Raw genomic sequence first — 143,747 nt, forward strand, 5'->3', positions numbered from 1 at the left:
CAGTGCAAACTGAACTCACCTTTTCGATTTTCCAAATCAGGAAACAGCAATCCTCTGCAGGTATTTCTTGGAGGGAGCACGACAACCTCTGTGTGTTTTTCTACCAAATGGAACAAGGATATTGGGTTGTAAGATCTGTATGCAAATCAAGTCAATATTAATTTTGGCTCGTAATTTAGTTTCCACAAAACGACTCCCTTGGCATATCTAAAGTGAACATTTGTTACAGAGTATACATGCTTTGTTAGTGTAAGTTGCAGGATCCATCTGGCTGCGCTGAAAGAATTAGTCACAGACATAAGAATTAGGGAACAGTGAGAGGATGCAGGCAACCTGAAAAGCTCATTAAAGGAATCGTATGACATTATTGGAAATACTCTTATTTACTTGCCAAAAGTTATATGAGGAGATATATAACAGGGGTGCACAAACTTTTTCCCTCAGAGGGCCAAACCTGAGATTTAATGGTGGGCCACAGGCCAAAAGCAAACAGCTATCGTATCATATTGTTATTATGCAAATGTTCCCATTTTCCCTTATTGACCAACTTACTGTGTAAGTGTCGCTCTGTCCTGCTGCGCTTAGAATAGGAAAAATAATCAATAATTACGGGTTCTACATATTTAAAGCTTTTTTACCTCACAAAAAAATAAAGCTGCAAACTCTTTTCACTACAAACATCTGGCAGGCCAAATCAAACCTTATGGTGGGCAAACTTTGGCCAGCCTTGATCTCAACATATTAATGAAATTTGTTTAGTAAATATGATGCTAGAGGCAGCAGCCAGTTTGCTTGAATTTGCTTAAATTCTGGAAATAGCCGAGTCGGTTTGAAGGTAACAGAATCCAGAGAAAAAGTTTCAAAGTTCTGGTTTTATGAGGAGTAAAGTGCCAGACTCTTTGGTGGATTAAACAAACAGGATACAACACACTATATTATGTTTGTTAACTTGAGATGCTGGTGGGCAGATTTAGTTTCTTTTGGACAGAGCCAGACGAACCATGTCCCCTTGCTTAAAATTTTAATGCTAAGCTAAGCTAACCTTTGGCTGGTCCCAGCATCATATTTACCAAACAGACATTGGAGGGCTATTGATTTTCTCATATTTGTAAAGAGGGTACAGTAAATAAGTGTATTTCCCTCAAACTTTTCCTTTAACTGACCTCAGAGACTTATCAAATGCAGTCATGCCTGCTGTAGCCACAAGTTTTTACATTATATAAGCAACATGCACGCACTGAACTCGACCGGCTGCCAATAAATCTTTTCAGTGTGTTAGACATTAGTATGCACAACTTTTTGCCTTGAGGTATTTATATCAGTCTTCATATCCAGTGGTGGTGACTTTTACTCATGAATGAAACCTATATCCTGTGGAAAAGGGAAGTGATTTTCCAGATGATTTATGACAGAATAGGAGAAACATTTCAGACTTTTTATTATGTCAGAATGTTGTAAATGAAATTCAATAAAAAAGCTAATGTAAAAATCTGTGGGTGCATGTGATGAACCGTAATGAGAGTCACATCCTATAAACCTTTTTGTCCTCAAGTGTCTCCTTGTTCGCAACTGCACACTCAAATCCCAACAACTCACTGCTTTTCCATGCAGTTGGGTTTTAAATTTAAAACTAAATGGGGGAAGGAGCCAGTGGGCAGATGAGATGACAGAAACTGGAGACACTTAACTCCTTGGCAAAGACATCACTTACAATCTGCCAGATATCAGTAATTAATTACCATGAGCAAGTGGCATGATTTTATCTGCCATGAAAAAAAGCGGAATTAGGAGGGGTTTATCAGCTTCTATTAATGCATTGTCAGGAGCCTCTAATGGGCTGAGGAATATATTACTCATTCTCATTTGGATGAATGGTTGTTGCGTTCACTGGCTACTGGGCAGCACAGCTGAACACCAAAAAAAAAAAAAAAAAGTGTTAAATCAAAACATTCAAGCAGGACAAAATCATTCAGAGGCTGGCAAACAAAAGCAAATCTGCTGTCTTTTACCAAAGCAAGCAATGTTGGATTGGATTCTTTGAAAAATGCAAATAAGTGCTCAACAAAAAGCATGAATGTTATTATCTTTATAATTATTTCTTACTCTTGAATCATTAGAGATGACCTTACCACTGCTCCTCGTTTTTTCTGAAATCCATTAGGTAATTAACATCAATTTTGAGGCATAGTTTGGGAAAAGGTGCTAATTTATATCCAAATGTGTCTCTAATGTTCTTTTTATTTCTTGTGTTTGGTATCCTGAGAGTCTGTAAACAAATATATTCTTAGAATAAATCACAGAGAGGGAGTATAATAAACCACCAGGAGATTCAGGCTGAATATTTAATATTGACTGATAATTATTACTGTAAAAAACAAAACAAAAAAACAGCAAATTAGAAAAATGCAAAATTAGGCCTCTGGCTCAGTGACTTTTAAATCCACTCCCCAGATGAAATGCATGAAGTTCAATGTGTATTTCACAAAAAGCTACATGTGTAGGTCGTTGCTGCTCTGGAATGCATCCCCTGCACAGTGCAGTGGACGCTGTGACATATTTTCACTTTATGAGTTTACAAGGACCACCTGAAAGTGCCACACTCAAGCAAAGTAAAGACACACGCAGCATGTAGGAGGCGAGGGACACTGGATGTTTTCTTTTGTTGATATCAGAAATAGAAATTGCTTTAGGGCAGAACTTGATTTGTTTATCGGTTTCAGTTTATTCTTCTGAGTGCAAAGAGCCTTCAACATCCTATCTGTTGTCAAAGAGTGATATGTTTACAACGCACATATTGCTCCTCTGGATGGCCTGTATCTCCAGTGAGTGCGTGAAAACTGGAAATACAAATAGGCCTCTCAGTGTATCTTCGAACTGAATCCTTCAGCTCAAATCAGGATGGGATGCATATGGTATGTTTACATAGTGACTACCTTTGAGGTTTCGCTTGGTAATAGTCATCCATTTTCGTCTATAGCAGACCACTGGAGTGGAGAAGCTCCCTCATACTGACACATCTGCCGCATTGAGGCAGATGCATGAAAAACAGAATGATTTAGAGGGAAATGAGAAATGTTCTGACGGATTCATTTTATTGTGTTTGCCGTCGACGGTCAGCGATCTGTGACAAAAGCCTGTAAATATATGATCCATTCTGGTTTTATGAGTCCGATTTATTCTCTGACAGAGCAACTTTCATCAAAATGTCAGTGTCGAGACACTCTGATAATGCCAAGTACTCAGGCAGATTTATCATTCTGAGAAAGTTTTCCAGCGCTTTGTCTCGTAACTTGAGATCATTTCAACCTCAGATGTGTCATTGCTGTATGACGGGATGAGAGCGGAGTTTCACAACAATGGTGTCATGTTGCTGGATGTACAGTAAGAGGATTCACCAGCACAACTACAATGTTTCTATATTCACATAAGTGTCTTTGCGGCACTTCCTGTGACTGCAGAACATGGTCTCACCCTCCCTATAGTGAGTGTACAGTAAGTGCATGTCGTCTTGTGGTGGCATTGGGTCACCTTGCAGGTGCAGCTGAGGTATTAAGAGATTAGGGGCAGGGACTCACCCCGCGGAAGGCTCTGGTCTGTGGTGTGCAGCCGCATGCCCGGACCTTAATTGGCTCTGGTGGCAGTGAGTGGCCTGCCGCTACTGAGCCGAGTGCTGGTCAGGGGTCAGCCCCGAACAGCCCCGTCCTGTCATCCTTCCTGTCAGCCTGAAGGTCAGCGCTGTAGACCAGCGTGGCAGGAAGAACGGTTCCCAGCCACTTACCACAGCGCGTGGACAGGTGTACCACAGCGACCTGTGGATGAGACAGAAGGTTTTGAGGTGGAAGAGAGGAAGTGGAAAAGTTTGGAAAGAGGGTTTATTGCGGCTTGCTGGTTCAAATCCACCCTCCTCCACCCGTGGTGTTAGAGTCCAAGAAGTCTCTCGACTCGTGTCGGAGGTGACGGATGTGTTTTTAGGCTAGACTTGTGGAGTTGTCACTGCCAGCTATATGGATCACAGAGTTGAGAAAGAGAGTTGGCTATGAAATGAGCTGCAGCGCACTGATGGATGTGGACAGCATTGAAAACCAGGAGACTTCACAATTAAAACACCAGAAGAAAGATGTGACTTTAAATCCATGACAGGGCTTGTGCCTGGGGCTAGGACAGAAGAAGGAGAAGGAGGAAAAAGAGGAAAACACTGGCAGATTTCAGATGATTCACAGTCCTATGCAAGAGACCTCTGTGTGAAAAGAGAGAAACAGAAAGAGAAAACAAGACAGAGAGAAGAGAGAGAGAGAGAGAGAGAGCACGCTTTGGGGAGAAAGAAGCTTTCCCAAAAGCCGCTCTTTACAAAATGTTGCTGAATAAAATTGCACATCTAATAAGGAAAAGTAATTAAATTTTCCTCCCAGACATCTTGTGTCACACACAGAACTTATCCGGCTGTTCTCTGCTGCAGACAAAGATAGGCGGTGCAGCTAAAGGGGTTTTGCCTGAATAAGATATAGGTTTTATTCTGTTAAGATGAGGCCTTTTCAAGCCGTGTTGATTAAAATGTTGTCAAACGCTGCGCTGGCATTCCCTGCATCTTTTACAGGGCCTCTTATTTGGAAGCAAGGACAAACATGGCGATTACAAATGAGTTTGTTTTTTTTTTTTTTTCCCCCTATTTCATACCTTTGCTGAATTGCTCTTTCCATTTCGCTTTTGATTTGTTCCACAATTACAAGTATAAGTATTGGTAAATGTGCATATTTAATCCCTACAAAATGATATGTTTTCTTTTCTGCAGGTCTCAGTTACTGAAACCAGCATGAAACATTGCATCAGCTATTTTACTGTTTGAAACTATATATCATATAGTATATAATTGTATATTTGTGATGACGCTTCAGTGACTTTTGGGATGATGGACAAACATGGAAAAATGCTGCTTAATTCATGGTGAGGAGTTTTATCTGGGCTGATCTAAGTGTTGATGTACAGTGAAGGCTTTACATGGTAAGAAATTCATCTTAAAATTTGCAAGAATTCGTCCTGAACTGATTGGTCAGAACTGATGTTGTAGTTTTTGTTAATGTAATACACATAGTTGGAGATTAGCCTAGTTTAGCATTAAGTCTTGGAGAGGGGGAGACAGTTAGTTTGGCCAGATAAAAAAAACAAATCTGTCTACATAAAAAATGTGTCTGTCTGTCCAGAACTTCATCCTGAGCTGAACTGTGACGACAAGAGTTCACAACTGCACAACTTCACATCCACAACAGCTGTGGATAAGTCACAGTAATTCCATTATTAACTCGATGGAAGGCCAAAATAAACCTGTCCAGTTTGTGTGCTCTCTACAATTACAATTACAATTAGTCATTTGGCAGACGCTTTTATCCAAAGCGACGTAAATATGAAAGCTGATCGCTGCATCCTGCCAAAGATTGTGTGTAAAGATTCAGTTAAAAGAAGTATCACTCTGTAAGAACTGTGAGAGTTTTTGTAGTTCTAACTCCAACAAGTGCTCGGTCTTCTCTGCAGTTGATCGTACTGCATCAGTCTGAGGAGTCACATTCTTCAAGTTCAACTTTCATCTATATTATTCTAATAATTTAAGTTTTGAGCTCGTTCAATATAGTGTGCCAAATTTAGCAGGCTACAGATGCTACTTCAGATACATATTTAACAAGCATTTAAGTAAATATCTATCGGATCAGACTCGGTACCAGCAGATATCAAATATTAAAAGCCTCAGATCAGGTTGCCAAAAAAAAAAGAACAGCCTACATTACAACAGTGAAAAACAGAAGTGACAAAAGCATTTCATCTCTCGTCTCACACTATAGAGAGCAGTCATCATTCATAAGTGGCTCATCATGTACAGTAAATGTTAATATATGCCACTTAGCACAGAGATAAGTCAATTCTTACACCCACACCAGGCAACACATTAGTTATTTTTTCTGCCTTGCACACCCATGCACACACACGCACAGACACTGTTCACACACACTGGTAATTTATGCTGAGACCCCACATTGTTCTGTTGCTGCATCCGACATTCACACTGAGTGATAACGATTTGGAAACTTTGATACCTCTTTGCTTCTGAAGATTTTGCAGGCTGGCAGAGATATAAACGGTCCCACTCCTAAAAAGTTAGAGAATCTTTACAAAACTTGCCTTTCTCCTTTTATCATAAAATCTCAGCCAACAGAGCTCCACTCCACCATGCGCATCTCCTCAGCCTCCTCAACCAGCGGAGTAGCTCCACTCTCTCTCTCCCTTATTGGAAGCATCGCGCATAAGAGAAGCTGTGAAGTTTCGAAAACACTGTCAAGAACATACACGTCTATCATGTCACTCATCAACAGTTTAGGTGATGAATTAAACATTACGATGATTGAAACTTGCTGCTTTCCCCAGACAGATAATTTAATCCAATTGCAGTTGACATTCTGTGTACCTTTAACCCCAAACACACATAAACAGATGCACAGACAGACACCTGTGTTACTTTAAGGAAGAACTGCTGTCATAAATACTTCATCCTGCTCTCATTTTATTTACATGCGCACCTGTATAGGACCGGATAAGATGGTATAAACTATCTGTGTTTACTAGTTTGTCATGAATGTGGAAATGTGAGATTTATTTATGTGTCCCATCCCAAAATATCTTAGGCTGAGCAAGTGTTAGGAATGAAAATGAAGATAAGTAAGGAAAATGTGCAAAATCCATGTGACCTGGTTTAAACCTTTGGCCCATAAGTATCCAAATGAAATACAAAAATACTCAAATGCGTCTGCTTCATGCTATTTTCTAGTGGATGTCCATGTATGTTTAACAGCTAAAACACTGGGCACAATACAAATAATGCATATTGTGCCAAGTTACCACCTGAATTATGAAAGAACCAGAAAAAAATATTTGTTGTGTTGTTTATGAAACATGAGATTCCTGGCAGAAGGTCGGACTAAGACCCCGGGAAATGAAGTCTGCTCATTTCAGCAGCGAGAAGCTTTCTCTTACACTTTTTCCACCATCACTAATCAGTTATGCTTCACTTTTTAAGTACCTCATCTTGCCCTTCACTAACAGATTGTGTGGTATTATGCTCATTTATTCTCATGTGGAGCGAAGTTTAATTAATGTTTTGAAACAACTACAAAATTGAGAACTGACCCTCCAACCCTCTAATCCACTCGCTAAGTGGTTTCACTTTTTTCAGACCCGAAATCACTTCCTCTAGGAGTTGTGATTACACCTGATCTGCTCCTACATAGTGCCCTGCAATGATGTGAAGCAAATAATCAAAGGCCTTTACATCCTCTTATCATCTCTTTGTAGCATCACTGTGTTTTTAACCTGCTATAGCAGCACGGCTGTAAAGACGGAAATGTCGGTGTTTCGGTCTATTGGGCGGTCCAGCTTTGAAAATCTCGACAACTATTTGATGGATTGTCATGAAATCAATTCTTTGTCCCCAGAGGATGAATCCTAACGGCTGTAGCATCACTGTGACTTGACGTTTGTACTTCAGAGTTCAGAGAGAATATCTGATATCTATCCATGAAATTGGATATTGATATTCAAGACCCCTAAAGGATAAATTCGAAAGACTTTATTGATCCTCTGACTTTTCCTCTAGCGCCACCAGCTGGTCAGTTATTCACTGAAATATCTCAACATCTACTTGATGACTCAGCATTTTTGTTTTTTAATGAAATATGTCAAAATTATAGGATGAATTCGAGCGAAATTTGATACACACATTCATGGTCCTCAGAGGATTTTTTTCCAATTTGTCCAAGACGTTGGTTTATGAGAAAATACCAGCAAAGCTAAAAACATTTCCATCAGCCTCAGCCTTATTTTGTGTTTAGTGCTAATCTTCCTAATGTTTGCTGGCTAACACACAACATACAAAACTAAGATGGTGAACATGGTAAGACTCTTTACTGTTGGATCAACACATAATAGGAGCCATCATCAAACACTGATGTCCTTCATTATCTCAGAGAAGACTTATTAATAACTGTTATTTCCATAAATGCTGCACACACATCCTCACTCCAGGTATAACTGACAGCACGGTCTCCTCTCTACTGTTAACAACACCTCTTCACAGGAAGAAGTGAGAAATGTAATTTGGAATTTCAAGTGCTTGAAAGAGACTGAGATATCACCTGGCTCGGTACCTCACACTGAAGTGGAATATATTAGCAAACAGATCAATGTATCACTCGACAGAATATAAAGTCAAAGCCTGTAACTTTTTCTTTTAACAATGTATAAATAAGACTGTCTAATTATGTCGACTTTTTATGTACTTAGGCCCACCACTTGCATGTGAATTACTTTAAATCACTTGTGGAATAAATAGTGAGGGATGGTGCAGCAACTGCGAGTCTATTTTTTGCAACATTACTAAGTGGAACTATCCTCCCTCTGGCAAAGATGAATAAAAACATTTTAAGGAGAGACCCAGCCTGTACAGGATGGATTGGTTTTACCAATCTTACAGGAATTACCAATGAGCTTTCATCCAAGTTTCTCTGTCTGAATCGCATTACTGAAGTTTTTCAGATTCAAAATGGCAGAAAAGTTCAAAACGGTTTAAAGTTCTAAGCTCAATTTGCACCGCTCAATTTATTTTGTTTTGCTTTAAAGCTCCTGAAAACATATTTCCACAATCAGCTTCTTCCTATGAGTGATGGGGCCCGAAATGAAGATGAAATTTAGCTGCCAAAGTTGGAAGAGTGTCGGTTATTTTATGTGAAAGGTTTCTGTATTTGTGCCCGTCTCACTGGTTTGAGGCGGGCCGGGCTCGCAACGGAAAAGGTGATGTCACGTATTTCTGTGTACCAATTAGAATTTAGACACATTTGAATGAAAATGTGATGACAGTTTTCGGAGCTGTTTGTTTATGTTGTCAGGCCACTGTCAATCAAAGCTGATCAAACCTCACACACACACACACACACACACACACACACACACACACACACACACACACACACACACACACACACACAGAGTCATGTTTCCACCACTTTTGGGGACATTACATAGACTTTAATTCCTGCAGAGTTACTCTAAGTCTACACCCTAAAACTTAATGATTAACATCATAAGAACTTGCATTTTGTCTTCATAAGGAAGGTGAGTCCCCTCAATGTGACTATGTAAACGAATTTATGTCTCCACAAGTCAAGCAAAACACACACACACACACACACACACACACACACACACACACACACACACACAGTCCTGAAGCAGATGAGAGCTGAATTTTAATTTTAAACTTGATAAGTTAAACAAGTTTGTTATTTTTTTCACTTTAACTTTCATTGATGCTCATTTAGCCATCAATATTTAATGTTATCAAAGATTGCACAAGTGTTTTATTTATGTTTTATATATTATTATATTAAAGTCACTGAAAACTTTTCTCCTTACCTTAAACCTACAATGACAGATTGGCCACACAGAGGCAGCAAAAACAAGCTGTGAACACAACACTGACATATTATCACAATTTCACTGGTTTGAGAGCAGCTGTGTATTTCCGGTAAGGAGCAACATTATCACTCATTCGGAGTCACATTTATGGCCACCTGGCAAATGCAAGCCCAGGTGAAGCGTTCAGTTGCAAAAACAACCTTAAAAATTAATAAGCCAACACCAGTGTGATTGATATTCCCTTGAGTGTGAAAAAAATAGGACTTGAACCCATAAAATATTCACTCTCCTTTTAGCTCTGTTTTGGGTCACTACCAGCTCCTGGGGGAATATGTCTGCCTCTTTAGCTGCTAAATTCTCCATTATGTTGAAAGTTAGTCACTGTCTCCTGTTTGGTACTGGGCAGGTGGGTTTATCACAGCTTTTTCACTGAGCACAGCTGCTGTGACTGGAAGAGATGCTTCGAGAGCAGTGAAATTTAACGAGGTGCAAAAGCTCCGGAGCTGCAGCGTCCGGTGATAAAACCCTTACACATTCTACGTAGTCGCTGGATTCATTTGTTATCATAAAAACACTGACAATACGTCTCTCACGTGAAATGATAAAAACTTAGAGGACAGTGTGTTCATGTATGGATCCATCGCTCATAGTAAGATGCTAAAAGATAAAGATTTGTCCTCAATGCTGCTAGAAATCAGGTAGTTGATGTTCGGCTGTTGTGTCACAGCTGTGCTTTACAGCAGAATGAATCTTATTCACTGCAGCCATTTGCAAAACTAATTTAAGTTTACTGACAGTTCCACAAAGCTCGCTGCTTCGTTTCAGAGTGGAGGAGAATAGACGATCCGAACGGCGTAAAGGTTGTTTGTTAAATGAGTAGTTCTGGTTAAATCGGAGCTATCTAATCTGCACGTTGATAAAACAACATGACATTCGTTCGTCACGCACTTGGGTGTTACACTGTTCTGTGAGCAGCCTAAATAATTGAGAAAAGAAGAAGTCAGGGAGGAGCACGAGGAAGCTTTAGTCTCTGTGGTGTCGGTGTTTTCAGTCGGCGTCTACCTTCCACATGAATCTGCTGTTTCTGTGGGTTTAACTGCAGTCGAGCACAGACACAGGTGCCGGTTTCACTTTGCAACCTCTAATGTAATTTTCTTAATTAGCTAATTCATGGTTTATGCATAACAAGCCAATCTATTCATATATATTAATGAGAGATCCAAGTTTGATTTTGTTATCGTCCCTCACTGTGTCATAATATGATATTAATGAATGAAAGCTATTAGTCGTGCGTTTTAAATCACTGCTAGACAGAGTGAAATGAATGTTTTCCCAAAGAAAATACATTTTCATAACATCATGATCTGGAATTTCACATTCAGCCTTGCAGCAGCTGCCGAGGAAGACTAAACCCCCCCTTCCCCATTTTTGTATTTCATTTCAAGATTATGTTTGGGGTGCATAATTATGACACTCATTAAAAGCTCCTATGCTGAAACGGCGTCAAATGGGGGAAAATATCCTTGGCTGCGATCCAACTCATTAGAATCCCTGATGACGCTTTATGGGATCAGCTTTTTTTTTATTAGCAGCCACTATTTACCATACAGCAGAATGGAAATATTACTGTAATAACTTATAATTATGTGTGAGTCCAACTGTTAATTTGAGTCGGTGAAGGAGAGGCAGATTGAGAAGTGTGGTCCGCCGTGCCAGCAGTCACAGAGGTGAACGGGAATGGTGACAGCTCCAGCCTCGTCAACATGGTCATCTGTTATTTTGGCCCAAACATCAGAGTGCTGACTACGACTGTAACAATGCACTTGGCTCACAGTCCGGCTGAAAACGCAGCAGAGCAGAGTTTCTCAACTTTGGAGTCAGGGCCCCTCGTGGGGTTACAGATGGGGTCACGAAAGATTTTTTTTTAAACTCGCGTGTTTCATGTATTTTTAAACGAACGAGCTCCACACATGCTGCCTGAAAATTTGAATACAAATATATGCTGCATTTAAATAGACATGAAATGTCTTTATCCGCTGCAGTCAATAGAATTTTGGAACCTGAAAATGGGGTCATGAGCTCGTGAAGTTAGAAACTCCATCGCAGGTCCAAAACTGACTCGTTTATCCACAGAAAAGAAAACATAATCAGCAGCTTGCATGTGAAAAAGCTGCTGTCTGTCTGCTTAATGTGTAAATGTATTTTTCTATACACTGAATATGCAAAAACAAATTAATTTTGTAAGCCTCATAATGCTGTCCACTGACTGCTTGTATTGAAAGTATTTGCAAACTGTTCACTGTCAACATGTTTAATTTGTTTTCTCTACAATATCCGCTCCTGGCAACTAAAGAATGATTAATGTTGTTATGGCTATGTTCAGGCAATTCAACCCACTTGTTTGTAGGTTTTTTTTTTTTTCTGAATTTTTGGAAAATAAGCACATTTGCTTTATTGCAGACTTAGACAAGAAAATCAGTACCACTGTCACATCTGTATGCTAAATATGTAGCTACAGCCAGCAGGTGGTTAGCTTAGCTGAGCGTAGAAACTGGAAGCAGCAGATGGCTAGTGTGGCTCTGAACAAAGAATCTGACTACCAGCACCTCTCAGGCTCAGTGATCAACATGTTCACATGTCGACAACATATCTCTTTTTATTTAATCCACACTAACTAACTAACTAACTAACTAAATAAATAAATAAAATCTAAAAAAGGCCAAGCTTTTCTTGGGCAGGTGCAGTGACTCGAGTGAAGTCAGTTTTATTTATGTAGCTCAATATAGCAAATTGACCTCAAGGGTCTTTACCAATTATAGACCATAGAACATCCTCTATCCTTAGACCCTCATTTCAGACAAACATAAGCTCTCTTTAACTGGGGGAAAAAATGGGAGAAACCTTGGGAAGAGCAGCAGAGGAGGGACAGACAGATGTGCAGAAAAAGTGCAGAAAATACACCAACATCAGCTTACAAAATAACATAGATTGTACACATATATATATAACGAATGAGGATCAAGAAAAGAAAGTCAAGAAAGAAACAGCTGCTGCCAAATAGATAAATAATTAGTTTTTACTAATTTCTCAAGCCAAGCTAACTCCAGGTGGCAATTAGGTTTCAAACAATTGTCACATTTTGTCACCTTTTGCAGAATAAATTGATTTCTTTTTGCATGTGAAGAGTCTTGTTTTTTGTCAGCTTGTGGTAAATTTTTCTGCGAGATGAGGACGACCAATTATGTTTCAGACACAGAGGGTTTCCACATTATTGCAACAAAGAATTCTAAATGGTTCCCAGTGACAATTTGACATCTGGTTTTGGAGTCCTGCAAAGTGTGCGCCATTGTGCAGCTTCTGACATTCTCCAATTTGAAAATCACTTAATGGACATAATGATGCCTTTAATCGCTTTATTGTGAATAATCAAACGAGAACTTTGCTTTGACACGGGTGTTTAGAGATGTCAGGCACTTTAAATACGAGGTCCTTGACAAACTATCAAGCCAAGTCTCTTCAAACCTCTCTTCTCCAAAGGGATTACCAGCCTCTCCACTCCTGAGTGATGTGCATTACCAATTTTGATCATGTCTCTTTAAAGTAAGAGAAATTGAAGGTCGCTATCCACATAAGTACTATTTAATCTCACCAGACAAAAGAGGACGACTGTGTCTAGATTATGTGCAGGTGGCTGCAAGACTGAAGTATTGTACCATCTTGATTATCCCCACCCAAAGCTTAGATGTTCTCTCCCCTCGTGCCGCTGAATTAAATCCACAGCAGGTGAACTCTGTCTCACTCCTAATTAAGAGTGTGTGTCCATGTGTGATATTGTTTCTCATTTCATAACCGCAACCCGCTCAGCAAAAACAGCAAGCCAACGAAGACTGAGGGTGGAAATGTTGCTTTGCCTGTGTGTTTTTCACTTAGTCTGAGCGGTTTGTGCATTTTTGGGGGGTTAGATGTATTTTTCTGTGTGGGAGACTTCACGCATAGCACGCTTTAACCGTCCATTTGGCACTGCAGGTATTTTCTGTGCAGTTTTAAACAGTAGCGTGCAGACTCTGACACTCGCAGAGCTTTCAATGGTTGCTGTGACCAAACTTACAGCTTTAATTGTCTGCTCAGCTTCTTCTGTGTTTCTTTACTTACTCGCAGAGCTGCCTGGAGGTCAAAGACCCGTGACCTGGGGTCTCCCCGCAGCGTCCGGCTCCTGAACCACAGGGGCCATGTGTCAGCAACAGCAAAATGCATTCATATGCTGCATTGATGAGTGCAGCAGGGGGGAGATTCTGGCTGCGCTGCTTATGTCTGCATGTTGAAATGTAGTTGGTTCACTGGATATACTTTAAAAAAAAAAAAAAAACCTAACAAAGACAGAAAAGCATTTGTTATCATCAATCTGTGTGTTTATCTGTGATTAACGAAAACACATGTACTGTAAGGTAATGGCTAAGTAATGCCAACTTGATTTTGCTTTGGCTGCAGATGAAAATTGTTTCACCATCAATTGTTTCTGGAACACGCACACAGAAATCATATCAGTGCATGCAGAGAAATGCACAAATAAAATCTATTGTCTCCCTGGTGATGTGATTTTGAGCGTTGGGTGATAGACTGTGCTGGGATGGGGATTGGCAGCATCTCAAGATGGCTCTGAGGCTTCTCTCACTGCCGTGCTTTATGGTTAAGAAGCCAGCAAATTGGGAAAGTGGCTTTATCTAATTAGAAAATACACTCCTTTAGCAAGCAGTCCCCCAGGCAGAATCATCATTATTTAAGCTGGCTGGCCTTGAGAGAAGCAGCAAGCGGCATTCAGATACATATCTAATGCTCACCATGGAAATGACGATGTGCAGCGGATATGCTCATCGTACAATTATTGGATTTTTTATTCTTCTTTTGCCTTCTTTCCCTCTAAACATAATGCTCTCTTTCTCTATCACCCCTCTTAGTCTCCTTAGTCGCCCAAATCTCTGTTGTATATTAAAAGGCTAAGTAATAATTATCTTAGTGCCTTTTCATTAGACAATTTTCATGCTGTGGTGAAAATGGTCTTGCAGATTGTCTCAGTGTGTTGTTACTCCACATTAATGCATTTGGATTGGTGCAGTGGGTGCAGCAATCACCAGAGGAAATTGGTCTAAACCCCTTTAAGCTGTGTCGCTGTACATATACCAGCGTAATAGACATGATATCTTGAACTGTAATTATATGATATTTTCCACAACATATTAGCATCAAATCGTGAGTCACAGCAACACAACTGAAGCAAAATGTAATGAAGGCCATGGATGCCAAAGGCACAGAAGGATTAAGAAGAATGATGGAAAAATGGACAGATGCTGACTCAGACTGAGGGCTATGCAGCATTGTCTCAACTTACCAACATGATACACGCCATAATGAGCTTTGACGTAAAACAGACAGGATCTATGCACAATGCACATGGCTGTATTTAGCACAACATTTCTTTACTTTGGTGTGTGTGTGTGTGTGTGTGTGTGTGTGTGTGTGTGTGTGTGTGTGTATGTGCGCACTCTGTGTGCATGTGTGTCTTTGTAATGCCCACTTTGAAGTTTTTGTTTGTACAGTGAACAGTCTTTCAGTATCTTAGCCCACTGTGAGCCCTCCTATCGCCTAGCACTGTTAATGAGGCCTCTGGGAATGGACACGGAGGTGTGTGTCAACACATAAATCCTTTAAAGTTTCACAAGTCTGTGTGTGTGAGTGTGTGTGAGAGAGAAAGAGAGAGATCATCAGCTCATTTTAGCTACTTTTGGATTAGTGTCCCTCCAAAACGGGGAAAAAAAATATCATCATCTACATCTGCAGTGTTGGACTCTTTCAAGTTGTGCAAATATATGTGCCTGCGTGTATTCTCTCTTCTCTTAACTGTGACCCTTCTGCAAAATTCTACTGTATAGCTGTTTCTCACAGGACCAAACGCCTGTAGCCATGCTTACAGCCCAGTGAGGCTGTAGTCCCCTGCTAGCACAGGTAAAAAGCACTGTAAGAGTAATCAGGTTACTTTCACCATAATTGATTACTCTAATCATTGTTTTATAGTTGTAGACAGACGAATCTAATCACATTACATCTAATCCATTCAGTAATTGTGTTGGTTGATTATGAGGGGGAATTGCATTCGTAGTGATATTCACTGTTGTCAGGTATTACTCTCAGAGAAGGATTTGGGCCAACGTGGAGATGCTTTTAGCACTGTCCAGACCTCTTTGTGTGTTTATTTGTGCGTGAGTGTTTCTGTATGTGCGTGACACCGTCTCAAGAGAGCAATTTGAAACAGAGCCTAAGACACACAAATCAAACCAAAAGGTCACCATGCTGTAGATCGGTAAAACATCTCCTGTGCATCAACTTGTCCTTACATTTTTCTATCGATCCTTTCATCCCCTTTGTACTACTCTAAGCCTGGTTGTCAGTCTTTCATTTAAATCCCTGCAGGCGGCCTTTCATAGCTGCGCCCCTTCAGACTTAACCGATGTCTCTCTCTGATTCGAGCACAGTAGGTCACTGACGTGAGCCACTGCTGAGAAGGAAAGAGGTGGACAGTGTCTGCATATGCTGTATATCTGTATACAGGAAAGTGAAAATTTGCTCATGAATATAAGAGGAAAAAAATGTGCAAGAAATAAGTGGGCAGCACATGAGCTGATGGCCTTCAATGGGAAAGAAATAAATCTTCAACTTTTCAACCTGCTGTGCTTATGCTGTATTTCAGATTCTTTCATCAGCAAAAACAAAGGTCGTGAACAACTTAAACTTATTCTTCACAAATGTGAAAGCTGATGTATACCAGAGGTTTGTAAACTGCAGAGTTGAAGGGAGGAACATGAAGGAAAGGTACTGCATGATCTGAAAGGGACAAATGCAGTATCTCGATGTTGCACTGGGGGGGGAAGATACAAAACTCCTGGTGCATATGTTTTTGACGTTTTTGTCAGCTACCTCTGCGTCTCATACAGACATGTGGTATGCATCTGCATGAGAGGTCTATGAGATACTTTCTAACGTGGCTAATGTTGTGAAATGGTCACAGTTAGGTTGAGAAAAAGATCATCATTTGGGTAAAAATAAGTAAACCTCTGTTTACTTATGTTACATTAGGTACATGACAAAAGTGTGACCTATGGTGCATCTCGTACAGAAGTTTAAGAGTACCTTGTGCATCTGTACAGATGTGACAAAATGTCGATATTTGATATCCTGGGAATGAGAACTGTGTGGAGTGTATGTAGACGTGCTTCATGCTTGAAAACTGAGATTCATTTTATTTGGTGAAATCATGTCGTGGTTGAAAAAAAAAATCGCAGTTTTCTTTAGTTTTCGAAAGTGGCTGCTGATCAAAGCAATGGAAATGCTTATAGCCAAAGAGCTCTTAATGTTCTCTGTAACTATACACCTCTTCTTACTGTGGGTGGAAAGGTCTCAGCCAGGATTTCCAAGAAGACAGGGCTCACATAGCTTGTGTACAATGAACTATATAATTCAGTGAAAATGAACTTTTTCAAAGCTTACTGCCAGAGAAGGTCCAGAGTCACTCGTCTTAAATCCAGATTTTCAGAAAAGAATTGATTAAAATCATTCTTGTCTGTTCATAATAGAATTAACATGCAAGCAAAATTAATTATGCATTGCCATGATTGAGTTTTTGCTTTTAATCACGACAATTTCAGGCTTGACGAAGCTTAGATTGGCCAATTTAAGAAGAGGTTAATGGGTTCGTATTATGGCTAGATTTCTCATTGCACAGTGAGTGTGCCTGAACAACAAGGAGAGCCGGATGACCATCAATCTGATACAAAGGCTACTGTAAAGCTCATTTTCTTTGTGGAGAACACCACATTATCTTCCTCTGAATATAGAAATAAGAAATGATTTGGGACTGTTAAAAATCTATAGCACTGGCATAAAAACATTGAAAACAATGTCATTTCTCAAAGAGCATGAATTATCTTAAGAGTTCATTTTATCAATACATGCACAAACATAATTGTTTGAAATCAGTTCTGGAGCTACAGAAGATGTAGTAGTCATACATGGCAATGTGCCTCCTGCAAATGATGTTATATTCCAGTTTTCATCAACATAAATTGCAAACATTTGTTGGACATATCTGCATAGTAACGTGCTTGCGAAACATTTACTGAAAATGTATTTCCATTTTTAAAAAGTGAAAAGGTCCGCCTTGACCTGGAGCACAGGGGAGGACATGTTCACTTCAGCATTTAACCACAACCACAGCTTTTCCCAACCAGCAGTGCTGGCAGAGCCCGACCACTCGCGGGTCTCTGGAGGCCAAATCTGGTCTCTGGTGTCAAAGTCTTGCTCATACGCCCACCATTTACCCGGACCATCTCCTTATGACTTATGTGCAGTATCGAAATGTAGCATTCCCTTCACTGGGAAAAGCGTTGCCAGAGAACAACCGTGCATTCAATTTCATTCAAAAAATATTTGGCAATGCAAAAGAGGCATATCAATATAAATTCCAGGAAACGTGTCGTTGTAAGATATAAATAGTCTCGCAAGATGAACTGAACCATCTGCTTCACAAATACAGCGTAAACAGTGCTTACAATTAATGCTTGGTCTGCTGGGTTTTCGTTGATTTGTTTGTTTGTTTGTTTGTCATTTCTACATGAAGCCAAAAGCTTCACAACGAGTAGCAAACAGCAATGATAAACATGGACGGATATTACAGGGAGGGGGTGGGGTTGAGGGTTCAGGGATGTCCGGGCGCCTCCTTCCTAGGAAAGACATTAGCTGCCCTCTTCAGTATGTCATTATAAACATAAATGATTTAAAATAAAATCATACGTTATAATATAAAACACCTTTCTTGATTATAGACAAAGGATGCATTGTTATGTTTTGAAAAATTGCCCCCTCACATTAGCAGATAATCAGTACTGATCGAGGTCCCGGACCAGATTTCTCCTCTGATTGTTTGGAGGAGTGAATCAGGGGTAAATTGGTCCAAAACTCCTGTGGTCTGAGCCAGACTTCAGTGACTTTTCAGACCCTCTTAGTGACTTTATTTCTGAAAAGCAACTACCAACAAATCTAGCGAGTTATTTAGACAATCAGGCGGAAAGTGAGAAATATACACAAAACCATTGTATCGTAATTTATTCCTCTGCATGCTGGTCAGAGTAATCTCAATCAGTGGCTCCTCTGGCATCAGCACAGCATCCCTCCCTCTCCTCAGGAGAACAGGGAGGTAAACAATGCAGAAAGAGAACGGGGAGGTAGAGAAGACAAGAGGAGAACAGGGAGGAAGACAATGAAGGAGCAGAAGAGAGAAGGAGAACCAGGTAGGGTGTTAGAGAACATACTTGCAGCAGACTTGAGGACCAGGAAGGTGGTCCTCACTGACCACTGGTGAATTCTGCTTTCTGCCACCTCACAGAATAAAACACGTCTACAGTTGCACGCAGACTGCATTCGCTCCATTACCTCCCAATTGAATCGTGTTTATGTTGTTAGCGAGCTAGTTAGTGCTTAGCTAACTGCAGTAATACTAACCATTGTGCAGCTGTTTGACTTCAAGCCATTGAGAGACGGTAGCAGTTGTGAATAACACAGCCCACCTTTGGTGTGCATATCCTCCCTCCATGATAAAGTAACACTAGCAGTCAGTGTAAGGATAACGAGCAAAGATGCTTAAGGTTTTTGGGGTTCTGAATCTTGCAACTGCGCCATAACTATTTTGCCATCTGGACACACTAAAATATGTTTGACTCTCTGGGCACTTCACTTTGTACTGATGGAGGGATCCTTCTGAGGCACCCTGGGAGTCCTACGGCTGCTATGACTACTAGCACCAGTGCTGTTCCGACCAGCCCCTCCAGACCAAAGTGTTTTGAACCGAGCAACCTCAGATTTACATCCAAGAGTTAGAACTCTGTGCTCTTGGGACTAATTATTCTATATGATTTATCGCTTTGGGGAATGATAAAATATATACACCCCCCCCTCCATAAACACTCCAGGTGCTTGCAGTTAAAAGGTGTTGAAAGTTACATTTCTTTGTCAGCAAGTTTAACATTTTACAACTCTAAAGAGCATCAAACGATGCATTTAATGATCCATATTTTTTGTGCAGCAAACATTTTTATTAAAGTTTATCTTGCTCCTGATGTTGCTTATTTCTACTGGCTGCTGTTTCTGCTTGCGCTGATGTCTGCCCACACCACCCTATTCTCTCCTTGTTGTTTCCTTTTTTCTACGCTTTCAATGGCATCTGTAGTCTCATCTCAGTAATATGCTGCTACTGCGCTCAGTTCTGAAAGCATCATACAGTATGTGCTCCCCTCATGCAATCATATAGCTATATGTCCCAAAAAACTGTCTATAATCTTTGTCTGAAGTGTGTACGAGTAAAGCAAAAAGTCACTTTTCCCAACATCTATTAACACACACACACACACACACACACACACACACACACACACACACACACACACACAATCATTTCTTTCATTATCACCATCATGAAGGTCAAATTATAGCCTTGTCAAAACTTTTTGCTGTGTGCTCAAACAGCCCACACAACAAAACATCCACCCACGTGAGGTGATGTGGTCACTTGTGATAAGTAGAGATGACTCCACTCAAGTCATCAGTCTATCAAAATAGTTTATTAAAGTAATAAATTCCCACCCACAACCAGCAAAACATACAAAGAGCTTGCATTAATGAAAAACCATCTCCCACAACTCCCTCACCTGCCTTGTTAGATCAGGAAGAGGAGGAGGAGGAGGAGGATGAGGAGGAAGAGAGGGAAGTGAATGAATTACCGCACAAACACGCACTTTTTGAAAATGCAAACAAAGCTTTTGCCAACTGTGATGAACACACACACCTCTGACCCGTAATATCCCGCTTTGTAGCTACGAGCTAATGGTCGAGTATGGTTTTATGTGACGATAAATATTTTAAAATATTTCTAAAAGTACTTAAACTGGTTGGGTTTTTAAGAGATAACTGAAGAATTTACACTGTGACACTGTGTCAGAACTTGGAATATTTTTCATTTTTTGTTATTATTATAATTAATGCCCATTATTCCGGTTTATAGAAACCTTGATTTTAAAGAAGAGATTTGTTTACATTTGTTTCTCATTTTGTTTTCCCATCAGAAGATTAATCTGTTTGCCGCTGCAGGAGGACACTGTTCACTGCTTTTTACAAACAGGATGCTCTTGATGCAAGGACAGCTCCGAGACGCTCCCGGTAAAAAGAGAGCTGAAGGGGAAAATCATATTTTGTGTTGCGTTTTCTACATACAACTGCCAAAGAAAGAAAAGGAGAAGTTTTGGTTTCAGTCACAAAGGTTGTCATTCTGACTACAAAGCGCTCCACGGAAACTCGAACTTGATAACAAGAGGTAGGACAGCAGCTGTGAGCTTCATTTCAGGGCTCCGTCCTGTTGTTCAGACAGAGCATTTTAAAAGCTTGTAGGTGCAGTCATGGTGTAATTGGCAGTGAAGTATTTTGTTCTTATTTATTTATCTATTTATTTGCTGGCTTAGACTTTTGGGGTCAGTGGAGCACAAAATTGCAGTGCAAATATATATTATTCAGTACACGGCAGATTTATCGTCTCCATAGAAACTGGTCTTCATTTTTGTGTCATTAAAGCAATTATAAGACAATAAGGTCAGGAGCAAACATAGGGTAAAAGTGCAAAAAGAGGAAAAGGAAAGAGAATGCAAGCAACGAATTTCTTTAAATAGAAAACACAGTTTGTCTCCAAATCACATCCAGAGATACAGAGACACTGTCGACACCGAACGCCATCATCAATCAATAAAGTAAAATACAGCTTGTGTGACTTCAGCTGAGGTGACGCATCAGCTCCAGCCGTTTTTCTATTAACGTAGTCCAGTGTGAGACAGGTGCTCTCATTTTATGCCATGATTGAGATTGTAAACACAATGACCTGAAATGCACAAACACATGCTAAATGCTTCCCAGAAGAGACGGCTGCAATTTACCCATGATGAATGTTGCTTTTTCATCTTCACCCGTGAACATTTCCTGTGCTACATTTCATTTTTAGCCACGGCAGCTGTGTGCCACCAGCATGGCTAACAATGATTGTCAGTCAGTCGAACATCTTGGTCCAGGCTGAAATATCCCCATAACTATTCTGCATCGCCATGAAAGCTTACAGACGTCCACACCCCCAGAATGCTAATTGTTAGCATGCTAGCATGCTAAACCAAGACACATAAACATGGCTTGCTAAACATCACCATGCTAATATTATTATGTGCGCACGTTAGCATGCAGCTGTTTGCATTTAGCTCAAAGTACGTCTGTACAGCGCGGCTCTTGACTCACTGTGTGTTCAGACTGTTGCATAGGCGTTAGCTGTAAGCTATGAAAAGTGCGCCTGTGTGTGTGTGTGTGTGTGTGTGTGTGTGTGTGTTTGTGTGGCAGCTGCTGTGAGGAAGCGCCTCCCAGAACTCACTAGTAAATCCATATGTGTTTTCTCCAGTCTCTGCTTTTACCTCTTGTCTCTCATCACCTCCCATGGATGTGAGTCTTTACCTCAGTTTGCAAAGCCGTGGGCGAATGTATGGAAGTTAGTGGAGATTTTGAATTGACGCTGTCACTGAATTACCCTTTTTTTTTTTTTTTTTTTAACATTTGTGGCATTTTCTCTGTATTTCATGGTGACATTAGAGACAGGCAGAGTATTACATATAAAACAAATTTCCAGCCAGAATCGACTGAGGAACATTACATTTATATGGGATGCACCTTAGACCAGTGCGACCGCACATGATCTATTTTTGCTATATACCGCTGTATCGTCTCATAAGCTTTTTTTTCCCCGTTGGAATCGCATTGACCTGTGTCACAGAACATTTTCTGTCAAACTTTCCCAAAAACTCAGCTGTACATTTCTCGATTTTACAGAAAAAAAAACTCACTAAAACTGTAAAACCATGTCAGCAGCTCATCTGTTTGTGTATTCATTGGTCAATGCTGGGTGTGTGAAAATGTGAAATCTAACATTTACTGCATTTTAAGGAAAAATGAGAAACTGTCAAATCCTACCTTTGATCTCTGAGAAGCAGCTTGCAAGTAGATTTGGTAATCCTATGACTTCTAGAAATGTAGCAGATATAAAAAAAAAAAACCTCCTGATATACTTTCAGTTACACTGACGCTTAAAATTTTAAAATACACATTGCAAAAACCATCCTTTGAAGTCAGTGAGGAAGTGTGGTCTCATGTATTTTCGGTTCTGTTTTGAAAGAGAAGGCTGTTATGAATTAGAGGAATCATTATTCAATATTCATTGAAGCCACATTTTGAGTGAAACAGAGTTTAGAGTTCTGCAGTGGTCAAACGGTAAAGCCTCTCCCAGACCAAATGTAAACAGTCACATACTGTGCACACATCTTTAGCTGTGTGTCTGTGTTAACACCAAAGCTACATTTTGTCCACACAATGGGTTTTCTGCTTATCGGAACCAACACGTTACACCTAGAAAAGGCAGCTTGTTAGACTAACAAGAAGAAATCAATGTAATGCAGTCCATGCTAATTTCCACATTTGGACAAACACAGAAAAGTGTTACTTGGAAACAAAACATTGAGTGTTAGAGGACAAGTGGAGCAGGGCTGGATATTTTTCTGCTTCAATAATGGAGAGGCCTGACTCATTTACTCACTGAAACTTTTAGCACACATGTATTTAATTGAAGTACTCCAGCACAGTGAAAGAAACTAGTTGTTTTCGGTTATTTTGGGGGTTGCTGTGTTGTTGAAATCTACACAGTTTGATGTTTGACAGCCGTTTACACTGCAGCTGAAACAGTACAAAGATCTTTTACGTGTCTGAGGAAGATTGCTGTATTTGTAGCTGTCTGAAATGATATTATTGGAATGGTAGAGTTATGCATAACAAGAAAACAACAAGAAACATATATTTAATTTTTAACAATGTGTGACTACAGTTTTTATGTTTGTACTATAGTTTTAATATACATAATGAATATTTATCATCTCCTTGTTATTATCAGAATAGTCAAATCCCGGGAAGTTATATAATCCTCTCCCTGTGGGTCTGTCCTTCTTTTCTCTCCAAACCTTGACTGAGAGCTGAACCAAAAGACAGCCACGGTGACTTTTGCATTTTTGCACCTAAATGCAAATTATGGATGCATTAATTTTAAACCTGGTGTTCGTGTTCATATTTATTTCTAATTTAGAGGATTTTGTTGTCCACTTACTGTAAGCAAAGTTTCTTACATCACATCTCTTAGATTACATTCATATACATGAAAAACAAAGTACATTCAAGTACTGGACACCCTTACAAATGCAGAGCTGCGGTGTGATTCATGTCACTGCTCGGCATTCAATTTTCTAACACAAACAGATGCCGATTTGGTAATCCTATGACTCTGGATCATATTTGTTATGAAGTGACATTAGAGTGTGTGTGTGTGTGTGTGTGTGTGTGTGTGTGTGTGTGTGTGTGTGTGTGTGTGTGTGCGTGCGTGAAGGTGATGAGAAACAGGTGGTGCCCTCTGATTGATCAGTTTGAAGCAATTGTTGCCGCTGGATTGGACCAATGGATGGCATCAGGCCCGTTAAGCCTCCAGCTGACAGCATCCTGCTCCTTCCTCAACCACTTCCTGGGGTAAAGCAGCATCTAGTTCTGTCTGTTGTTATGAGTAGAAATACTTTTCAGCTGTGAAATGTGTGTATTACATTTCTCAAGCTCTCTTCGCTTTTTTTTTTGTTTGTTTGTTTTAGCTGAATAAATAAACTCACAAAATGTCAAGAAAGGAAACATTATCTGAATAAAACAGAAGAAAGCAACCGGACACCCTCTGGATTCAAGTTTCTCTCTTAATGACAATCTTAAATGACACAGAAACTGTCTTGTCTTTCCACTGTGACAACAATCACCACTCTAGTTTGGTTCTCCAAGTTAGATTGGAAAATATTCCGAATCTGCTTTTCGAAGCTGCCCTCCTGTCCCAACCTGCTGTGTCTTTATTGTCCTTGCAGTCCTGGTTTGAGCTGCTGCAAATCCTCTCTGTACCATTTTCTTACCAGTTTCATTACCTGTGGTGTAGACACCAACAATCCCCCAGTGCTCTGAGCTCTTGGTTGGGGCAAACTCCTGTTTGGGTCTACTAGCTAAACAGATGACTGAGCTAACTAGCTAACAGCAGCTAAGAGCTACAGCCAAAGATAGCTCCAACAAAGAGTGTAGAGAGCAGCACTTAGCAGTTACTCTGGTGATATGGTGCCTCCTATTTGTTTGGAACAAACCTTCAGCAGTTGGCCATTTCTTACACATTGTACCTTTACAGGGTCATTACAGTACGCTGTATAATGAGCAAAGTTTGTCGCTCCAGAAGGAGCTGCAAGAAATCTGAAACTTGCCTCAAGTGATGCGCTGATTGGTGCTGATGACAACAAGTTTGAAAAAGAAATCTGGAGGGAAGATGTGAGCAAACCAGATGTCTGTAGCCCACATTTCATCCCTGTTTTGATGATGGAGAGCAGGACTGAACAGAGGTTTAAACAGCTGTTTAAATGGGCAGCTAACAAGCTGAGACTGCCTTGGCTGTCGTCAACAGGCTTTTGTTTGCTGAACAAAAGAGGGACAAGAGAAGATTTAGCCGGAGCGCCTTGGTAGCTGAATGGTTACAGCATATGTTGCATAACCACAACCATCGCCAGCTGGAACCTTTGTCTCTTGACATAAACCATCTCTTCCCCATGTTTCCTGCCTTCCTCTCCACTGTCATTGTCTAATAAAGGTAAAAAAAAATGCCCAAAAATTTTGAAAATTGAGAAGATGAGTAGGTGTTTCAGTCTGGTCAAAGATCTTTACCAAAACACTCTGAAAACATGTAGCGTTAAAAAGCATTTCAAGATTTAGCTGGCAAACAAAACTGACAGTTTACTGGAGTAATAGGTTGTTTGCGGTCATGCGATAAATCAGTTGGAGGGCAGGAAGCGAAAACTGCACTGATGAGATGGAGGAAAGTTCTTACTTTGCTAGTTTAGATGGAATTACGAGAGAAAAATATGATCAAAAAAATGTGTGAAGTACGGAGGTATACAACTGTTTTGTTAGCGGTTGGGTCCACGACCTCGGTACCAAAATGCTCCAGGATGACTGTCATTTCAGTTTTGCTGGGGTGCGTAGCTTTCATGTCCTGTGGATTAACCTAGCAACAAACTTTTAGTGCCACAGTACAAATGTTGACGTTTCCATACAGTTGTTTGCTGGGTTATCTGCTCACAAAGGTCCAGTGAAACGCCGCTTAAGACGTGAATCAGCAAAACACAGGCATTTTGAATATGCGTTATAGTGCTTCCTATGCAAATCACTTCCTGCCCTCCATCTGCAGTTCGTGCTGCAACAAAAGAGTGATGTGACATCATATGCAAACAACCTATAGAAGAGCAGAATTGCTGCACCACACACAGTTGCCACCCTCAGAACATTTGTCTATTTACCATAATGACCAAAATCGGCAATACAGTTATACTGAAGCCGTGATTTTATATGCAAATCACATTTCTTTGCATTTTCACACGGTAGTTCTTCATCATGTTTTTGGAATGATTGTAATTTTGGTTTGCAGTTTTTGCTGGATGGTTTGTGATCCCTGCCGTCTACTTCATGTTTTGTAAATCACCTTTAGCCCTGCGTCTGTTTGTCTTGGAAGAGGAGAGGAAACATAGATGAATGCTAGTAAATGAACATGAGAAGGAGAAACAGGCAGACAAAGAAAAAAACAGACGGGCCAAGAAATGAAAGAGTGAATGAGGACTGATGACAAAGACTGGTCAGGGAAATGTGTCTGCTCACAAGCCATTCATTTCCCAATCCCCCATCCTTCGCATCTGCTCAATCTTCCTCCATTACAGACCAGATGTAACCCAAGTGTGTGCAGCTCCCGTGTCATTTCCATCCGACACTTTGCTCTTACCTCTGGTGTCACTGGAAAATGACAAAACTGGAACCACAGCAGAACTTTCTGTTCCACACACCACAAGCAGAAAATTGCCCTCTTTTCACTCTATGGCTCTATTTCTTCCAGCCATAGCGAGGCTGTAGTATATGCATGTTCATTCACTGAGATTTAAGCCAGACCTTGTCAATTCTTTTCTGCGCCGTACATCCATTAGTGTAATTTATTCAGAATGTATAGGAGACATGGGAATTATGAGGTCTAATTGTTTGCATCAAGAATTTTACATAAATCAACTCGTCCTTGTCTGGATGACATCTAACGCAAGTTGTGTTTAAGTTGTGCTTTTTTTCTTTGAATCGAAATGATCTGTGGCAGAGAGGGATTAGAAATCACTCCCTGACTTTCCTTAAAACTGTCTCTAATCCCACTTAATTCTTTCTCTGGCTCCTGCGCTGAGGCTGCTATCCCTGTGTTGTTTACTTAGGTCTAGTTTATTCAGATATAGCACCTGCCATCCCATCATTCCCACACAAATAAACCCAGAAACCACCTTCAAAAATACTTTCTCCTGCTATCTCTTTCATGCAAGTGCTACTATTTATGGGCTTTGTCTTTCTGGCTGGATGTGTGTGTGTGTGTGTGTGTGTGTGTGTATACTTGTGTGTCTGTACATCACTTAATGCTTGTGTGTGCGGTGCGTCTATATATAAGCTATCATGTGAGGGAGAGCATTATAACTTGGAGGGTAAATTTAAAATATATTCCTGCAGTTGAAAAAATAAAAAGTGAGGCCATTATTGAAAACCAGTCAACTACAATTTAGTCTAAACCCTTTCTGAAAACAACATATAACATATATAAAAGTACAAATCATACAGCAAAAAGCTGAAGTTACTGATTTCTTTTTATTCAATTCTCCAATTCTCCTCAACTCGTATCCTGTAACGAGCAGGAATTGTTCAAACACCTACTGATTGCTATATGAAGAGCTCATTTGTACTGTTGACCAGAGGGTTACACTGTGATGTAGTGTTCGTAAAATAAGCAGATGCTGCTCAGTCAGTTTAATAAGACAAGTGAGCTACCAATGCCGGGGCTACACAATATGGCCAGATCTAATAGACTGAGACATTGGGAAAGAAAACAAGGGCCACGCATGACAATCTGTCATTTTATGCAGTATAGTGGGTTCTGGCATCCCATTACAGTTTAAATATACTAAGGAAATGTTCTTAATGACCCTGTTTTAACTCATAAAACAACACAATCAATGAAAAATCACAGAACTGGACTGTCTCTTTCACTCTTCTCACACATTACCTTTGGCCTGTAAACCTCTGCAGCCCTGTAACACATGACTGACGTCAGCAAAAGAAACAATCTTCAATTAAAAACATCCAAATGTGATCTGGATTCAACACCTTCCGACTTCCAATTGAACGTCTCCTCTCATTCTGCTGATTGCTCAAGTTATCAATCCTCCATCTCCATTTGAACTCTTTCTGCAGCCCTCGTCTGAAGACGCCGACCCTTGCCCTCCAAGTTTTGTCCAACAGGATCGAAAATAGTTTCTGCCAAGCTGTAAAACACTTGAAACCTTTTTGAGAGTTTCCAGCTGACATATCCCCCAAAAAATCTTTACGGCGTGTCATGAGCGACCTCCTAATGGAACATGATGGAACCATTACATTGTTTTCTTCATTGATCAATCCAGTTGTCAGACTTTTCTGTCACCTGACTTTTGACATAATGCAACTCTGTAAAGCCTCTTTCTACCATCAGAGCTGTGTCCCACTCTGAGTCAGAGAGGCAGGCCCAGGCCTTTTATCCCCTTCAGGCGTGAGGGTTGTTATGTCTGGCAGAAGTCTCCAGAAGCTCCACTACATCCAGATCAGTGCTGTCGAGGACATTTAAACAACACATTTCTCAGAGTCCAGCATCACTGCTCTGGCTGTCTGTCTACTCCGGGACAGCATTCAAACATGATGTCCTGACTTTCAGGGTACACACAGAAAAGCCTGCCTTCCCTCAAGACCCCCCACCCCACCCCCACACACACATATACACTGGTCGAACAGCGTCCTGCTGCTCTGAGACCCCAGGACTATAGATCCACATCACCAGGGACTACACCTCCTGCTTAGCTGCACTCCAACTGTGGAACAAACTACTTGACCACCTGAGGGTACCGCAGACGGTGGGCTCTATTAATTCTAAAAATCTATATTGACAGAATGCCAGTTGCTGTGAATAAGTACAAAGTCTGACAATTTATGTTTCTGTTGTTGTTTTTTCCTTTTTTTGCTCAGGTTTTAATCATTTTTCCTGAAGCTTAAAATGCAGAGTATTACAAGTTATTATTAGTAGTATTATTAGTTGTTTCACCGTTTAGAGGCTTAGAAGGCATCCTTGTCTCGAATTATGTTTGCAAGCAACATATTATTGCTGATAAATATGTCTGCCAAGGCACAAAATGTTGATAATGAACTTAACTGCAAAACATTCGCTGTCAATTCATTTCATTTGTTTTGTTGACAATATCTGCTCATAGTAACTAAAGCATGGTAAATAAAAAAACCTTTTAGTCATACATGCAGCATAGCTCTAAGGATGGCAATGTTAGCTGCTCAGAAAATTTTGTACAGACACTCGTGATGCCCAGAGAATATCGAAGCCTACTGCCACCGCAAAGCTTGTGGTTTTATGCAAAATGTCTCTATTGGACGGGTTGCCATCAAGTTTGACACAGATATTTATGTTTCCCTCTGGATTACTTAGAATAACATAAGTTATCCTTTAACTTTTCCTCACCAGGTCAAAAATGTATTATGTTATCGTCATTGTGAGCATGCTGACATTAGAATTTAGCTCAAAGCACTGCTGTGTCTAGCCTCACACAGCTACTAGTATGTAGCACATTCACTCTTTCTCATGTTTACGGTTGTGTTCAGGCATTCAAAGCACTTTGTGAAGGTCAAGGACAGACCTGTGTAAGGTTTCTATTGAAAAAGGTAAAAACTAAGTTAAAGCACAAGACAGGATGTGTTAACTTCATCAACATTTGACTGAAACAACCAGGTGCAGCATGGCCATTGGAGCCGAGGTTCACAGGCACCCCCATATCTTTGGTATCTGGATGTCACACATCCCATTTCCAGGTGGTACTAGTTTCTTGCAAAAGTTGCAGGATGAAACCAGTTCACGACAGCAGGTACGCACACACACACACACACACAGCACTCTGTTGCACATTCATGCTGGAGGAGATCTAGGCTGCGGCTTAACGGTGTTAGTTGAGCATCAATCCCTTTTTCAGACATGTGAAAATGAAATGCAGTTAGTTACACGCTCTTAATTGCATTTGAGAAATAGAGGGAAAGTTTGCTTTGCAAGATAGTTGACTTGCAGCGGAGGCAGAGATCCAGGAGGTGAATATGAGGAGAGTTAGAGTCCGATGTAAAGGTCGACATGAAAACCGTAGACTTGGTTATTATTATCCTTCACTCGCCAGTTATATCCGTGTGTGTAGCTACAGGTTATATGTACTTTGGCTTGTGGTGATGACATGATGGATCTTTCAAGGAGGCAGAGCAGTTTGGAAAATAGGTTACTACTGTTCAGTCTGAGCTTTAATTGGCATTGGAGCAGACGCTGCTATGTGATGTCAGCAGAGTCTCATCTGCACTCACGCTGCTTCCTCTGCATTGTGTTGGAAAATACAGCTATTACCATGTTGGCAGGTTCCTTTCGTCTGTGGCTATATTATCTGTGCTCTGTAAAATGATCTGCATTGTGCATAGTCTTTATGAATGTATGCCCCTTAAAACTTGCGGGTGAAGCAGACAAGAAAAACGGTGCAGAAGTTAATGTAGAACTGAGTGAATAAGTGTCATTTTCAATAACCACAGCAGCTCAAGCAACATGAAAATCTCTACATAAATAAACAGTATTATGTCTAATACAATGTGGAAGATTATTGAGCCACAAAAACTGATCAAGTAAAGTTTTAAAATAATCCCCCCAAAGCCTTCCCCCGTGACCCTGCTCTAATCGTTCCCCGCAAGAATTTCGGCTTGCTTGGCGCCGCTGGGAACAGCAGTCTGTCTCTAACTAAAGTACCACACATGGAAGTGTATGTGAACCCCGGTCGTCTCCCTGCTATGCTCATCATTAACCCAAACCTCCTCCCCTCCTCACAGCGCACATAATCCAAGCAGCAATTATGTTTCCCCTCAAAACATAAATGGCAAAACAAATTAGCAGCATATAAATGTAATTTCAAGGAGACGGGGTTGTGCAAAGAGATCGTAAAGCCAATCTGGAGCTTTGTATGTATGAAGTATGTCACATGTTTGTGCAATACACTTCTGCGCAGCTATTTTTAACTGAAGTATTGCCACCCTCTGATGATGCAGATCTTGCTGTTGGTGAGCCGCCCTGGAGCTACGGGGTCTTATCTGTCTCTGCTCCGATTTAAACCCACAAAAGTGAGAGTGCTGCTCAGAAGTGCCTCAGCAAAGCATGCAGTTTTGAGTTACGGCTGGGTCGGTAATGGAAACTCAGCCTTCGGGTTATACTGGACGCATGAGTTTTCTCATCAAACCAGAGAGCATGGTAATACAGTTGGTACAGGCAAACCTGGAAGGGTTGTGGTGATTGTTGAGAATCAGGGGGCTGGTCGCTGAGGTCAGCTAAGGTTTGAGATGATGATGTAAGAGGCGAGAGAAAAGATTATGTTGCAGGATGAAGGCTGGCGAGTCCTCGGCGCAGAGTGGAAACTGAGAGAGGCGGGAGGATTTCTCGCAGCGCCGTGTTGAATGTTGTGTTTTTGTGTGAATTAGACTTCCTGACTTTTGAGGATTTTCAAATTTCCTGTCGAAAGAATGATGTCTTGTTGAAATGTGCAGCGTGACACATTCTGTAAATGCGTGACATTCTCGCTAAATTAAATTCCCCCAAAGAAAAGACAAGCCAAACAATAGTGGAGCTCCTATCAAAGCGTGCAGATAAGCTGAAGTACATACTGTACGCGGCAACAAAAATGTGACAGTGCTCACCTTGGTATTTGTCACAGAAGCGTGACCAAACTTTCTGAGGTGGTCATTTCTCACGTAATGCAAAATTTTACTTTAAAAGTCTGTATCATCGCAGGCTGTAGACAACAGCATTCAGCTTAATGTGACAAAGGGACAGTCTGAGTGATCTGAAAAAGGATTCCAGAGAAAAATGGCTGCAGCCTCACCAAGTGTATCAGCCAGCCAAGCGTTGATAGCGTTATCAGAACACTCCACAGAGAGCTCACAGACCAACTTTTCACATCAGTGTTCTGCTTCTGTTGTTTTTGTGTTCGGCGGAGAGACAGAAAGGGCGTGTGTGTCTGAGGAAGACAGAGAGGGAGAGACAGACAGGCAGAGATAGATACTCCATAATGAGTTTCCATAAAGCACTCTCAGTGTGCTATCATTGTCGTGATTTTATGAATTCATCATAAAAGAGTGAGTAAATGTCACAGCTGAAGGTAATAGAACGGGATGCTGCGTTCAAAATGAAAGCCAGAAGAGTAAGAGAATGAGGAGTGGGGAAGAGGAAATTGTAGGGGCTCCTGCGATGATTCGGCTGATAACAAAAGCCGCGGCTGGTGTTGTTCATGTGTGCTGTCTTTACCCGGGGACTCAGAGAGATAGAGGGGGTTCACTGGGAGAGAGAGCTGGCCGTGTCTCTAAATAAAACACGACATTGATTTATGAGTGTGAGCCCGCTACGAGTGCAGCAGGTCTCTGCAATCACTCGCACAAACACACACACAATCACAGTGCAGTTAAACCACTGAGTACACTCTTGCACTGTACATCAGCAATTCCACTTTACTTCTTCTACAGACAGAGCACAGCTTTGGGCACTGCTCTTTTCTGGCTTCTTTTTTTTTTTTTGCTTAGGTATTATTCATTCCACAGCCTTCCTCTTAAACTCCAGAAAGCACTTCGGCCTGCGTCGTCACAATGAGACCGACTTCAAAGCGCGGGAATTATTTAATTAATGAAAACCAATCACTCTGCATTTCAGTTTGAACATGAAAGCGACTGGTCTGTTTGTGGAAAATGATTGATACTGCGGAGTTTCTGTCCCACCGCTGCCAGATTTAAACACAGAAGTGGTGAGTAACGTCTGTGCCAGGCCAGCAGCAAATAAACATGGGGAAGTAATAAATTCTCCCTGGAAGTGCCTGTTTATAAAGTCACAGTTATGAGTTGTTGATGCTGTATTAACACCACCATGTTATCTTGCTGTGTGGCTGGGTATTATGACTTCCTCTCATTTATGTGCTGTTTTAATGAAAGCCAAGGATGACATGGTTTTACAAGTTTTATGTTAATTTCACGTCTGAGACAAATGAGCAAGAGCTATCGTCCAGAGTCACTGCAATAATACTCTTCTAATTTAATTGATGTTTTTCAGGAGACTGTTGCTTGCAAATAGTATCAACCCCAAAAGGGGTGAAAAGCCTCTGATATAGAATACAAGGAAGGATTATCATCTTAAAATAGGAATTGAAAGTTTTCAGGAATACGCCTCGATGCAGAGACAAGATGGTATGTTTGAGATGGTTTTAATGGTTGTTCACTTAAAGGAGCTGAGGGGCTCAGAAACTGCAGACCAGCAGGGTCAGAAGAGGAGGGACTGAAAAGTTGCTGGCTGGCTGCAGGGAAAAAGTGAAGGAAACAAATACACTGGTGGTTGCACGGTACAGTAGGCTGCAGGTGAAAGACTGATGTGATACAGTGGGGAGGTGAGGAGAAGCAGGAACAGGCAACCCGTTCTCATTCCCAGGACTTCAAATAAGGACATTCTGTCACGCCCTTCAGCGTCTCATACAGATGCATAAGGTGCATTTTAGCATCTGTATGAGACGCCTGCCAGAAAGCCTTTCTAACGTGCAGGTAAAGTCATGAAACAGTCAGTTTGGTTAGGCTGCCTGGTTAGGTTTAGGAAAAGATCATTGTTATGGCTAAAATAAGTATGTTTGCATGCATGATGTCAGTTATGTATGAGTTGCAAGTTAAAATACAGGAAGTCAATGTTGACTTGACATAACTAAGTGTGTACTCTAGTTACATATGTAATTAAAATATGTTAAGAAAGTTCACTTACATATTGAGAAAATAGGTAAAAATAAGTCAGCGTTGACTGTTGGAAGGGGCTGTGCTGAGCTGTAGAGCCGCTGGGAGGTGGATTTTGTCACCTGTGGGCAGAGCCAGGTTAGCTGTGTCCCCTATTTAGAACAGGTGCTGCAGTATTGTCACCAAAACCTGGAACTGCATTTACCCAAATAAGATTCTGGGCACAGAGCAAAGGTGATTTATGTGTGTTTGATTGCACTTTGTCTTATTTTGCAGCCCTTTACACAGTTAAGCCCTCTGTTCATTTCTGTTCTAAAAAGCCTTTGCATGACTGAACTTCACAGGTTGAGGCTCCTGAATCCGACATACAAACACATTTTGAATACTTCATGGAAGTTGGCACCACTTTGCATGACAGAGCATGCTGGGATACCTTAGAATAACACGTGAACGCTCTCTCATCCTGCCGACCTTGGGTGAATGCAGCGTTAGGCCCAAATAAACTGGAGCAATTGGGAGCAGCTGAGGAGTAATCAGGACAATGAGAGGCAGCTGGGCAAAGTCACTCCAGGAGGATTGAGGACCTGTAATGTGATGCAGAGGATTCAGCCATGACAGAAATGACACATTTCTTACTTCGTTTGACCTTCAGTCTGCTTGTGTGCATCAGTCACCCTGAAGCAGAACCAACTTAAAGAAAAGCAATTCCTGTTCAGAAGTATTTTTAGATTAATGATGTATGATTACTGTCTGTAATTTTTTTATACCCAGCAGGACTTTTAAAAGCTCACTCTACGATCCATTAAATTAACCAAAGACCTTTTAAATGAGGCAAATCAAAGAGCGAGCTAACAATTAATACAGTTCTGAGAATAGCATCAGCTGAGCTGACACAAAATCCCGAGCACAGTAAAGAGCAGCGATCCACTTTAACACCAAAACTTTGTGGAAGCAGACAGAACAGCAACTTGAAACTGGAAATCGTTATATCTTCTCAGCTAATCAAAGCTGTGTAATGTATCCCATCCAATGAGTCCACATGTCAATACAATGTAGCGTGTTTATTGTTCAGGAAGCTGTTTTTATCTCATTTTGTCTTATGTGTTTGGATTCAACTATGGGGTTCGTTAATCATTGCTCAAGAATTTTCTGTTCACACACACACACACACACACACACACACACACACACACACACACACACACACACACACACACACTTACTTCAGATGTTTCACTCCCATTGCATGTATTGTCTGTGTTTTTTCTCCTGTTTCGTGTGTCTGATCAGGCACAAATAATTCCAAAATGAATGTGAGATGTTTGACTTAAAAGAAACTGCTACAACTGAAAACAACGTACCTGAGATAAGACGGAGGGTAAAAAAGAAAACAAAACAAAAAAACAAGCAGGCTAAGTTGTCAGCAATTCACAATCACAACAATTACAATCAGCGGAGGCATTATGGAAAATTATCCTGAGCAGTAAGAAGTGAGAAAGAAAGGTGGATCTATTCTTTTAATGTTGTGAGAGCTGAAAAAATGATTGTGCTTTCTTTCTTTCTTTTTTTTTGGTTAACTTTCAGCAACCTGATTTTTTTTTTCATTCTTGCAATTTTCATTTTTTTTGGTTGAAAGTTGAATGCATGTATTATCCCTTCAGCGCAGAGCGGGTGTGTTTTAATGAGTATTATCTCCACATGCAAGGTTTATCACATTTTATTCAAACGTAAAAGCAACTGCACTTCTAAAATGGCATCCAGTAATATGTGATATTTCAAAGCCACGTCCAACAAAGGCTGCTATTATCTCTCTCTCTCTCTCTCTCTCTCTCTCTCTCTCTCTCTCTCTCTCTCTCTCTCTCTCTCTTTTTAGATGGAAGAACTTTGTGGGATTCGCAGCAGAAAACAATGGTAGAGTCGACTGAAAGGTCTGCACAGCTGCAGACACACAAAGTGAATAGATTGGAAAAAGTCAGCATCGTCACCTCTGTACCCGCACTGACTACTCCACTATCCATTAAAAAAAAAAAAAAAAAAAAAAAATTAAAACTGGGAAATGCTGTCCGTTTCTGTTTCCTGGCAGGGTGAGGATCGTAGAGTACATATTACAGGAGTGATCGCAACCTACGTGAAACACCATACCTTCTCTTGACTGAACATCAGACATGAAATGCTGTTCTTTCTTTATTATTTTAGGCAAAATTCCTATTTGAGGACATTTTTTGGGTGTGAAAATGCATGCTTCAGATCAGATGTCAGTGCTGTAGATACACTTTATCATAATAAACTTTTCATTACACAGTAAATCTTCAAACTATAATCACAAACGTCAGGAGAAGATTTCTGAAATGAACTTGTACGGTCGAAAACTAACAAGGAAAAACTGGCAACAAAAGCTGGATGAAGAAGGGTGTTATGGGTAACTGTAGGTGACAGAGAAGCCGACGCCTTACAAATCCAACAGCACGTCATTCAGCAAGATGATTGGCTGAGTCAACTCCTGTCGACAGGCGAGTTCAAAAGAGACAATATGTCATATGCTAGTGACTCCCAAAATGACACATTTAACCACTGGACAGTACCAGCAACTGAGTTTTTTCCAATGACGGTGATGAAATGACCCGCCCTACTCTGCCTCTGATTGGTTTACCCTGATATTCTCACCCTAACCCTGACCAATCATCACTCCTCATGCCCAAACAAAATCAAACCAACCAATGAAGGAAATGAGTACTAGCCAGACAAAGGCAGTCATTCCTTCACCATCCTAGAAAAATAAAATCATACCAGAGATACACACGGTCATGAAACAGTCACAGTTTGGTTATGTCATACAACCATGAAAACATGTGGTTAACGTTGTGATTTCGTTCTGTTTTAGGGTAAAATGGGAATCAGGGAATCATCTTTATGAGAAACACTTCAAGTAAAAACTTGGAGGTTTAACAATTCTTCAAATCCAAACCAGAACAAACAGGTTTGAACCGTTGTGGCAGTAATTTCTGTCTCCATAAATTCACACAAATTTGACTGCTTAATACTGTTTGTTTGTTTGTCTCCCTGCCCCCTCCCTGTCTCCACACACACACACACACACACACACACACACACACACACACACACACACATGAATGAATGCACACTGTTTGTGTTACCCCCATGTGGGAAGGAGGGAATCAGCAGGTAACAAAACAGAAGATGATTGATTTTTGACTCCAATTGTTTCACAAATTTCGAGCCACTCGCTCTCCATTTTTGCTTCTGTTCTTTCTCCGTTTGAAAGGTGGAGTCAACAACTCAAGAAAACCAAAAGCCACAAGTTAGTTTGTCCTCCATTTCTGAGACATTAATCAGCGCCTGCTGGGAATCAGGCACACCGACTGTCTGCCGCATTCGTGTCTTTGATGCCACGACATCTGCTCACATTATCGACTTCATGTATTCATATCACCTCTGTGTGACAATGCTTTCATTCACAGGTACACTCACCTTCTTGATGACACTAAAACAAGAAGCAATGAAGCGTTTGTGCAGACATTCCCCTTTCATTCCCTTCAGTTTTGGGTTAATCTGCTCTTTCTTTAGTTAAAACACTTCATGCTTAGTGGGAGAAGTGACAAAATCATTGACGTTGTGCTCCTCCCTTCATGCCATGTAGTTTCACAGTGCATATTCATATTGTGCACGCCTGTGAAAGATGTGTCTATATGAAGAAAGAAACTGGAGGGTACGTTGTCAAAATGTGTGCTGCAGCAAGTGTAATATTGAAAGTTTTATGAGAAGGGCCTGGGTCTAAATCATACTGCTTGAATATTGGATCAGACAAGCAAAAGAAACAACCACTATGGGAAAAACGGAACAATCACAATGTGTCAAAATCAACAAGCTCATCCCATAAACGTAATCACTTGGTTAGGGCTCTTATGGGGCACCAACAAACACAACATACCACTTAGAGACTATTTGAGCAGGCTCGATGCGTCCTCAGAGTCAGGCGACAGCAGAATCAGTCATTTGAACACGATGCCTATCCGCAGATCTCTGCCACCAACATTGCTCTGTCATGCAAAGTGGCGCCAACTTCCATGAAGTATTCAAACTCTGGTTGTATCCTGTCAGATTGAGGCGCCTCAGCCTGTGAAGTTCAGTCATGTAAAGACTTTTTAAAATGTAAATGAACGCTGGGCGTAAAGGTGAAAAGGACTGCAAAATAATACAAATTGCAGTAAAACAAGGACAAATCACAGGTGCCCTTTAGCTTTCAAAATTAAATTAGCAAAAAGGCATTTGCATGCTTTGGTGGCAATACTGCAGCACCACTTGAATGAGGGGGGAAATATAATTTTTTTTAATAAACAAGGTCCTTAATGAGTTTGAGCTGAGTGGGCACATTTCAAGTCCAGCAGGTTATGTATATAGAAGATTATATAGCAGTTTTATTATGCACCTATATGCCACCAGCACCACCTCTCACATCACCTCCTCTTTGCTCATCTCCTTGTCTCCTGTGCACCTACTCGTATATGAACAGAGCTCTGAGGGTTCACTGAAGATCACATCTGAAAGAGAAGCCACTGGTGCATACGCTATCGGGCTGCTCCATGTGTGTGCAGATGTGGCATTTGAAAAAAGGCGAGCTTGCGTGTTAAAAAAAGACAAGGTGGGGTTGGTGGGAGGGGGGGGGGAGGGAGGGGCAGTCAAGCGACAAAAGTACGCCAGCGCACCGTGCGCCAACAAAGTGCCTCGCGCCTGCCTGCTGCCTGGTGTGGGGAGGGAGATGCGACCTGTCAGAGAGTGAGGGGGCTGGCTGAATGACTTCACATCACCCTTTCAGCTCCAGCAACTTCCCATTTATATTGTAATGCAAATCCATGGCCTGTCCCAGATGGTGCTTTTCCAGCATCGTGGGTGCATAGAAATATGATTATTTATCCCGAGCACTTCTAAAGTCTTTAATGCACCCTCCTCCGTCTGTTTCTATCCCCTCCTTTCACTGGCAGCGGTTTAAAATCTGTGCAGTCTGATGTGTCTCTCCCTAATGGTAAAGGAGAAAAAGAATAGACGATAAATTTGGGGAGAATTTGACAAGGGAGTACCTGAGAGATTACAGGAAGGCAGGAGAGAAACAAACCTAAGTGCATAAGTCAGGGAAAGAGAGGAGAAAAAACTCAGGTAGATCATTTTCTTGGCTGAGCATTAGGCTAAGAGGCATAAGCAGTAATTCTCATGACTCAAAAGTGCTTTTAATCACCTCCGGTGAGGAAAATATAGTCCACAAGCCCATATCGGTGATGAACATCATCTCCCTGAAAGCACATTCAGATTTTTTGCCTGAATAAATTCTCCCGGCTCTGCCTGTGCGGGACACGGAGACTTTTTGTTTGCTGCATACATCAAATGGCTCAGAACATGTTTAAGATTTTATACAACGCCCAAACTCAGAGCATCCACATAGAGACGACTAATAGATTTCACTGAATTACATTTTAAGGAAGGGTTGGACAAGCAGTGGATATTAAAATGTGTGCTTTTGGGGCTGCTTTAAAGATACTGTTTAAAGTGGAGTTTAACAATAAATAAAGGAACTTCACGGTAAATGATATTGCACCTTAGCTGAGAGTTGTGAATATGCTGCTTTTGCAAATATTTCTTTTTTTTTATCCCACCTAAAAATCATTCTCAAGTCCATTCTCACGCTGCTGTTCAGTGTGACAGCACTTTGTAGTAATTCTTGATGGGATCATCTAAGCGAGGTTACGCACAGAGGCGTAAACAGCGTAGCTTGAGGTTTGTGCGAGAAACGTTGGAATCAGACGTGTGTTGTACGTCGCTCTCTTATACTGCCAGCGTTTCTATACTTTCATCACAGCACCTTCACCGGTCCGCCGTCTGCCACAGAAGCATTTAGGCAGCACTTGACACTTCCTACACAGAGTAATTAAATCACAATCTAGTATCAACTCCTGCAACCTCTCTCATCTCATTAAATCATATGTTCTGACAAGCATTTGTGTCTCTTACTTCACTTGCCTTGAGATATTTCGGTCTGACAGGGCCATATTACTGCAAAAATCCTTTTTAAAAGGCGCATTATCTATCAGGATAGTGCATTTGTTTTTGTTTACATCCCTACTTCAACCAAATCACAAAAACACATCTTCTCTCTTAGTCGCGTCTGATCATGCAGATAGTTTTAGTTCATCAAACATCTGCAATTTTGGTTTTGGTGCTCAAAGCGTTAAAAAAAAAAAACAACTTTTCATCCACAAACCTTGCTGTCAACAGTTTTCCTTGTGGCCATTTGGGCAGAAAGTACCCCCAATGTAAACTGCTCACAGCTACATCCATAAGTATGCTGTACTTGTTCCCAGCAGTAAAAATAAAGAACTATATTTAGGAGATTAAAGCTGCATGAGTCAGTCAACCATTAGCAGCCCGTTACTCACCATACAGTACAGTCCAGCCCACACGGCACCACTGAGATTTTAAATTTCTGTACATCCACTTGCAGCTGGCTTATTTCAGTAATATATGCCTTTATTTTTCTCAAGCTTTCCAAATAGAGCAAATTAAAGGCAATCTAACTTTGAGCAAATGCAAATGGCTTAATGGAGCTATCCCCTGTAATTGCTCCACTCAGTCAAGCATTCATTAAGTGCTACAGAGGTTGGCTACTCTCTACTTTTATACATAAAGCACAACAGATTTTCTTCTTGAACAACTTTTACTTTACTTGAGATTTTCACAGTTGTATTTTAGCCATAAAACATCCATCCATACGTTATGGTTACAGTTTTTGACAGTATACTGTACCTGACTCTCATTTTCACCACTTATCTGTCACTCACTATTTCAGCTTCTTCTGGATTTGCAGCTCAGCTCGGACAGTGAATGGTAGGTATTTTGACCCTTGGTGGAACTGCAATCATAGAGCAATCCCCACACGGTTGAGATGCACTACAATGTGCCCCAGCGTTGGCAAAGAGAGGGGAAAATGAAGGCAAACCGACGGTCACGATGAATTCAACTCTTCAGAATGTGCGGTGAACAATTTCATCACTTCTAAAAGCACAAGCAATCAAATCCATTTCAGCCCGTTTTCACACACCTGACCACAATACAAACTGCAGAATGAAACACTGCGGACCGCTTCGCCTGAAATCATGAGCTCGCTTGCCGATTATGCTTTTCTTTTCTTTTTTTTAAATTTCAGCAACAATTGTTTTCTGCAAGAGGCAAAACGAAAACAAACATCTTTATTCAATGATCTGGCCATCAAGAGATCATTGTTTCCGCCGTGTCTGGCCTGTTGTCATTCCACATCACTCTCCAAACGCTTTACCTGCACACAAAGAGCAGTAGTTGGCCATAAGCCTGGATGGTCCCCATAGCTTCATGTTGTTCGCCATCTGTGCTCAAGGCAAAACCTCGCTACAACCATTACAGAGAAGGGCCGATGAAAGAGATGAGCCTGGGAGGTGACTGGGAGGTTAATGCAGCAGCTACTCTGCACCGCACATTCAGACAGAAAGACAGACAGAGGAATGAAGTTTGTGAAAAGGGCAAAGGTGGTGAAGTGTGTTTGGGTAACCTGATCTCATTCCCAGAGCGTCAAATATCGACGCTTTGTCACAGAAGCACAAGGTATCCTTTAGCGCCTGTAGGAGACGCACCGGGCTTTGAACTAACTCCAGCGTAAACTCATCTGTGTTAGACGACAAGATCAATCCAACATGTTCTCATCCCGGCAGCGCACAAAGACTTGCTGCCAGAAGCTTTTCTGACGTGGTTAATGTTGTGAACAGTCGCGGCAGGTTAGGTTTAGGCACCAAAACTAGTTTACTCGTTCACTTTGGCTTCCTCACAGGACGTGAACCCCCGGCCTCCTGGCTGAAAGTCGTGTGTTTTCTCCCATCCATCCATCCACCTCGCCTTCCTTCACTTGCAGACTTTCTTGCTCTTTATACCACATTTATACCATCTGCTTGCTCTGAGCGATTCATATTACTGCAGGTGAGTTTACAGTCATGTTACAGCCTGTGTGTGAGGCGCCAACAGGCGTGACAAAGTACTGGGAATGAGACCAGGCTTGTTTGTACGTAGCAAGTGACCATTAGCTAAGCCCCGCCCCCTCACTTACGGTTGCTATGACGGTCAAGCCTTCTCTTTCTGCAAAGCTAGCTGTTCCTTTTAACAATGATATCGGTGACAGCTGAGACAACCGACGCTGGCTGATTTATCAGCTGTAGCTAGCTAGTGTAAGCTCATGATAATGCTGACAGTCCATGGATTGGCTGAAAGATTTAATGTCTGTTTAAAAATGAAGAGCCAATGAAAGGGTGTTTTTATCGATCTACATGTTTTAATCATGGCCAGAGGCTGCAACTTTAACTGTTTCAACTGTACGAATCAATCAGCCTGCTAAAAGTTTGGGTGCTCCCAGTGAACATAAGCATAGAACCTCCGGATGATTTTCTTCCTTGACAATTCCAATAAAGTTTATTCAAAGGAGTCAATCTAAGCAATGCTGACAAAAAGAGAGAAAGGCGTTGTGACTTTGTGCAGCTCTACATTGAACAGAAATTAAGAAGAAAAGAAGAAATAAGGAGCCACAGCTGAAAGACGCAGACAACACTGTCTGTTCAGCGGGAAGTTCAGTTTTATATCACGGCACAGTCTGAGGCAGAGTTTTAACACAACATGTAAAATACCTCTGCAGTAATATTAAAGGCTCACCACAGTTAAATAATAATGGATCTTTGTGGGAATCGATGTGGGGAATTGGACCATGGAACTGCTCAAAGTGTAAGACAGCCAAACATAATTTCTGACACGCCAGAAATCCAATCCTGACTCCTGAATCCCCCCCCACCCCCCCAGACCGCACGTCAAGCAATAACGCATCTGACAGAAATTCATGTTGCTTAATCCGTACAGTGTCTGCCTGGCTTTACATAGCACATGATAGCTACATACATGGCATAATGCAAAAGGTTACCTCTGCAGAAAGTCCCTGACAGCTGCTGATCCGCAGAGCACATGGAAATAAAAGAGCATTGTCTGTGTGCCGTGGGGTCGAGCACAGGACAATAATATAGATAAAAATGGACGTTTCAAAGCTTACTGTAGAAGAACACATTGGGACAAGCTACAGAGCTGCTTTCACATGAGAAGAAGATTTGAGGATGAGGAATAACAGACATGTTTGGCAGCAACTCCACTCAACTTTGGCTGGAGTTGCTGGAGGCTAAACTTCCTCAAATCAAATGAAGGCTGGGTCAGAGACACTACTACAGTTATTATTTTAACATGTTACTCCATAATTCAGTCAGTTGCTGGCATTCCCCTTGATTTTGAAAATAAGAGCAGGTCCTGTACAGCAGGCAGTAAGCTAGCTAATGATAGCAGCTTACGTGACAGCAGACAAGCACGCTCTTTAATCCGTCCCTATCACTTCTGCTCTCTTTGGTTTTGGAAAGTTGATAAAAAAAAAAAAAGACAGCACCATCCAAACTGTCAAATATCTTTCTCACTACAGCTCCATGTGCACTGTTTCAGCGTGTTAAGAAATCAGTCGAGGCCCTCCGTGTCCTCGTCATGCCTTCTAAACTGTGATTGGACAATGGCTGTTTGGAGTGTCCAATTGATTGCTCAGAGAATTAGGAAGAAATGAAATTCTACCATTACAAGAGGAAACAGTGAGACATACTGTATGAGAGCAGTGATAACAGCTTGAGAGGCAGCCTGAAGCTGCAGCCGAACAACTAAATCAAGATACCAAAGACACATAATAATCCCCAAACACAACAAAACAAACCTTAATCTATAGTATCTGGACTCCTGCAGCTTTTGACCACAGATGTCTCGTTATTTTTGCAAGGCTGATCTCCCAAAGCCCGAGCAAAGTGAGCTCATGGTGCGTCCACTCCACAACAGGAAGTGCAGCATCGCCATCTATAGGCCAGAGCGCCAACGACACCCTGCAGAGCCGTAACAACAGCTGCCTTTGACACAGTGCCTGCTCACATGTAGACACACATTGTGCCTACAAACACCACTTTCAGAATCAATTACTCACACACCACAGGTCACAGAACAGTTCATTACTGTTCAATTACCAGTGAATGTTCGATAGCGAGCCCATTACAGGGGAAAAGTTTCAACCTCGCTGCCAAGACAACGGGAGAACGAGTATGACATTTTAATGATACTATTAAAGATGAGCAAGAGAAGAGTACAAACAAATAAATTACAGCAGATTATGATGAGCTGTGTGAAATAAAACAGAGAGAGAGAGAGAGAGAGAGAAAGTGGGGGCAAGCAAGTTTGGCAATCATTGTAACTAAAGATGAAGCTGGCTTCTAACTGTATTGATCAGCTGCATCCCATTAACCCGACTTACCATTTATCTCACTGAGATCCATAATATTATTATGATCACTGTTAATGCCATTGTACCTGCACAATATTTTAAAACTACAGAGTAAAACTGCGTGTTTTCCTGCATCGATTCGCACAGGTTGCTCGGCTCTGCGTTCCCTTGGGTTGTGACTCACTCGAGAGACGATCTGCAGCCGTTAATGTCTCCTCTATAGCTAATTAGGTCACACTTGACACACCTTCCCGCATCTTTCTTCCTGGCAGTTATTCCAGTTATTCTAGCAGAACACGCTTCTGATGAACAGAAAGTTTACTCCTCCACTTCTTCCAGATTTGGATTTATTGTTTCTTTCCTCCAATTCCCAAAACGGTGCGGCTCCCACGTGGAAAACCACAGCACTTGCTTTAGGTTTCATCAGATGAAATTTGACGAGGTGGCAGGAACATGAAAGAAAGGCCTGGAATGACAAAAACACTTCCGAGCCGAGCGATCATTGGTTGATTAGGGAACATCCATGCAAATGTTCCACAACATTTTGAACTCCTGCAGTGTTTTTTTTTACAGAAACACAGAACGCTCGATCAATGAGTGTTTACTCAGCCTCAACAAAGAATTCAAATACAAATTTCTCCCCTGCTTTTCCCAGATTTCTACTTGATGTTTTCGCAACATATTTGGTCTTTTTATGTTTGTTTGTCGCTTTTTATGTTTTGCCAGCCAACACATGGACTCAAAGTATCTCTGGCTGGCAGTGAAAAGATTTTTTTTTTTAAGAAAATCACACATTTTCTTCAAAAAGGTGTATCTGTTTAATAGAAAAACATACTGTACAATCTGGCAAGGAAAAGCAAAAGTGCCATGACAACAGTGTAAAAAATGCTCGATTTTGAGCATTCACAACAAAACTTAAAGAACAGCAGCTGAAACTGATAGATTATTACAGATTAGATTGTTAATACTGATGCGTCAATGCATAAGCAGCGTTTTTATGCTGTAGTTGAGGTACAGTAGAGCTAGTTTTAACTGCTTTACATTCAGTTAGTCCATTGGTTTCCACCTTGTCGGGGTCAGGCTCCTCCAAAGGGTCACAAGCTAAATCTGACGGGTTGTGAGATGATTAATGGGAGAAGAAGGAAGAAAACACTTCTGTGCATTAAACAGTTGCACAGGCGAATCTGAGACGTTTAAAGGGAAATTGTTAATAGATTTGTGAAACGTGACAGTGGATAAGGATGCACTGTCACTCTCCTGCCTTTCACCAATACACACATGCCTCATATACGTCTTTCAAAGGGCCCCGTTCTTGCAGTGACCGGGTGACGGAGATGATAGATCATCTATCTGATGTTGGCAGTGTACTCCTCCATCATATGGATGGACACAAAGGCTTCACTTCCAACTTGAAAGGATCCACTCGCTCTTTTGTCGTATTTGACAAAAGGAGCTCTAATAATAAAGAGAAAACCTTGGGATGCACTAAACAATGACCTGGAATCAGCTCTCATTATGGCAGCAGTATTCAGATGAACAGCCTGTCCCGTCATTATAAGGCAACGTTTATATAGACCTGAAATAATTACTTATGTGTGAACCACAGGGAAGACACTAAAGGGTCGGTTCACCTGTATCACAAAAAAAAGTTACACTTTACAGTCTTTAGCCAGCCCAGTAGTTATTCTCTGCTGAGACGTCTGCCGTATGTGGAGGTGGTTGAAATTTGGTTTGCGCTGCTCAAAGCATCACAAAATGACATTTGGAAAACTCGACAGCAATGTGTCTTTGTAGAAGCGACGTCCCTGTTACTCTGGACAATCTGCAGACATCTCTGCGGACAGGTGTCACTTCATTTAGCCAGTGGAAAATAATCCCAGTGAAAGCTGTTGACAGTGAGGCATTGGACACAAAGGGCAACTGGCAAAATGTGTACAAATCCTTTAACAGTGAGGGTGACGAGGGGCAAAGCAGCACGCATTCACATAATATCAAGTGTGTGCATGAACGGAAAGCTTGCTGTATGAAATAAAGTAAAGCGCAAATTCATCCCGCTGCTGGAAATACGATTTGGTCGATTCATGGGAGTCATTGACGACATCAAAACTGTAAATGAACACCAGCCTGATCACTGAGGACAGATATGTCCCCAGTCTGCTCCTGAATCACGCCTGACTAATCAGGAGTGACGACACGTTTCTATCTTTTATCTCTATTGCTGTGCAGTGTACAGCTATTTGTCGCAGAAGGAATAATTCAAACAGGTTTATTTGTTCGAAGTTCATTCATTAAAAATATTTTGCAAACAGCAAAATGTGTGTAAAAACAATCATATTTCAGAGATCTGTTAAAAAAAAAAAAAAGCAACAACAACACAGGAACATGAATATATTATGAGGCTGAGCGCCATAAATCAAGCTGAAGACAATGAAAGTGTCAAAATGCTGAATTATTTCAGAGAACACTGCATGTTTGATCACAGCTTTGAATCGTCGATGAAAGCACATTTCCTTCTTCAAATGCTCCCTGCGGAGTGTGGTCTCACAGCGAAAAATAAGACAGAAAGAGCGACAAGAGAAAGTTGGCTGGCAAGTCCTGGCTCCCCTGGCGTCTCTTCCAGCACACAGCCAAGATGGCCATATTGTGTCTCTAAACAAATCGAATGGTTGGCACTGTGACAAGCCAGCCTCTGTGGCGCTCAGATTCACCGAGTCAGCGCGACTGTGCTCCTTCATTCCCAGGTCACCGCATGCAGCCGCCAGCAGGGAGCCTCGGTCGTGTTTACTCAACTGCTGGATGGCAACTGTGTCATTAGTCTTTTGGCTGCGACTTGAAAAAAAAAAAAAAAACAAGGCGCATTGATTACTTTGTGCTAAGTTTGTAAAATAAATGCAGCCCATCTTTAGTTCTTTCCAATTCATTAAGTTACAATGTGACTAAAGATTCCTGCTGGGTTGAGACTGAGCCTTATTTATAACGTTTAAAGAATGGACATTTAACCACAGGCTCAAGGGTTTTACTGAGCAGATCCATCTCTCTCTGTAGGTTCACAGCACACACACACACACACACACACACACACACACACACACACAGAAGAACTGACTGACGTGACTTACACTTATTGAACTTATCCTCACGATCAGCCGTTTTCTTCTGGCAGTTACTCTTTCTGATAACAGATTAATGGTTTGGTCTGTAACGTGTCAGCAAACAGCGAAAAATGTGGAAAGCGACTTCAGTCGAGCTAAGAATCCAAAGAGTATAAGTAATAAAATATTCAATTTACAACTACAAAACAGAGAAAAGCAACAAAGGAAAATAACAACCTTAAAATATTTGGCATTATTGCTTGAAAACGAACTGAAACGATTCGCCTAAACCGCTCATCTGCACCTTCCGAAACCATTTAAACCAATCAGTGTTATGATGTCAACGCCGTGGTTAAGGTTTGGTTAATTTAAGCACATAATTAAGGTTAAAAAAACACTGGGATTTGGCTTAAAATGACTATTTTTGTTCACATTAAGTGGCCCTCATCAGTGCGGTTACAATCATGAGGAAGGTAGGAAAGAGGAAACAAACAGCGGCCTCTGATTGGTCCAGTCGTCCTCCCTCTGCGGACTCTGTGGCTCTTTAATAACATCACCTGACTTCCTCCTTTGCTCATTATTCCTTCAGTGAACAAATGCTGGTTTTGGGGCCGAAGCAACTGACGCTGAAATCCATTACGACACCAGAAAGTTCGACCTCAACATCATAAACTTTTACATCAGGTATTTATAGGACTGTGGTGACACTGCAGACAGGTTTCTACTTTTGTGGTTACTCGGTGTATATCCCATAGTGAATAAAAATTATTTGCGCACAGACAGAAGGATGTTTATGAAGAAGCACACACTATGACAGACAGACACTACATAGATATGCCCACATAAAGCTGAAATCTCTAAAGAATCCAGAAACCTTTTTGCTCGTGAAACAGAAATGGCTGCTCCCTCTGAGGCAGTGAATGTCTACTTTTTTTACGACGGCACTGTAAAAGGCACATCTTTGTGAGGCACACCTACACAAACACGCACATGCCACATACACACGCGCACACAAAGACCTGACAGGCTCAGGCGCACACATCCATTACTGACTTCCCAACAATAGCCCTTTACAGGCAAATAAAGGGAATTAGTGTAAGAGCTGTAAAACCTGTCACACCTCCTGTTATATGTGTCAGACAGTCAAAGTCGGAGGAAAAGGAGAAGGAATGTGTTTAATGGGAGATAAGAGAATCGATAAGGGAAAGAGAGAAAGTGAAAAGATTAGCCACGAATCTGCTGTGGACTCACTGGGATGCAAGCAGGCTAATTGCTCTGAGACCAACACGAGGCACTGGGATGGGGAGCGTCAGCAGCTCTGATCGATTCTTAGAAGTTCTGCTGATATACTGTATGTGTGCGAGTAGGGGGCTGGTACGCATGTAGCCTATAGGGATGATCCGACTGATCAGACGAGCAGCAGATATTCGCAGAATGAAGCAGTGCAGATCCTCTAAAAGAGGCAATGCCACAATGTGAAATTACACTGCGAGGAAAAGTCCTGCATTTGAAGTCTTACGAGCGCTACCCTGATTCCAAAACAGTGGGGACGCTGTGAAAAACAGAAATAACACAGAATGTGACGATATGCTAATCCTCTTTAGCATATAGTCTGTTGAAAACAGTACAAACACAATAGTTTGAATGTTTCACCTCATTAGATTCATTGATTTTTGTAAATATCTGCTTATTCTGAGTTTGATGCAGCAACATGTTTCACACAAGTTGGGACAGGAGCAGCAAAAGACTGAGAAAGATGTGGAATGCTCCAAAAACACCTGTTTGGAACATTCCACAGGTAAACAGGTTCATTGGTAACAGGTGATGGTATCATGATTGGGTATGAAAGGGGCATCCTGGAAAGGCTCAGTCGTTCACAAGCGAGGATGGAGCGAGGTTCACCACTTTGTGAACACATGATTGTATAAAGGAGATTACTACGTGGGCTCTAACACGGTTTGTTTGCACGTGACTGTATTCTGCTTTTGTGTCGCTGTTGTGTTTACAGCATGTTTCTACCGCCCCCTAGTGTTTATTTGTGAGACGCTTCACTTCACTTCTAACGTTTTCACGCTTGAGACACACACTGAAACTTGCTCTCGTCAGGTTTTCTCTATGAATTATTCTGGACGCTAACTGAGGTTTCAGCTTCTTGGCTTTTGGCTCACTCACCACAAAACTTGTCGGACATCCAAACTCCGCCGAAGAACTTCATTCAAGCGCGTTTGACGGCGCAGCGCATCCAGTTTAGCATGTTTGTAACCGTAATGTCTCCTGAGATCCGCCTTTTTACACTGTGAGCTCGTCCCCACACACCTACAAACACACCTAATCTTTTAGTTAAATGAAAAAAGAACGTTAGTCCGTTTCTCTTGGAAAACGCGACACTGCGTCTACATACGTTTCACTGACAGGCGCCATGATGTATTGACAAAATATCAGCTGCTCTCACGGCTGTGTTGCATTCAAAGACCGCTCGGAAGAACGTGCCACTCTACTAATTCATGTTATTTTCTTAATTGTTGAAAAAAGTAACTGTTTTTGTATTTATGAATTGCCTCGCGGGCCGGATCAAACGGCCTCGCCAGAGCCCGGATGCCGGAAGTAATGCTATCATGTAACAAAGGTGCAAACTATAAAATAGGATAACTTTCAAATCGGGAACTATTTTTTTTTCTACACTTGTGTTCACAAATATTGTCGACAGGTGACAGAAAATACTGGACAACGCTGGAGTGGAGACTGTGCTGCCATCACTTGTGTACTTTCTGAGTATTTTTGACAGTATGAAGACCAGACCAGTAAGAGACAATCAAAATATTTCTTTTCTTTTGTTCTTGTTTTAATAGAGATCATTCTCTCTCAATCCATTGTAAAATAGCAATTAAAAACTTTTTTTAAATTCAGATATTTACATATAAACAAGTGGCTGTGCAAAATTTACAAGATATTGGCAAGAAAGCATCATTTATTTGTCTTGTTTCTCATATATGTATTATATACATATATATGAAAATGAAGACAAACTTTCCCAATTAAAAGTTTTGATTGATAAATCTACAAATAGTAAACGTAAGTATGTACAGTCATAAAATTTGCCAATAAACATTCTTTCATAAAATGACAAAAGGTATAAAGATCAAAATTAGTATGTGCACTAAAAATATAAAAAGTTATAAAGTGGGTATGTTCATCTGATCGAGTAGTTTTAGAAAACTGATCTGTCAAAGTGCCGTCCTCGCTCTGCGTTTCACGTCCATGTTCACTCAACATAACCCCCGTCATTCATAAATATAAAAATGTGGACATACAACTTACTGAAAAATGTCTGATTCGCTTAAATGACTGCAATCAATAACATTGATGGGATTCACTTCTCCAAACTTTTCTTAAATTCACATTATAGCACACGGGCTGCAGACCATGGATCCTTTGCATTATTAACAACCACTTCCTTTTCCAAGTACTAGTTTTGATTTCTTTCCACTAACTGCCTCTAAAAGGCAGCCACCTATGTCCATTCTTTCTAAATGGTACAAGGCTAAAATGTGCTTGAGAGGGCAATCCATCACATAAAACATCCTTCCATGAGATAATTTAGCCAAAAAGTACTTATTTGAAAAGTCTGCAGCTCTTTGGGTGACATTTATGACAGGCAGGAAAATGACTTGAAAGCTCTGCTTCTCTGTAACATTCAAGAAAATCAGAGCCAAATCTACATTATTACTTTCATAATGTAAATGTTTCATTATTTGCTTTTTTTTAAAAATCATTTTTTCATGATTATGTGCAACGATAAAGTGGAAAACAATTAGTTTGGAAAGGACGTTTGCTGTGACGGTTAATTGAATTTTCCATTGTCACTGAAGACATGAATGAAAACTGCTGACAGCTGGGAAAAAAGTACGGTGTGCTTTGGAAAAGATCTATAAGAATGCAAAGTATATGCAGTCTGTGCTTTAAATGTGCTACAATCTGAATAAAAAGTGGAATTTCGCTTTCAACCACCATTGTCTGGAACTCTCACAATCAAAACCCTAAAGTTCAAACACCAACACGACATATAAATAATCACTTATGTTTCCAATCAAGCAAAGACCGACAAAGAAAGTGTACAACAAAACAACAAATCATACATCCTCAATGTGGAGAGGAACTATTGGATAGACGAAGTAACCGGAGCTGATCAACACATTCTAATCCATATGGCTTAATTTGGTAAGAAGGCAACTCAGCAGATGACAAGACTGGTCGAGATTAGTCTCTGTAAAACAATCCACAGGCATTAACATGGTGCTAAAATATAGTATAAATGTGTGATAAATTTCAATCTCTGTTAAGAACTTAAATAAACAGAGCGTATGCGTTTACATGGTCAAAAAAAAAAAAATCAGCAATACTGCAGTTTTGTAAAATCAGGCTGTCGCACCTGAACGCTGCACATTAGTCTAAAATGGAACCACTTTGCAGAGATTCCCTGCTACGACACAGATGTCAGCGAAATGACCCTGACGATCTGAAGTGTCAGTTCACTTAAAGACATTTGTCTTGTGTGCAGCATGAGGCAGTGCATGAGTGAAGTGTGGTTGGGTGCAACTGGTCTCTAAAGAGCAAACCGAGAGGCACGCTGAAATCAGGGCCGAGTTCCAATATTTGCTTCACCTCTTTACTGGAAATACAAAAAGGCCTGTGCTTGGAGAGGCTTTCAAAAGCTGGCGTCCTTTCAGTGTTCCAGATCATTTTCTCCCCACAGTCACACGTCTCATCATTCAGCAGTGGGTGATCAAAGAAAGTACCGGCAGAAAGGGTCTGTGCAGACGGTCAACTCTGCTTCCTGAACGCCACTGAGCGAAACTAGTCATTTTAATGCGGGTGCTATTTGAGGAAGCCTTTATAGAGCAGTTGTGAGTGACTGGTCCCTCGTTCGTTCTCCAGGCAGAACAGCAGGTCCCTGAGGTTGACTCTGGTGATGCGCTGTCGCATAAACTGTCTGGAGCCCGCTCCCCCGGAGCCTCCAGGCTGGGAGGGGCCTGACCCTGAGCCCTGGAGTGCAAAAGGCAGCAAACGCAAGAAAGACATGCAGTCTTTTAATGACCTTTTCATTGCACATCTGAAATCATTCACAACCCATCTGCGGCAAATGGTTCCGTATCCCTCACCTCTGCACTGGCACCCCTGACAGGAGAGTCCATTTTCCGTTTTTTTCTCGGGCCGATCGCTGCCAGCGCCGTTAGGTTGGCTTCCCTCTGCCTGATCTGAGCCAGCTCCTGCTGCTGCATCTGGAATACAAGCAGCAACACATGGATTAGTCTCACAGACGAACTCATCTAATGCCTCACAAAGAACGCATTCACAGTCACTTATCGCAGCATACGGCACACTTACCTCTTTGGCCTTCTGTTTAAGTCTGAGCTGCTCTGGGTCCTCTTGCCGTGACCGAGACTGCATTAAGGTGGAGGACATTTTAATATTTCAAGATGGATATGTTCAATGTATTCACTCACTCACTCACTCACTCAGTTAGCAGATCTATTCTCCCATGACAGTTAGTGGAGGAAATGTATACTAATGACGCTGAGCCAAGATCGCGCACTTGCCTCGTCTATTAAGGCAGCGTGCGTCGGTTTCATCCTGTCAATGATACCGTGCGTCCTTGTTTATATTTTGTTACCTTGGCAGCCTTCAAGAGAATCTCTCTCTCCTGCTCTTCCTTCCTTTGCTTCTCCATCTGATCCAGCTGCTCGAAGAATTTAAGCTGTGCTCGAACATCTCCGACCTGCTCGCAGCGCTCATCCTCCTGAGGGGCGAATGACGTCGCCAGGAAGGACAGAAAGGTGCAACAGGAGGATTTAAAACAGAGTGAGTGACAAAAGGTCTCAGCAGCTCTCAAATGACTGCAAATAATCGTCACCTTGAAGCTGATGTTCTTCTGCTGTGCCACTTGTGACACTTTCTCCAGCAAGTTTTGCAGTCGCTGCTGCGTGGCGTGGGAAATGTAGTTGATCACATCGGCGCCCAACTCGCTGACGCCAAACTTCTTGCCTGTGACAGCGGGAGGAGCGTGGGTTAAGATTTACACGGCGAGCGAGACGGCGTCAGCATGCTGTACGTTTTCTCTTAAGTGCACGTGTCTCACCAATCTCGAGAGCTCTGCGGGTGAGTGAGGAGGTGGAGAGGAAGGTCTCGTCCTTACAGGAGCGAGTCACCGTGCCAACAAGCTCGGAGTTGGTTGCTAAGATACGGGCGCTCTCCTCTGACAAGTTGACTCCGGCCATGGAGGCCACATCATTGATATCATCGTCATCCCTGGACGAAACAGAAAAAGCGAATGAAATCTCTTTCAAATGAGACAATCTCAACTGTTTCATGTAGCTGCTGTGGTCTCTTAAAGCCTTAAAAAGGTAAACAGTGAGGTAATTCAGCATGCACCATAATTAAAGAGCCTGAAGATGTTGATTCAAGTCAGTGGAGAAGACCCCCGAGTCGGCTCGCATTTTGTCAGTCGAATGTCTGCGCTTTTGTTTTTTTTAGCTGCGTCATTGCACACAGAGCAATACAGGAGCACCAGCATGACAGACTGTAAACTTCAAAAACGTCGTTGAGTCTCAAAAAGGCCACAAACCACAAAACTAACTGTGATGGAAGCGGAGACGGGCGGCAGAGACAGAGGGCAGCTGCTGCGACGCTCTCTGCTCCGCTGATGCCTGTCAGTGAAGTCAGCTGAACCGCCTTTAAACCAGCGATACAATCTCCTCTACTGCCGTCCACTGCGTTTGGCTTTTCGCTGGCAGGGCTGCCGGCAGCCCGGCAGGACAGACGGTCCGTGACACGCTGGGATATTATCAGTGTGTTACGAGCAGGATGCACACTTTTACTGTGTGGAGATCTGACAGTTTCACGTCACAGATGGCGAAGAAAAGCATTAAAATGTGAGTCTTACAGGTGAAACACAAGACTCATGTCGGCTGGCGTACGTTTAGCGTGGCACTGAAATGCCACATAAGGATCTGTCTTTGGCGCCAATTTAAGTGTCATCTTTCTACCAGGAAATATGTGCACAGAGCGGCTTTAAAAAGCAGCGCTTGGTTAAATCTCTTCTTCCCCACCTGTCACTTCCCAAAGAACAAAATGTCCTGAACATCAATCATCTAGTAAGGCCAGGAATTAAAAAAAAAAACATGTCTTTTAGACAGTAATTCTACTTCCTCTCCCAAGTTATCCAAATATATTTTCACTGAAACTGAAACTATGGAACAGCATCTTGATCCAGCACACATGCCACCTTGTATGCGAGGCAGAACAGAAATCAATGGGCCCTTTAATCATATTATTATTTTATGTTCACAAATTTGTTTCACATCATAAACCTGTTTATTAGTTACACTTGTGCAGTCTAATGCAATCTGGAACAACGGGCCTGTAATAAATCCTATGTGCTGCTGTCTGTTAGCCAAATTGCCCCTTGGTGACATTAAAGCTTTACTCAATCTTTGTAAGTGCAGAAAATTATTTTTGTTGATACTCTGTCAGAATAGGTGTAACTACCATGATATATCACCCAGTTAAGCTAATGAGGCCATGAATTAAGATAATTGCGGCATTAATTAGCAAAAGTGTCTCTGCTAACTGATTTATCATTAAAAAAGCACGAGGGGGGTAAAATATGAACAGAAACTATGACAAATGAAGTCACCACGCTGAAATCTCCCAACGGCTTTTGAGACTTTTCAGGTACGCTGTTCCTAAACAGACTCATTTACATTACACAACGACAACACTTCTGATATGTGGCTCAACATCGCTGAAGTAATGTTACACTGAACAATGAGAGCATATGAAAGCAGGATATGTAAGTCTTCATGTTGGTTTTCCACTTTTCTCTTTCCTCCTTTTTTTCATTTTCTAATGTCACTGACTCAGTTTTGCTTGTGCAGAGTGAATCTGTTTGCAGATGCATAAACAGCTTTTCACAATTTCCTCATAGTTTTCTGTATCTTTGAGCTCCTTTGAATGTCAAAGTGAATGCACACTGCACGACCTCTATTACAAGAAAATGAGTTTTTCCACATCATGAAAATTTAAGCAGCAACGTCCACCAAAATGTAATATAATCATCTACTATGTGGCTGTTTTTGTACTTTTGTAACATTGTAGTTTTTTTTCTATGCACTGCTGTTGAAATGTAGCGTTCACAACAATGAATCCTCACACAGATGACATATGTTTACAGCGTACCAAGTAAATGGAGCAACATCTGACCTGCTTCTGGTCTTGATATCGGCTGACCGCCACAAAAACCTGAATAGTTCGAGTTCAGCAAGAAGTGAGAAGGAACATCACTTCTCAACCTCAACCTCAATACATAAAGGCTGCAACTAACAATTGCTTTCACTCCTGAATAATCCAGCAATTATTTTCTATTATTTCAGGGCCGCAACAACAAATCAAAAAAGATTTTCATCATCGATTAGTTGGGTCTGTGTTCTGATGCACAGCACACGCCATGGCAACATCTCCTAAGGTGGGGACAGTCGGCCAGCTCATATAGCTCATGTGATGAATTACAGGAAATAATGAATAAAGATGATAAAGCTAGATTAAGCTAATGGTTGATGAAGCTAACGCCCCTTTGAAGTCACAACAGAAACACCTTTTATTCTCCGTGCATGGCTGCATCCTCAGTGTCCATTTATTACATTTAATTACGTTACATTTTTTGAATAAAATGCTGGGAATACTACAAAATGATCGATCAGTCAAAGTGATAATGGACACATTAATTGATCATCAAAAATAGTTGTTAGTTGTGGCCCTAATCTCAAAAGGTTTTTGAGAATGAAAAGTATTGAAACTAGAGACTTCTATTTGGACTATTATGAGACAACAGACACTGGTATTCATCTGAACGGGTCACTAACCTGAAGGTTCCCCCTCCTGCTTCCTTCAGCTTGTTCTTCTGAGCAGCAATGAGAGGGGCCTGACTGACGACTTGCACTTTGGCCCCTGGAGCCAACGTCTGCTTCACGGCTGGAATCGTTCATGGAGACACACAGAGACAGATGCAAAGTCAGATTCTTGCTGGTAACGGAGGAAAATTCAGATTGCTAGTTTAAAACATGCCGTGAGTCTAATTTCTGGTGCTTTTTGAGTCAAAGTGGGCACCTTTGGTCAAGCTTAGCATCCTGCATTTACAGACAGTATCCACAAGATGGCAGCACCTCCACAGTGTACACAGTAAATGGGTGAACGACCAAATACAGACTCATAAACGAACCAATGTATCCTTTCTACAGTGCATTTGTCAGTGTCGGAGTCTGTCCGCAGACGCCCGTTGAACATAGAACGATGTACCAAATAAAGAAATAATAAAATACAAGTGTTGGTACTGATTTTACATGCCTACTGACAATTAACTGCATCTTCAGTTCACCGTGTGCAACAAATAAAAGCATAAGTTAAGCCTGAACACACACCTGTCTGTAGCTGTTTGACCACCTGTGGCTGACCCACAATGATGCGACTATGAGTCTGTCCTCTGAGTGTTACCATGGGAGACTGAGCCAGCGTCACCTGGGGCCTCACCATTGTCCCCTGTTGCTGGGGCACTATCTGCGCACATTCAGCGACAAAGAATCACAATAAAAGCACAGACAAGAATAGAAGTATTAACTCTCACATGCAAGGCTTCCACTCGTATGTGCATTTGAATTCAGGTAAGTGTCACACTGTCATTCCCACTAAGCAGCACAATTACCAGTCCAGGTTTACTGTGAGGCGTCTGAGTGAGGCTGATAACTGTGGTTTTGGTGACGGCAGTGCTGGTGGCCGTGGTGGCGGCGGTGGAGAGGGAAGGTCGCAGCACCACGGCGGTGAGGGCTGTGGACGCTGCTGGAGTGCTGGTCTGAGGGAGCAGGCTCTGCTGGATGAAGGCCTCTGAGTCTGGGGTCATCTGACGCAGTGCAGGGAGACTTCTCTGTGGAGGACAGAGAGAGGGACCATGTGGTCAGTGCAGCTTATAATTGGTGATTGTAAAGTAAAAGCAGCAGCACTTAGGGATGAACGGCGCAGCTTCTGTCACACACTGAAAACAAAAAGAAGTACAGAGAGTTTATTAGGTGCATCTAATGAGAAGTTCATAGAGGCTTTTTATTTTCTTTTGTTTGGGTTTTTTTTTTTTTTTTTTAGCTATCGGACATCCCACTGGGAAAACAGTGTAAGAGCTAATTGTAATGATGACTAAATAATAACATCTCCCACTGGCATATCAGCAAATAAGGCACTAATGAATATGTTTGTAGATTGATTTGGATTATGGTTCAACAGCTCTATTAATAACGTGCTCTCACACTGTTATACATGCAAATCAGTGTAGCTGTATTACACTTGGTGACACACATTTGTCAATACTGAGTTTGCTTTTTCAAAACTCTCCACACGGCATCATAGAGGTCAGTGTGACTGCGGATTATTCCTCATTGCTACGACACAAAATACATTCAATGACATCATCTGTCCAAATTGAGGAATTCTGTTGTTTTGCATGTTACAGACTCCAAAACCCAACATAACACACAATTACTGTTCATTAGGCTGCATTCTGCTCCATTCTGCTACACCTATATCTAAAAAGAAGTCACAAAAAACTCCTCACTGGGAGACACAACATTGAGCAGCTACTCTCATTTTCGTTTACAGTCCATCCCAGGATGCTGTCACTTTTCATTCCACCTTAACCTCCTGACTACCAGGAAAAAAAATATTGTCCATCACAATTTTTTTTTTAAATTCCCAACCTTTGTAAGGTAATTAGAATACTGGAAACATTTTCTTTAAAGAAAAAAAAATAGACTTAATTACACTTTTTAAACACAAATACTGTGCTAAAATACAGTTAAAGTAATTCAGACAATGTTTTAATGTGTTGTTAAGAGACTTCTAAAATCTAAAATATGTCAACAACCTTTCCAGCCAAAATTTGCTCAATAGAAAGTATTATGCACTTACTTTTCCTCTTCCCATAAAGCCCCACCCCTTCACATTTGGTATCATTGAAAAGCCCTAAATGTTCTCTGTAGATAGCAAAAGGAGTTAATCCAGTAGTATGCAGTGGGTGGGAGATATTCAGGTTTGCAAATGTCCTCCACAGAGGACAAATTAGAACTACTGGTAGTCAGGAGGATATGGTGCAAAGTTTATGACCATCACAGGATCAGATGCCCCTCATTGATACAATGAATGCTGGCTGTCTGGATATATCTGCAGAAGGCTGCTAGGGATGGATCAGGATCAGGATTCACTAGCAGTGGTGTATTTCTCCATCTGTAACGGAGGTGTAACAGTGCACAGATTTGTCCCGAACTGCTGGGTACACAGCATTCAGTTCATCTCCCTCGGTTCAGTACGCCCCGTGACCCAAACAATTACGTTCACGTGTGCACTTCAGTCGGTCCATTGTGTCCATCCTGTATAAACGAGCGAATGATCAACTCCACCGGCAGTCGCGCTCACCGCTGATGGATGGACGTCCACACGGAGCGACGACATCGCTCCTGAGCGGGAAATGAAAGTCCAGTCCTGCAAACTCGCCCCGTTTATGAACGGCAGACAAGTGCACATCTGGCAGAGAAACTAAAGGAGGTACTGTCAGAGTGAATTATTCATTTCATACTTGAGAGCACACAGGTCAGAGCCTTCGGACTGAGCAATGACATTTGTGTTATTTATCTTATCACTGACAATCTGCCAGTATTTGAGCACCTTAACTGTTTCATTGAGAATTACAGTCAGAGAGCCACTGCTGAATGTTTGAATGGTGAATATTTCCTTGTCATTCAGTACTTAAAATTTAAATTTTGTGTACAATTATACCCCTGATCTGTAGCGGTCTATGGATTAAACGTATCTGTAGTGATGAATATGTATAGTTTTGTACTGCATTGCTGTAATCAGTTTCATTTTGTGTCCTTGGAGTCACTCTATAGCACACTGAAGCACATAGCAGCATTTCCGATTCATTCATGTGGCATTGTGTTGTGATGTAATGGTAATGGAACCATGGTTTGTGCCACTTCAAAGACAACACTGATACATATTGTGATTTCACCTGTTGTTAGCAGGGTTTTTTAGGTCACTCTGTAACAAGTAATAAGTGAGTGTTCTGGTAACAGAATTGATCCTGAGGTGTGTATGAGGTGTTTTGGTTGTGAGCTGCTGCTGTCCTGAGCAACAAAGTGAAATCACTATAGAGTATAGTATGTTGCCAATAACGATACCATGAAACATCAAATATTTCTTTCTCTCCTGTCCCGTTAAAGGCTGACATCTTAGAAATTATGTCTATTCCAATTAGCCTGCTAAAAACCATCCTTTATTCGCAACTTTGGGAAAACGTGAGAAGGAAGTCGATGTATCTTATTCTGAAAGAGCACTAAATGCCTGGAGAAGAGGGAAGCAGTTGCTTAGAGCTCACTGGCTTGAAGGGAGGTGACTCTTCACTCTTTGAAACTTTTGCACGTCTACAAGTCCTTCAGAAGGGTTTCCAAAACATTTCGGTGTTACACAACTCATAACACGCGAACCATGTGTTTGGTGCAGGATAATAAACTCATTGTTTAACCAAATCGTACCACGCGGCTGTCAAAGGTCAATTCTCTAGTCGTAAATGTTTAAACGAGTCCTGGTTCTGCAATTTCAGTTTCAAGCTCTACTAAAACATACAATCAAACCAGGCTGTGTGTTAATGGGTTTGCTATATGTTGTTGAGTTGATTTTCAGTTCATGAAAATTTACTGTATGGTTTCGAAAATAATGTCATTTCACATGATTTCATTATTTGGTCATTTCACAACTACGATTCCAAAAAAGTTGGGGTGCTGCGTAAAATGTGAATAAAATCAGAATGCAACCATTTCCAAACAAACTGTGTTTACCGACAGCAGTTTAAGTGTTTTCAGTGTTCCTGAGCCCATGCGGTAACAGCCTTTATAATACACATAATATAATCCCATCCTTGCTTGTGAACGCCCCTTTCATACCCAATCATGATACTATCACCTGTTACCAATCAACCTGTTTACCTGTGGAATGTTCCAAACAGGTGTTTTTGGAGCATTCCACCTCTTTCCCAGTCTTTAGCTGCTCCTGTCCCAACATTTAAAACGTGTTGCTGCATCACATTCAGAATAAGCAGATGTTTACAAAAATCAGTGAAGCTGATGAGGTCAAACATATCGACTCTCTGTTTTCAGTTGAGTATGTGACAAAAAGGACTAGAAAATGATCAAATTTCGGTTTTACAGTGTCCCGCCTCTTTTGGAATTGGGGTTGTATGAAGATTCAAATTCCCAGAACCATGTTCACGTAAAGTATCTCTGACATTAAAGAGAGTAGATTATGTGGTTAAGAGGGCGAGAAGTCTGCAAAGCCTTTAATAGGATTATAGTAAACTTATATGAATTTAATAGTAACCATAAAGTAAGGTGCGGTTATTATCTAAAACATGTATCTATGCTGGGCAGTGTTCACGCTCGTGAGGAGCTGGAGTTGTAAAGCAGACAAGGCCGCAGTTCACGCAGCATCAACCATTATATGTGCACGTGTGCTGGTGAGTCTCTGATCTCACCTTCAGGAAAGGCACAAGGTACGGCTGCGGTGAGGAGTTGAGCTCCTGGTATAACCTACTGGTGAAATCTTCAGGCTCAATCTTCGCTTCCTGTTGCACAACGAACACACACACACACAAAAAAAAAAATCAGAACAACACAAGGATGACCGCCTCAGTTCAGTCTGCCTCCGCCAAGCAGTCAGGTCACCAGCTGAGGTCACAGTGACCGTGAGAGAGAGAAGTGAAATGTACCAGCAGACTCTTGACCAGCTCCTTGACGTTGGCCGTAGTCTCAGATGACTGTTTCCCACTGGATGCCAACTTGATCAGCGTAGACAGAAAGTTTCTACACTTTTTCACGTTCTCCAGTGTCTCCTGCAAGCACAGACACATACAGTGACATTTTCTTCTTAAAACTACACGTCAGACTCTGAGTAGAAAGAGAAGCAGAACACAAAAATACCCTACGGTTATTAAGCATCGGTATAATTAGCTTTGAAAGATTACAAAGACAAAAGCATTCAAGGTTAGTACTTCTCTCTTACAGCTGTGATAGCTGTTGGAGTGACAGGGGTCCCAGTGGCCCCAAGGGGTCCCACCCTCTGTGTAACTGCTGTGGCTGCAGATCCGGGCTGCACTGTGGTGGGCGTTCCTAGTGCCTGTCCCGGGGTGGTGGCGGTTCCTCCCAGCATGATAGTGTTCTATATAAGTCAGTGAATACACAGTCATGAAATGAGACTCAAGAAAATGACAAGGTCAGCCGAACAGTCTTGACATGTTTGGTCCTGGGGGGGACAGAGCACAATACATTTTCATTTCCACAAGCTTTGTCTTTCCAGGAAAGAGATCCTGTATGTTTGCTTTCACTGAACGCTCTATGAAATTCATACACTGCATGTACAACATAAATTCTATGGAGCTAAAAAATTCTCTTCCATAAATTACAATAGACAAACAGGGATTTGTGGATTTGTGCCAGCCGAACGGTGGATTTCCACAGGTGCAAAAACTTTCCACCTACACCAGTGAACCTCCAGGGAACGGAGATTGAGAGGCCGGAATCTTACATGTTCACCTGAATAATAAACTGGAGTGGACTGACAATACAAAAGCACACTATAATGAAGGCCAGAGCAAACTGTACCTCCTGAGGAGACTCAGGTCTCTGGGGGGTGTAGGGGACACTCCTGAGGACCTACTTTCTAAGCTATCGTCCCTGATGGAGAACATGCAGGACGCTGACAGCGTGTGAAGGAGAGACACCACAGGTCCTCCTTCCTGCTCTGTCATACATTACAATCAACGCTGCTCCCAGTAGACCACACATACAGAGACTGACAAATTCCCTCTGGGCCAGTTTTCATCTTGCATTTCAAAGTAGGAAATCAATCCTAACTGGTCCAAGAGAGATGCATTTATCTCGACTTTCTAAAACGTGACTCCTATCGTCTCCAGTGTAGAGGAGAGCTGCAGAGCTGTTCCCCGCAGGGAGACAAACGTGTGCACATTCCAAGAGGAGCAGAAATATGAAGAACTTTGAACTAACAACAAGCATCTTCAAACACATACGAGTGAAGCAAAATTTGTGTGGGTACCTGTGTGAGGTTTGTGGACATGGGAGACTTTACCTCAGCTTTGAGTGGTCAGAAACATTAGAAAAAGGCTATATAAACACAGTGAAGTTACCATTAACATTAAAAAGAAAGGTCTTGAGTGAAAAATTAACTTTTATGAAAAGGGGAACAGCATGACAGACACCTTACACTAGAAATTATATTTCTAGAGTGATGTGGGCTGTAGAGAGTAGGGGGGCCATTGATGTCACTGGTCTCTCTGAGTCAGAGGGGGTGTGGAGCTAGCTGTGCACTTGTTTCAGAGGTGGCAGGTAAAATGGGGAGTGAAAGGTAGAAATTATCCCCCTGCCACAGCAGCTGATTGGGGAAAAAAAAAAACATTTTCAGACCCTGTGAAACATCTGAATTTAAGCCAAATGGATTGCTCTCAGACTGCAACACGGTGCCAAACAGCAGCTCATTTCATACATGTTTGCTTTAACTCGATTGTCCAATAGTTTTTAGCGTGAGCACAAAGCAGATTTTGTGTCGCAGAACTTTGTCCTCCTCGTCAGCTGCCACTCTTTGTGCCGAACGACCCACACAGAGACCCGACAGCTTTAATGGCATGTGGTACGTGAACACTGTAAACCCTGCACATGGGATAAAGGACGTATGGTGGAGTTACCTGTAGTACAGGAGGCCTCTGCAGTGTGGTGGAGGCTGTCACAGTGGTCTGGACCGTGGAACCTTGTTTAATAATGGTGGTGGGGGTAACAGGACGAGCCAACAGTGATGTGCCTGGAGCCTGCAGAGCAGCAGGGGATATGATTGTTTTTTCACCAACAATTCTTCATTTTGGTGGTTTCTTTAGTTTTCTTCCGACATTTTAAAGTTGGACACAAAGCTCAACGCAAGCTAAATGAAATCAGTACACTCTGCCAATGATTTTGACTGGTCACTTACCTCATAGGCAGAGCATGCATGTGAAATCAGTCAGGCTGGATTATAAAATTCAGTCTCAGTTTAAAACCACAGTGCAGAATTTACTGGGATCATCCTTCTGTGTGCAGTGTAATATTAAGCTGTAACTACGCCTCACCGCTTAACTGTCAGTGAAAATGTCTAAACACCAACGTTCTTTTAAAGCTTGTGTTAATATTAATAAGATTGTTCTTAAAGGGGTTTACAGAAACGTGCTGTAACAAATAGTGACATTTAAAGGGCATCAATCACATCTGGCAAATACCCAATCTATTAAATAAGGTTATCATCCACATCGATACTGATCAGTTTATCAGATCTATGCGTTACTACCTAACATTAATGAGTCACGTTTTCTGTGTGTGACTCCGCCCGTGTGTCCAGGAGTCCTGGTACCTGTAGAGAAGTGATCTGGACAGGTGGAGTGCTGGTGGGGGCTGCGGGTCGTGGTGTCATGGCGCTTTGGGACTGCGACTGAGCCTGCATCTGAGCCAAGGTCTGCTGGTGAATCATCAGCAGCTGCCCGCTCTCGCTGCGAACCAAGACCATGCCTGCAAGACGCAAACGTCAGGAGGGTTGAGGTGTCAAAGGTCGCAGCTTTTCTGTCTCAACAATACACTGTATGTGTCCATGGAGGGGTTTTTTTTATTACATCCTATGTCCTGAGATTTCAAGGCAGTCAGCGGCCGGTCAGACCAAACTCATCCACAGACATGGTGCCATAAATCAAAAGCATTTCAAGCCGCAACACATCATGTAATTTGATGTTGCAAGCATCCAGAACACAGTACAACAACACTAAAACTTTTTTATGGCAGTGGATAACTTATTGTAAGCCAGTGTATTACTATAAACAGGAGCCAGGCCGTTATCCATCAAACTGGCTGTGTGACAGGGATCCAGTACATAGTAATACTCCAGCTTACTACAAAGTAGCACCAAGTCACAGAGAGATCAGACAGGAGAATTAAGCAGCAACAGCAAAAGCTTTTTGTGTGAGCTGCAGGAGATTCATACATGTTGAAATGGTGCGGCTCTGTTTCGTTGAAGCTTATATTTGTCTGACCAGTCGGTCTATAGCTTGGGTTAACTATAAACAACAGAACTCCCAACCAGAGCGTATTTATATGACTATATTTGACACATCCAGACTGCCCTATGCCAGAGAAAATCAGAAATTATCCCATTAGTAGCTGCAAAAGGTAAATTCTGCCACTGCAAAACCTTGGAGTAATATCTGAGGTCAGAGACCGGCTAACAATAAGCTTTTACAAAATGTTTGAAACACACACACACACACACACACACACACAGAATAGATGCTTAGAGACACACAGTAAACAGATGTTGATAAGACAACAGTTTGTCTCCAACAAGTAATAACAATCAATAGATGGCAAACAGAAAGCTGGTTTGACACACTGTGAGGAATAAGTTGGCTGACTGCCCTCAAGGCTTTTAATCTGGTGTGCAGTTTGTCCACCTCTAATCTGCTGTGTGCGGCCTCAAAAGTTCACTGTTGACTGCAACATATCTGAAACAATCACCTGCCTGTTGACACAACGGCAGCTAAGAAACGTGTGCAAATACAGCAAGAATAACAGCAACATGTTGACACAGAGGCAATGCTGATTCACGTCTAACTTGTTCAAAGAAAACTTGCAGATGCAAATAAACTGTTCAGTTAACAGTGTGTTACCTGGCGGGAGCTGAATGTTCTGGATATTTGGGGCGTTTTGTTGCGGCTGAGCGAGTCGAGGGGCCAACACCTGTGGAGCAATGGCTCGTATTCCACCAGGAGGAGAGGCGGTGACTGTTGACGGCACTGAAGTCCTCAAGTTTTGCAGAACAGTCGGACTCCTCATGGTCGCCGTTGTCCCTGTGGCAACAGTTGAAACCACGACGTGTCCACCTGTCTGAGTTATAGCTTTTGAGGAGTCGAATTTGTTGACGAGGGAGCCAGCTGTGCAGGTGACGCTGACGCCTGGGGATGTTAAAACAGTGGTCGGGCTGCCTCCGCTTTGTGGGGTGTTTGAGGGAATTTGCATAGGTGGCCTAACAAGCGTGACCGTGGGGACGCTTTTCACGGAGGGCTGAGACGAAATCACAGCATTGTGCGCACTCGTCGTAGAAGTTCGGATAATAGTGCTGGGCGCTGCAGACAGAACTGCCGCGCTTCCTTTGCTCACAGAAACAGGTCCGTTGTTGACAAGCGTGACAGCGGGCTGCGAGTTGCTGCAGCTGCTGTCAGCGGAGGAGGTGTCGGCGATATGACAGTTCATCACCACGGCACTTCCATTCAAAGTTTGTACAGCGGTCGCTCCAGGTTTCCCGACGCCAGACGTTGCATCTGACACTACCGTGACGACTCCGCTAGCCGTCCCCGGCTTGGACTGACTCTGAGCGGCTGCCACGCTCGGTCCCGCCGCCGATGTGGTCCCGGCTGCTCCATCCATGCTTGAACCGTGGGACCCCGCACTGTTAATGACACCTCCTTGCACTCCTGCCCCTACAGCAGCGGAAACACATGAAAACAAGGGGGGTGTCGAACAACTCTCCGATTCCCTTTAGTTTCGGGAAACACACAAGTGAAGCCAAGTTAGCTACTATCAGTTGAACAACGTGACCAAAATTAGCTAATGTTAGCTAACCGGAGTGGGCAGCTATCTTACCTGCTTTAGCAAGCTCTTGTTGAGAAAGTCCCATTTTGCTGCCCTGAACATTGGAATTACTACTTACAGCTGAGTTGCCGACGTAATTTGCTGCAGACTGGGCCCTGGCTGTTGGGTTGACGCGACCTGATCCTGATAGTTCAGACTCCAGAGATCCGACTATATCACTAACTACTTTTTCGTCCACCTCTGTGTTGAAGAAAACATCGTCCAGCAAATCGGAGCTCGCCGCCATCTTTGCCTAGCTACGCTCGCTCGTGAGACGCATGCGCCGATTGGATGCACCCTCAGTGACGCGGCCTCACCAGGCGCTGTGATTGGTTCCTCGAAGGAAATAAAGGTTGGAACAAATGGTCGAGAGCTGCAGTGTAGTGTGTCAGCGCCGTCTGGCAGTTCTACTGGAAAATAACGATACCACTCACAGAGCCGGTCCTAGTGGGACTTTATCACATCGAGCAGACTCTCTACGAGACTATCTGTGTTGTGCTATACACCTTTGTTGATTTCTGAACAGTATCGAAGCATTTTGTGTACGTTTGACTTTATCGTAGACGACTCAAAATGGCTGCGTAGTCGCTATTTTTTTCCCCGATACCCGCAACAGCTGCCCCAGCGCACAGAGACACAGCAGTGATGTTTGTCTGGATGTCAAACTCCTGAGAGCGCCCATCATCGTTTATCAGGTTACATAAATGTTTTGCACCACTGTGCGCAAGCCTGTTCATGCCACAGGGATGTATGTACCTGTGGCAACTTCTTATAAATTTCAGGGAAATGTTATCAAAATAATTGTCAGAATACAATTCCTCACTCTGTACAAAAAATGTTGCTAATAATCATAATTATGATAAATATCAGACATCATAAGACATGAAACACTCATGACAGAGACTTACAGTGAATTACAGGTATGCCATCACCAGGTGCGATTAAGTCTCAATCAGTGGGCGTGGTTTCAAGTCACCTGTGGGCGCCTATAAATTGTTTCCGGTCGCTCCGGCTTGAATGCTGGAAGTTCACTTGAGGTCTTGTATTGATGTGTCCATTCTCCAGCCATGAGTTCAGCAAAGCCATACATTGGCTGTAAAATTGGCTTAATTTCAAAAGCCCAAAACCGTTATGAGGGAATTTTGTATACAATTGATAAAGTAAACTCCACAGTAGTGCTGGCAAAAGGTGAGTGGTGTAGGCCTCTGCTTGACAGCCTGTCAGCATATCCTGAAATAAGATGCTTTTTGCTGAGATTTTTAAAAAAGAAAACAAAAAAGCGGCACAATTTCTTTGTTTGCTCAATCAAACATTTGATCTCAACTAGTCAAGTGTTTTGGAACGGAGGGACGGCCCACTGACCGACCAACGCCACCCAAAGATGACATCTATGAGTACATAACTTTCCGGGGAAGTGATATCAAAGATATCACACTGTGTGAACTCCCAAGATCTCACCACGGCCTACCCCCGGATCCTGCGATAGTACAGGTATGCATGAACTGCATGGCTCACACCCGACAGAACCTAGAAGTTGATGAAGTACATCCCTGATAATGTGTGTTGAATTGTTTTAACATTTGTTGTTAAGTCATCCAGTGCAGGTCCTTCAGGCGTTTACTCAGCTTGTGGACCTTTCAGCCCCCTAAGGATGCCGGCCTACAACCAGCTTGCTGCCAGCTCTCTACTTAATCAGCAGTATGCTGCAGCTCTTGGCCTTGGTAAGTCAATGAATGCTAATTTATTCCTGCTAAACTGAACATAAACCCACAGCATGAGTGTAGCTGAATACTTTTAAGTGATTTGTTAACATACAACAGTATCTGGTTGTGTTCTTCATGCAGGGCCTGTACTTCCAGGACTGCATCTTAGAAAGGGCCCCATGGTTGAAAAGGCTGTTCAAACCCTCCATGTGCAAAGACCTTGGCAGAGGAGAGGTTCGACTGTATCCCAGGAGCAGGAGCAGCGGTGGGAGAGAAGGAGGCCCCAGAGGACCAGAGGAGAGAGTGTCCAGGCCAGAAGGGGCACTGGAGCCACCAGTAAGCATTCAGAAATGCAGTAATGATAGGCAAAATAAAATGTCTGCGAACTGAGCTAAACGTGAAGTCTTGAAACCTTTCACAACTCTGTTGGGTGTTTTGGGGAATTCTGCATGTCTGTGCAAACCGAGAGTGATCTTAAAAGTGACTGTAAATGTTGTTTTTAAATTTAAGTGAAGTCGGGCCCAGCTATGCCCAGTGCTCAGTGGGAAACTCGGCAGCACAATTCTGAGAACAGGCCACCACCCAGAAGAAGACAAGGTAATTTTGAAACAGACAGGTTTGTAAAAGAGTGAAAATCTGATTTTTCTGTATAAAAATAACAAAATTGAGTCCTGTTAACATTCAATGCATTTGTTTTCAATGAATGCTAGGAGCTCGGAGGCGCTGGAACCGTGGAAGGGGCCAGCTGATGGTGGCTAATCTTCCATCTGCCACCCTTAAGTTTGACACAGACTTTGATTTTGATTCGTCAAATGCACAGTTTATTAAAGAGGAGCTGGAGATGGAGGTGCAGGACAGGGGGAAAGGTTGGTTCCTCAGTACAAGTGCTTTCGATTTAAGCAGAAACAATCTGAAAATCAGGAAAAGTGAAGTGAGACTGATTTCATTATCCAGTATATGGTTTGGGATGGTGACGAGATGAACACATGAGTTGAAAATCAGTCAATGTGCCTCTTAAAGACAGTCTCACCCAGCTTGGTCTTCCAGGGTCCTTACAGTACATGTGTCTGTCTGCAGATGGAATTCATGAGGTGGAGGAGAGAGAAAAAGAAGAATTGCACTCGACGGCAGAGGATGATCATCCCGGCCCAAAATGCTACTACGACAAAGCAAAGTCTTTCTTTGACAACATCTCGTCTGATAAGAAGTTCAGGTAAAACTCCCGGCCTTTTTAGCCTCATTATTCAAGCGCTTATTTCTCCTGTGTGTAGAGCTACAGGCTTGTGCCTCTTTTTGTGTCTACCCACGGTTTCAGACTAACATGGGCAGAGGAGCGAAAGCGCAATCTGGAGACTTTTGGGGTGCCAGGACGTTTCCTGAGAGGCCAAGGCTTCAGAGGTGGATATTCTAGACGAAGAGGTTCGGGCAATTCTCAGACTGTGTCCTCCTACAGAACCAGGAGCGGACAGCTGTGAAGGTCAGAGTTTGGTACCGAGGCACTGAAACAACCCCATCCTCCGATGATTGTTTCCTTTCTGTATAACAGATGGGACTGTGTTACCCATTACGACGAGCCAAAGCAGCTCTGTTGGCACCGTATGAAAAGCATCTTTTCTTGTTTGTTTTTTTCTCCCTGAGGCAGTTATCCTGCTTTCATATTGTCATGGTTGTGTTTTTATTTGTCGCCCCCCCCCCCCCATTTGGCTCCATTTTGAATATGGATGCATGGCTTACTGTATGTGACAAGAATTGTTTTCCCCCTTGTGTTTGCCAGATTTTTTTTTTTTCTTTTTTTTGTCAGTTAAGATGGAAGTGAATTAAGTTTGTTTTATTTTCTGCTGCTTGGAAAAATGTCACTCCTAAAGTATATTGGTTTCATATTTAAAGTGTCTGGCTTTGCCATTTGGATGCACTCTTCCTAATTTGTACATTTATTTCATTAACAAATGTCAACATAAAATGAACTGAACTTGAATGTGTTTAAAGGCTGAAGCTTTTGCATTGCTTCATTCTGTCATATTGAAGCAACAACTGTAACTAATGTAAAATAAAATGGAAATTGCTGATGCACTTAACTCTGCTCTGTACCTCATATTAGTCTGTGACATGTGCTTGTTGATCCTTATTCTGGCACAATATCAGTGTTTGGTATTAAGTTCCCTTCTCTTTTAATAAGGAGTTTTTTTTGTTTGTGATTGAACATGCTGTAAACGTTATCCAGTTATGTAGGCTACAACATCACTTCACATTAAAACTCTGCCGACGTCCCGTTAACCTGGGGAGGAAAATGCTCTGCTGATGCATGCTGACACTGCCACAAATACGGACACGAGGCTGTAGTCTCATAACGTTGCATTCAGATTTTTCTGAGGGTGCAAAAAAACAACTTTTGCAAACACTCTTCACAATTGCGAGTGACGCGCACAATGTGGACTGATTGGCTCTGATGAATCAAAGGATACCCCGTCTACAGTGAGGGAGAGTGGTAGGCTACTCACTGTCCGGGTTATACCATCAACTGAGGGAGAGGGATTTTCTCTTTTTGTCTAACGCTTTCTTATCTGTCTGTATTTTTTGCGCACAGATCACAAATAACACTTTCAGCCAAATGATGTGTTTAATTACATCCGGAGAAATCCACCGTATTCTAATTTTCCCTCCTTGATGACAGAGTTTGCCTTGTCACTACCCCCGTTTCTTGGCAATGGACAAACTATGTAACCAAACAGAGGGCTGCGCTCAAGATAATAAATATTAGAATAAAAGAAGCGCTTTTATTTCCCATATGACAACATGTCGGTGGCGTTTTCATCGGCGCGCCCCAGGAGTAAAGGGGAGGTGACACAGCAAACCATTCAAAAGGTAAAAAAAAAAAAAAAAAAACCTTGATGCGTCGCGACGCTTGTGGTTGAATATTCCAGTCTGGATGGGAGTGTGCGTCTCCGCGGATAGTGCGGTCAAAGTCGCCCGTGATGAGTATCAGAAGAAATGGCAACTGGTATCGTAACGTTAGAGTCAGCTGAAGGTGCGAACCAAACAAAGCCATGACGGTGATGCTCCACACAGGCTGCAGCGGCTCCCGTGTGGTGCTGCTGTTACTCTCGCTGCTTTTTCTCACCAATGATGCATGATTATTATTATTATTTTTTTTTCTCAATATGTGACATATATATCAGCTTTAGATTTTGCTACTTGTTTCCATGAATTTTTGCTGTTTTTAGTAGTTAGAGGTGCGAGTTCCCTGCCAGACGGCGTCTCATTAGGTTTTAATGGGTGTTATGGTCAAACGCTTTGTTGCAGACGCATGCTTAAGCATCCACTGAGAAATGCGTGAGAGTAGCAGGATGGAGGGAAACTGAGCAACGCAGGACAACCCTGAGCCCCATGCGTGCTCTTCAGACAGCTGCTGCTTTTATCCTCGACTGATCCGTCTGTACGGATGTTTCTGGCTTTAAACGCGCTATCCATCCTTAAGACAGGGACTTTGAAACGATGTCCTAATTAAAGCTGCTGTTTTAAATGGCTCCGTTATGAAAAGAAAAAAAAACTGACCCAGAATTCTTTTTTTTCTCTCGGGCTGGTTGAAGTTCTGAGAATCCAGGACAACATCACTGCAATGTCCTGATGGAGCGTATTTCAGATTTCAGTGTATAATTTACCATGCAGTGTGACTTGAGATAACTGAATGCTGTTTTGTTGTCTTTCAAAGATGCTGGATGAAAATCACCATTTAATACAATGCATAATGGATTACCAAAGCAAAGGCAAGACAGCTGAATGCACACAGTAAGTGTTCTTTTTTTTAAAGTCCCTGACTTGTAAATGTCATATTAAGGTAAGAGTGAGTGAATAAAGTCGTGCTTCTTTTCCTCTTTTTGACAGGTATCAGCAGATCCTGCACAGAAATCTTGTTTACTTGGCCACAATAGCAGATTCCAATCAGAACATGCAGTCACTACTACCTGCAGTGAGTCCTTCATGAGGTTGCAGGAACAACTAACACAGATTTCCCATCCTCATCAGATGCATTCTGCTCCTGCCATCCCATCACTTTCCTCAGCTTCTCTTTTTTAAGTATTCCTGATAAATCCATTTTGAGAACATAGTCTCAGCACAGAAGTAAACATTCACTTTTCATGTAGTTTGTCCACTCAGAAATCTGTATCAAACAAATATATTACCATTTAGAAAACAATATGGGAATCAATATGAAATATGGGCATAAGGACAGCAGTTTGCATGTACAGTCTTTCAATTATTGTTTAAATTTATTAAATATATTATTGCTTTCTAGCCTCCCAATCCCAACATGTCCATGGGTCCTGGAGGGATGGGCCAGAGTGGAGGACATGCTCCAAGCAACCTCAATGACAACATGGCACCGGGACTGCCCCCCACATCAATGATGCAGAGCCAGATGAGCAATGGTGAGACTCGAACACAAACGTGCATGTTTTCAGATGAACTCTGGCCCACATGAACTTTATTTTCCTCTCAAACCCAGACTTGGTGTGCACACATACTGATCCATCCTGTTGTTCCGTCCCCTGTCTTGAGCGCTCGTCTGATCCTGCTGCATGTCTGTCTGCAGATACAGTACCATGTCTTGTCTGTCACACTGTCTCTCTTCTTTATCGTCCAATTCCCTGCAAGAATCTGTGGGTTTATGTTCAGCTCATGGTCTGATGGTCAGATTTGTAGCTATGGGATTTTTGCCTTCTTTCTGTTTCTGATTAATTTTTACACCCATCATTAACGCTCATTACTCAATCCTTCTACTACCATGCAAGCTTCCTGTAAAGATGAACTGAATGTGGGTCCGTGATTAACATGCTATGGCACCACATGGGAACGTGGGCTGGCTGCTCTGACTGGTGCGTGTGTGTCGTCAGGCCCCAGCCATGCTCCCATGCAGCAGCAGTCTGGTCAGGCGCAGTCGGCTGTTCCCTCCGCATCCCTCAGCCTGCCAGCCAGCAGCTACGGTAGCTCAGCCTCAGCCTCCGGCTACAGCCACGCTGCGCCCTCCTCCCAGGGCAGCATGATCCAGGGCCCTGGGCCTGGCTATGGCTCTTCCACCTCTTCTTCCTCCACATCCTCATCCTCCTCTTCCTCCTCCCGCAGCAACCTCAACATGCAGTCTAACCAAGGTGAGCCAGGTACAGAGGAGACTAATTATCAGGAATTGGTCCGTTTTATGGAGAGGAATACTTTCAGGCTTATGAAGTGAACACACCAAAACACTGAGGGCTTGATCATTATAAACTATACTCTTAAGATGCAGTATGTCTCACATCTGATGCAAGATTTGGCACTTAGAGGAGGGGAGTGATGAAAGTAATGCTTTTCAAGTGTTCGTGGTGAGATAGTAAAACAGTTGGATGATTTCTGAAATACCTCTGAATGTGTTCATGAACGCCTCCTTGATCTTGCTAAAAACATTTGCTCACATGCATATCTGCACTCATCAGTCTGTAAACTCCCCCTTAGTCCAGTGGAACCATCAAGCAAACACATTCAGTTCATCGGAGAGGTGTCCTGCCTCCTCCCTTCTTCCTTCTGCTCCAGGCTTTACCCCTCTTAATCTCTGACTCCTGACCCTGAGATGCAGCCCTCCTCTCCCTGGATGTCCATGTGTATTTACTGTACCTCTGTTTATGCACTGACTTCACTGGCTTGGTTTGCATTTATGCTTCAGAGCAGCATCTTGAACTCATCTCCTCAAAGAGATTTTTCTTTTAGAGACCCCTGACTGCTACGGACCTCTTTTGGCTTTACCCTGTGCCCTTATTGCCATGGTCCTTTTTCTGCATTTGTTTATCAGCTGAATTCTGCACATTTCTGCCAGTTAGTTCTGAGAATGATGTGCGTGCTGCTGAATGCTAATGCTGGTTTGTGCATACAGTGTGTCTCTGTACATTAATGTATGAGATTTCTTCCCCCCATAATCCCACCTCCCTCCCAGTCTCTATGATGCACCAACAGTCTGCCACTCCACACTACTCCTCAGCCCAGGCTGGGGGGCAACACTATCAGGGACAGCAGGCAATGGGCATGATGGGTCAGGGCAGTCAAGGAAACACTATGATGTCTCAGAGACCCATTGGATCCTACCGCTCCTCACAGCAAGGTAGGTGGTAAGACGTCTTCATGCTAATTTGAGGTGGCAAAGGGCTCATTGTGGTTGTGTGTGTTGCATTTGAGTACTAAAACACAGAGATGAATGTGTGACTACAGTTTGGAACTGCTAGTCAACAGGTTTCCGTTATTTGGCTCTGGATGCCAGTCTCACAGTCTCCAGATTGATGGAAGTGCTAAGTTTGCTGCCAAAGTATTAGTACGTGCACAGTATCAGTTTTTGCTTTCGAAGATCATAACGTGAGAGTGATATTGAAGGTTTGCAAATGAGTCTGTCCCGGTCGCCTTCCTGCAACTTTAAGAAGCAGAGTGGAGATGTATTACTCGTGTCACATTAGGTTCCTGTCTCTGCAAATCACTTAGCTGGTGCTGTGTCAGCATGTGTCTAATAATAGCTCCATCCTGTCCTGTTATGTCTTTTGAAGGGTGTAGACTCGGCACGTTGTAACTCAGATATATAAAAAGGATGGGATACTGTTTCCAGGGCAACAGGCTGTCGCTGTAAGTCCTCATTCACCCTGGTACGCAATTATCCTTGCATGACTGGGTGAAGTATTTCCAGATAGATGTGTTACCGAGTTGTTGTGTCTATAGTTAAACTGGGTGACTTGCTCACCAGCCATTGGTCACGGGGCTTTTGCCAGGTCTCCTCTCTCAGCTGTGGCTCCTTGGTCATATCAGGAGTTAAGATGAAAATGTGTCTTTTTATGCTGCAGCTCATCTCTGTATTTGGAAATGTTAATAGTGGTTCATAAAGGAGACTACACTGTGCGTGGCTTTTTGTTCTGTTGGTTGGTCAGATAAAACTGAAAGGGAAGCAGTGGAATCTGGAGTTTCTGCACACCACCAAGCAGAGATCAGATTCTCCCTGATAACTGGCTTTCTCTAATCCTCAATTTCTCCACAAAAATTACATCTCAAGTGATTTGTCATGCAATTATTCATTGCAATTGCTCCACTTTAATCAGTGTTTCCAGAATTTGACTTGGCCAGAAATAGCTTCCTTCATTTTATTTCACCCATAAAAACTCATTCTACAGGACATAAGTTTTAAATCTAGATCTTTTTATGGCAGTTTTGCAGTGCATAACTAAAGTGCAGTGTTGTTAGGTCATGAAAACGAAACCGGAGACAGCACCAATGGCAACACATAAATGAAATGTCAGAAGAAACAAAATAAAACAAATGATGTCTATATATTTAAGAAGTACATATAATAATGTTATAAACAAAATTACTATAGCCAAGTAATTCACTCTGTTCCTAATTATTCATAATACCCTCATAACCACATGACGACTTCCAAGAAAGCTGTCTGTAATGTCGTCTGTTATAATCTTTTATTTTCCTCTGTCATTATTCTTAATACACACATATGCACACACACCCCTTGGGGTTGCCAAAATTGCCCAAGTGTCCTGGCATAGCCCCCTTAGTCTCCAACTCAGCATCCAATTGGTCCGGCCAACTGTTTAACCAATGGTGGTGTCGCCTGTCTTGCAGGATCTGCACAGCAGTACATGGGACAAGACGAATTCTACGGAGAGCAGTATGGACACACTCAGAGCTCCAGCGAGCCCATAAACCAGCAGTATTACCCTGATGGTAATCATGCACATCCATAAACTTCATACACGCAGCTCTCAAACACTCAAACCCCCATTATAGGACATGCCATTTCCTTTTAGCAGTATCCCTCAGGCCTGAGCCAGATTTCCTCCAGTGCTGAAGCTTCAGCTCTTCCTCCCAGTCATTTTTCCCTTATTGTGGGAGATGAAAAGTATTGAAAAAAAAATAAATAAAAGACTGACATTGGTCTCGAACTAGTTTCCTCCCAGTGTGTCTGTGTCCATACTGTCCCCTTTGGTGTGCCGAAATTTCAGATTTCAAGGAGTGTTATAGCAGTGTGTTGAGGAAAGAGTGCACACTTCCTCCAGGGTGTGTCTTTGTGCATAATATTGAAGTGGGAACCCTTGAAACTGTTGTTTGTGCTCGTCATTTTGTTGTTGCACATGTATGAAATAATAATGTTTTCTGGCTTCAAACTGAATAATATTGTCTCTTCTGCATGTAAGCGGGTTTTGCCTTTGCAGGGGAGTTTTTGCATGTGTTGAATCGTGCTCTCTGCAGGTCATGGGGAGTACTCGTATCAGCAGTCTTCATATGGTGAGCAAGGCTACGATAGGTCCTTTGATGAGTCCTCACAGCACTACTATGAAGGAGGTAACAGTTAGTCATTTTGTAGATATATTCTCCTGCAACGTCAGTTTGTCCAAATGTGCTAACTATAACTGCAGTAAAGTGCTACCTGACGTGTACCTGTGTATACATACCTCCAGGTAACTCTCAGTACAGTCAACAGCAGGCCCAGTATCAGCAGGGCTCTGGCCAGCAGCAGCCCTTTAGCCAGCAGCAGTACTCCTCTCAACAAGGCTACAGCGGACAGCCACAGGGATACGGTAAGAACAACTCATTCAACCTACTGAGTGCATTCAAAGAAACACACACACATTACAGATGAACTGAATGTAAGCCCTCTGCTACAGGTCCCGGCCAGGGTGGGTCTTCCCAGTATTCTCAGTATCAGCAGGGTCAAAGCCAACAGTATGGCTCCTACCGCTCCTCCCAGGGAGGCCCTGGAGCACAGACGCAGAGGCCCTATGCCTACGAACAGGTACGTCAAATTAGATCATACTCTCTCTGATTCTCTCACACTGGCTTTGCAGCACTGGTTTAGTTCAGCCATCTAACTATATAACCCTGATTGCCACAACAGGTGTTCATACCATTTTTTTTTTATAAATCTGCAAATCGCTGATTTACCTGAATAAAATGTATTTGACAAACTGTAGTACAGAGCACACACCCATGCAGTCTTTTTAATTATCACTGGAAAAAGAGAATTGTTTGACCAACTTGAAAAAAAAAACTTCAATTTCAACTTGAAAATGTCCTTTGGTGCCGTGCGTCTGGCTCACTAGTAACAGAAAATAAAATAACAAGTGAACAGTGCAATGTATGGAAAACCACCTAATCTCTTTGTGTAAATGGTTTTGCATTGCAGGGTCAGTATGGGAATTATCAGCAATAAGGTTCAGCAATGTTTTGCTGTTGGAAGAAAAAGGAACGGTTGAACTGTGGCGCTCTGGCTCAGCTGTGGAGTAGAAGATCTGGCTGCATCAGATTTGTTATCTTCATATTAATCATCATTCTAGCTACAGTAAGAATAATTAATCTAAGCATATGTGTTGCTTTCCTCATCTGTTTTGCTGGCTGCAGGGGGTGAAGGGCTACTGGCCACAAGAAGTCAGGGAGCTTGTAGACTCCAGGCAGTTAATGTAAAACCTTCCATATGGAATAAATAGGGTACTAAAAAGTAGCAGTAAAGTTATAAGATAAAACAAATTGCCTGTATCCTTCTCCTTCCTCTCTGTCGTAGCCTTTCGCTGGTCTTTATCCCCTGCTTTTAAAGCTTATTTTATTTTACCACGCTCTTTTTTAATTCTTTTTTTTTTTTTTTGGTGCAAAGAGCAGGTTGTGGTTTGTGAGACTTTGGCTATAAAAAGCAAATTAGCCTTGAGGGAAATGTTCCCTGATATTTATTTAATAGACAAGGTCCAGCTCTTGCTTTCATTCCTAGCCGAGACACTGTTGTATCTCACGATAAGGGAAGTTAATTTTATGAAGGTGAAAGCGTTGGTCCTCGAACCTGACTCGATCAGGGGGTTTGTCTGTGTTCGTCGAACTGTGCCGTGTTGCTGTGTGGTCTAACATTGTGTGTCTTCACTCGCTACATATGTCTTACTGAGGTCATAGACACAATAGATAGCTGACTGATCCAGACTTAAAAGTGTGTAGTCCATGATAATCACACATCGTGGTCGTGTTTTTGACGCTGTGTTTTCAGTGGCGTTGCCCTGCACAGACATGTCGTGAACTGCGCAGAGTTCAGAGGGGGTCACACCACTCTGACGCCATTCAGTAATGATATTACATGAAAACATATTGCCACTTTGTCTGCACTTTATTTTGCAGTGGCAGTCTATGTATTGTCTGATATTTTGTATTGTAGTGCAATTCAGGCTGTTTTTAACGAATGATCCTCAAAAAGCCAAAGTAACACAGGAACAGAACAGTAACGGGTCCCGCACCTCTGCTTCAATAAGTGCAATACACTCAGTCAGTCATGTTGAGGTTGGTTCTCACGGTGAACTCATGCTGTATTGTTCGTAGTTTCTTGACATACAGTGATGGCAAAGACTAGGGCTGCTTTGTTTAATGTCATTAAATGTTATGTTGCAGGTTTCAACTGACACGTCATGTTTAAGGAAATTATTTTCTGTATTTATTTCACCTGATTTTGTGAAGTTTTTCCCCACAGATGTACCGCTGACTGCTTCAGTATTCTTTTTTTTTTTTCAGTGAAAACTTATACCATCATATTTTGTATTAGATGAAGAAAGTAATGTTAAAAACGAGACAAGATTTAGATAAATGTACATGTACAAGCACACTTGCCTTATTTTACATATGTATTTATGTTACTTCATTAATATCTATCTATCTATCTATCTATCTATCTATCTATCTATCTATCTATCTGTCTATCTATCTATCTATCTATTTACAAGATGGGCATATACTATGTTATTTATTTCTTGATTTATTTATTCATAGGAAGTCACACAGCACCTCTGGTCATTTCACTAATCACTCTTTCTTGCAGTTTGAGCAGTAATAAGGATTATTAGTGTGACTGTGAGGGTCCAGCATTGCAGTGAATTCAGCAGTAACTCAGCTTATCAGTTAGGAGTTGCAGTCATTTTGCAGAGTTAATCAAGAATGGGAGATACCTGGCTGTCAAACAGCTAAATAACTATGTACCACTCAACAGTGACAATCACAGGCCTCTCTATACTACATTGATTTTTTATCAGTGTTTCATTTTACTGGGAACTGAACGTGTATGGCACATCTTTTCCAATTCCATGTAGTGTGTCATTACAGGTGTGGGTGATGCGACTAGTTTGTGTGTGTGTTTGCATGTGTGTGTGTGAGAGAGAGAGACAGAGAGAGAGAGAGCGACAGACAGAGAGAGAGTGAGTGAGTGAGTGAGAGAGTGAGTGAGTGAGAGAGTCAAGTTTGGTGTGCATAATCCAAATATGAATGTTATCTACTTATCTATTGTAAGACTGCATTGCCTGATCTTTTCTGCTGTCTTTTGTTACTGTTTGTTATATAAAAAATAAACTGACATTCACCTTTTGCATGTCTGTATTTTGTGTATTTATTGAGGAAATGTCAATGATAATGGCATGATGATGATGATGATGATGATGATGATTATTATCAGTCTTTGTATAATTATAGTATGGACAACATCTGCACTATTTTAGTATTTTCTGTTTTCAGGTCATTTGTGCACTGGTTAGAGGTGTTAATTAAAATTGTCAGATTGTCCGACAAAATATGCTACAAAACAAAATTCTGTACTTTTAAATGAATGTTGCCTCTGTGAAGTGTTCAGACTTCTCTTACATGACATATTACAGGTGTGGGTATTTAGTTAAAAATATTTACTGAGACTTCATGAAAAAGTTGACGCATCTGAGCTCAAAAACATCAGACCCTCCTCTCCTTACTTTCCACACACATTCCAGCACACAAGGTGGTGGTAGAGGAGCGTCAGCAAAGAACGATCCCGTACGAAATGTCCCTTCACGGCTTCCGTATTGTGAGGGGTGCTAGCACGGTAATAGCATGTAATCAGTTTGAGGTGCATGTGTTATTGGAGCTGACTAAACAATCATACAAGAAACGCATGACCACCGTGAATTGACATTTTAACTGAACCAGCTGTTTATTAGATATTTTGCAGACAGAATCTCATTTTATGTCACTATTACTGTGTGTATTGAAGGAAACGGTCGAGGTTTAGCTAGCTAACCGTCGTTAGCTAACTTTACTTCAGAATCATAACTAATGTCTGTCTGTTGCACGAAACAATGTTGGCGACGTTGGTGAGAGTTAAAAGCCCTCGGTGGCTGTCTCCGGACACACTCTTACGATTCATACTGGGACACGAGGTTAGAAGGAACGAGTTGAGCTCGTTGAGTCACGGTTGTTCTCCAGGATCAGCAGCGTGGAGGCGGAAAGTCACCGGCGGTGTCAGAGATGTCAGCAGCTCCTGTCAGCTGTGCGCCAAGGTCCGAGGAAAGCCGAAGAAGGCGGAGCTGTCTGAGAAGAAGCTGGTATGTGTTTGAGCAACCGGCTCTGAGCAATATTGAAAGTAGATAATTAAAAAGTAGACACAGCATTTCTTAAACCTATTACACGTAGTTTCATGTCTAACTCTGTAGCTTTCAGAGGCTTCTTGTTTTTGACATCTAACTAAGGTTAATTGTGGGCATACACACACACACACACACACACACACACACACACACACACACGTATAAAAAAATCTCCAAAGTTAGGATGAAGTCAGTCCTCTACTTTAGCTTTCTGTGTGCGCGGAGTCTCCCCATTAACAAAAGCGTCTGTTGATGACTTGCGTACTTTCAATGTTACATGAAGTGTGGATAAGCCAACTGTTTAATTATTCTTGATTTTTAACCGTAGACCCGTCACTTTGTAGACCATCGGCGTGTGAAGCTGGTGGCAGGGTCAGGCGGTAAAGGGGCCTGCAGCTTTCACAGTGAGCCCCGAAAAGAGTGGGGCGGACCAGATGGAGGGAATGGAGGTGATGGAGGAAGCATCATTATCAAGGGTAAGTGCGCTGTCTGTCTGATAGAAGCAACGTGTACTGACACTCGTCTGTTTGCCATGTTCGGGTACATCCAACAATTTCCATTAACATACATGATGTCAAAATTCAGGACTGGCCATCCTACTGTCTATACTTTGTGGAGAGTCATAAACAATTAGGCATATTTTTTTGTTTGTTTTTTAATAAGGTGCCAGGTCACCACGGTCCGTGACAGAGCTCGATCCATTCAGCATCACGACAAAACGTGCTTCCATATCTGTTCCTTATTTCCTTGCTTTCAGCTGACCGGTTTGTCAAATCGTTGGCGCACATCGTTCCCCTTTACAAGGGAGACGACGGGCAGGCAGGAAGCGGCAAGAACTGCTACGGCAGGAATGGCAGCCCAACCTATATTCGCGTGAGTTCATGCATTTGAGCTTATCAGTCATTATAAAGCACGTCTTAATGCCTTTTTTCTGGGGATTAGGGGATTTGTGTTTTTATGGGTTAGAATGAGGTTGTCAAGATAGTAATTCATGTACAAGAACTTCCTTATTTACTGTCAATAAGAGGTAGTTTGGAGGTTATTGAGGGAAAACTCTTGGTTAGTATGCATTCTAATAAGCACGAGTTAATGGTGAATATGTGTACCTGAAGAGAAAGTGTTATGGATGTTTTTACAGGTACCAGTAGGCACTGTGCTGAAGGAACAGGGAAAGACAGTAGTGGACTTTTTGGAGCATGGCCAGGAGTATCTGGCTGTATTTGGTGGGGCCGGTGGGAAGGGGAATCGATTCTTTCTGTCCAACGAGATCCGTGCCCCAATGACAGCAACCCCGGGAATGGAGGGCCAGGAGAGGGTCCTTCAGCTGGAGCTCCGCACCATGGCCCATGCTGGACTGGTGAGAAGAAGCTGCTTATGCTTGAAAATAACAGTGGCGTATTTTCAACACCACAGATGTAATGATGTTTGCTTTGTCTTTATCGCGTCAGGTGGGGTTTCCTAATGCTGGGAAATCATCATTATTGAGAGCCATCTCCAACGCCAGGCCTGCTGTGGCCGCTTACCCCTTCACAACACTCAACCCACATGTAGGAATTGTCAAGTACAGGGATCATGAGCAAGTAGCAGGTAGTTGATTTTAAGCAAACCATTAATACATTATAGAATTATTATTTATTATTTTCTAACAGTATGATATCATTTTGAAAGGATCTCGCTCTGGATAATCTTCTGCTTTTTATTCAGTGTCATTTGTGTTCCACTGTTCCCCCCCGCTCTGTGTAGTTGCTGACGTCCCAGGCATCATTCGAGGAGCCCATCTAAATCGAGGTCTGGGCATCTCTTTTCTGCGCCACATAGAGCGCTGTCGTTTCCTCCTCTTTGTTGTGGACCTGTCGGCTCCGGAGCCCTGGACTCAGCTCCAGCACTTGCGTTATGAGCTGGACCAGTATGAACCTGGCCTCTCTCAGCGGCCTCAGGCCGTCATAGCAAACAAAATGGACCTACCCGAGGCCCCGGAGAAGCTTAAGACTCTAAAAAGCCTCGTCAGCCAGCGGGTCATCCCCGTGTCAGCTCTCACCGGGCAGAACACAGAGGAGCTCATCCTCCACCTCAGAGAGCTGTATGACGGATACCTTCACGGAGAAGGCAGTGAGGAAGGCAAACTCACAAGGTGGTAGTTAAAAATATTTCCTCTTGCTCTACTGATATTGCTGTGATAGTAAGTATATTTATGATGGACAATATATATTTAATATCTTTAATAAATCTATAAACAAAACAAAAACCAATGTTCGTTATTTTACGAATGACTGACATCATATTGCTCAATACTGAAATATTTTTTGGACTTCTTGAAACCAGATTTTGACTAAAGGTGACGTTACATGTGGAAGGATTAACAAATGCCTGTCAAGGTTCAAGTTATAATGACAAATAAATCATGAAAATTCACTACTATTGTAGAATATTTCTGTGCATAAAGACTCCAAGTACGATTTTGACGAAACTCTGGACATCAAAACTCTGGAGACTGCAGACTGACAGAGAGACACCATTTACACTATTTGTTCATTTTCTCTATGCAAAAAAAAAACAAAAAAAAAAGGTGTAGACCAATAAAATAGATGAATAAAAGCATACAAGTTTTCAATGCTACTTCTCAGTATTTGATATTATAATGTGTTTTGACAAATGATTGAAATACAGCTGGAGATTTGTAATGAGTAAACGTAATCCCTAAATGAACCAGCAGAGGGCATGTGTCACCTAAATTTACATAAATGACATTTTTAATTGACCCTTTTAGTAGATAAAGCTCTGTACAGTCCAACTGATGAACTGATGACACTGTTGCTTAGACACTGACCTGACCCACGTCACTGTTGTCTCTGTACTGTTGCTGCTCTTAACTTGATCTACAGCCTACGCAAGCGGAATAACTCAGATGTGTATTTATGGATTGATTTGTGAGCATCCCCTAATTGATGTGTGTTTAATGGTCAAAATGCTACTTGTGTATTGTATTTAAGTAGTTCTCAGTAAAACCTGAATGTCTCAAAAAAAAAAAAAAAAAGACCACTTAGTGCAAAGCACCTTGGGTTTTGATTTTGTACTACACAGTAAGTCTGCACTCTGATAAATGGCAGAGCAAAAGAGAGGAATAAACCAAATGGGTCCCGACGTCAGCAAAGGAATAATGAGAGCTTTTTACTGGTTAAAACTAGCATAAGAGATGATTCATGCATTAGAGTGGTTGGAGGAGCTGAGGCAGATAAAGGACCCTATCCTAACCCTAATTGGAAGGGAAGGTTCACAAAAAGGAACATTGGGAAATAAATGGCCTGAACTGCTGTCCAATTATACTTTAGAGGTAAAAGCCTCAGTGGAAACCAGCCACTATTGTGATCGCTTCTCCTTCTGTGTCAGCCTCCTCCTCTGGGACTCGCATTGTTATGGAGGCTGCTGTGTCACAGATTTTCTGCTGCCTTGCATGACTGATGTAAGTCAGCTTCACTGATGTGACAAGCGCTGTACTTAATGCTTTCCACATCAAACTGCAGAGGGATGCAGTTTATACTTGAGAGACTTGTTGTGGCATCTTTTTTAAAAATAATTTTCTTTATTATGTTTTCTGTGTTGTGACTTGTCATTATGAGGTTTGCTCCTTTGCTCTCCTCACAGCATGAGAGGAATTGATAAAAAGAGTGAGAAATAGGCTAGAATCCAGTGGGAAACCTTTGTCAACATCTTATTGAAAAACTACAGACTGTTATATAAATAAACATTTGTGCATTTATTTGTATCATTAAATTATGACATTATCACTTGTAATAATTTCAGTTATGAACAGGCTGCCCTACTTTGTTGAAAAAGTTTATAGCTGCATGATCACATTTTGGCCACCAGGAGGCAGGAGCACCAGGGGAACTCCAAAAAAAACTAACGTCTGTTGTGAAACAACAACAAACTGACGCGTAACTGAGGTAAGCAACATTATCTTCCAAATTCAGCCTGTTTCTGACCAGGTGGCGAATGTAAGTCACTGAATCTTTAGCTCAGGTTTTGTGTCCACCAAAACCTGTGGAAATCTCTGGAGTGAGCTAAAACGTTTTACTTTCTTCACCAGCTAGCTAGCTGGCTAGTTTTAATGCAGCTAGTTGCTAGCTTTGCCGTTAACCTGGCGGCTAGCAGGCTAGCTAGCTAGCTAATTAGTTTTATCGTTTTAATGCTACTAGTTGCTAACTTTGCCTCAGCAGTTTGGTGCTAGGCATGTATGCTAGCAGGAAACAGCTTCTGCTGTTGAAAATTGAGATTTGGAAATTCTGAAAAGGCCTAAAAGAGTTAAAAGCTCAATAATTATACTATTATGTTTGGGAAGCTGAATTACTACAAGGGAACACTTTCTCAGACACATAAATGGAACTTAGATAATGTTCATGTCATTTACAGGAGCATGCTTTATGTTTTCATGGTGATGTGATCATCAATCTGGTGGCTCTCTATGTGGCGCCCTTGCTGCTCTTCACTGGAAGTCTGGGCAAACAGTCTGCAGGTCAGTGAGAGTAAACATAGTTAATAGCATGGCCTCATGTCATCTATCACAACATTTATTTTGCAAGCTAGCGTGCAGCTGCAGTACAATTAGACACAACTCACCAGGAAAAGACATACAAATAACACGCACAAATCAAATCAGTACAAAAAAATAAAAGCCATAAACCAAGAAGCATCTAAGGGTGACTACATGACTGTTTGAAAATGATCCCATTTTCACAATCCATTTTGAGCTCTGTAGGTAAGGAGTTCCACATATCGACCCCTAGAGACATCTTTCTTTCTTTCTTGCCTTCCTTCCCTCTGTTATCATACACAAACACTCACATCCTTATGCCAGTAATGAGCAGTTTATATTTCACATAGGTGTGTGTTGACGCTGATGTTTTTCCGGATGTGGCTCTGTGGATGGGGGTTCCCAGGAGGGACATCTTGCTTGAGACTGAAGCTCCAATCACTGGAGAGAGTATTTGCTTTTCCCACAGAGTCCTTAAGGTGAGAAACTCTCCTGGTGGGAGACCTCTAACTGTGCATGTAAATTACTGCTGTAGTGTTTTTCAGAACAGAGCGGCTGAATATGATCACACGGTATAAACTGAATCTCTTTCTTTATTATTGTAATTGTCTCAACTTCACTTTCTCAATTTCAGTTTCAACTGTTCAGTTAATATTTGTTGTTTTTCCCACTCCAGGGGGGATCGTGGTGCAGCGGCACATCACGCAATGAAGGTTTTATGCCACGTTCGTGTGTCAGGGTCTGACCAGGTGGAGCTCACACATGCTATCATGAGTTCACCCCATCCAGCCATCTTTGAATACCCTCACCCCTCTGTCGGCACAACCTGTGATCCCATCTGTTCCATTCATGGTACTGTCTGTCACTCGTCTTTGAATGCCATCACTGTGTGTGATCAGAATGGCCTGCTGTTAGCTTTTATGTGCTATTTCATGCATGGGTTGTTTTTTTTATGCCTTTGTTGTCCAGATGTGGTGAAGAGAATTCAGAACTGTCCTCATAAAGGTTTCCAGGTGGAACAGCTGTTATCACCCAGTGTCCTGTCTGCATACCACTGGTTCCTCCATGCCGGCTACAGTCCCAGGTAAACAACACACACTGTATTTACTGGTGCAAAGAGCGCAGTTATTAAATAAGCATTTTGGTGATTTCTCCAGAGACCCCGCACAATTATGTTTCACTTTCCACACTGCTGCCAGTGTGGTGCAGCAGTCAGTAAAGAACAATCATTTGAGGCTAATGATTTTAAATTGTAATTGATGTTTGGCTGCATTCAGTTTTCCATTAGATTTACACCAGAGAAACCTCCAAAGGTTTTCGTTATTACAGACACAATATATTAGGATGTCATACTCTCTGGTTGAGAAAGAACTCGGTGTTATTTATGTGCCCTAGGACCACGCTTTCCTGAGGCTAGACATAATATGTCGAGTAGTTTATCACCCTCCCGAAATATAATTTAGCTATACTTACAGCCATGTGTGGGAATTTAAACCTCATTACGTTAATGCAATCACACAAAAATAATATGGGTGAGCAATGTATTCACTGTTCGTGCAGCATTTCCTGATGTGTGAGTTCATAAGGTGAGTGTCACTCCCATGTACAACCACAAGGAGTCAGTATTTCCTAGGAAATACACTGATATTATTTTGAGTCTCACTTTGAGAAGATGAGGCCTAATATTACAGCAATTAATTAATGGAATGAGACATATAGGTGGACATATGAAGGTTTGTGTAATGTGTACAGTACTTAGCTGGGTATATTGTTTTTTTTATTGGTGAAAAAGTGTGACTAAGAAGCTAAATAAGATGCACATAATGCGTAGACATAGGGACAATAAGATGCCAAACATTTGATCTGAGTGAAATGAAATAAGGCCAGTTAACATCATCATTTAAAGAACATAGAAGGTGAGAGGTTTGAGGTTTGTGTTTTAGGTTTCAGGTATGGACTTGTGCCCAGACAGACGTTCATGCATGAATAGTATGCACACACCCACAGGTGAAACAACAAGGACCTAACCGGCTTGACAAGCTGGTAATGGTCCACTGGAATTTCCACGGTAAAATGATGCACTTGCTGCATCAGTAATTGCCATGGTTCCTTGGATGTTTTTTATATCCACACCGACACACCTTCATGTTGACAGTACATAGATCTGCAGATCAGATTTTGCACCCTAAAAAAATCTGTAAACATTTTGGAAAGTCTGGCTGTTTCTAACAGATTGTGAGTAAATGACAAGGTTGTACTGTATTGCTGTATGTAACTACAGCAAAAGCTAAAACAATACATTGAAAAGAGTCTCCTAAACATAATTCTTCAGACATCCCCCCAAAAAAGTGAATCACCCATTTCCCCATCATGTCTACACACCGTCAGTGTATCAATATTCAGTGTAACCTGTTGTGAAAGAAACATTTTTTATATGCTGTACACCAAATTTCTGCTTAAAGTGGAGTCTCCATTATAAATCCATCATGATCAGATTCCATCTCCTTATACCAGGATACCAAATTAATGACATTCATATTTGACTTGGACCTTTGTATGACTTCTAAGGCTAAACAAATCAAATTTAACTGGACATAAATGTGTGATGGGCAGCCATATTTCCAGGCAGGTTGCTTTATGAGACATATTTTCTCCTTTCTCTTACTCTGTGTGCTTGTTGTTGTTAATTACAGATAAAATCAATGCAGGTTTGATCAACGTTCATATCCAGTCATTTCTGTGTGAGTGTGTTAACTCTTTGTAACCTCTAGAGAACGCAGTCTTCTGTAATGATAAATCAATATAACTATGTCATCCTTGAGATACAATCATAACCTCAGCACTTGACTTTGAACACAAAATGATCATCAAAAAGCCACAAATGACAATCTATAGATTCAGTGTGTCTTTAAGTATTTCCAATAGAAATGCTCAAGATTTTTCCAATTTACTCAAAGAATTTCACTTGTTAAAACAATTATTCCAGTGTGTGTAACTGAAATCATTTCATGCTTTCCAGTCCCTAAGAGTCGGTGGCGAATTCCTTATCCACCATCAACATTGCTTGAATGAGAGAAGAAAGACTAAACATAGAAAGTCAAGAAAGGTATTCTTGCTGTATATGGTATGACAGTGCTGTTCAAGGCAGGTATTATCACTCTGCAAACATTTATTTTTATTTACTGGTGCCGAATAATTTGACAGAGAACTGTATTACTTATTAAATATTTATTAACAAAACAATGCAAAAATTCACTTTGCAAAATGACATTAAAAGAGCAACACACCCATTTAAACCAGACAGATCACAAAATATAAAATGAGAGAGGTAGAGAAATGTGTGTGTGTGTGTGTGTGTGTGTGTGTGTGTGTGTGTGTGTGTGTGTGTGTGTGTGAGGCATGTCCCACGGTCCCAGAGTTCACTCCACATGATAAAGAGTTTGTTTTCCCACAACCCCAAAACAGATGAGTCTAATCCAATTCCCAACCACACAAAGAAGGTGGTGGAGTCTGCTCTGTGGATCCCCACAAAGCTCCACCATGAGCGGCAACACTCGCAGAAACTCCAGCCATAATAATGTATGGTTTTCACAAAATCCCCCCATTTTGGAACAACAGTAATAGAAATATGCAAAAAATATCTTAAAAATATAAACGCGGGTTGATCCCAAAAACAGTTTTCCTTCTTCAGTGTTACCGAACATGTCAGCCCTCCGGGGATTCTCTGCTATTTTACCTTTTTCTTTCACCGCCTTGCCATTTAAATATTTTCCTGTAAATCTTGCCCATTTTTAACCTTTCTGAACAAACTGTTTGATGGGGCTGCTGCATCGCCCCGGGGGGCCGGTGGCAGTATGTAGAACATTAGCTAGTCACAGCCAGCCGGGGAGGAGGCTTACCCGCACGCCGGTCATACTTTTTGTAACATACACCAAGCAACAAATTTGCCAACCATAGACGCACCTTCTCCACCAATTGTCTCATTTGCCAGTAGCCTCTCTCAAAATCACAAGTGAAGCATAATGTGTAAGTGATGCGTGCATCCTTCAAGTATTAGATATTTAAACTGGGTGCTGAATTTCTATTTTTTCCTTTACGTAATGCAGAGATGTTCACAGCATGTCACTTTCAAGCAGCTATCTGATTCTGACCACCTAATTGTAGTTATTCATCTAATGTAGGAGCTAGTTAACTGAGGCCTTGTTGCTCTGATTCTTTAAAGCGAGTGGCTGCCTTGTACTGTATGTCAGGATTGACTGTGTGTCTTCTTGTCTAAATGTAAGGGACATGGGGACAGTGGTAAGGACGGTTGGAAGGCTCAGGGCGGGAGGAATTTCCCTTATTTTCAAATGTCAGTGTTTACAGGTTTGGTTTTCTATCTGTGACAAAGTAGAGACTCTGAGGGGAGAGGTTAGTGTAATATGACTAATAAACTGTGGCAATGTGTGCCTGGTGTTAATTAATTTTCACATTTTCTCACATTCATTTTTCCCTGTCATCACTGATGAATACAGACTCTAAAGAAGGTAAATGAATCCTTCAAGTGTTGCTCAAAGTCATCAGAAAGATCATGCGAAAAAATGCCTCTTTATACCAAATACAAGTAACATTTGTAATTTAGAAGTTGATCAAAAACACAACAGCACATATTTTACAAATGTGATTCAGTGATCATGCTAGTTTTCCAGTTTTCTGCTTGGATTAGAGTTGCCATCTCATGTTTTTCCGTCACAAAGAAGGTTTCGGTACTGTATGCAGTACTTTTATGAGGCATGCAAATAGAGGCCAGATTATTGAACTTCAAAGTCAGGTCTGGGTCAAAGTCTGGCTCAAAGGAAATATCAGGGATGGAGATGTCATCTAGCTCAAAGCTGGTCTCATTGTCCCCTTCCTCAGCATATACATGAGGAGCATAATCACCCAGCTCCTCTCCTGGTGCCTGGAGATTGTACAGCATCTACAGTATACAGAGGAGACAAGAAGAAAAGGAGGATGATTTTTAAAAAAGAAACAATTATCTTAGCTTCGTAGGATTGATTAAACTGTCATTACCGTAGTTAGTGCTGTGGACAGCATCTCACGGAGGGTACCAATCTCAGCGTCTGCAGAGTATTTGCTGCTTCTCATCCAATTGTTCCTCTGGGAAATCAGATAGATTGGCAGATAGTTGTAAATACCACCAGAGGCCCAACATAATATTCATCGTAGAAAAATAATAGTTTCACAGGAGAAATGCTCATAGAAAGGATTGCAGTACCCAGCGCATGGAGTTTCTGTACTGATCTCTTACTCTCATGGATGATGACGCATCTGCGTACTGGAAGATCAAGCAATTCAGTGCTTAATATTGAACAATATGACAGCTTTTGAAATACGGTAAAATTAAATGAACTGCAAAATTTCTTGGCTCAGTAAAATTCTGCCTCTTCAAACTTAGTAGTGCTACTTAGATTCAATAATAAAAATAATAGTAATACTTTCAGTCCCACACGCATAGAGTTCCCAACATTAAAGTTTTGCTGCCGGCCTTGTGATACTGCATTTACTGAGTCAGTTGTCACCTGTGGAGGGGAAAAAAAAGGCATGATTTTAGTCTGTGTAAGGCTTGCAATTTATTCTATGTTTTTCTGGTTGTGAACAAATCTAATGAAAATACCAAAATCAAGAGTGTGGTAGTCTGTCTTTTTGACTTTCCTTGCCTGTATTAAAGCCCAGAGCTCATGCAGCCCCACTGTAAATGTACATGAAAATACCATTTAAAATCTTTCATGAATACATCGTGCTGTCATACAAAAGATCTAAAGAAGTCTGAGAACAACTAGGTACTGTACAAAGATTCCTTGTACAGGAGTGAATACAATATATTGAAGACTGCTTTCAGTTTTGGTTTGGTGTGCCAGTGAATATTAAGCAGCAGAATTGTGTATGTGGGACTTGCTCAAAGTAAACCACAGCGGCCATGTTCAGTGTAATGATGGAACATGTGATCCAGTGCAGTGTTGAATTTCTGATGTGAACAGTGGAGTTCTTTGGCAGAAAACAGCAAGCGTTTTCAGGCATTGGCTACCCAGAAAGTACTTGTTAGTGGGATCAGTTTATTGCTGATTTTGTATTTCCCATTTTCACAGTAAAATCATCTAGAATATCATATCACAAGACTTATCCATTGATATAGAATATGGTGCAATTTTTGACCTCTTCCAATAACATACCCAATGCGCGTTGTTACTTTGCCATTGGTCCATTTGGGATGTGCTGTACCCTAAATTGGCTTCTGATACTGCCACTTTTATGTTATTGGTTTGCTGCTGCTGCTGCTGCTGCTGCTGCAAAAAAAAAAAAAAAAAAAAAAGACATTTCAAGTCAAGTCATGACCTGGTATGAATGACTGAAAAGTATAATCAATTTGTCATGATACATAGCAGGTGGAGAAAAGTGTGCTTTATTAAATTAACATGTATTTTTCATCACTTACTTGCTTCATTGTCATTGTTTGAACTTCAGATTCTGCTTTAATTTTCACACTTTGATGTTGGTTTAATAGCTCATAACGCACCTGTGGGAAATTTGAATGCAGAATCGTAAGTTTATATAGCAACAACCAGTTATATTTCCATCATTTTAGAGCATATTATACTACTGCTGTAGGACGAATGAAAAAAGAAAAAATGACTTTAATTTCCAGTTGTGTTAACAGTGCTATGTTTTTATAAGAAAGAGCACATTCAAATTAAGACTTGAAATTCAACTTGAAGAAAAAACAGCAACAAACTGAAACAAATGTTTGTGTGTGTTGGTTTGGGTGTAATGTTATAATTAAATAAATTACCTTGCAGTCAGTTCCCGGTTTCTCAATGTTAGAGTCCATTATACAACCGGACCCGGCATCTGGGAATGCTACTTTGTCTCTATTGCATGACACCATAAAAGCCAAAAGCAGCGCACCTGGAATACAAAGACCACACACACACACACACACACACACACACACACACACACACACACACACACACAGATCAAATCAAACTACTGTGTTATGTCTTAAAGTAGGCTTCTTATCTTTTCAGGGCTCATGACCAAAGTCTATTCATTTATGTGTCACTTACATTTAGAAGATGGTGTTTAACTGGGAAAATTAGTTGTATGTTTTTTTTTAATCTAACAAAAATCAGGCAATCTTATTCATAACAAGTGAAGTGTTTTGGAAATGCGTCCCACCTGCAAGCAGTAGTATGCCGAAGAAGATGATCCCAATTGCTCCGCCTCCTGCTGTCGAGGTAGTAGCGCTGTTGCGACAGTTTGGCTTCGTCATGTCTAAGCAGTTACACACAGTAACTGACAAGTTGTGGACATAGCTTTTGTGCTGACGGTCAAACACTTCCACCAGCAGCTTAAATTGTCCAGAATGAACCCTGTTCTCTTTCACCAGGTTGAGCGAATACCCTGTACATCCAAAATGGATAGTCATATCATGACGATTCATTGTGACATACCGTAGACTTAGAGGTTGATTTGATACAGTGATTTGAATTTGAATGGAATTGATTTTATTCAGAACATGTAACAAATATCTTATAGCAGTGACATTATTTGCACAATTTATTGGATCTTGGCTACGTTTGAACCCCAAAGAGTTGTCAGAACTAGGACTCACCTTGAGGAGGGTCAACCCTCCACTTGCCCTCAACATCTCCATGGAGCTTGAACTGGAAAGGTCCACCGTAGGGATCTTCATCCAAGTCAGACACTGTGATGTTGGCCACAGATGGCCCATGAGACTGGCACATGTCAATTGTGTTGACATCCAAGGTTGGAGTATTGTCATTCTCATCGGTAATATGGATGCTTAGGGTGGCAGTGGCTGTCATTGGAGGTTTGCCTGGTGACCAAAAACATACGTTGCACAATTGCAGTAATGTCATAAAACAACTGTGATTGACAGCATGCACAGAACGTATAAACAACTCCCGGTCATACCATTGTCAACAGCATGTATTGTGACGGTATAGATACTATTGTTCACAAAGGCTGACTCTCGGTCAAAGCCCTTTGCTGTAGTTATTTTTCCTGTCACAGGGTCCACTGTGATCCAGCCAGCTGGATCATGTCCTTTGCTGTATCTGAAACACACAGATGTGTTGTGTTAGACATATTCAAGTTCTTAATTGGTTCTTTATTGACATACTAATGTAGAATGTTGTTGTTCTGTGAGTTGGACATGTGGGTAGTATCTTCGTGACTTACACAAATGTGTTTGCGTTAATTGTGTCACGGTCTCTGGCTGTAAATGTCTCCAGATACTGTCCCGCCTTGACATTCTCACCCAGTGTAACTTGTTTGTTAGGTTTGTCGAAGATTGGAGGCTCGTTGACATCCTCCACGGTCACTGTCATTTGGTAGGTGGACTGACGTAGTGTGTCTACCCCTGTTCCACTAATTGTGGAACCAGTAGTAGTAGTGACTACTTTCCAAAGGCCAGAGGCTGTGCGGCTCACCACTTTGCATGAGTGATAAGGAATTTCATTCTCTACACTGATAGTTATGTTCTTCAGAGGATTTTCTTCATAGTCCAGAGCCTGTAAAAGAAGTGAAGATGAATTTTTTTTGACATTTAAACACATTAGCTGACCTCTCATGAGTCTAATCAATTGTGTTATTTTATGTTGCCATCTTTGGTTAATGTTTATCCGAAGTTAATCACTAGTTAGATTCTATTTGCAGTTAGCTAATGTAAGCAACACAACTGTAATTAGCTACATTAACCACATGTCAGTTGGCCTCCATTTACCTCAAATTAATTGCAATTACTGCCATTCCCTGGCATTCAGAGTTTATCTTTGCTTATTAGATTTAATGTTAAAGTTAGCAGCATTAAGTTGCAAATGCATCAAAAAAAGTTATGGGTATGAGTGCTGAATATTTTAGATTTCAACCACTGTAATGACTGCGTGTGTGTGCGTGCGTGCATGCGTCTCCTGCCTGTAGTGTGTTAGTTGCAGTTGTGACAGCTAGGCACAGATCTAGCACTACCAACAACAGGAAATGCCACCATCCATGACCAGGTTTCAGCCCTGGCCCTGGCCGGTTGAATGGTATGCCTATGAAACTAGTGGAAGAATGCTGTAGCTATTTTGAGCACTTGTATGTCTTTCCTGGCCTGTTTTCTGCCATCTTCCTCACCTTGTAGGAGGTCAAATTTGTTTTTTTTGAAGATTCTACGTTCAAGGAAACTTATCCGCCTTCTTCCTGGATATATTTTAGAATAGAATATTTTGTTGAATGAACTTGGTTGCCTTGAATATTTTGCACTATTGACCAAAGTTCTTTCTTGGCTTAAATTGAGCAGTCACTTATATTCACTTACTGTGTGTGTTTATGTGAATGCCTTAACAGAAGATAACATTTGAATGTGAATAATAATGACCATAGATGCGTGAGAAAATGATTAATGCATACATGCTGTAAATGTATTCTAGGTTATGGGAACAATCCCTTCGATCCAAAGTTAAGTACAGACAGTTTGCTTAATGCTGTCTCTCTGTCACACCACAGTGTTGTCAACTTAGTAATCAATGTACATTATATTTTAAAATATGAAAATCGCTGCTAATATAGTCACTGCTGCTGTCGGTCCCTTTGGAAGCCATACGAACAGGCTGACAGAGTGGATTTGTTTTTGAACTAATGGGAGCTACGTGAATAACATTTCGGCGAGTTCAAAGAGTATCGCAACTGTGTCATTCAATGGTGCTGACAGACATCAACCGAAGGCATCTGTCCTCTTTAGTGTCATCAAATGTGCTCAGTCATAAACCATCATGTGTCTAATTGGTTTTGTTCATAACCAGTTGCACTGAGGTTGTTTGTGTAGTGCCGTTTTTCAACAAATGTGTTTTCACCAAGTAATTATTGGAAAAATCAGCATGTATGATCACTGGAAAATACCTTTTCCAGATACAGTAGTCCCTCGTTTGTCTCAGGGTCAGTAGTGATCCTGAAGTTGTTGTCTGTGTCTCCGTGGATTTGATATTTCGCTCTCCAGGCCTCTGTACCTTTGGTGTCTTTGTCTGTAGCTTGCAGACGCGTTACAAGAACATTTTCCTCTCCTTCTTTCACTTTCCCTGGGCCCTGAGGTGAAAAATAAATCAAACTTTTACGATGAAAGTAGACTGTTGTATTATTGGTACAGCTGTTATTGCCTTCCTCGAGGTAACTGAAAGAAATAATTGCCTACCGTTTGTCCTGTGATTAAAGGAAGGTGATTATTTCCATCTTCTATGTTGATTATGATAGTGCAGGAGCTGGAGAGCTGGATTTTTTCTCCCTGGTCTTTGGCCTCCACTACGATGGTGTATTTCTCTGCTCTCTGATCGGTTAAAAATAAATGAATAACAAACATATTTGATTTCGCCATATTATTTGAATTTAAGGAGATAGAAGTTAATTAATTTGTGAATTATGCCATTAAACAACGAGTCCTCTCACCTCATGGTCCAGACACCCTCTAAATGAGATGGTTGCAGTTTGAGTTTCAAACTTCTGGTTTAAGTAGAACTCCAGGTCATGGGGTGTAGGAGTGACTGAGACCATTCTGAAAACAAATGTTGCATCTTTCTTGTTGGTGTCGCCATCGCTTGCCTTGATAATAGTAAGGTCAGTGCCTGTCAGTGTCAGGAGAAAGGAGTTGTTTTATCTTGACTGTGGGATTCCGATATTTATTTCATGTAAATTTTCCATTTCATTGTAGCAGTAAAGATAACATTAGGAAAGCAAAGACTTACCTTGTACCGTTGACTCTTTTATGCTGATCTCCTGCCATTCAGAGTCAAACTTTGGAGGGTTGTCATTTGAGTCCTTAATCTGGATCTCAACGCCCAGCTGCGTGTCTAATATGTGTTTTTCTTTATCAAAGGCCTGAAAGATTATCTGTAATCGAAAGGCAAGAATTGTGAAATTTGAAACTTTCCACCGTGCTCCCCACACATGCACACATAAACATTCTTTGTGTTTTCCAGCAAATCATGGTGATGATGCGCTTTTAGTAAATTCCTTCTAACCTTAAAAACTTTGTACTTCTCATAGTCCACAGGGCCGTGGACAGTAATCTCTCCGGTTTCTCTGTTGATTTGTAATATACCTATTGGGTCCTCATCAACACCTTGACCTTTTATCTCGAAAAGGCTGAGGTCCTTCTCAACTTTAATCTGGGGTATGAACACAAGAGCAGCAACTTTTTTAATCATCCTGCATCTTGTCACATGTCAGATTCATATCCATGCATTGTTTCTCAGTAGATACTCACTGTGCCCAGAGAATATGGGAAGCTTCCAGTATAGCCTTCATCGATGGTAAAAGAATCAATGATCCAGCTTCTTTTTTGTCGCTGCAAAATTTCTGAAGATGACCTGTGGACTACCATGCACTGCCAAAACATTGCATTATATGACTTATATTGGATTAAGTACATTTGGGATGTTTTCAGATTATTATTATTATTATTGAGCTCTGAACACAATGTTAAACATGACACCCAGTTTGTGTGCATAACACCTCTCCCAGAACAACATCATATAGGTCTAATAAGAACATAATCATTCATTATAACAGACATTATAGATTACGGTCATAATGACTGTATATATTAGTCATAATGTTTTTCAATTTAAAGTTACAATTTTAATATTTATGACTAAAAATATTTAATTAGTAATTTCAAAATTGTCTTAATTTTATAGCTGTTGTCCAACGGAAAAGATAAATCCCATATACCCTTACAGTTTTAAACTGTGTCATTTGTATATTGTTCTTGTACTCTTAATAACTGATAGAAATAATACTGACAGGAAATTGTTGTGCTAGTCAAACTAATAAATCTGCATGCATGCAAGCATGCTGTTAGAATCATTTGGATGAAAACATGTAGTTTCTAAAAACAATCAATCATGCTGGAATCTAAGACAGAAGTAAGCATCTGTCTAGAAAGACTGCCACAGAAGAAAAATTCTTACCAGCATGAAGAAGAGACTGAGCTGTATCATCTCCATCGTGTATCCAGACTGTGTTGTAGAAGTCAGTCCTATAGAAGATCAAGTATTCCTTGAATGCACTTGAGTGAATGCCGGGCCAGTGCAGGTACTAGCTGTAGTGTACCTGAGGGGGAGGGCTTGTGGCGTAAACCATCTCAGCCTGGAAGTGAAGACACTTCATATCAGATGGGTGTGTACAAAGTGCTGTATGTGTGTGTGAGTGAGAGAGAGTATGCATTAATATATACTTGGTGCTATATGATGAGAATACAGTTTTGCATGTGTATGTCACAGAATTTAATAGTATTTAATAATAGTCAGTATCTTTATTTAAATAGTTCCTTTCTTACAAAGTTGACAGTGCTTCAAATCTGTACCATATAATACATTAAAAACACACAACAACACGGGAGAAAAAGTTAATCTAAATAAAAGTTTTTTAAAAAAACGAGTTTTCAAAAGTGCTTTAATAGCAAAACCTAAACCAATATTTAATGAATGAATTCAGCATTATAAAATAAGATAATCCTTTATTGATCACATAGAGGGGAAATTTGCAGTGTTACAGTAGCAAATGGAAGAGTGTAATCATAAAATGCACCAGTTGAAAAAGAAAGATATAATAAGCACGCAATAAAACAGGCAGTAGTTAAATTCCCATTATTGCGCATGAGTGAATTTGTACGCTGCGCCATCATTCTCCTCTCTCTCAACACCTCCAGCAGGTTGAGGGCTCATCCCAGGACCGGGCTGGCTTCCTAAGCAATCTGGATATTTTTTTAATGATATTTATGATATAAACACTTCTACTTTCAGGATTGTTTTTTTTTTTTATTTTACAACACATTTTTTCTCAGTTTTATTTCATAATGCCAGACTTCTTCACGGGGTCTTTGTCCGTCAAGACAAACAAGACCGATCCAGTTATGTAAGCCTCTTGTTTTAGTCTGAGTGACCTCCTCTAAACTTTGTCATTGTGGGAGGAAGAAACAGGTGATCTGAAATTTCCTAATACTGACACGAGTTTGAAAATATACAATCACATGATGATATTAATTATATCAGATTATTAAACTAGATCATTTCATAATATGTCAATTTATGTAATACTGAACACTTTGGGTCTACATAAACGAAAAGCTATTCCAAAGCCCGCTCCTTAAATGTTCAGTGTTGGTGTTTACACGGTATACTGCGTTGCGTGTGTGTGTGTGTGTGTGTGTGTGAGAGAGATGATCACTATCTTTAAGTATCATTATCCCATTATGCTCCAGTTTTTATTTCTTCAAAAACACTAATCAATTTTTGTTTTCCAAGAAAAGTTTCTAACTTAATCATAATGTTACAACTCACATTTAGCTCAGTGAGTTTGTGTTGGGTTGGCGGTCCTTGCTGCTGTGTTCCTGTAAGTCCAATTGAGACAAGTACGGGGCTTAAATATCTGCTCAAAGGTCAGATTACACACTACGAGTGACATTTCAGCCACCAAGTGTTCCATTAATAACAATTAATTCTCGCTCAGCTGCATTTGTAAACATTAAACTCGATCTTTGTTTTTCGCATGATTAGTCGTCAGTAGACTTTGAGTTACTTGTGATGTGTTTTGATGGCTGTTTCTGTGTCTTAGTTCCAGTTCAACATCAACATCTTATCTAATTCATTGTGTATCTCCATTCTTTTAAAAAGCATCGTGGGTTAATCAGTGCATTGTCTGTGCTCATTGTGATAACACTGGAAATATGCTGACAAACAACAAAGTGACTGACGGTCCTCAGAAAACATGCTTGCACTGGCCTCTGTTCTCGGAGTTCTGTAGGCTTTATTTGCTGCACAATAAAGCATTTGTCTTTTTCTGGCTCCGCTGGCCATACTGAAGAATATTTCACTTCTCTTAAGTTCCATTACTACGTATCTCCAAAGCAATTCACAGCAGGAATGTTGACATTAGGCTCTGAGATCAGTAGTATGTAACAACTGCAAACAAGCTAATTGGTTTAAAACAAAACTGGCGTAATATAGTGGTATTATCTATTGAAGAGTTCAGTCCTGGTTGATTTACACCTGTTGTCACTGGTGCAAATGTGGTTAAATACTACAGGTCACATAATTCAGTGAGCAACGATCATGATCTGATTTTATGCTGCACACTGCATGGGTCTGAACAGCAGGGCACAGAGAAAGGAGTTGGTTACCTTGGTGAGAAGTTAGGGATTTGCAACCTGTCACCTGCAGATCACTGTTGTTGCTCCTTCTTGTTCCATTACTCCCTGCAATATTTCAAACTGATCCATTGTCAAAATGCTGAAAATGGGCGTTGTTTTGTTTTGTAGATGCATTTTTGATGAATGATAGTGGCAAAGCAAAGCTCACTAACAAGCCCATTACATTCCCTTTGGCTACTTCATAATAAAAGTCAACTTCTGTTTTGTGAATGAAAGGCTTTCAATGTGAGGCTGAAACTTATGATTAAGAAGAAACTTACTTAACATATGGACGTAACTCTCTTAAGCAGAATTCTGACTCACATAGCTCAACATAGCTCCATTGGGAGGGTGAGAATGAGTCGTATATTTCTTCATACTGAGCGTTTGCTTTCCTGCCACAGGAAAAGAAAACACATAAATCATCACTTGGCTTGGGAGGACCTCTGAGCAGCAACATATGAAAAAAGTTGTACGTGTTCTAACTAGTGTCATACTAAGCAGTAACATTTTGCAACGATGAAACCATTTACCAGTAGCCTTGATGAGATCATTTCTCAAGAAAAAGAACTGCAAAGGAAAGAGCGTCTAGCTGTCAAGTTTATGCGCAATTTAGGCCAGCATACTACGGTTTGGCACAGCACCCCTTTAATGAGAAATAGAGAATCTTTAATGTGTTTTTGTGTAAACATTGAGGTATTGATATCAAAGCATTTCATTCTCCCTTAGTTGTGTTTATAAGATTTAAGTCAATCTTTGTTGCTTCCATAATTAATTGACAGTAGATTTGGAGTAACTTTCACCTCTTTCACCACTTTGATACTTTGTGTCCTTTGGTGCCATCAGTCTTTATAGTGTGTTATGTCTTGATGCTTCCATGTATTTACTATTTCCTGCTGTGGTCTGAAGTACCGGCACTTCTAATGTCTTTCATTGCCTTGTGCTGAATGTGAACTGAACTTAAGGTAAAAACCATATTTGGAATGCATTCACTTTGATCCGGGGTGATGCACGTGGGTCAAACAAGTTCAGACCAATGTTGGATTTGCATATTACTCTCCATGCCACACCAGTAATGAGAAAACAAGTTCTGTCGGCTCTGAAAGAGTGAAAGGCACCCATTGAAACTTTCAGTGACAGGAACACAAAACCAAAACACTGAAATGTGCCAACTGAAATCAGACAGGCTGAAGATTGTCTTGGCAGTGACGCAGGGAGTTGATGATATGAACTGGTTGTGACACAACCATCACCTAGAGTTTTAGTCTTTATACTGTACAGTATCAGCGCTTAACACGGCTCCTGCTATTTCTTTTAAAAACAGTGTTCAGAAATTTGCTGAAGCACGCTACATAGCATTAGGTGGGATTATCACTGGAATTTTTTGAAAGGTGACAAAAGAGCAAACCCAACTCAAGTCTGACCTTCTGACAATCTGTATGACATTTCTGCTGCCACCAGTCCCACACTGATGACCTTTTCATCTTCTGCATTTTACAACATGGTCTTTAGGTTAGGCTAGTAGCATGCCAGTATAGAAAATTAATTAGTACGTGCAGTTATAGTGATTAAAAATCAAACCTTCAAATGATAGTATTAATACTGTAACGTACTGGTACAACATACTGGTAGTTGGGTATAATTTTATTGTAATTGCTTTAATAAATGTACACTTCTTTCCCCTCTCTCTCCAGGTAAAAATATTTCACCCCAAAGGTTGGCACAAGCTTTTAGTAATGGCAAAAATGAATTTTTTCCAAAAAATAGTTAAAATAGATTTCAATTTGTTTCCTAAAATGCATATAAAAACAAAGCAATAAATCATACAGTGTTAATTCCACCTTGCTGTATCACCAGATCATTAACAACAGTCCACTAACATTTACAGTACCTCTGTTTAGTCAGAACAATATCACTGTCCAATTACTCTTGAACCATAATGATTTCAACCAGGCAGATTTCTACTGGTATAAAACATCTTATATATTATGAAATCCTACAGATTGCACAGACAAATTTGCAGTTTCAAATATCAAAATAATACTGCCATGAAAACCCGCCCCAAGTCCGCCCGAGCTGTTGAAAGCACTGAGACATGGCAGCAGTCACACAAACAAAAAAACAAGCAAACACACCCAGTGACTGTCAGAACTTCCCGTTCAAAGTCACCAGAGCATGGCAGTTTGTGCAGTGCATTAATTCCATCTTCAAGCAAGCAAAATACAACCTCTACTATGTAATCCCTGTGTTGTGAATAGATACCAATATGCAATCATGACCAGCTCTAAATACTTGAGAGCCAGAGCCAGATATTGTACATCTGGTTCTATATGTGAGATGTGTGAAGTATAAAATCCAAACGTGGCATATCTTCTTTCCAAAGACAGTCAGATCAGTCCCAAATCACAATGTCAAACTTGGAGTGAAGAGCAACTCGGTTGATATAATCATCCCAGCCCAGCGGTGCCCTTTAAAGCTGTGTTTTTTTTAATTTGATTGACTCCTGACAGATGCCTCCCAAGGTCTTGAACTTTGGCCCCAAATCATTCAGAAAATTCAAATCGTCTCCGAGATTGCTGAGTGACAGCCCATCCAGTGACTGACATTTACTGCCCTGTCCCTCGTAGGCATACTCGCAGGGTCGGTATACTGGGTGGTCTGCATGGTTTCCATCAATCATGTACAGTCTCTGTGGGATTGAGGAGTTAAAAAAAAAAAAAAAATTCTCTGGGTCATTTTGTCAATCAAATCAAAATCAAATCAATCTTTATGTATATAGCACTTTTCATACACGATAAAATGCAACACAAAGTGCTTTACAGCAGCTAAAAACATTATAAAGGAAAACATAAAAACAGAAAACCCATCGCTCCCACCCTCCATATGTACATATGCACACCCACGACCACACCCAATAACAGGTCATACCAAAATACATCTAAAAAGACGTTCAGCCTGGATATATAATGTTATATTTATGCCACTTAACTGCTTCTTTCATTGCTTGAAGATGCAGTATATTAAGAATTGGCCATCCAGGCTAGCGGGATAGTATGCTAGCTTCAGCTTCTTCCTCTCCAACAGAATACATAGACATATTGAACATAACGTCAAAACTCAACATTGTGTTGTTCATTTTGGAAAGTTTTAAACTAAAACTATTACATATTGTAACTTAGCGTTAATGTAGCAGTGGCAGACATTATAGAGATTTTGTTTTCATTGATAATCTGTATATTAGCATTGCTGAACTTTAATTCAGTCCCATTTGTTACAGGAGGATTGTGGCCTGTGCAGCGAGTCAGTAAAATGGCTGCTGTTTAATGTCTACATTTCAAACAGACACTCAGACACCGATGCCAGGGAGCTACCATGCAATTGTCTTGATGTGAAACAAACTCTCTTACCCTGTCGATGTGATCTGCAATGTGTTGATTTGACCGCAGACTGATGGAGCGGTTGTACCTTGATGAGCCTCCCTGTTCACAGAGAGTAGGATTGTGAGCTCTCATTGCCAGAATAATATAATGGGCTTCCTAATGCTTAATTATTGTACTATATATGCATTAGAATGTGAATACAGTGTAATGAAAGAGGTTTATACTTTACCTACTTATTAAAACATACTAATTCACTGAAGACCGCTGCTTACCTGGTAGGTGTTGGTTCTGTTCGTGGTCCATGTAGAGTACTGAAATTAAGGAAATCAACAAAGTTAGTCTTAGCTACCCTCACTTGACCTTATCTGATGGACTCTGTGTTTGTGTTTTTTCTAACTGGAAGCACTCAGTGAAAGCATGCTGGAAAGCTTTTTTTTAAGGCTAGACAAAATTAAAAACACCTCTCAGTATAATGCCACAAAATTCAACAGAGCTGCAAATCATGTACATGTGTAGGTTTAAGTATGTTTATGTGTGAACATGAAAATACAATTCAAGTAGATAAAGGATATCATAAGGAATATGCAAGGATGTTCTGAATGCTCTTTGTTAGCTTTCTCTGAAGGGTTTTAGGACATCTACCCATGGATCCCAATATATCAAAAACTAATTATTTCTTAGTTTTTGAGATATCATGTCAACTAATAGACGATAAACATCCTGCCTGTACTCAGTATGTGTGTTTGTGCAACGCAGAAGGAAGATGACAGGTGTTACTCATGTAGCATTAAAATCCAGGTTGTGGCGCCATCTTGTGGATTTAAGATGGCATGTGTAGACTCTCTTCACAACACACCTATTAGCAATGGATCAGACAGATGCCATGTGATCACACATGGGAGTAAAGGCAGGTATTAACGACAGCTGTAGTCACTCACCATGGTCTGCCCTGTTGGGCCTCTGAATGTGTCTCTTTGGCGCTGCGTGCCCAGTGTGGTCATGTCTGAGTTCATCTGTAGAGGCTATACAAGAAGGTTAAATTAGGACGGAGGAGTACAGTAAAGGTCAGTGACAGACCCTGCCTATTACCACCTACATATTTTTAGATCATTTCTGTACACACCACTAAACACTATAAGTTAATTTATTGTTTGGAAATCATCATTTCAATAAGGGGTGGGGAAAAAGTTGATTCATGTAAAGGTCCAGTGTGTAGGATGTAACGGGGGGAATGGCAAAAATGTAATATATTCACAATTATGTTTTCATTAGTGTATAGTCAACTGAAAATAAAAATCCTTGTGTTTTCATTACCTTAAAATTAGCTCTATATGGAGTCCACCATGATAAACCAAACACTTGCTCCAGAGAGAACCTTTCATGTTTTTTGCTTCTTTTTTGTGTGAATTTGTGGTCACCATAGGGGAAGGCAAGCAAAGGGGTGTTCAGTTGGTTGCAAGCTGCAATCTCACCGATCAGTGTCACTAAATCCAACTGGACCTCTGGACCTGGAAGTGTTGTGACTTTTTTTTTCTTACGATTCCTAATCGATTGTCTGATTCCTGAATAGATTATATATGTTTACTTGTATCTATATGTATGTTTATATGTATATGTGCATGCATACTTGGATACACATACATATAAATGTATAAAACTAGTGCTTAGTCGGTTACCGTGATCCTAACACTTAATGGGAATGTATTTAAGAATACAGCCACCACTAGATGGAAACATTGTGTGCCTTGAGTCTTGGTCAAATCACACAAGCTTACCCTGTCCTCTATTGGGAAAACCAAGTTTCCTTTGGAGAAAATCAAATATGAAGGCAGATAGATAGATAGATAGATAGATAGATATTATCCTAGTTCTTTGTGTTGTGGATTTCCAAACACACAAAGGCGACTATTTAAAGACCTGTCACTCACCGTGGTGAGCACTGGGCTGTTGTATGCATCCATGTCCTGGACCATCACTGGAGCATTTTGAGACATCTGGTTGGACAGAGCAAATTATTAAAGCAACCTTACAACCAGTAAAAATGGCATTGTATTTTTGTCTGTGCCAATTAGCAAAGCATAGAACCAGACCCAGTACTAATCACTTTAGGAGTATTGGTAGGCACAAGGAGACTACAGGTAGCTCAGCAATGCCTATTATCTCATGGACTTCTCACTGCTAAAAGGCTCATTCTTCTTTTTTGGAGGAAGAAAGAAGTGCCCACTGTCAAACACTGGCACCCTATTTGAAAGGCTAAACTAATTCAAATCCTGTATATGAACTACACTATGCGTAACATTAGGTAACACTCCAGGCAAGGGTTGAAAGCCTGAGTGGGAGGATGGGTGGATCAGGTTTTTTTTTTTTTTTTTCCAATGTATTCATTCATTCATTCATCTTCTATACCGCCTGTCCCTTTCAGGGTTGCGGCAATGTATTCATTTATTTATTTATTTTCTTTCCATTTATGTTCTGTTTCCACTTTATAATGTGAGGATTATTTAAAAAAAAAAAAAAAAACATATGATGAGTAGCCCTCCTCACTGTTGTTCACACTGTCTGTGATAAAAATGAAGAGAAAATGTTTTTCTGGCTGCCATGTATCATAATGCCACTCTTTACAATAAAAATATTTGAAACAATTAGCAAAGCATTTCATCAAATATTTGAACAGAGAACTGTTTTTATCATTACATACATTGCATTGCAACTTATGTGTCTGCTGGTGTACCGCAAAACCTTTATCTGACAGTCAAAGGTTACTTCAGTACCTTGCAGTTTCCTGCAGTAAATCTGATCAGTGTAGCCAAAGTAGATCAAGTAGTTTCCCTTTGCTGGTGCTCCATGCAATCCAAGATTGTTTTATAGTTTGTCACGCTACTCTTTAAGTTCACCATATGATCTACTAGTTTTATTCCAATAGTCTTGTGTCTCGTCCCTGTCTGTCTTCACCTCAGGTAGGTAGGGAAAGAAAGGTAAAGTCTCTGGATTATAGCCGTCACTCATTTTTCAGCAGGATTAGGAACTATCTTTACTTTCTTACTGAAGCCTTTTAAAATTAAATTCCGCCCACACTGACACAACAGTCCTGTCCTTGAAAAAGTCAACCACAAAAAGGGGACTGAGAGGCTGAGAGGGGAGAGGGGGAGTACCTGCTTGGTGCCCCGTTTTATGCCGTCTGTGACAGCCACATTGTTTGTCGGTGTCAGGAGCAGAGTGGGTTCAGCCTGGCAGAGAAGAGAGATGGAAAAAAATAAATAGGGTACAAACAAAACATAGCGCAACATAGGTAACACAGAGTGATTGGTGAAGTAGCATAGCATACTGTCACTGTCTTTTGAACACACAACACAACCAATGCCACCTTGCATTCGGCGCCCCCTCCTTCGTGGTTGTACTTGATTAGGGTCTGGTTGCCCTCATCCTCCACAATGGGGATGTGCTTGAACTCCTTCCCTCCACACTGACACGTAAAGATGAGTAGCAGCACTGTAGACAGACATAAAAAAAACACTGAGAACAGAGTGTACATGTTGGCATTTTCAACAAACTGTCACATAATTGCCAGGGGCAATGGTGGCCTAAATTGGGGAAGGTCCCCTAATCTGTAAGATAGGGCAGGGTGCGGAAAGTGAAAGAACAGCACTTGCTTCTTCCTAATTACCACCAATGAGCTGCCCATGAGCAAGGCCTTTAACTCCCTGATACTCCAGTGAAGCTGGACAAGACTGTGGTTGCACTGAGGAACTTCCAGGTGTGAATGTGTGTAACTGTTTGACTATGATTGGGGCGTTCCTGGAAAAGACAGCCTTGCTCTCAATGAAACTTCCCTGATCAAATTTTTCTTTCCTTTTTTTAATTGAAGTGGTAGGTCATATACAGGAGTGCAATTACATGCATATCAACACGAGTACAAGACCAGCAGAAGTTGCAATATGTTGCAATCCGCAACTCCAATCCACAAACTTTGTTGAATCCCTGGAGACAAAATCATGAGGATGGAATTATTTTGATCTGACTGAGATTTTTTTATTTTTTTATTTTTTTTCCAATATTGCCACTGATTGCCATACTCACACAAAAATAAAAGGAGTCCTGCAAAGATCAGTCCAATGCAAGCTGCTCCTAGGCCTGATGATTTTGGCTTTTTGTCACGGCAAACCTCCTTGTCTCCGCAGTCACACACCGTCACTTCCAAAGTATCTTTTCCAGCCATATTCTGTTGGTCCCGAATCTCCAAGGGCACTAAGTACTTACCAAAAGGCAGTGTCTTCCGGCTAACAAGCCCAGCTTCCTGACCTGTTGAAGGATTTAAAGAGAGGTGTCAAGTGGCTCTTCGATTGGAACCCTTATTTGTGAGGGAGGTATAAAGATATGTGCTAACCAAAGGAAGGATCTAGTTTCCATTGCTCTTTAAGAGTTTTGCCATCACCCCCCAGGGAGAAGGAGAAAGGCCCGCTGAAAGGATGGACGTCTGTATCGTTGGCCTGCACCTTGACCTTGTTAACCTTGTTTCCACACATAATGACACCTTTGTTGACCAGCTGAGGCCTATTGTCATTGATATCCCTCAGGTGGATCAGGATAGTGCCTGTACCTGTGGCCGGAGGCTCACCTTGGTAACCATAGCAAAGGGAGGAAAAAAATACATCATTGATAATAGGCATTTAGATTACTTAATTTACACATTATCCAGCATATGCTTGATTAGAATATACAGTAGAACTATTTCATACCATCATCTATGGCACCGATGAGGACTGTGTAAAAGCTTGAGCCATTAAGAAAGGGTGACTCTCTGTCCATCGTCTTAGTTGATGTGATCTGTCCCGTTTTCTTATCAATGGTCACCCAGTTAGCTGGATCTCTTAGTAGCACATACCTAATCACATCAGGAGAGTTGGAAGTAAAGCAGAACATATCAAATGAAAACACTAAATAGCAGGAAACCAAATGTGGTGTTGTTGTTTGTTGCTAATCAAAATGGACCCTTGTGACAATTTCAAGCTTAAGGTCACATGGGGTGAAAATGTAATGAAAAAAATAATAATTAACTTTATTTGTATAGCACCTTTCACACAAGAAATGCAACTCAAAGTGCTTAACAATAAAGTAATTACATACACACAGTGATACAGTGCCTCAAATTGAAAAAGACGTAACCCTAACCCTAACCCAGAATAAACATAAAAACAAGGATAGTAAGTTAATGTAAAAGAAGATGGTATCCTATTCTGTGTTATGTTCTAAAGCCTGACTGAAATTCATTCATGATCATGTTTTCTTTAAAAAAGAAATTAATATTCACTGAAACTATCTTTGCCAGTAGCTTACTGATGAGTAGAAGGCTGGATATGGGATTATAGTTGGTTAGTGCGTTACAGTCTAGGTTGAGTTTCAGTAGGAGGGGTTTTACAACAATGGCTTTGGAGGCATCTGGGAAGATGCCCATGTTTGAAAAGATGTATGTTATAATCTCCAGGACATGACACAGTGTCAAACACCTGCTTTGAAAATGTCATAGGTCCAGGGTCAACACATGAGATGGAGTTACTGTGTGTGTGTGTGTGTGTGTGTGTGTGTGTGTGTGTGGCAGTAAGCTCACCAGACATACATTATGTATATACCAACCTGATGTGGGTTACGTTAGAGTCGACATCATGAACCTTTGGAGTGTGCAGCACCTTTCCAGGCTTCTCTTCTTCCTTCTGGTACACGTTAGCTGGATTGCTCTTGAACTCGGGTGGGTCATTGACATCAATCACTTTCATTGTGATCTTGACTGAATCGCCAGGTGGCTGTTTGCCTGTGTCATCAGGTGATTTACCTTTACAAACCCAGAGGGGTTCCTCATTCTCTACTCCAATCTGCAGGGTGGTATTAGTTGTTCTCTCATAGTCCTTTCCCTGGAGGAAACACACAAGTTTAGGTTAGCGTAGTGCAGCTGCTGTTTATGATAAATGACCTTAGCCCACTGTAAATGAATGAAAAATCTATTAGCGTGAGAAAAGCAGAATTACCTTGATGACACTCAGAATACCCTCATTAGTGACGGGGTCAGTTTCAATTTTGTAGTTTCCGCCCTCATTCCCTTTAATGAAATAGTATTTGGCACGCCAACCAGGAGTGTGAGGCGTGTCTTTGTCCTCTACCGCAACTCTCAAAACATTGTCTTGGGTGACTGATTCATTCACTGCACCTTTGTACTGGACAGGCAGAACAGTTCATCTTTAACATCATGCACCAGTCTAAAAGGAAACTTTGATAATAGTGATGATAATAAAAAGTCTTGCCTCTCTGCCCTTAAACCTTGGTGGATAAGTGTTTGCATCAATGATATTGAGAGTAATTTCACCAGTGGAGGAAAGGGGCGGGTTTCCATGATCTTTTGCTTGAATAATAATTTTATACTGCTTTGTTTTCTGAAACACATACATAAAAAAAAATTAGATATCATATTGATAAAGTGGATTGACAGTATGTGCGTGTGTCCATGCACTTGCAGTAGCCCACTCATGTGGATACAGTAAGTCACTGAGCCTTACATCATAGTCAAAACATCCTTGAAGAGAGAGTTGGGCTATTGCGCTGTTGGGCATCTGGTTCACCTCAATCTTGGGCTCTGGTGGGTCCTGTGAAATCTTACTGATGGTGATTTTAGAATTACTTGTGTTCCCCTGATCGCTGTCTATGGCCTGCATCTGCCCCAGCAAGTCCCCTTCAAGAAATAGAGGAAATGAAGAAAAGGAGACATCCTATGTTAGAGAAAAGCAGGAAGTAGGGAATGGGAGAAAAAGTACACAGTATAACTACAGGAGACAGGATGAAAGATGCAGCCTAGGTTTGAAATGATTGTTTTTATGACCCTGTTTGACCCTGTAGACTTCATGATCACTCCTCTATAGCCTCATCACTATTTTCATTTCTTTGATGTGGGTTACTCAGTGACGGCAAGCAGACAATATTTATAATCTAAGAGTCATTTATGCAATTGTATACTCACCCAATGGCTTATTTTCCTTCACATTGATTGTTACTTGAGGTTTAAGAAATCTAGGCACATTGTCATTGATGTCCTTTATTTCTATATCAAAAGATAGTTCCTTGTCCAGTGGTTCATGGGTCCATTTGTTATAGATATCAAACTTGATCTGTGGGTAAAGGGACTCGTATAAGATTATTTCTAATCAGTAAAAATCCATGTAAGATGTATTTATCATCAGGGGTTGGTAATGTAGAATGAGCTCACATGGAAGGGTTTGTCGTATATCTCTCTGTCAATTTTGTGCCGGGCAAAGACCGTTCCGTTGTCTGGATCGATGTAGAATACACCTTTCGGGTCTTTATCCACGCCCATTCCACTTATACGAAACTCGTGGTCCTTCCCCGACATGTTATTAAACATCTAGTGTCAAGACACAAACCATTCAGCTGTTGTCGTTTGCATGTTTGGCCCAGTGAGGATATTGAACTGCCGCACTGACCACACTGATTGGTAATTTCATTTACAAATTGATGTCACCTGTGAAACCGTTATGGGGTATGGTCCAGGATCTTCCTCTTTTAATTCAATTGTAGACAAAACCCACCTTCTCTTGGAACGCACCAAAAGCTCCTGTTTAACCCAGAATGTAGATCAAACACACAATTATTAGAATTTCTGCACAGAGCAAAACATTTTGGCAGAAGATTTGTAGTTCCAAAGATGAAACAGTTACCCGTTTGGAAAGCTCTATGTTGCCTGTTTGAAGCTCTGCCAGGGCTGTTAATGCAACCTACAACAACAGAAAAAAGTGTTTAGTGATACTCTCACCTCCACATGTACAGGCAACTTTCCAATTCATAGACTGTGGGAAGATTCCCGAGCAACCAACCATTTCCCTTGATTAACCTCTGAGCACGTGTGCTATGAGGAGAGTACAAGTGTTTTGGGCTTGCCCTGGGAGGCCAACCCTGTGTGAAATAGAAATCTTCACCAGGGCCAGATGGATTCAGACTGATAGCCACACGGTTTGTAAATGCCATAAGCACCAACCATCTTCAAAGTTTAGTGTAAAATAGGTCTTATTGCCTTAAAGTTCGTAGAACAATACTGAGCTGGACCCAGGGAGCAACTGAATCAGACACAAAAAATACCACACAGTTGTACTCTGACTAACTCTTCCTGTCATGGAGCTTAAACATACAACACTCATCGTTTTCACCTCTTCATCTGTCTTGGTATTTTTCGGTGCTTTTCACTGCCCTTTGAAAATGTATTGTCCTTACATTTCTCTGTGACTGATATGTTCATGGATATTGATGTCAAACATAGTTCAGCACCACTCGATAACATACACCATTCTAAGGCACACTTAACAGTATCAAAAAAATAAATAATTCAACCTCACCATATATATATGAATAAGAAGAAATGGGTTAAAATATTTCCCACATCTGCCAATCCAGGAATTTTTGCCCTCTCAGGAGAAATCAGCATTATTATTGTTATTATATAATATATATATTTTGGTTGTGATATATTATTATCATTACTGTTGTTGTTAGATTGTATTCAACTGTCTTGCAAATTGGAGTAAGAAGTATCACTTGCTTATTGTAGAATGAAAGTACGAAAGAATTGGTTCTGTTTCTGATGACATATAATAATAATAATAATAATGAGAATAATAATAATATTTAATAACTACACCCTCTGCTCATGATCTGCTAGACTGCTATTGAATTGTGTGTAACACTGTGACTGATGTCCAATTTCTTGAGAGTTTTGCGTGTTTTTTTAACGTCAGTATGAGACTTCACTTTAGCCAGCGTCTGCCAGCTTGGTTTAAATATTAGCAATTGTTTTTCTCTGTGGAAGTGGATTTAAGAAAGTGGTTTACCGACAAGAAAAGCTCACCTAATGAAGATGGTTACTCGGCAGGTGCAGCTACACTGAGGCTACGTTTACACAGAAACGATCTGAACAGAAAACGCAAAAGTGGTGTTGCATTCTCACTTTTTATTCCGCGTTTAGACGAGCGTTTTTGGGGGGAAATCTGCATGCATGTGGTGATGCAAAAGTGTGTGGAATCAGAGAATGTCTAATGGAATTCCATGTTGTATGCACGCCAAGCGGCTAGGTGGTAGTGTGAAACAACACCACGAAGTCTGTGTGCCTGCGTAGAACCTTCCTTCTACTTCTCTCCCTAGTAACGCGAAACCAAAACATGGCGAAAAAGCGAGTAAAAATGGACAGTTTTGTCTGGACAGAAGGAGGTGCAGTTATTGCTCCAAACAACTTTAGATTATAAAGCCACAAATGCACAAGAGGGCGTGGACTGGGAGTCCTGCCAGTCCAAATATATAGACATATGGACCGAATTTCTTCAACAGTATCCTGTACCTGGAGGGAAGACATATCCACACCAGAAAGACGCCATCTGTAAGGGCTCTAGCAAATCGGAGCACACTTTTGTGTTTTTACCCTTTAAACGGGAACGCGACGGTGGAATATTTTAAAGATTTCCACTCTGGAGGGGGGTTTCACTTTTTTGCGTTTTTAAGCCCCAAAAAGGCTGTTGCCGTCTAAACGAAAGGCACATCCGATAAAATATTTTGTCGTTTTCACCTGCGAGCGTTGTCGTGTATACAGGGCCTAAGAATCAGCTACCACTAGCAGTTTTGTGGATTCCAGTAATGAAATGGCAACTAGGGTTAATGTTACCATTAAGCAAGAAAATGGAGCATGGATAAATGCATCCACCACTGTGTCACTACTCCTCCACTACTGCCAGATTTTTGCCACCCGCAGCGACCTGAGAACCAGATGACAGTTACGTATCTATTAGCAGCCTGTCTCCCGACCCTCATCTCGGAGAATTAAGTAGTGTAACTCCAAAGACCTCAGGCTGGATAAATTCAAACGGGTGTTCCTGGATAGTTTTCCAGTTTCGCTTTCGTCAGGAAAGATATGCACTTTCGCAAGTACATGGCCCAAACAGGCCCTGAGACCCTGGCTTGATACTCCATGAAAGGCGATGCTGCATGCTGTTTCCCTGGTAGAGAGTTTAGGGATTTAGATTTAACGTAGCACTGAGAAAATCACACCAATTAGGATTTTTATGAGACCTTGATATCAGTATTACAGACAAGCAGTAAAGATGTATTCATCCCTATTATAGAAATTATGTAAGTTACAATGGAAAATCTAACACGACTTAAATAGCAAAGCATATCCATGACAATGTTATCTTACCATATGATTGGTTTTGACAGGTATTTTGCTGACTGAATTTATCAGACACATTTTTCCTATTCCCATGTCTCACACTCATTTTAATCAATGCAGCTGTCTGCATCTTAGCTGTGTCCCATGGGTGTAACTGAAACCTAAAACGTTAATTTCTGTGTCATGACTATTTTCCCGTCAGTAGGTTTATGCACAATAAAAGACACTGAATATTTGTACCAAGTTTGCTGAAAACTGGGGCTACAGTGATGGTCCAGATTTATTTATGATTTATTTGCTGTTTTACATTCAAAAATGCATATGGTGATTTCTAACATTAGTGTTTGTACAGTAGTGTTTGTAGTGTGTCTCTTCAGAACATGGTAGTTTATACTGGTAATTGTCATTTTTGTGCTGGTTCATAGTTTTAACTATTAGTGAGGTGACTGTTGTGTTTCTTGATGTTAGCTATACTTAATTTAATGTTTTCTTTCTGATGACTGACAGTAGAGATGTGACAGGAAATGAATGGAGAGAGAGATGGAGAACGACATTCAGAAAAGATCTCCAGCCAGACGTCAACCAGGGGTGTCATGGATCATAGACGCCATTTTCTAAATTGTTTATATCAGTGTTTCAACAGATTTGGCTTCTTCTGGATAAAAGCTACCAATCATCTGACCGATATACAGCATACAGTGTATAGAGCTCTGCAGGGATGATGTATTTTGTAGGCTAACCTGCAACGCAACAGGAATCATTCAACAAAAATGTACTTTATCACAGGAAATAAAATCTGTGGCAAACAGAAGTTTAAGAAACTCATCTGGTTTTAGGACACATTCCTCTGAAGGGAAGACATTTCAAGGCAAACACCATGTTGCCTGATAATCATACTGAAAGTAATTTGGTTGTGGTTTATTTGAATGTTTGCAAAAAATGGAGATGTTGGCAGTGATTCAGAGGTCTGCAACCAGAATAACCATCATAAACATGGTGTACGCATCTTTTCCTTGATGTCTATCTGTGAGCCAGCATCTCATTAGAATGGGTGTGTATTCACATCTACCTTTGTGGTTGATGTTTTGTATTACACGGAGTGTAACATCTGCACGCCTAAATGTCCAAGTTAATTAACTGAGGTGCCGGGAGAAAATTATTCAGCTGAGACCTCACATATGTTCCATTGAATTGAGCTGTAAACTGGGATTTTTGAGGAATCATATCTGTTTAAAATTTGTACTTTTGTTAAGCTTATTAAGGTGGTCCACAACCTGTATTTCCATAATATAATGGTTTTGCTTGATGATCTCATGAACGTTTTAACTGATAGAATAGCAGCAAATAGATGTTCTATGCATGTGGAAAATCTATGCTGTTATTTCCAAATTTACAAGCAATCACAAGCCACACAACTCTCCAAAGCAAATGTTTTGTAATATACATAACCAAATTCAGTTTGTTTTCATGTTCACTATCACATTTTTGCTTGTTTAAACACTTTTATATATAATAAGTTATATAATCATAAGTAACTGTAGATAATTCAGAATTTCACCCTACCATCAGAATCAGGGGAATGGTCCTCATCGTGCTCCGTTCTGCTTGATATCCTCTACACGAGTACTTCAAAAGAGTCAAAGGCGGCTCGAATAAGAGTGCGCAGAAGACAGCCCACAATGCCTGCAGGCAGCAGGCTTGCTGACTTTCCAACTAACAAAGACCTGTTTGTTCATACACGCAGTCATGAACGATTTCAGGTGTGTTTGTACATACCGTGTGTGTGTGGGACGGGACCAGTTGGAACTGTGCTTTATGTACATTTATCTGTTTATTTGCTTCTACATCAAAATAGATTTTTTTGTGAGTGAATGCACAGTAATGTAGGGAACTTTGTTTGGGCTTTCAGGCTGTGCGGAGAAACGGGGCTTGGCTCAGGTGCACACCCCTCCACCTCTGTAGCTCAGGTTACCATATATTATTTATATGCCCTACGTAGCATGCAAATGGAGCTCAATTTCGTAGGTCATCCTGGGTAACAGTGTATGTAACTCAAAAACTTATTAAACCAGCTGTCAGTGACAAACATTCGGTCGTTTTGTCCTTTTCCACATACATACTCTCTATATATTGTCATTTACTATTGTGTTGTCTTAATGACACACCACTTAAAATTGATGGACTTAAAGGATTAACTTACACATTACAAAACTATTATCTAATCCTCTAAGTAATGAGCCTGATTCTTTCAAGCTCGCCAAAGGCAAATTTCAGTGGGAGATTTTTGCGCCTTGGTCTGTGCGTTGTCTTTCAAGGTGAGCATGGCTGCTGTCAGAGATCATAGCACAAAGCTGTAGGTGGAACAGTTCCCAGCCTTAAAGAAGTTGGCATAGTGGTCATTAAAAGAGCACACCTGTATTTGAATAGGCTGAACCTTAAACGGAAAATAAATGTGGTTCGTGATGGATTTGAACAAGAGATGCAAGCTAGGGAAGTTGTGCTTTATGTAACAAAGAAATGTAAAAAAAAACCAAAAAAAACAATTTGCCTCCGCCTATCACTTCTTGGGTAAACTGATTCGAATAAGTTATTTTCCAAACATTTTCTAATCTGACCCCATATTTTTTTTTTTAAATCTTTTACCACAAATGACACATTCTCCATTGTTAAACAGTATTATGTGGCATGTACTTATTGCAAATGTATGTAATTAAAAATATTTGTTTTTAATAGTCATGAATTAAGGGGAAATATTAGCTAAATGCAAAAAAAGTAGCTTGGTATGCCCTCAAGGAGTGCTTCCTTGACTTTTGCTGGCTGATAAATACATTAATTTATCCAAATAGGGAGATGTGTTCCAAGAAAAAATAGCCTGCCTCACAGCCTAATTTACCTGCTACGTTCCATTGGATAGTCTGGTTTTTTTAGTCAGACGGCAGTTCTGTCCTTTTTTTTATTCTTCGTGGGTGAAAACCTCAAAGCAAGATTCATTTTCAATACAAATACTATATATTAATTTTCACGTCCATTGCTAATCTCTTAATATTTACATTCGTTTCATTTCATCTAGTTAAACTGAGGTGTAGAAATCACCATGTGTCTCAGGTCCTTTATTTATTTCCCCACAAAGGTCACAGAGGCTGTGTGCTGTGAGGCAGAGGGCAGGCAGAACACACTGAACACACATGATTATGTTCTCACTGCTGGGCAATTTTTGCAGTGAGTCTACGGTATAAAACCAGAACCCCCAGAGGGAACTCGTGTCAACACAGGAACACAAGCCACACAGAAGCCATGTCTTGCTGGGAGAGAACCTATGTCAGACATGATGTCGTACATCATGATCTGTCCTACGGCATGTTTGACAGTTTTACAGATGGGGCTTCAGAAACATTGTATTCAGAGAAAGTATACATATAATTATTTGTATTGTCATTCCAGTCCACTTCCATCTCCTCACATTGATGATAGACATGTGTGTATAAATAAACTACTCTAATACGATCTTGTTTCTAATCTGAAACAAATACTGAGAATAGAAACACAGATGTTGTAGTTTCCTCAGACAAAATCAAACCTGCTCTGCTTGTTAGTGTCTTGACTGTGGGAATATGATAAGATTTTATTTCATACTGACTCAACTTTTGTTGTGTGGACATTGAAATGAAACTCTTGGCAGTAAAATGAACAGGAGCTCCACCCTAATAATTAAACTTCATGTCACATAAAAATTCATTTGTTCTGTCACGCATTTTGATTGCACCAATAACTGCACTCTTTCAGAGTGTGGTTGCCTGTGAAGGCAATCGTTTTATTCAGCATGAGCCATTAGTTCTGGTATGTGATGTTTGTAATGATTAAGAGTAACCGACCTCATGCCGTGTCTTACTGGCATTTCACACTCTCTCTTGAGCATACAAAATACTTATTTTGCTGCTTAATATAGCACAAGTTTGTTCACTCTTATGATGACAGTGATGATTATTTGACTTCAGACCTACCACTATCTAACAAAAGGGATTGTGGGGAATAAGTAGCTTAGGGTATGAAGGCATAATGTGTTCGTTTGAATTCAGCACTAAACAATCCAAATCTTCTGTAGGAACCACTTACGTGTATGTGCTTGCTATCGCAGCATTATTTCCAGGTACTGTGAAAGCTTGTGGGGTCTCTCTCCAGTTTTAAGGTGACTTGCTGGGTTAGTCATCAAGCAGATTTTCATTTTTACCTTGGATGACCTCGGTGAAGAAGGGAGGGATTTACTGGGGCTATTCTTATGGATGAAAAATGAGCTGTAGCAAAGTGGTAGAACTGGAAAGTCAACTATTGTTGACTCTGGCTTTATGAACTTGATAACACTGGTGTTCAGTCGCTTTGATAGCAGAGCAGGGTCTGAAGACATGCCTTATTGAGATGATATACAGGATTTGGAAACTCTAAAACCTAGAAATTGGTTAAGGTGGGCCAGAAGGAGCCTAATTTGTGGATGAAAACGTTTTTAACTTGGGGCTCACAAAAAGAATAGTGATGTAGTAGGTACTTAGTAGGTACTGGTAGTTTTGCTGTTATCCATTCAAGAGGACTAAAGAGGTCCACAAACATTCAGTCTGCTTCTGATTCCTCCACAGTTTATTTTTCTAAACAAGCTACCAGAACGGTATGTGGACTTGGCACTGTAGGCAGCAGAATCTGCCGTTGCCATTGGTTGTAAAAAAAAAGCTCTCACCTCAGGCCAGGGGAGGTGGTTAACTTTCCAACCTCGAATTGATGCTTCATAAGTTTAGGTACAGATGTCATAGTATGTTTCCTACAGTGTTTTGGAGTTTTGATAACTGTATGTCTGTCAAGTTCAAATCTGTGTCTGTTAGTCAAAGCATAGAAATATCCAGTTCATTACAGTGGGTCTAGACTCACTAGTCTGTGATTAAGGGACTATATGCAAGCTCTTTGCCAAGAGGATAATGAAGAGAAATGCTGTGTCTTAGAGTGGATGACAAAATCCAACCATGTAGGGCACGGTGCAGTGTCTTGTAGCTTGTCAGCAGTTGAGTGCAGACTAACCATTCTGCGGGGAACACCAGTCCTTTTCATAACATCAGGCGCAGATTCAGCCAAAGACCGCCCTGGTGTCTAAGAAGATCGAGACAGAGAAAACTGAGAGTTCAATCAGGAGAGGTTTAATTGAAAAAGAAGTTGAAAGAGTGAGTAAATTAACAGATTTGATACGCAAGTTGAAGTTGAGGAAGTTGAAGAAATATGTGATTTGTTTTGGTAATTAGACCCCATCATGATATCATTAAGAGGGTAATAATGCCCCGAGCTGCCTCCTCGATCGAGTCTAGACACTGATGGTGGTAGTGAGGGAGTGAAGAGCAGTGGCTGAAGGTCTGGGTGGATGTGATGTGGAGCAGGACTTCTGATGAGCTCAGTGGAATGACCCATGGACACTGGATGTAGTAAGAATGGGGCGTGAAAGGGGGGGTGCATCGGTCTAACATAGAGATGACAGCTGACAGCAGCGGAGAAAGGTACAGTTGTAAGTTTGTCAGCAACAAGATAATTAGCCAACAGTGGCGACGGCAAAATCTGATTGTTTTATCTGAGAGAGTGAATGACAGACAGAGTAAATAAAAGAATAGCATTAAGATAGTCTTCCTGATTGAAGCTAAGTTTATTCAGTCTGTGGGCAAACTTGTAAAACTAGAAGAACTAGGAAGCTCGGAGGAACAGCAGTGAATATACATCAGTACTGTATTTCCCCTGTGCTGGTATTTTGTTTCTCCCTTGCACAATATTGTGTGGGTGAACACAACGTTGGGCTTTTTAAGCAACTCTTGGTATGTGCAATGTTGGCTTGAGCGTGCTAAAAGAGCGAGTTGAGTTGAACATGCTTGTGTTTTTGGTGAACCAAACATATCCATTTGCAACTAATGAATGTGAACGTGAGTGTCATTGACTGTTTTACGGCACCCAGCATGGCGAGTGCAACTGGCAGTTCGGACGCAGCAAAGAATATTTGAAGGAGTTTTATGAACGGAAAAGATCTCACATTTTTATGCAAATTGTGGTCACCAGGTCTTAAAAAAATCAAGCCTGCCACACCGGGAACAAATGTGAAATGACGCATCGAGTTTGAAGCGTCTGACCAGTCTTAGAGAATGAATGATCATCACAAGAAATCAAAGGGTAAAGCCGCGAGCCTCCACCCAAGTTGAACGCACGGCATTTCGTGAAGGACTGGTTACCTTCATTTCCGAACAGTAAATAGACAGACTTGTACTAGACTGCACTGTAAGAGACCTGCAGTGTTTACAGTTCATACAAAAAAAAAAAAAAACAAAACACGGAAGGAATGAACGTGAGCTTGTTAAATGTCAGCTTTAAAGTTCACCATTTTTTAACGTGGTCCTGATAATGAAGTCCCCATATGAACTTTGGAACAGGTTTTGCTTGCTGTAATCATTTCTCTTGTTCATACTAGCCCGAAAAATTTCTGTGGTAAAGTCATGTCAGTGTGAGTGATGTTGCTCTTCAAACGTGTGGATATCCTCATGTTCATCATAATACCCAGTATGAACAGAATAAATGATGACAGCAAGCAAAAATATACATGGACATGTGAGTTTTGTTTTAAGAGTGACTTGAAAAAAATATATCAGAAAAATGTTGCCAGCATGTTTGGCCTTTGTTTGTTACATTTTATTAATGACTACTTTGTCCCTGTTTACACAGCTCTAACTACAGTTGTGAATGCACCCAAGTTGTATTGAGATGTGATCCCTCAGACCACATTCAGAGGTGGTCTGGGCTGCGTATGGCCAGATTCTTTTAGTAGTGTCTACATGAATATGTCCTGTGCCTTAGTGAAGGACAACCTACTCAACTAACGTCCTCTTTGAAACTGCACACAAAGGTCACTGTCTGATTTCCATTTGGTTCATTTACTCACCACTGAACTCATAACTACAATATCACATGACTCCCTTTAAAAATTGTGCAATTTTGAGAGTTGTGTCTTCTTGTAAATTCAGCATAAAATGCAATGTTTTAGGTTGTTTCTTTCTTTGTAAAAAACATCAGTTTTTTCAGCACCGCTGTACTGGCCTGTTGGCAACATCGTGTCTAAAAGTGCATCTTAGCTGCCAGCAGGTAGCAGCTGTTTCAACTGATTGAAACCATTAACACCAGATTTGTGGAGGAAGACAACATTTTATTGATGGTAAACATATCAAATTTTATAAACACAGTAACCAATATCGTCTCCTTCTTTGTCGCCCATGGAGTTGTTGCATGAGGATAAACTTTATTAACTTTGTGAAACCATATCTACAATAAATTCTTAGTTATTTGAACCTTCCTGTAAATTCAGCAAACGTTATCCATCAAGTTATTTCTTTCGTTGTGTAAGAAACGTGTTGGCTACTATTGTTGAGCCGTGTTTATTTGCATATTGAGCATTGGCGGTCATTCGAGATCGCTGTGGAGACACATTGTAATTCCAGCTGTGGACTGACATACTTAGAGCTGTCCACTTGTAATTAGATTGCCCAAGACGCATATTAATGCCAGGTGTGAACAAAGCCTTAGTTAGAAAGAGGTTTAGAAGATGGTGGGGAGACAGCTGCAGAATGTGGCAGTATGAGAAAAGCTGAAAGAGAAACCAAAAGTAAGTGAGTGAAAGACAGACAACAGAGGAAAACACACAGTAACATCAACAGTTTTAACCTCTGTTTCATTTTTATTTAGTTCATAGCAAGATGTTCCAATGGGGAAGAGACACATATCATGATTAACACTGTAAAAAGGTGGTTTTTAAAGTAGCCAGAGGCTCAACCGGGGCATATCTGGTCCTTTGCATGTTTACCATCCACACCTTCACAGACACGCCCGAATATCCACACACCCATACAAAAGACACATTACAGTGAGTGCATATACAAACAAATCTTTGTAAGCTGAATCACTCGCCCTCCACATGTTCAGAAATATCCAACTCTCAGATTATGTCTCACATGGAGAGGAGTAACTTGGCATGAAGTACAGGTGTCACCTGCATCGTTCAGTAATGTGTCACGCTATCGTTACACGAGAGAAACATGTAAAGCAGTCAATAGCAAGAACAAAATGGCATGCATTTACAAACACAGTTCCATTCATGATACTGTTGGCACATGCTCACGACAGTAGATTTGTGATAATGTTGTCAGAAGAAAAAAACTTTTAATTCAGGTTTGCTCACCTTGCCTCATTTCTGTCTCATGTCAATCCCCTGGAAACTCTATCCTTGCACATCATAAGTCTCTATGTTTTCTCACTGCAAAAGCCATTTTCAGACTGCAGGCAAAGACGTAGCTCTCTGCAGTTTGATGTGAGCCATGCCACAGATCAGGTGTTAAATTCCAGTCAAGACCAGGAAAGTCCATCGTGCTCAGCTTGAATAACTTTTTAATTAAGCAGGATGGCACAGTGGTGTAACATGACGTCATGGCCAGCAATGAGGGGTTTTGAAAAATAATGAACTAACCTCAAACTTCATTTAAAAGCTGAGGCCCTTTTTCTGCGCTCGTGCTGCCACATTTGTCTATGAGAAGAAAACAGACCTCTGATACATCCATAATATGTTAATGCTGCTATGGTAAATTCATAATATGGTCATCAGTGAGTATGCGAATTATTTGACAGTGCGTTATGGAAGCATTTTAGCAAGCTGTTTTAGATAAGCACCGAACAGCCTGTCTGTAATTGCAGGTGTTTTTTCCAATAATGAATAAATTTAAACATGTTATTGAAGACTGAAATCAGCCTTTTGCCTTTTGTTTTGCTGTGTTTTGAACACCCCTTTGTTACCCAGCATGCAGTTCAATGCATTTATTCTCTCTGAGTGTCTGATGATAATTAGACCTCCACTCTCTGTTTCACTGCTCTCTCTAAGTCATCCATTACATCCAGACATTAGGAATTGTGAATGTGAGAGACTCTTAAAATAGTTTTGAATAGCAAAGTAAGTCTTTGTCGCTGATCGAAGACTGAATCATCCACTAAATACTGTACAACTTTGATTAATGGCACAGGATTTTATTTGCTTCAATTATTGTTTACAACCAATATATTTAGGATGCAAATGTATGAATCCTGCCATGGCAAAGGGATGACCTATCCTACTCTGCCTCTGATTGGCTTACCCTGATATTCTTACATAACTCTAACTCATTACTCCTCATGCCTAAACCCAACCAACCCAGCCAACGAAGCCAATGAGTACTAGCCAATCAGCAGCAGAGTAGGGTGGGTAATGCCTTACTGTAATAGGATATGGGACAGAGTATAAGGGACCTGCCTTCAATTCCTTTTATACAAAACTCCTGCTCAGCAATTGGGAAACACTATCAAATTGTTTCTCACGCTATTGCCAACCTTGTGCACTGAGAGAGAGAGAGTGGGAAGGAACAAAGCTATAATGTTATGCAAGTTTCACTCAGTTTTACAAGCATCACTACTAGTACTGAGGAAATTACAGGTGTTGTGCAGGTGGACTGTATTTTTCCAGGTGTCTAACATTATGTGCTGACAATCATTGTCATGCAGCACTGTTAAATCATGGATGATCACTATGTGTATGTTGTGTTGTGCAGGTGTTGGGTAGATGGATTTGTATTGTCGTGTTAAGAGAGAGAGAGAGGGGGCTGTGGGTGAGATGTAAGTGGAGCCACTAAGTTGGGCATCAAGCTAAATCAGCTGGGAAGAGATATGGAGATAATGGAGATATGTCTTGCTGCTGCATTTACTCATGACTCACTTAAGATTGCAAATGATGATAACAAGAAAAAAACGGAAACCCTGATTCCAGGCCATGGCAGCTGCCATATATTGCCATGCCCAGTTGCCACCTATGATGGTGGTGCAGTGGTTAGCACTGCTGACTCACAGCATAGGGTGGTTAGGTTTTCTCTACGTACTTTGGCTTCATGTCCAGAGACATGCAAATTGGCAACCGTAAATTACCCATAACTGTAAATGTGAGTGTAAATAATTATGTCTCTATGTGGCAGCCCTGTGACAACCTGTCCAGGGTGTATTGATATTGACAAACCTTGGATTTCCCCTCTTTGTATTTGTCTGGATTTGCTCTCTGTGTATGACATTACTCTGTTTCTGTTCTTTTATTGGGGGAAAGTCTGTAAAGCAAAGATACCTTGCAGCCTTCCTGTTTTGCTGTTTGGCACCTGTGCTTTCAAGTCACAAAATGGACACGAGAGAGGTTTCTCCTCTGGCAGTAAGAGGAACAAAACATGATCTGACAGCCATTTCATCTCAGCCACAACAAGTTAGTGCATGGTCTTGGGATGACTGGAATTATTTGCCTATGGTATGCATGTCAGGAATCTTGGAAATTTCACCATTGTCAAGAGTTTAAACCAACAATTAAACAGAGTATTTTACAAGTACTGGGAAAAAGATTTTCAATTGAAAAGTAAAATCCAGTGTACTCAGGAAAACGACACAGCAAGTCACAACCAGGTCAACCATGCGAGGGTTTTCTCCCCAAAACAATGGAAAGCAAATGGAGAGAGAGAGAGAGATTTCAAATTCTTTTTATCCACTCTGTGTATCTCCACACAGAGTAAAATTCAGTCTTTATGAAGATTTAGTTGCATGGCATCTTTCCTCCTCGTCTTCCTCCTCTGTTTCTTCATCTCTGGCACGAGGGACAGAGGTCAGCAGCAGAGTGTCGGCATGGACTTCCTCATCGTCCGACTGGATCACAGGTGTGTCGTCTCCACCCCCACTGGTATCACTGGAACCAGAGGATGTAGAGGACATGCGACACTTTGAGGCACGGTGAACTTCAGTTTGCCGTTTCAAAGGTGCTCGCTCCCTGTAGACCACTTCTGCGTCTTCATCCTCCTCCTCTTCTTCCTCGTCCTCCGCCTCTGTAGGCAGAAGGTGTTAGAACGTGTCCCTACCTGTTCTTTCAGTGGTAGTTATTTCCTCAGGGTTCATCTTAATTGTTCAGTCTTTCCCATGTAAAAGAAAAACAAACTGATATGGGTGGAGATTAATCTCAAGATAATTGGTTTTGATAAACCACAAATAAATTCTCCACCTATGGGAAATCCTCCCACCAGAAAATCACTAAATGCTGGTGGTGGCAGTGGCTCTCCTGATTCATGGTGAAACCAGATTAGAAACCTGGAACTTAAACTACCATTTTCATCTGAATGAAGAAAGTTAATTATTTTACTTTTGTCTATGAAAGCAGCCTAAAACGTTCATGTACCTCTGTACTTTTCCATATTGATCCTGCATACTGATACAATACAGCACAGTGAAAAAATAATAATAATGAAAAAAAGATGTAGTCAAAATATCAGGCATATATCTTGAAATCAGTGCACCTGGTAGTGGAGATGCCAGTGCTCCCTCTTCTGCTCCTGAGCCTGAGTTGAGGAAGACGTCAAGGGCCTCCTGGTCAGAGATGTCCATCAGGTCCATCTGCTCTAGCACGTCCACATTCACTTCCATAGAGGAGATACTTCCCATAGGGGCTGCATATACAGGCGGAACAGCATACGTAGTGTAACACAAATACACACTGTTTATATCAAAAGAAATACACATCATTTTAAGCTTTCCATTTACAGTACATTGATTTATGATACGTAGGCTAGGGCTGAGTGATTGGACCAATATATAGACTATTATATTGTAGATTTTTGCCATTTTACTTTGCTCATTTAATGGTCTGCCGTCAAAGAACAAGCCGCCGCTCAGTGGCAGACTCTCATTCAGTGAGCTTACCCACTGAGAATATTTTCACATCTAGCTCATTCAATTAAGAGTTTATTTTGACCAAAGCAGTCTTGGTGATTGTCGAAACTGTGGAAAGACACACCAAGACGGTTTTGGTGACTTTTGTTTTATTTTTGTCGGGTATGAATGAGGTGTGTTAACAAGACATTTAAGTGTTTGTTTGGTGAAAGAGAGAAACTTAAATTCAAAGGTTTCCGGTTGTATTTTTCTTTTGATAAGGAAAATAGGTTAAAGGATATTGACATTTTGAGATTTTGTTTAGTGTATTAAGAGCTAAGAGCACTTGTGAAACGTAGCAAACTTGCTAAAGACTCAGTGTGAAAGTGGAATATGATAACAGCTTTTGAGTCATTGTCACCTGATTTGAAAATGTTCAGCTCTATTTAAATTAAGTGAATAATTAGTGACAATTAAAACAAAATTAAAACAGGCTTTTAAACCTGTGAAGAGTGTGCTAAACCTTCTGCTGTTCTTCTAGTGAGCAGAACAAAAAGAGTTTCCCATCTGCATGTAAGTTTCAAAACATTTCACACCCACTTGTCGTGTCAAGTCAAATCACGTTTTATTTTTTCAGTCTAGTGTCACGAATCACAAACTTGCCTCAGTGGATTTACAGTCTATATAGCATTCGACACCCTCAATCTTTAAAACCTCAATTAGAAAAAAATCCTCAGGAGGCGCCACAGAGGAGGGACACCTCTTCCACATAGATATGTTAAGTATTTACAGTTTGCCACCAGGACAGAATGGCATGTAAGGCACTCACGTTTCCTGCAGTCGATCTGCAGGTGAGCAGAGGGCAGGTAGTTGTCCACATCGTGCTGGTAGACCTCTTCAAAAAAGCGCTGTCTCTCCCTCAGCTTCAGGTGCTGGGCAGAATCATTGTTCAGCACCCTCTGAGAGTTATCTGTGTCCGCTGACCACCAAAAGAAGACACACACAAGAAAAACATCCACTTCAGCTGTCTTTTAAAGCAGTGCTGTGTCTTAAAATTCAGTACATCTTGAAAAAAAGGCAAACGTGGCTTTTTGTAATGCAAATGAATTTTCTCTCTCTTGGTTTTTTGCTGGTGGGCTAGGGATTAAGGCACTGACCATTAGCTTTGTTTTTCCTAATTTGCGGCTGGCCAGAGCTCTTTGTTGCTTGTCATTCCCCACCTCTTTCTCCCTTCATTTCCTGTCATCTCGCTACTGTCTACTGTCAATAAAGGTATAGAATGCTTTAAAAAAAAGCATCATTAAAAGGTTAATAGAGACGGGCCTGGTTTGTGGGTGTCTGGTTCTGTTTGCCAAGCTCTCACAGAAACCAAATGGATAAAGATGTTCTTGAAGTTGGCGATGAGTTTGGCTTCTAAACTTTAAGTCAGTGCACTCACTGCATGCCAGTGCTCTTAAAATTGATGGCATGTACTAGAAGTGCCGTCAACTCCTATAATTAGTTTGAGGTTTTTACTTTGTGGCAGTCAAGCCTCCAAAACACTGACGCATCAAACGTACCGGTAGCAGAACAGGTAACACCTAACAGAGTCAACTGAACATTCTGTTTGATAAGTTCATGTCAAAAGAAGACAACAATAACTAGCAGCCCTGTTTGTTTAATAAAGTAGATACCAATAAATGTGGCATTAAGACTGACTTCAAGCAATAACTTGTACTTGCAGATACGCCCTAATGTTTCTCATACAAGAAATAAAAGAATTGTCCTCCCTCTTTTGCTAACCTGCTGTCATATGCAGTCTCTTCATCTGAATATTTCTTGTTTTCTTTGCTCTGCTTTTTTCGTTTCCTTTCAGTCAGCCCTTCCTGTGACTTTCTAAAGCTGAAGAAAATGTTCTCATGAGCTCAGCCTGATCCCTAGTGGTCATGATCAGACTCACATGCAGTTTGAAAATCAGTTTGACAGCAAATAAACATTTGCACTAATGGTATCACATTAGGTCTGTGATTAAGCAAATACTTGCTTGAATATGTGCTGCAACTATTGAAATGTGTAGATGTATCTAACTTTCTGTACTCACAGTATCCCTGGTTTGTGGATGTTGTGACAGGATTTGATTGATGTTCCTTTTGATTGGCTTTCAGGGTGCTCACACTTTTTGGTGTGTCATATTTCTGATCAGCATTTGTCAATGTGGCCAAACAAGAGGTCCTTAAGACGGCCATGGTGAACCTTGGAAATCCTGTGCTGGAATAATTTTCTATCTCATTGCGTGACAATAGAGATATGTTTTCAAAAAACAAGAGTGCATCTGTCCTTAGGTCTAACGCCAGCTTTGACCTCTGCCAGGCTGACCAGCTGTGGTTGTGTAACCATGCTACGTCCTCCTCAGCACACATTGTGCCTTCGCCCACTGGGCTCCATGAGCTGACACTTTGACTCATGTCACCAGTGTTTTAATGTTTGTGCGTCTGCATGCTCACATAAACTGTATGCGTGTGTGCTTTTGCATTCATGCCTTTGTGTGGTCATGTATCTGTATGCATGATATTTAGTTTATGCTCATTTTGTCACCCAGTGTGTGTAGCAAGCTTCCATGACTAACATGTTTACATGATGCCAACAGATGGACCCAGCATGCATAGTAACAATATTCACTTTACTTCAGTTACGGACCTTTTGAGTGATACTTTTCTCTTGTTTGAAAACAAACACATCTGTGCCACCCGGCCTCCCTCTTCAGGCATCTCAGGAGACACAGCCAGTCGGTCTGTCAATCACTGCTTCACAGCCCTGGAGGGGGTATGTGTCAACTCTCATACACTAACGGCAGCAGTTTATTCTGTCATTCAAGCTGTCTGTGGAGGCAGGAAACCACCCTGGCTCACAATCTGATATTTCAACACTTGGCGAGGTAACTGGCAACACCGGCAATTATGTAAAGCTTATAGTGTTAATGTAAATAATCTAACTGGAGAAACTTACAATGGGGAACATGCTGAGAAGTTTATCTTATTGCTGGTATCCATGGCATCAGAACGCTAAAGATCACTAAACCCAGAGCTATACACCTATGAAGTTTCTGTAATATTTAAAATACTAACATAAGTACAAGCCCCAGCTAAGGTTCATGTCCATTTATACTTGCTCTTATTATGACATATAACTCAGAAACTGTTGCTGTAGCACTTGGATCCATGTGCACGTCATGTTTTATACATACTGTGTGTCGTATTAGCAAGATTACATCAGTTGCACAGTTACATTTGCTGAGTGTTAAATACGTAAATTCAGTGACCTCCAGGCATTACTGGGTTCTACTGTAAGCCTACCAAAAACTCTGCTGTGTGTAGTGCTCATTTACTGAGGTAATCACAGGTCCTGGGTGTTTTTTGGTGATTTTGTCATGTAGCTTGTCACAGCCACTGCTGCTCCTTCTCCCTGGCTCCTAGAACTGCAGCATACTTTACAGAGAAACAGTGACTGTATTACTGTAATACTGAAAAGTGAATGTCTTGGTGAATATTAAGATAATGTGAATTAGAGCTGCGGCATTAAGTCGATTAGTTGATTAGCTGTTGGACAGAAAATTAACTCGCAACTAATTTGATAATCAGTTCATCTTAAAAAGTAGTCAGACAAACAAGACATTTGATTATCATATGTTGGGCTTTGGGAAATTGTTTTCTCATAGTCTGTAGACCAAACAATTAATCCTACACTCAGTCATGTTTTTTCCATGTTAACCGTCTGTGTGTCTTTCTGCTTCATACAACACACTCATGAAACCCAAAGATATTACGTTTAAAGTAATTTTAAAACAAGGAAAAGCACCAGATCCTCGAATTGGAGACATAAAATGTTGCAATTAATAGATTATTGTTACAGATCAATTTTCTATCAAGTGGTTGATCGACTTATTGCAGCTCAAGTCAAGTTCTCTCACTTGGTATTTGGCATCACATGTCAAGATGTCATGTCATCTGTAGGGGACGTGCTCTTAATGGCCTCCACATGCCAACCTGCCAAAACCCCCTGCCACCTCGTTGCCACCTGCCAGCGTCCATAATTATTCAGCAATCATACGACAACAATGACACTCTTGCGACAAATAAGTGGGTTACTGTAGGCTGTAACAGCAATGACAAGGCCTCTGATGATGATGAAACGACACAGCTTACGTAAACTTCAGTTTCGCCTGCTGGCCTTATGAGGGTCTCTCTCTCTCTCACTACTTCAGTTGAGATAGCCAGTCAACATGCCCATCCCACACACAGGCTCAGCTGCATGTCTCCATCTGTCTGCCTCTACGTGGGTGAAAAACATGTATGTAAAAGACTGACTCATCCAAATAACCTCTGAGTTTTCTTCCACCCTGCTGTGGAAGATGTGTAGGAGGTCTCCATGCAAATTGGCTGAAGTTCCATTACTACCATCCTCTGTTTGAGACCCAGATGGCGTTGATATCCTTCATGGGGGAATCCCTTGCTTTTGACAGGGGTTATTAACAACCAACGATCCTTATGTGGCTGATATTTTTTTCCGCTTTCAGTCTTGAGTCCAGTGTTCTTTGCTCCTAACTCATATAAGTAAGTTAAGGTCTATCAGAGACAGTCCAAAGGAACAAAACCCTCATGACATACAGTTCCTGAGAAAATGAGCACTCGCTGCATAATGAATAACGGCAAATGTGTGACACTGACGTTGAAGACAAGTTTGTGCAAAGATCAAGGTCTGATGAAACAGTCCTAGTGTTAAATGAGGCACCTCATTCGATTTTAGGCTGGTGCTTTACTCTTATCTAGGCTGCGAAATACAGGTCGCATGGAACGGATTTACTGTAGGTGGGTCAAGGAACAGAGAACAGCTGTGATGGCTGACTGTTGCTTTGTTAGGAGAGTGTTGGCCTTGGGATCTTATGAGACATCTCACTATAAATGAAGGAATCTCTGTCTGTACATCCTTAGCATAACTCAAGGACCATTCATTGGATCTACTTCACACTTTGCAGGTATATTGCTTGGGACCCAAGGAAGTGCAGTGTTGAATTTACTGCAAATTGGACACAATCCACCTTCAGTATTATTAAATTTTAATAAATAAAAAGTGAATAACACGTTGTGCAGCGGCAAGGGTGGAGCTTCAGGGCTCTGTAGACTGTTGAGCTGTCAAGTGCTGCTCCTCAGCCAATCAAATCTGTGTATTTGAGCTAGTGAGTGACAGACACACACAGTTTCAGTGTAGAAAGCTAAGCAATAAATGTACTGCTGTGGGGGCAGCAGCAAAATGCATTTTAACCACCTTAAAAAAATCTGTTCAGTTTAACTATAAGCTATACAATATATCACCTCCAACCCAAAAGACTATTTTCTGTTTACGACTATCGACCCTATATGAGGGAGAAAATTCCTTATTTTAAGGATAAATAGTTTCAGTAATTTCCCTTTCCTCACACTGATGCAAAACTACATTTAGCAGTGATTATCCTAACTGCATATTACTGCAGAGATTAAATAAATCCATGTCATAACTGTTTTAAATTTTAAGGCAAGTATTTAAGTTAAAATACTGATTATCATAACAAAGCAGTGACTTCAATATAATAGTTACATATTAATGATACAAGTTTATTAGATACATATTTGGGGAAAATCAATTGAGTAATAATCTTTCGAATAATCAATGAATTATTCGTTAGATTAATTGACTAATCTAAAAAGAATCGTTACATTAATTTAGAAAAAAATGAATCTTGCTGCCGCCCTGGACTACATTATACCCAGAGCCATGCAGCGAGGGTAAGGGTTAATCCTCTCTCAACAGCTCTGGTTATACTTAATGCGGCTTCCGCTAATTTGAGTTTTAATGTTACTGTTTTAATAACCCTGCACAGTCAGTGTCGAGTGTGAAGTAGTTTGGGTGAGTGGTTCTCAAGAAAGCTGCAAGTAGCAATACTGGAGGCCAAGAAATCGTCCCATTGCGGACTGGCACATTTTGAATGGACACTGCACCTGAAGCTTATAAAGCAGGAAGAAGAAATTAAAGGACAGCAGAGGGAAGGAAGAAAAGGAAAGGAGAGTAGATGGGAGGAGAAGTATCAGTGGTATCAGTGGTTCCACACTGATTTACCAGCTATATTATATGTCTGTGAGTGCTGACACTGCACTGGAACACATCATGGCTTTGTGACGACCACTGATGGACAGTAAAAAACAGTATCATTTGAAAGGAAAAGCAGAATTAATAATTCAATATGACTGCTGTGTGCAAAAAGTGGTTCTGGCAGTGTCGTACATCTCAAACTCATTGTGCTGATGATTACTCTGGGACACAATAGCAGTGCTGTTACTATTACCACTGCATAACAGCATCCAGCAATGAGAACATGAGCCTCAGTTCACCACTCCTTTCAAAGACGGAGCTCATGAAGATGCAGTCTGAGGACTGAACTGCACTGAAGCTGCACCTCCTTCCCAAATGATGATTTACCATGGCGTCATTACAAGCTCCCACGCTTATGATGCGGTAACATCAGCACCAACCTCTGAGAATATTTACTCTGTCTCCGTTTGCTGCAGTTGATTGATGAATTCAAGGATGTGTTTTCTGTTGCAGTGTGTTTTGTGGCGCTCTGGAGGACCTGCAGGTCATAGTTGATGTATGTTCAAATTTGGCTGTTGAATTCGGCCAATACAAACAGCAGTCTATCATGTTGAAGTATTAAGTTGTTCTACTAAAAGTCTGCCATCAGCACAGTCTACGAAGTGAAGCCTGTAGCTCTTTCACCAAGAAGGTTCCTCATGCTATTATTTGGAAAAACAAAAGAAAGGACTTCAATGTAGCGTGAGACAGAAAAACAACCTCTGTTAGCCTCTGACTGAGTTAATCTTTACAGTATTTAAAGAGCTGCCCTTTGAAATTCCATAACACTTGTGATCTGTGACAGGACCTATGCCCCCTGCCCAGAAATCCCTACTCCATCTCAGCCCTTACTGAGCCATAATTACCTAGGGCTTACTGTTACATAATACTGGTACAATCCTTCATTTGCACACCCGACGTGGTAGTGCATGACTACGCAGTAAGCTGCATAGTCATGCCTAGTTGTGCCTTTGTTGTGTTTACATGCAAGGATGTAAGCATGTAGGGTGTGTTGGCTGTGTTACTGGGGAAGGAAGGAAGGAAGGAAGGAGGGAAGAAAGAAGGAAAGAAAGAAGTGTGTCAAAGAAAGGAGAATGTGGTGTTATGCAACCTGAGCCTGCTGTGCATTATTCCTGGTATAAAGTAACTGTAGTGTCAGTGTTTTGAGGCAAAGGGCTTTACCGGGTCTGCTTGCCTCAGCTAAGCCTCATACTGACAAATACAAGGGTGCCGTGACACCATGCATTTTTTTGTGCATTTGCTGTGTGTCAAGCCAAACACACACACTGAATAGAAAGCATTTCATTTCAAGAAACCTTTTCAATTTTTCTTGTTTCTTTATCCTCTTTGTAGTCATTTTCTCAACCACCCTGATGCTTTTTTCTTTCAGATATTTTATCAGATCATCAGCACTTCTATAAGTAAAGGAAACTAACACATGATGTGGAGGTGATGTGTGTGTGTGTGTGTGTCTTTGTGTGTGTTTCAGAGAGGGGTGGGGGTGCGTGGTCGAGGGCCAGAGGTGACAGTTGAGCTGAAGCACATGATTTTTTTCATCCCTGTGATTATTCTTGCAGAGTCTGATCCTTTTGCCTTTTCCACAGCTCTACCTCTGATAATCCACACTTTAAGTCTTTATATTCCCATTCAAATATGACACATCAGTCCCTCTTTTATTTTGCCCCAGCATGCAGTGTGCAGTTGTTCCCTCTGTCGTCCTCTTCCTGCCTACCTTATCAGCACCTTTTCCACGATGAGAGCATTCAACTCTCAAATACGTGCATCTTTAACTGCTCTGTGTCATTTTAATGGTGCAGTCATACATCAAGTGTCCTGGGAACTGCACTGAAAGAAGGGAACAAATGTTCCTATTGAACCAAACAGTCACATGGCGAAGCATTCAATCCCCTTGTGGCAAGCGGAAAAAGAAATCCCATGATCATCTTTCTGTTTTTAGTGAACACAGAGAGTGGGTGTTTGTGTGTGAGAGCACTAGGAAAGCAGTTGCACTGCATGGCCAGTCACATTTGACAGCCCATCTATCTCAAACTGCACCCCTCCTCTCCTGCAGCTCGTAATTCCCCCTGGAGGCCGATGATGGTGTCGCCCAGCTCTCAGCAGTATACAACCACATCATTTTTAGGTATTACTGCTATTATTTACCGAACCAATCGCTCTCCTCTGCCAGCCTCGTAGCCACAGCAGCCCATCAAGCATAAATCATGTATGAGTGAGATCACTGCTCAACAACAGCAGCCTCCCCCTCCATGCTTCGCCACTCCCCTCTCCACCCACCCACACACACATAGAGCCATGCAGTAGAAAGTGAATCCAGACTGGTCTTTTATGATACCAGCACCCCATCATCATCTTTGTCATACTACGTCATCCTGCAGGAAGCTCTACCTGAAGCCAAGAGCAACAAATATTCTATATGAACACATTTGGATTAAGTTGACATCCGTTTAATTACTTCACTCTCATCTACAGGTTCCTTTGATCCCAATGCTGTGATTATATCTTGAACCTTGTCTGACCACCTACTTCATGAGTGTATGATCAGATAGTGTATTCCCAGGCCGTTCCCATTTCCATCCCCGAAGCCATTAAGGCACTTCACTCAAGGCTAAATGCAGAGATGATGACCTCCAGCCATGCCCACAGCTCCCTGGTCTGGTCAATGAAAACAGGGCTTTCAGAAGTCTACACAGAGCTCATACGTAGTGCTTTACCTCGAGTCTGTGCGCATTAACCCTCGTATGCAGTCACAGAAAGACTTTCATCAAGCAGCGCGTAGTATGGGAAAATAGCAGATTATTCTCTTACCACTTAAATGCAAAAAGCAGCTCATGTGGGATAATTTGTTCAATTAGGAAGCAAGAGAATGCTCCTCTGGCAAGCAGGTAGCAGTTAGCATGTCTTTCCTTGTTCTATATAAAGACCTTCTTCCCTTAGCTTAGTCAGACACTAAGAAGTAGTTGTTATCCCTTCAGTGTGATTAAGTCTCATCTGTATCAACAGGGTTGCACCACCATCAAGGCTGTCAGGCTAACTTAGTTAAAAAAAAGATGGCCTGCGGGTGCTGTTATTGCTTTGGACAAGTAGATTTTTACAGTAGTTGCTAATGAGGTTTAGTTCAAAGCTGGACGAGGAAGTAAAAGGATTAAATGAACATGTGTAATTTAGTGTTTTCAGCAAGTAATAAAATTATTGAATCCTTGGGGATGGTTTTCAATACTGTAGCTCAGGGAAAATGATATAACTGGCTTGCAGTATCTCCTGTTCACACCGTATAACATCACAAAGTACAGCTAATATGAATCTATTATCTAAAGAGCAAACGAATGCAGAATTAATCAGGTAGCTGTTTTGTTGTGAGGCTCTGACAGATGAGTCGTGATTCACGTAGAGCCAAGTCAGTTGTAGTGAATTAATACCCTCTGCAAAATAAAACTTTCCCTGGCCAGGCAAAAATATCCAGAGCCTGTACTGTGGAAACGAAGGGTACAGTAGCAAATGCATAGCTCAGAATGAAAAACGAGCACATAAAGTGTGAAATCACGGCAACATTGCAGTGCAGGACATAAAGTTACAATATATTGCACTGCAAGTCTGCTCAGTGCCACTTTCTCTCACACACTGGTGGTTACTTACATGCCAGACGCTTGTTGTGGTGGGCTGACCCAGTAGACGACATGATCCAGTGGATGTGGGACTGGCTGAAGAGTGTGTTTTGCCTTTGAGTGTGTGTGGGTTTTTCTGGTCCCCTCCTGTCAAGGCTCCAGGACAGGATGCTGTGTGTAGTGGCTGGTCATCTAGTCATTGCATCTCTTGACTTTGGCACGAGGACTATCAAAGACAGTCCTTTCACATTACACTTTGTCTCCCTCTCCTCTCCGCTTCACTTTCTGCTACTCTGCTCTGCCTTTTTGCTGTGTTCGCTGTCCTCCTCCCCCCTTTCTGATCGCCTTTGGTGTTCTTTCAAGGTTTTCCCTCTCACTGCTTCACACTCTCATCTCGGCCGCCTCTCTGTGTCTCACACACACAGACGCACACACACACAGTCTCCTGCTCTCTCTGTCAGACAGCCTCAGTAGGGTTGTAAGGAGCTGTTCAGCTTAGGGACGGGGGGAGACTGATAGTGGGCTACGGCATTGTGGCCTGTACCAACTGGTGACAACAAGGGGGTCAGCAGGATCAGGAGGAATATAGGCTTCTTACATAAGATTGAGGAATATACCAGGATTAGAAACCTCCCATCTCAACCATCAGTGCTTTGCTTTATATTTTTTTTATTAATTTATTCACTTTGTTGTCGGATGAAAGCTTTAGAAGTGAACTGAGATAAGAGAAGAGGTACTGCATATTAATAAATCACAGTCTCTCTCAGCATAACAAGATCACCACAGTATATAATATATATAATAAAATCAATGTAATGCTGTTTAATGTTTAACAGTACTGTTTTCCAATAAGGTATACTACATTAATGATTCATGCAGTTTAACTAATGACCGTATTATGAGAGTATTCTTGTAAGTATTGTACAAAAATAAAGCCATGCTAGTTCCTCTCTGAGGCTGTACTTAGACACAGCAGTGCGATGAACTAATTGCTAACACCATCATGCAAACATGAAACTATGTTGTAGGTTGTCAGGCACAGCTGGTTCCACATTAAACAGCATGGCAAATACGTTCAGCTCCTTTTGTTGACTTTTCATGTCCTGAAACCTCTCACCAAATGCCTGAAGGAGTTTTCACACTCACCAGCATATGCAGGCTTTTGTTCTTGCGGGGTAGGAAAATGCAGTGTTTCCTCCTTCGAGATGAACTTGCCAAAGCTTTTATTTCACTTGAAAATTATTTCACATTTGAAAGCAGAGAGCAGAGAAGCTGCTGCAGCTTCAGGTTCAGCTCTGAGAGGTTCTTGGTAATGTCCACCATGAAGGCCAAATCACACTGACACTTGCTATCACTGAGTTTACGCGTCAGGTTTTCCTTCATCTCCATGGATTATTCCAGACAAACTGACTCCTTGGAACAATTTTACTTCATTGCTAGCAGCTCCACAGCAACAACGAAGTTCTCCTTCATAAATTCTCCTTCTGAATAAGGATTTATCATTTAAGCTATTAGCACAGTCACCACAAAACTTGCCTTCATAACACTGTTTGGGTCAGAACGTGGTCTTGTGAAAGCTGCTTGTTGGTCACTCAAACTCTGCTGAAGAACTTCATCCAGGCACATTTGTCCTTGCAGCTCGTCCAGCGTCAGATGTTTTAGAGCTGTAATTTCTGTATTGTAAGCGTATCACATCCACTGATGAGCTGCTCCTCCTGTCTCACTCTCTGCCCACATGTTTATCTCTGATAACATTATCCATAGACATATGCATCCATATATATTTTATAAATCAATTTTGCTAGTTTGTATAGTATCACTATATGAAGTTGTTTATGCAGTTTACAGCCATTTTAAAGTCAGATGTGTGGTGTGTGCTTTATGAACAGCTCGCCCAGTCAAATCTGTTGGAACAAATTGCAAATCCATGGGCACGGATTATAAAAACACATGACTCTTTTTTCCTCAGCTGACCTCAGGGGGGCTCCACTCCAGAGCCACAGAGGAAATTATAAAAGCCTTTTCACAGGCTGAGCAGTACTCAAATAAAGAGTAAACTGACTGATGAGTACAAATCACCTATTATTTATTAATAGAACAATAAGAAGTCATTCATATCTTTTGATCTTGGCTAGTGTGAATATTCCTCCAGCATTGCTTCATCTTTTTAGCTTGTACTTTAATTGTTTAGGAGGACCTGTCTGATGGACATTTTGACCACTTACCTTCAGGAAAAGAGCAGCACAGCATCTGCACAACTTATTAACATTTACATCTGCAGACTTGACAGCTAATTAAAAGGTGAGAAACCCACTGCCCTTTGTAAATGACTTGATAACATTTAGGCTTGATGGTTTATTAGAAAGTATGTCATTAATTATGTATTAATAGTAGCAGAAAAACCCTCTGTCCCGGGTATTTCCCATTATCCTTTGTACTGTTGAGTATGTTTACAGACATCTGTGGTGGGATATAATTTAGAAAATTCAATGAAAACAATTAGATAAATTGTTAGCGAATCAAACATTTTCTGGCCTTTGCTAGAACAAGTTTCTGCATGCAAGCACAAACAACAGCATACATAAGCATGCGCAAATATGTAATTTAGCACATACACACATACAAGCACACCGTTAAAAACACACAAATTCCCACAAATACACACACTACTGCAAATGCTCACTGTAACTGTCACACATGGGGGGTTAATAGGCACTTAGCATCGTGGACTCTTGCAGGTCCTGACTCCCCCTTCCCTAATAAGAGGCTTCTAACAGCCAATTACATCACACTTCAGCTGCAAGAGGCTGCTCTAGTCTAACCACTAATGTCCTGGAAAACTCATTGCAGCCTATGTAAAGAGATAGAAAAGTATAATATGATATGATTCATCGCCCATTCAGCTTCCATTCTGATGCTGTGGTCATCTATGAACTCTAAGATGATTAATTACAGTTTCACAGGCAATTCACTTAAACATGTGATTTGCATCAGACTTCCCACCCGTGCTTAGAACTGAGGGCTCACGGGTCAGTCATATCTATTTATAGTCTTGACAGCGACTCATATCACTAATGACATTTCTCACAGTTAGGAGAGATTTTCCCCATCACTGCATAATGCCAACACCTTATCCAGTGTAGAGTGCATTACAGTGGTTCCTTATCTCAAACTCATTGGTGAGTCAATATTGTCATCTGCTGGTGATGGTCATGTACTACATTTGAGCTGTAGTACGCAGTGGCCTGCTGAGTAGCTCACCACAGTGTGTAAGCACAATGATTGCCTCACCAAATTTCACCACTTTTTTTGCAACACCAAAAGGACTTTGCTGCGTAAGTGAAATGCGCTAAATAAGGTTATGTGCTTGATGTCAATATCAGGAAAGTCATATTTCTCAGATTCACAATCATAATCACTTTTCACATTTGTATTGCAGGTTTCAGATACTCCCAAGTTTAATTCATTCAGGTGAACGAAAGGGAATTTCCGGTGACTGTTACACAGTGTTAATGTGTGTGTGCGCGTGTGTGCATGAGTGTGTATGCACGCGTGTGTGTGTGTGTGTGTGTGTGTTGTGCCTGTTGCTCTTTCAGCTCTATCAGTGCTGGCTTCCTCTTTGAAACAGTGTTGTCTCAATTTTCTGCAGCATAGTCTCTGATGTGGCTTGTGAGTCATACTGTGGTAAATACACACATTTGCGCATGCACATATGCATGCACACAAACATAAAGACAGAGTCACAGGCACATATATTCACATCTGCACACACACACTATTCATGGTCACTATAGTTAGTGTTGTCTTTATGTTCAGGTTACACTTGGGTTGAGCAATAGACAGTAAGCCTTCTGACACAAGCTGCTGGATTTTCTCAGAACAACACACAGCTGAGCCTTAGCGACAGACAAAGAAAAAAAAAGTTCACATCTTTACTTCACATCTTCACAGTCGCACCAGACAGTAAAGTCAAAGCCCTCAAACTTTATTAAAAATATCACAATGTGCTATATGGGGATATTCTGGGGGTCACCATGGCAACAGACATCCAAGTGCCAAATGCACAAACGTGCACACCTGCCAGCCAGTGCTCCAACTTGTGCCTCTGAGCTTCCCTGTTAGACAGTATCTAGGTGCTGTTTGCTAAATGTGGCAGGACGGAGAGGCGACAGTAGCGATGCCTTTGTTCTCGGAGAGAGGAGCACACAGCTCTGTCAAGGTGTTAATTAGCCATTGTGAGACAAGAAAGTTGTTAGGATTGTGCTTGCTTCAGCTGTGAGATGCACAACCTTTTGTGTGAAGCAGAGCTTTGTCTTACCAGACTTTGTAAAGAATGAAACATGGTGTGTGACAGCTTCTTTGAAAGCAGCAATGCTTTATGAATACAACCACCATGTTTAATACTCTCTGGTACAGTATGTCTATTATGCCATTAAAACTTTCTGACAGCACCAAGCTCAGCATATGTCTTGCTTGTTTTTTGTCTTGCTGCAGTTGTGGATACGTGTGTTGTAATCTATAGTTCACTCAGAAAGCTCTCTTTGATCATATAACGCATCTCTGTGGATGAGCTGAGAAAGTGTGCACTATGAAGGATCAGTTTTTGGTTAACGTGATGGTTTGTGATATCAGTTTTGCAAGTGTGTGCAGTGTTTTTCAGTGTCTAAATGAGATCTAGTGACTCATGTGGAGAAAGCAGGCTGCCTGGACTGTGTGACTGACAGTATCGGTTTGACTCGGCATGCTGAGCCTTGCCACTGATATACAGCAGTGAACTTTGTATTTTCTTTTAGGTATTAGTCATTGTCAGATTAAAAAGCAAACCACACAGTAAAGGGCTTTGGGTGACCTGTAAATATAAAGGCCAACTATATTTTGTGTTTCCTGTGCATAAAAAAAAACAGTGATTGAATCAGTGTTGAATGCTTCCATAAAGCCATATCCTGAGAATCCTTGAATCTATTTCAGGCTGCATCCCGTGCAGGTTGGTTTTACATCTGACCATTTAATACAAACTACTAACTGCTTTGTCCTGGACTATATGAAATCTATAATAGATAAGGAGGGACTTGTTGGGCCATATTCTTCGATCTAAAGTAGACCTTTGACACGGTCGATCATGGTGTTTTCCTTGCAAAGCTTTCAGTTTCTCCTCTAATGCTCTTAAATGGATGCGATCCTATCTGGAGGGCACAGCACAGAGGGTCAAGGTAAATGGTGAGCTGTCGTCAGTCCTCAGCTGTGATGTCAGTGTACCTCAGAGATCACTTCTGGGGAGCCCTGATATTTAGCCTTTACATAAATGATCCTTCCACTGTATGCAATGTACGCAGATGATATTGTCATTTTTATTTCCATTCAGTGACCAAACAACAAGCCGCATGCACGCTCAAACCTGTACAGCCAATATACTATACCACCAAAGTCTTAAGGTGCGTCACACGGAGCTAAACACCCGTCACCATTGTTGCTGCCTAATCTACTGAGCTGGGACAGTGTTATCAAATTTACGGAAGCTTGTATTGTCTACAAGACACTGCCCCCCTCCAGAGCTTTTATAAAACAGAAAACCACTGATGATAGACACACTATCTGTGGTGAGAGGGGATTGTATAATAACTACAGGAGGGTTCAGCCTTCAGACAGTCAGCTTTTACAGTGAGAGCAGCTCACACAAGGAAGAGCCTGCCAACACTTATCACAGACTATGACACATATTTTAAATTTAAAATGAATTTAAAATCATGCCTGAAAGACAACCAAGTGTGTGACCATACTCTGTAACTTATGCAAATAACCGGAAGCATGCTTTGTTTTGTATTTTGTGTGTTGTTGTCCTTGTTTTTATGTATTTATGTGTTCTTTTGAAGTGTGGTCTATATATTATATATTTCTTTTGTAGCTGTCATTACACATACCCAGGGACTGCAGTTGAAAATTAGCCAAGATGGCTGAAGTGGCACATTTTCAGAAATGTCTATGAATGTGCATTGCCCTGTTAAAACTGTATAAACAAAAAAAAACAAAACAAAACATACTGACGAGAGAATTTGTAAAAGGATTTGTTCGGCAGTGTTATGATAAAAAAAAGGTGCCAATATGTCACACATTTAAATGGCTCTATTATTTATGTCTCAGATAGTGTCCCTGGGGATCGTGTATATAATAGTTCATGTTTGGAAATAAGACAGCATTTGGATGTTTCTGTGTGCATGTGTGTGTGTGTGTGTGTGTGTGTGTGTGTGTGCGTGAATATATGTATGAGTATGTGAGTCACGCACCACTATCCAGCCCCCTGGGCTTCGTTTTCTGATGCCCATCTTTCAGCTCCTCTACTGCACACTGAACCCAGTGAACCTTCTGCTGTTTACACTCTCCCCCTCCTCCTGCTTGCTCTGTCTCTATTTATCTCTCTCACACACTCTCATGCTCATCTATTCTCCCTCCGTCTCTCTCTTACTTTCTCTCTCCGTCTCCCTACAGCTCCCTACAGTACATCTCCCTTTCTCACGCACTCATGCTCTCTTGTGTTCTTAGTCTTTTCTCTTGCAACCCTTCCTCCGTCTCTCTTTATAACTGTGTCTCTGTGTATCTACCTCTGCAGATCAAGACTTATTCAGACTCAGTCTCTAACCATAAGGTTCTGTCAGACACTCAGGGTCTCTCAGTGTTAGGGTTGTCTCTTTTAGTGTATAGATGTGTGGCCAGAGAAAGAGGCAGACGGAAAGAGAAGAGGTGACAGAGGGAGGAGTGAAATGAGACATGCAAATGGAAAGAAAGGGATGTTGCTTTTCAGACGCTCAAGCTTTATACTTGAGAACCTCCACCTTCTCCTCACTGCTGTCCTCCTCCACATCTCATTGCCGTCGTCACCATCACTGTCCTTCCCAACGCAAACACATTCATTCCATCAGGTTGCAGAAAGTCGAACAGCTGCTGTGTCGTCAGCCCTCTGCTGCCCACACCGAGCCCCTTCTGTCTGTTACAACTTTGTCCAACAGCAGACTGCTAACAATGTGGCTCTTTTATCTGTTTACATGTCTGTGTCAGCAAATCTCCTTTTTTCATGAATGAGGATGTGTGCGTGTGTGTGTGTGTGTGTAGAGATAGTGTGCCTGGGATTGAAAAGGAGGATGGTACAGAACGAGGGGGGCTGGGACTCATGTCAGCTCTTCCAGAAAGTGTGAAGTGTCATTTTGAGTCTCTGGTTGATGTAACCCCCCCGCCAAAAAAAAAAAAAAAAAAAACGTCATCTTTGGCCTCTGAGTTCTGAATTGCTTTGCTTGCACTTCTCTGGCACATTGTGGAACTGAAACACGCTATTAATAATCGTGGTTAAGTGTGAGTTGAGAGTGAGTGAGTGTGCGTGTTGGACACAGCTTGAAAGTCCATTGAGCTGTGTAGAGAAGGTAAGCGGAATGTGCATCACATGGCATGCACCTCAGAAGAGCACATCTCACTGCAGCACAGAACAGTTTGTCTCCGTGTGTGTGGGTTTGCATGTGTATTTGAAAGCGTGTGAGTGTGTACAAGGTACAGTATGCAGCATGTGCACCCATGTGTGCGTGTGAGAGGATGCTTACAGAGTGTGAGATTGCTATAATGGGAATTATGCACTCACCATAAGTCACAGGTTTCATTTCCATGCAACAACCCAAATGTTTCTCTGCCTCACAAGCTTCAGTCATGTATTAAAACGACATGGTCGTCGTTTTAGCACATGCTTGTTGACTGGTCAGAAATGATGCTTGTTTCTTGGTCTTGAATAATGCTTATCAATGGGATTGATTCAAATTTTTTTTTTTTTTTTTGTGATGTCATGCCCTTTCTCTCCCTGAGGCACGGCAGCCTTTATGGCAGTGTTTCTTCACTTGGTGGCACACATTGGGGACCCCGGGCCTGGTCACGGATAGCTCAGATATGCTGTAAATGGCTAATCGGGTATCAAACCAGCGGAGAAGAAAAAGCGCCTCCACTCCGTGTCTCATTCATTATTCACAGCCAGCAAATGAAGTTGGTACAGTGGGAGCAATCAATTATAAATGAGAGAAGGTAGGAGGGGAAGAGAGAGAGAGATGAAGGGGATAGAGAGAGGTCTACCTTGCATGCAGCAGAGCTTTAGCATGTCAATGAACATCACAGTGGCATTCAGCAACCTGCAAGCACACAGCTACTCAGGTAATGGACTCTTAAGGCCCAGAACCCTGCGTAGAGAACCTTAAAGACAGATCCCTTAAGTGTGCATGCACCTTTCACACCGCACCAATAGCATTTTTTGATAATGACTCAGTATGCTAAGTTTGTAGTCCCTTGGCTCACTTGTGTGTGCGCTTGTGTTTTTCTATGGCTCACTGCACTGACACAGTCATAGCGAAACTGCATTGGGTCTTTTCACAAATGTCGAGCGACAGTCATAGCGTCTCCTCAGTAGGTTACAGCTTGTTCCGAAACCAGGACATAAAATTGGTCCAGATGCAGCACTGTAGAATTAACAAACTCACAGTTTGAGTCACATGGGCCTTGGGCCCGTCCTATTCACTCTTAGTAACTACAGTATTTGTTACACATGCTAGACCACAACAGATTTTCTAAGATAATTTAGTAGTGATTCTAGGAATTAAGAATAACATAAGCATGAGCACAAAAATGTCTTTGGCATCGGCGTTCTTGTTGTTGATGCCTTCCTCAGGATATTTATTTATTTGTACAGTAAAAACACAGTTGCAAAAACAACAAAACACAAGAACTAAATTGTGCGGGTGAGATTTAGAGAGAGGCTCGAGCCTGAAAGAAGGAACCAATCAAAGGAATATGTCATTATTATTTGTAGAAATTGTTCACTGTGCCATCTTCAGCGTTCTCTGATTGATCCTTTGTTCCGTTTGATACCATGTTCTCTCACATTCAATGATTTTGTCTTGTTGAAACTAAGGGTAAAGGAATAGCTTTGATCATATATTCATTTTTTCAATTCAATTTTTGGGGCTTTCCTGGACAATAAAGTGGCCCTGTTACCTCGAGCTGATGTTCATATTCTTCTGTGCCAGTGAGCCATAGAGGTAGTTTCACAACTCCAACCTGTGGCACTTGTACACCCATTTGCATTCATTATGGGGCTGTCCCATCCATGCACACACACACCCACGCACATTTAGATAACACACACCACTGAGACTGACATTAGTAATAGAGAGGTGTCCACTTTCTGTGCCGTCTCTACAGCTGTCCACAGCTTTGTGCAGCGGTTTTCAATGAGCCTCCATTGTTGTGATTGGAAAGCCTAACTGTGAAGTTGTAAAGTGTCTGTTGGAATATTTGTTTCAATCTCTGTCACCTCACTATCCGTTAAATGTCAGATATTGGCTTCTGGAAACTGCTCTATTTGTGCCGTCTGTATTTGGTGTTTGTGTGTCAGTGTGTGTGTTCGTGTGTGTGTGGGCAGAGAGGCTGTTTGATGTGAGTCAGATCCAAACCCAGGCTGGTTTCTCTCACATGTGTGTGGGACGCATCCAGATGGCTCACAGGACTGCACAAATGTCACTCTGATAATGAGACAACAGGGCCTGTTCAAGTACAGGTAGCGGGGCTGTGGGGCCTGCTTTTACACACACACACACACACATAGAGAAGGAGAGACGGGGAGAAAGAGAGAAAACGAAGGAGGGAGGAAGCCCTGATTTAGAAAAATCACATGTAACAAACACAATATGTAGTCTTTATGTATATACATATATAAAAGATATGATCATGATAGTCATGTTCTTAAAGGTATGCCGTGCAGGGATTGTCAGTTACTGTTTGCAAACATTCAAACATGGCTCCTCCTCCCGCTCCATGCAACGACCCCTGCATCACATAAGGCAGCAAATCAAGAGCAGTGTTGCAAATATTACTAATAATACGCTAATAGTGGGATTCTAATTAGCCAGGA

The 143,747-nt window shown here is 41.2% G+C and overlaps 7 protein-coding genes across 13 annotated transcripts; 3 read left to right on the top strand and 4 right to left on the bottom strand.

The window, feature by feature from the left end:
- Window positions 1-49,869: 49,869 nt before the first annotated feature.
- On the bottom strand, window positions 49,870-66,084 carry LOC143327460 (transcription initiation factor TFIID subunit 4-like). Its single transcript, XM_076741811.1, has 16 exons — window positions 65,905-66,084; window positions 64,865-65,674; window positions 63,562-63,716; window positions 62,870-62,989; window positions 61,174-61,329; window positions 60,881-61,003; window positions 60,647-60,736; window positions 56,780-56,998; window positions 56,499-56,634; window positions 55,944-56,052; window positions 53,162-53,331; window positions 52,937-53,067; window positions 52,697-52,822; window positions 52,411-52,467; window positions 52,185-52,304; window positions 49,870-52,068 (listed from the first exon to the last, which is right to left on the bottom strand). The coding sequence occupies exons 2-16, from the start codon at window positions 65,619-65,621 to the stop codon at window positions 51,901-51,903; spliced, it is 2,637 nt and encodes an 878-aa protein (XP_076597926.1). The 5' UTR covers window positions 65,622-65,674; window positions 65,905-66,084; the 3' UTR covers window positions 49,870-51,900.
- Window positions 66,085-66,892: 808 nt separating this feature from the next.
- On the top strand, window positions 66,893-69,597 carry lsm14b (LSM family member 14B). The gene is made up of 8 exons (XM_076741638.1): window positions 66,893-67,013; window positions 67,153-67,316; window positions 67,417-67,546; window positions 67,670-67,864; window positions 68,039-68,125; window positions 68,239-68,394; window positions 68,606-68,741; window positions 68,844-69,597. The coding sequence occupies exons 1-8, from the start codon at window positions 66,893-66,895 to the stop codon at window positions 69,001-69,003; spliced, it is 1,149 nt and encodes a 382-aa protein (XP_076597753.1). The 3' UTR covers window positions 69,004-69,597.
- Window positions 69,598-70,228: 631 nt separating this feature from the next.
- Window positions 70,229-78,928, top strand: LOC143327157 (calcium-responsive transactivator-like). Of its 4 annotated transcripts, none has more exons than XM_076741374.1 (11): window positions 70,239-70,390; window positions 71,238-71,314; window positions 71,411-71,495; window positions 71,823-71,955; window positions 72,421-72,675; window positions 73,491-73,655; window positions 75,167-75,268; window positions 75,794-75,886; window positions 76,003-76,122; window positions 76,210-76,337; window positions 76,728-78,928. In XM_076741374.1, the coding sequence occupies exons 1-11, from the start codon at window positions 70,322-70,324 to the stop codon at window positions 76,752-76,754; spliced, it is 1,254 nt and encodes a 417-aa protein (XP_076597489.1). In that variant the 5' UTR covers window positions 70,239-70,321; the 3' UTR covers window positions 76,755-78,928. The 4 variants fall into 4 exon arrangements, with proteins under 4 accessions (XP_076597491.1, XP_076597489.1, XP_076597492.1 ...); XM_076741375.1 differs by lacking the exon at window positions 70,239-70,390 and adding an exon at window positions 70,420-70,553; XM_076741376.1 differs by lacking the exon at window positions 75,167-75,268 and having other exon boundaries at window positions 70,229-70,390.
- Window positions 78,929-79,383: 455 nt separating this feature from the next.
- On the top strand, window positions 79,384-82,500 carry mtg2 (mitochondrial ribosome-associated GTPase 2). The gene is made up of 6 exons (XM_076740086.1): window positions 79,384-79,914; window positions 80,285-80,432; window positions 80,714-80,829; window positions 81,095-81,313; window positions 81,405-81,543; window positions 81,700-82,500. Exons 1-6 carry the CDS (start codon window positions 79,669-79,671, stop codon window positions 82,092-82,094), a joined length of 1,263 nt encoding a protein of 420 aa, XP_076596201.1. The 5' UTR covers window positions 79,384-79,668; the 3' UTR covers window positions 82,095-82,500.
- A 6,518-nt stretch (window positions 82,501-89,018) lies between these two features.
- LOC143326539 (cadherin-like protein 26) lies at window positions 89,019-96,618 on the bottom strand. 4 transcript variants are annotated; one of them, XM_076740148.1, is made up of 18 exons: window positions 96,496-96,618; window positions 95,790-95,909; window positions 95,545-95,691; window positions 95,269-95,413; window positions 94,973-95,148; window positions 94,722-94,853; window positions 94,433-94,615; window positions 92,732-93,063; window positions 92,465-92,607; window positions 92,142-92,366; window positions 91,706-91,930; window positions 91,317-91,432; window positions 90,963-91,043; window positions 90,700-90,804; window positions 89,965-90,048; window positions 89,745-89,804; window positions 89,540-89,626; window positions 89,019-89,444 (listed from the first exon to the last, which is right to left on the bottom strand). In XM_076740148.1, the coding sequence occupies exons 1-18, from the start codon at window positions 96,529-96,531 to the stop codon at window positions 89,139-89,141; spliced, it is 2,703 nt and encodes a 900-aa protein (XP_076596263.1). In that variant the 5' UTR covers window positions 96,532-96,618; the 3' UTR covers window positions 89,019-89,138. The 4 variants fall into 4 exon arrangements, with proteins under 4 accessions (XP_076596263.1, XP_076596262.1, XP_076596261.1 ...); XM_076740147.1 differs by having other exon boundaries at window positions 90,700-90,807; XM_076740146.1 differs by having other exon boundaries at window positions 90,700-90,810.
- A 4,297-nt stretch (window positions 96,619-100,915) lies between these two features.
- cdh26.1 (cadherin 26, tandem duplicate 1) lies at window positions 100,916-113,922 on the bottom strand. The gene is made up of 19 exons (XM_076741687.1): window positions 113,868-113,922; window positions 109,813-109,869; window positions 109,617-109,709; window positions 109,344-109,499; window positions 109,098-109,245; window positions 108,640-108,812; window positions 108,388-108,516; window positions 108,115-108,300; window positions 107,726-108,000; window positions 106,831-106,976; window positions 106,479-106,709; window positions 106,172-106,393; window positions 105,459-105,583; window positions 105,247-105,321; window positions 104,023-104,088; window positions 103,033-103,116; window positions 102,367-102,405; window positions 102,122-102,193; window positions 100,916-101,403 (listed from the first exon to the last, which is right to left on the bottom strand). The coding sequence occupies exons 1-19, from the start codon at window positions 113,892-113,894 to the stop codon at window positions 101,185-101,187; spliced, it is 2,523 nt and encodes an 840-aa protein (XP_076597802.1). The 5' UTR covers window positions 113,895-113,922; the 3' UTR covers window positions 100,916-101,184.
- A 6,095-nt stretch (window positions 113,923-120,017) lies between these two features.
- LOC143326709 (uncharacterized) lies at window positions 120,018-134,313 on the bottom strand. Its single transcript, XM_076740519.1, has 4 exons — window positions 133,848-134,313; window positions 124,882-125,031; window positions 123,701-123,850; window positions 120,018-123,235 (listed from the first exon to the last, which is right to left on the bottom strand). Exons 1-4 carry the CDS (start codon window positions 133,888-133,890, stop codon window positions 122,940-122,942), a joined length of 639 nt encoding a protein of 212 aa, XP_076596634.1. The 5' UTR covers window positions 133,891-134,313; the 3' UTR covers window positions 120,018-122,939.
- Between the last annotated feature and the right edge of the window lie 9,434 nt (window positions 134,314-143,747).

This window comes from Chaetodon auriga, chromosome 10 (assembly GCF_051107435.1).
Source record: "Chaetodon auriga isolate fChaAug3 chromosome 10, fChaAug3.hap1, whole genome shotgun sequence".
Taxonomy (NCBI): Eukaryota; Metazoa; Chordata; class Actinopteri; order Chaetodontiformes; family Chaetodontidae; genus Chaetodon; species Chaetodon auriga.

Coding starts and splice junctions, on each gene's coding strand:
- LOC143327460 (XM_076741811.1), bottom strand. CDS start 65,621: ATGGATGGAGCAGCCGGGACCACATCGGCGGCGGGACCGAGCGTGGCA. Junction 52,468..52,696: donor TTCTCTTGAAGGCTGCCAAG/GTAACAAAATAT, acceptor ACCTTAATGCAG/TCTCGGTCACGGCAAGAGGA. Junction 52,305..52,410: donor TTAAACAGAAGGCCAAAGAG/GTAAGTGTGCCG, acceptor CTTGTATTCCAG/ATGCAGCAGCAGGAGCTGGC.
- lsm14b (XM_076741638.1), top strand. CDS start 66,893: ATGAGTTCAGCAAAGCCATACATTGGCTGTAAAATTGGCTTAATTTCA. Junction 67,865..68,038: donor AAGGGGCACTGGAGCCACCA/GTAAGCATTCAG, acceptor TTTAAATTTAAG/TGAAGTCGGGCCCAGCTATG. Junction 68,126..68,238: donor ACCACCCAGAAGAAGACAAG/GTAATTTTGAAA, acceptor AATGAATGCTAG/GAGCTCGGAGGCGCTGGAAC.
- LOC143327157 (XM_076741374.1), top strand. CDS start 70,322: ATGTCGGTGGCGTTTTCATCGGCGCGCCCCAGGAGTAAAGGGGAGGTG. Junction 71,315..71,410: donor AAGACAGCTGAATGCACACA/GTAAGTGTTCTT, acceptor TCTTTTTGACAG/GTATCAGCAGATCCTGCACA. Junction 72,676..73,490: donor CAACATGCAGTCTAACCAAG/GTGAGCCAGGTA, acceptor CCTCCCTCCCAG/TCTCTATGATGCACCAACAG.
- mtg2 (XM_076740086.1), top strand. CDS start 79,669: ATGTTGGCGACGTTGGTGAGAGTTAAAAGCCCTCGGTGGCTGTCTCCG. Junction 79,915..80,284: donor AGCTGTCTGAGAAGAAGCTG/GTATGTGTTTGA, acceptor TTTTAACCGTAG/ACCCGTCACTTTGTAGACCA. Junction 80,830..81,094: donor GCAGCCCAACCTATATTCGC/GTGAGTTCATGC, acceptor ATGTTTTTACAG/GTACCAGTAGGCACTGTGCT.
- LOC143326539 (XM_076740145.1), bottom strand. CDS start 96,531: ATGGAGATGATACAGCTCAGTCTCTTCTTCATGCTG. Junction 90,814..90,962: donor AAACAATGACAATGAAGCAA/GTAAGTGATGAA, acceptor TTTTTTTTGCAG/CAGCAGCAGCAGCAGCAGCA. Junction 90,049..90,699: donor AAAGTAACAACGCGCATTGG/GTATGTTATTGG, acceptor TCCCCTCCACAG/GTGACAACTGACTCAGTAAA.
- cdh26.1 (XM_076741687.1), bottom strand. CDS start 113,894: ATGAGGACCATTCCCCTGATTCTGATG. Junction 109,710..109,812: donor ACATAGAGCTTTCCAAACGG/GTAACTGTTTCA, acceptor TGGGTTAAACAG/GAGCTTTTGGTGCGTTCCAA. Junction 102,194..102,366: donor ACAGAACCAACACCTACCAG/GTAAGCAGCGGT, acceptor CTCTGTGAACAG/GGAGGCTCATCAAGGTACAA.
- LOC143326709 (XM_076740519.1), bottom strand. CDS start 133,890: ATGTCGTCTACTGGGTCAGCCCACCACAACAAGCGTCTGGCAT. Junction 125,032..133,847: donor CCACAACAAGCGTCTGGCAT/GTAAGTAACCAC, acceptor TTTGGTGGTCAG/CGGACACAGATAACTCTCAG. Junction 123,851..124,881: donor GCAGATCGACTGCAGGAAAC/GTGAGTGCCTTA, acceptor CTGTATATGCAG/CCCCTATGGGAAGTATCTCC.